Source organism: Nansenia antarctica, assembly GCF_963989245.1.
Source record: "Nansenia antarctica genome assembly, chromosome: 1".
NCBI lineage: Eukaryota > Metazoa > Chordata > Actinopteri > Argentiniformes > Microstomatidae > Nansenia > Nansenia antarctica.
The window spans coordinates 43,688,936-43,817,668 of NC_137674.1; the positions used below are offsets into that span (position 1 = coordinate 43,688,936).

Consider the following 128,733-nt stretch of genomic DNA (forward strand, 5'->3'; position numbering starts at 1 on the left):
AAGAGAGGGGAGGGGAGAGGAGAGGAGAGGAAGAGGAGAGGAGAGGGAAGGGGAGAGGAGAGAAGACAAGAAAAGAGGAGAGGAGAGGAGAGGAGAGGAGAGGAGGAGAGGAGAGGGAAGGGGAGGAGGAGAGGGGAAGGGAGGAGGAGAGGCGAGGACGGACGGACTCCTCTCCTCCGGCTGCAGCACATGACGTCAGTGTGAGAGGCATGCATTGTGTGTGTGTGTGTGTGTGTGTGTGTGTGTATCAGGGTTCAACAATGTGCTGCCAGCTGACTGTATTCAAGTTGAGCAGAGGGGAGGCAGGGGAGGGAGGGGAGGGTGGAGCAGGCAGAAAGTCACGGCCCTAGGAGCCTCCATGGGCTTTACCATAAAACAGCTGGGTTTATCATCGAGACACACACACATACACACACTGTGGAAAGCCGGTTCTGTCCTCGGTGTCTCCCTGGACACAGTAGAGGAGGTGGCTCCTTTAGCAACAGTCTACTAGAACTACATTGCACTAAGGAGCGCTATATATTTTGTATTTTGTATCTATTTTATTTAGCCTACTATTCGATTGCCACTTTATTTTGTTGTGGTCTAACCTGCTGTAATGCCTGAATTTCCCAAGTACCAATCTATCTATCTATCTATCTATCTATCTATCTATCTGTCTGTCTGTCTGTCTGTCTGTCTGTCTGTCTGTCTGTCTGTCTATCTATCTATCTGTCTGTCTGTCTCCGACAGTACACCAACACAGCTGCAACACATGGTTAGTGTGGTGATAGGCGTACAGTGTGATACAGTATGATAATGAGAACCCACTCATCAAGAGGCAGGCCAGAGCAAACTCCCACAGCATGTCAGTCTCCTGAACCCTCTGTGTGTGTGTGTGTGTGTGTGTGTGTGTGTGTGTGTGTGTGTGCATGTTTGTGCATGTTTGTGTATGTGTGAGATGGTGTGTGAGATGGTGTGTGAGTGTGTGTGTGTGTGTGTGTGTGTTTGTGAATTTGTGTGTATGTGTGTGAGTTTGTGTGTATGTGTGCGTGTGTGTGTTTGTGTGCACCTCTCCCACACAATCACAACTAAGTCTTCACCCTCTCCCTCCCCCCTCTCCCTCCCTCCTCTCCTCGCCACACTGCTCCTTCCTCTGATCCCCTGTTCCCGCTCCTCTAAAGCCACCAGGGAACCGTGTACTCCTGCAGAGAGGACATGCTTGACCAACTTTGGGATGTCCAATTGCTCTGTCACTAGCACCATCACAACCAACCAGGGTGATGTCAGACGGTTTTCTGCGGAGTTCTTTCCTGGAGTGGTGGAACTTCACTGACATTGCAGCTCTGAATCATCCTGCAGATGTTGCTCTGGGATTTCTCAGAATCAATGTTTCATATTTTATTTTTCGTAATCTTTTCAACCCAATCGATACGCGCAGATTCCAGATTCCACGTAATAGAGGAGATGGATTCAGAGCTTTCTTTGATGAGGGGTTGAGATAAGATGAAAATATGGCATTTGTGTGAGACTGAAATATACCCATGGAAGCTAGGAAGAAGAACAACAGGTTTGATGGACTGACTGAACCCACTCAAGTACAATATATCACCTCATCTTCAATCTAAAAAGAGCCCTTTAAACGACAATTGGGAAAAAACTAACCTGGAACAGCGACCCACCACTGAATATGAACACAGCAATGCCAAAGACATTTGACCATCTGGAACAATGAGATCCTATTAGCGTTGTTGTGCTAAGTGGATCCTTTCAACTCGGAATGAAAACAGAAAACAGATTTTCTTCCGACATGCCTACAGAAGAATGTCTGTGTCATTTCACCTGCTTTGTGATTCTCAACGGTGATACGGTACCATTGTCGTGGTCCCCCCTGCTTGCACCATTTCATAAAAACAACATGACTTCTTCACAATGAACATGGAGATTAGCCTACAGATGAACAGAGAGACTAACAGAGAAACAGCGTGACAGTGTTTTCCTGTGAGAGCTGCAAAGCCGTCTCATAAAAAGAGAAATGTGACTGTGTAGGAGCAGGAAGCCTCACAGATTAATTTGGGTTCTCAACGAAAGAAGCAAATGTCCCCCTGCACTGTAACTATGGGGGCGGCTATAGCTCAGGTGGTAGAGTCGGCGTCTAATGATCGCAAGGTCGGCGGCTCTGTGATTCGATCCCAGGCTGGCCACGTGTCGAGGTGTCCTTAGGCAAGACACTGTACCCCAAATTGCTCCCAATGAGCGGGCCGGCGCCTTGCATTGTAGCTTGCTGCCATTGGTGTGTGAATGTGTGTGTGAATGGGTGAATGAGAGGCCATTGTAAAGCGCTTTGGAATAAGGCGCTATATAAGTGCAGTCCATTTACCAAGCAAATGTCCCCCTGCACTGTAACTATGGAACCAAATCAAATGATTTCACTCCCTCCAACCAGAGGATCACAATACCTGTGACAATTATTCCAACACACAGGGCTTTCAGTGTATGGCTACCTTTACATAAGAAGAGACATTGGAAACCTTAGTAAGAGGAAGAGGAGCTGACTTTTTTTCCCCTTGTCCATCATGACCTGATTCATGGATGGGATGAATCGTTTGGGGAGACTGTTTGCCTGGGGACTGGGACAGAGACAGCTCTCCATCTGATAGCGTTGCGGTACAATCTTGGACATCCATACTGAAAGATTATTGAGATTGTGACACTCACACACACACACACACACACACACTCTTCCTCTCTCAAATTGGTCAAGAGCAGAACGCAAAAAAACATTGAATTTCATTAATGAAGCCTTGATTTCTCAAAGTTGATTAATTGCTCAGGGTGCAGAGGTGGAGGAGACACCACATGGGGTGTTGGAGGGAGGAAGGGAGGGGCCCAGATCAGATGACTGTGGTTCTATTCTTGGCCAGACTCCCTTCCACTGTCCCAGAGAGAAGGATGTAATCTCCTCCATGGAAACAGGGGGTCTATCTGCTGCCTGTCTCCACTGATTTCGGCTCTAGCCTTCACCTCCCACTCACAGAACATCTGCTGTGCATAATACACACAATGTCACACACATACACACAAACTCACACACATACTCAAACTCACACATGCACACAAACACACACACACACACACACACAGACACACACATACACACAAACTCACACATACACACAAACTCACACATACACACAAACTGACACACACACACACACACACGCATGCATACACACACACCATCTCACACATACACACAAACTCACACATACACACAAACTCACACACGTACACACAAACTCAGACACAAACTCAGACACATACACACAAACTCATAAACATACACCAACTCACATACACACACGCCATCTCACACATACACATACACAAACATGCACACGCACAGACACAGGCACACACACACACAAACGCACGCACACACACACATACACACACACACACACACACACACACACTCAGAGGGCCACTTAGAGTATTTACTACTGCAGTTAGTCATGTTCACACTTGAGTGACCTGCACTAAAAAGGAAATTATGACTATCCTCACTCAGTCAATGTCCTTAATGACCCTGACCTTAACGACCCTGTCTTCTCCTGGGGTTGTGTGTAATCTGGGCTCCTCACTTCTGTCATCATGAATAGCCATATATGAAAGTACAGAGTGTTCTGGGGTGGTCCAGTGGTCCAGCACCACGGTTTACAGAGCACAGACGTGCCCATGTCGGCATGGGTTGGAATCCGGCCCATACCCTGCTGACATACCCTCTCCTCCTTACTTTCCTGTGTTTCTCTACTACTGTGTCTTTATGCAATAAAGAAAACTATAAGAGTGTGACTGCCACACACAAAAAAATACATTAAAAAATAAATACAGAAACATAAGGTCAGCTAAGATCCACTATGATCAATAGTTTTTTCTATAACGATTTTCTAACTACTAATTTTCAATTATTGAAAAGCCCACAGGAAGAAACTGTCGTGGGCAATTCTTCCAATATCTTATTTAAGTTTACTCAATTACTGACTAGTAAATTATCACAGAAATCAGAGCTTGTTGATTGTTCAAGTTAGACTGCATTTATTGTAAAGCACAATAGCACACAGCCGAGATATGTTTGCAAAAGCATCTCCCGTCTTGTTCCCAAAACCTTCCTTATACAGTATCTCTCAACCAGTAACTTCCCACATTGCTAATTTACATATATTGGTCTAAGACAATTGGCTGTAAGTGTCTACCTCCCCTCTGGCCCTAAAATGCTATTCCATCTGTCCTTCCCAGCCATTCACCCCTCCTAAATTTCGTTGTTTGGTACCTGTACTATAGCAATGACAATAAAGACCATTCATTCATTCATTCATTCACCTGTTGTTTATCTGGCTGAAATCCTGTTTACAATGCCCTTTCTTGACCCACCCGTTCCTGCTATTTAAAACCCCTGTGGTGTCTCCCTGCCACCTCCCTCTGACCCTGTACATTTATCCATCCTGGTTGCTCTCTTCCACCCCACCTTGTTTACTCAAGCCCACCATAAACATTGTATTACTCGTCCCTGCTCTCCACAACATTCTTGAACCACAGTTTTAGGAAGCCAACAAACCTTATAATTGATACATATTTCAACATTTCAAGGCTCACAAATCCACCTTAAAACTGCCAGGATTGATCAATCATCTGTATCCACGCGTTCCAGGTTGCTAACAGACTTTCTGTGACTGTTCAAATTAGTTTTTTGTTTAATGTCAGTCTCTTAAAAGGGCTCATCTCTTGTGATCTGCAGTAAGAGGCTTTGAGGCAGTGCGTCTCTGCCAGCTCAGATTTTCCACTTTCCCAGACGGGAGCGTGTCTCAGCACAAAGCTCAGATTCCAGGGAGCTGTAATGGGATTATGAGCGGGAAGTCAATAATTCTGGTGCCCCAGCTCCACATGTGAGCAGAGGCCAGCTCACGCAACAGGGCCAACCACAGGGTCTGAGCACAGAACACAATGTGTTAGAGTTTCACATCGTTTGGCTAAATAGAAGGTTGCTGTTTTGTTCATCTGCAAAGATCCAGGTGTTTTTTTTATTGAATGACACAGCATCGACTGAACTCTCCTCTCCTCTCCTCTCCTCTCCTCTCCTCTCCTCTCCTCTCCTCTCCTCTCCTCTCCTCTCCTCTCCTCTCCTCTCCTCTCCTCTCCTCTCCTCTCATCTCCTCTCATCTCCTCTCATCTCCTCCCCCTTCCCCTCCCCTCTCATCCAGTGCCCTCCTCTCCTCTCCTCCCCTCCCCTCTCCTCTCCTCTCCTCTCCTCTCCTCTCCTCTCCTCTCCTCCCCCCTCCCCTCCCATCCAGTGCCCTCCTCTCCTGTCCTCTCCTTTCCTCGAGGATCATATCTCCAGGCCCAGTCCCTCCTGGTGTTCCAGGCAGGGCCTCACATCTCCAGGGCCAGGATCCCACTCCTATCAGCCTGAGACAGGAAGAAAACACCTGCTGCTGCCTCCTGGGAGCCTGACCCAGAGTAGCCTCGGACCCCCTCCTTCCCCCCTAACCCCTCCACCCCACTCCCCCGAACTGTGGAAAGCCGTTCCAGGTAAGTCAAAAGCGTCACATCAGAGATATTTGTGTGTAAAATATTCATGCTCAGGTGATTTGTTTTTGCTTTTTCTCATGAAATGCTGATTCAGGTTATTAATTTGAACAAAGTTTGGAAGTCAATTTCGCTGACTTTATACAGTATTATAATCCTTCTCCATACAGTACATGGTCAGAGCAGATAGACATACTGGATTTGGGTTTTTAAAAGTTGCACAATATGAATCCCTCCCTCAGCAACTCAAAATGGCTGAGGGTTTAACCTCAAAAATACTTGTGAATACTCAGAATGATCTGTTTAGCCTACGAACCCAAGGCCATATACCGCCTGCCTCAAATATAAAAAACTGGTTAAAACGGTCCATTTGAGAGCTATAGGGGACTTGCTTCTCTATGGCCTGAGCCAACACTAATGGTTTACTGATCATCAACATCAGACTCTCTGATCAACACGGAAAAAAACGCCATGTCATCAAATCGATAGGCCCTCCCCTCCCGTGTTCAATAATGCTAACATTTAGCTAATCTATCAGGAATGACCACAGCGATTCATTCTGTATGCAAACAAGTACCCATAGGGCTTAGCTGCCATACAGGGCTTAGCTGCCACACAGACATGGACGGCTGGAACCTGGAGATTAGAACACTTCAGAGGGTCAGATAGAAAACAGTGTTTCCGCAGTGAGTTAGGAATAATAATAATAATAATAATAGTAGTTCACCTCCAAGAATCTCTTTTCATATTGAAATGATCATAGCTTGGGATGCCTCAGTGGCCTTCAATCCTGGCCATCGACCTGTCCTGCATGTCATCCCTCCTCTCTCTCAACCCTCCTTCCTGTCAATCTATCCCAATAAAGCAGAAATGCCCTAAAAACATATTTTTAAAGAAATTATCACAGCAACCATGCTGTACCAATCCTGCACACCCACACGCACACACACATAAGACACGCACTCACCCACACTCGCATGCATGCACCCGTACACACACACACACACACACACACACACACACACACACACACACACACACACACAATGAATACACTAGAACGTCCATAAAGCCAGTAGATGTATTAGTGATTTTATGCTTGATCTGCGTTTAATGTGTCGGACTGTGAGGTATCAGTGGGGCCCTTTTCCAAAAGCAAATTACGCGCTTGGGCTGAGTCCTTTATGTGTTTGCTGAGTGGAGAATTTAAAGCCCATTAATATTCTATTGGCCCTAGACTTGAGAGATCTCTTACAATTCCCCTGTTTGGGGCCAGTCAACAACTCTAACGGGCTGTCTTTGTGCTGCCCACGCTTCTATTGAACCAAATAAATTTCCGTCAGTTCTGTTGCAGTGCTGTAGCATCAGTTGAGACACACTGTTCAGCCGTGTAGCCGTTTGGAATTGTTATTCTGAAAATGAAAGTGTTGCTAATGTGATTGTCTGAATGCAACACACCTGACCACACCTGGGCTTTGAGAGCTGAGGACAGTAACAGTATACATCGCCTGAGGCACACCTCATCTGCTTAATGCCAATGCGACTCATTTCCATCTAAAAACCAGACCCTGACTAAACAGCTTATAACATTATGATGATCAGATGCAAAAGATCAAATTTGATAGGTAACACCTTGACGTTCAGAATAACATACTACACATGAGTACAAGTAATCAATATTAAAATGTATAATTACATTAAAGCAGAATCTGGAACCAATTATGGGCTTGTCCAGCTTAAGAGGTTGCAGATCCAGATGAATGACATACAGAGAGACAGATTTGTTTTTACAATGGAACAAAGGTGGTACATTTACACTGATGTTAAGGCTTTGGAAATCTGTCCCATTAAACATGTGTTCCCTTTAATTGCACACGTTTTAAATGCTGCACTAGGCCAGTTAGTTTACAAAGACAATCCCCCATTACCATGAATATGTTAGCTAAAGAATTACAACATTACCATGTCAGCTAAAGAATTACATCATTTATTGAGGAAAATGTGTGTTGTGGAAACAACACATGCTCTGACCACATTATACAAAGGACACACCAACTGATTGGACAGGTGTGTATGAACGCCAGCACACACACACACACACACACACACACACACACACACACACACACACACACACACACACACACACACACACACACCACACACACAATCCAGTGCACCCTTACTAACTCATTCACCCTTTCTCACACTCACACTCCCAGCCAGCTGCTGTGATTATGAAGCGGTGTGTGCAGTGTTGCGGATAACAATTGATGGGGACACTACAGTCACGCCAGTTACAGTAGTTAGGGAGAGTAGCTGACTCCGGACAGAAAAGAGAAAAGTCGCGACGAAGGAACTCTCACAAAGTGAACAATCCGGGGCCTGGCACACACACACACACACACACACACACACACACACACGCACACACACGCACACACACGCACACACACACACACACACACACACACACACGCACACACACACACACACACACACACACACACACACACACACACACACTCCACTTAGCGGGACTGATACGGTACAGGTAAGAGTGGCTTAAATTATCTATGTTCTAGCGTGCATGTTACATTGCCGGCTTTTGCTCTAAGTTGATCTTTTCATAGTAAGAGGTCAGGGGTGAGGCGAAGTCAAGAGGTGTTAAATATAATAAATATCGTCGAATGGATGGAGACACAGGTGTCGGAAGAGAACATTATGGATGAGGTTGCGTGAATCTGTGGAAGAGCGGCTGTTTGCGTGGGCTTCGGCATGCATATTTAATCAGATGTCATTCTGAGAACTGTCTGACTAAGTAAGTCAAACGGACGAGATTGTGACAAAGTGACACTCGATCAGACAATGGAATGCAGTGACAGACAGGCGCACAACTTTGGACATGACTAGGCGCACGGCCGGGTACAGCTGGGACGTCCGATGTATCGCCAATTCATTAGGTGTCATATTGTTTTCCATGCATGTATAACCATTTAAAAGTGGTTAAATGCTAGGCCGTTCAGATCTTCTGAAATCACATCCTTTCAAATGTGGGATGAACATGAAACGAAAGACTATGCCTAAACTGTTATTTTCTAACCATACGTTGTCCAAAATACCAGAGAAAAAATGTCCACACGCATTGCGAATGAGTCAAAGTGATTCCCATATATTTTGTATTTGTCTTGCTATTTGACAATAAGACTCTCCAAATGGATAGTGCCAGCGTGAATCTGTAGATCAATCGTAGCGTATACAATGTCACTGGAGCATAGTGTGTACAGTCTGTGCCAGCGTGTGTGCGTCTCTCTCATGTAACCCATGACTCAAGACGAAGTGAATGGGGCAGTACTATGCTGACAGAGGAGAGAGAGCACGTTCCTGTCTGCAGTAGTGGAGAGCCCCTAAGCTCCGTCTCAAACACACTTCGGTGGCACAGATGTGTGTGGTGCCAGCCTTGGCTGCAGCCCGAGTGACCGCTGAGGACATCAGCCAGCGGGACTTCATTTGTGTCTGTCGTCGAGGACTCGACGGTGTCCACAGAGGCGGCATATCGGGACAGGACAGGGCTGTCTACATGGACAGGGAGAGGCGCAGGCTACTGTTGAATGCAGTGGTCGAGACGCTGTCCCAGGTCCTGAAAGCGCTCGGTAGTCTCGGATCTGCGGTAAGCGTTTAAACAAGCCGTTTACGCATCATGGACTGACGTGCACGCCGAGCAGCGCGGTGGTTAACACACAGCCCTCGCCAGAGTCCATGGGATCATCTCACCACCTCCGGATGGTAGAAGCATGGAGAGATTTGTCCTACCCGCCGCGCCACTGCTGATTCTCAGCTGTCTCGTTGTCTCTCGAGTCATAGCGGGTAAGTTTATGTTGATATAAAGAGATATTTTGATATGACTCTTCTTGCATAGGATCAGGTCATTGTGTGTGGAGAATGCGAAGATAGATGAGCTCGCATTCAGGGGGGCTGCATTGGTATTCGTGCAAAGAACATGTTGGAAATAAGGGAACGTTTGTCTTCATGTTTCTCTAAATAAGAATGGGTATACTATGGAATGAATGACGTAAGTAAGTATGGGTATATGACGATGGCTCAGACATTTTCTACATTGTGGTGTCTGAGGAGGAAACTGTCCAAATAAGCAACAAGAGCTTATATACTGTAAAGCACCATGCAGTCGTCATTATAGCCTACTTTACCTTTCAGTGTGTGTGATTGCAAGCCAATGTCAGAATTACATAAGCTTTTAGTGGACAAGTGGTCATATACACACAATACTAAGATGACATTACACAACAAGTGTATTGTGAATATGGTTTTGCATTTGTGCATGGCTGGCTGGTGTGTGTGTGTGTGTGTGTGTGTGTGTGTGTGTGTTTCAATGCTAAACTGACCTTTGAATTTAATCAAACAAGCATATAACGTCCCAGGTATAGAGCTCTAGATTGAAACTCTTTCAAATCTATTATGCACCTAATTCAATTATAGGGATGAAATACACACACATATATATATATATATATCCATGTATCATGTGATCAAATACAATAAGGTTGATTGCTGTTCATTTACTGGTATTGACTCTCATTTTACATATGAATTGATTGTTACTCAGAAATCATTGTGTACAGATGTTTAACCATAACATGGTTATGACCATTCCCTACTAGGAAGGAGTCTTTATTTCAGTTTAGAGCTGAACCATTCTGTAGATTTCAAAGATCACATGTTGATCTGGCTCCACCAATGAATAACTAACAAGACACCTCAGACTTGGATGATCTTGTACAGAAACTTGACTGCCTGACAAAAGGGGAGGGGCCTAAACTGTAGACACACACATCACGGCAACGGGTGACAGTCTGACCACCCCCAATGACATGTATGAACATGAGCACAGACATAGGCCTTGATTCAGTCAGAATCAAACAAAAAACAGCATCACAGGTAGATTCGTTTCTGAGATAATGCAAAGAACAGATATTCACCATTACCCACAATCCTTTGTAAACCGAAAACAAGAGTAAACACCAACAGTCATTCTTTGTCAAATTAATTATTATTATTTTTACGGTGTATGCGTGGGAGTGAATCCAGGGAATACTGTTGGGTATGCAGCTAATATCTATTAGCCCTATCTCTCTATTAGTCTATTAGTGCAGTGCCAAAAACCACAAACACTTGAGTGTTCAGAATTCACCTCTACCCTCCACAAAGTCTTTGCTCATCGGGTGGCATTGCTCTCTTTACTGTACCTTCTCTACTGCTCTCTTTCTGTCACAGATACACTCACACACACACACACACACACACACACACACACTCCTCCCTTCCCTTCCCTTCCCTTCCCTCTCTCTCTCTCTCTCTCTCTCTCTCTCTCTCTCTCTCTCTCTCTCTGTCTCTGTCTCTCTCACTCACACACACACACTCTCTCACTCTCTCTCTCTTTCTCTCTCTCTCTATCTCTCTCTCTCTCTCTCTCTCTCACACACACACACACACACACACACGCACACATACTCTATAATATATATGCACATAACATAGGTTATATATACTGTATATATATATATTATCTATAGGCAGAAAGTGAAGTTCATATACAGTCTGGGCAGCATGGACTCATAATTGTTTAATACATTCTGATTGTATGAAGCAATCCTATGAAGCATTTATGAAGTAATCCTTGAACAGGAAGAGCCATGGAAATGTGGTTATGACCCTGCCTCCATCTCCATAAACCTCCATAAAGCTAACAATATCAACCTGATACCATCAGAATAGATAAGAGAAGAGAGCCAGGACACAGAGCAGTACAGCTAGATCGTAGCGAATAAATCGTGAGCGAATGAATAATACATACAAGATGGTGAGATGGTGAGGGCGGAGAGACAGAAGCGTGTGGGTGTGTTGCCACTGCTGCTGTACACTTTACAGTTGTGACATGTTTAATGTGTTGCTGTTTACGGTGAGTCATAAAGTGCCTGTCAACCCGGATGAGGAAAATGAAGCTAATGTTTCCATTTAAAATGTAAATTAAATCCCACACATTAATCTTTAATGAGGATATAAATCCCACCAGCCAATTCCCCTTGCTCCTAAACCGGGTTTGCCATAGAATGAAATAAAAAAAAACAAAAAAAACAAACAACAACAGATTAAATAGAGATCAAGCAAGAATCAAGTCCAGTGAGATCACCTTTACAAACACTTTTCTGCCCTGTTTGAACAGAGTCTGACTTTTGAGGTGGGTTTTTACAGTAGTCATTTTACTGTACAATTCCACAACTACATCCCCCATGAGGAAACTATCACTGGCAGTCCAGGGGAATCTTGGCAATCCCAAATCCAGCTACAAAATGTTCAGTATCTACAGTATTAACTGTCAAGTCATCCCACTATCTCCCCTAAGGAGTTATAGCACCCAGAGACAGCAGCCAAAGGTTGTAAAAACCCATCCATCACGCCTGCTTGCATGCCAGACCACTATCTGACTCAAATGGTCTTACATCAAGAATATATCTTGGGAGGTTTTTGTTAATCAAAAAGCACCTTATTTCTCAGTATGGCGTACTGTACTGCTTGTGGAACACACAGGAGGAGATACAATTAAATAGGGTGGACTAGAGTGTGTCTTTGTTAAGCAACACAAATATTCCCTCTATGATGTCACTCTCACAATACCCTTGATGCTATACAGAACTTTAGTCTGGCGATGTTCTCATGTATGTTTCAAAGACTGTTTGCATTCTTGAGATCTTTTTAGACATGTATGCTCATTCAAAGAGTTCATACAATCTGTTTTAAATACGAATACACACTTCTAAGGGTGTACTGTATGTACTGTGGGAGTAGAGTGTGAACAGACTGGTTTCTCTTGAAAGTCCAGGTGGTTATCTAGGGCAGTCTCTTGAATTTCCAGTGGCTAAACAGGCTATTTGTTACCAGAGCAGGAACACAGTCAGAAGGAGAGAGAGAGGAATATTGTGTGTGTGTGTGTGTGTGTGTGTGTGTGTGTGTGTGTGTGTGTGTGTGTGTGTGTGTGAGTGCATGCATGGAATGGAATGGAATGGAATGGACTTTATTTGTCATTGCTACAGTACAGGTACCAAACAACGAAATTTAGGAGGGGTGGCTCCCCTGGTGTTAGGAAAGGAAAAAGAAAACACATTTTAGAAAAAGCATAGATGCATAAAATCACAAGAAGGTAAGGAGCTGGTTTACATCAATAAAGGCTATGTACACAATCCACTGTACTATACTGCACAGATAGTCAACTAGGGTTGTCATATTGCACAAAAAGTATTTTTTCACATGATTTTAAAGTGTCACAGTTTGCAGGCTTGAAAATGTACATGTTTGTGCCTCAGCACTAGCTGCCATACAATCCGTCCGGACTGTCCTGGGCCCAGAACTTAGGCCTTTTCTGTGTTCAGGGCCTTGACGGCCCTGTGGTAGAAGCAGTCCTTCAGTCTGTTTGTCTTAGCGGCCGGGGTCCTGTACCTCCTGTTCGAGGGCAGCTTGACAAAGTGTACGTGCCCAGGGTGGGTCGGGTCCTTGGAGATCTTGGAGGCCCTCCTGAGACAGCGTGTTTTGTACAGCTCCTCCAGAGAGGGGAGGGGGGCGCCGGTGATCTTCTGTGCTGTTCTCACGACTCTCTGTAGCTCGTTTCTCTCCGCTGTTGTGCAGCTGTGGAACCAGTTGGAGATGCCGAAGGTGAGGATGCTCTCCACTGCGCCGTGGTAGAAGGCCACCAGTATCTCCTGCTTGTTGTGTTGTTTCCTGAGGCATCTCAGGGTGTATAGCCGCTGTTGTGCCCTCTTGATGGTGCCTTTAGTGTTGTCCTTCCAGGCCAGGTCATCCCGCATGATGTGTCCCAGGAATCGGAGGGTTGAGACTATCTCCACGCTCTCTCTGTCGATGAGCAGGGGCTGGATCTCTGACTTTTTCCTCCTGAAGTCTACGATGAATTCCTGGGTCTTTGACTTGTTTAGCAGCAGGTTGTTAACCTTGCACAGCTTGCTCAATTGCTCTACCTCATCCCTGTACGCCGCCTCGTCCCCCCCCGAGATACATCCCACCACGGTGGTGTCGTCTGCAAACTTTACGATGTAGTTGCTGGGGTGGATGGGGGTGATGGGGGTGCATGCGTGCATGTGTGTGTTTGCGCACATGAGGCATGATTACCTGCTTGTGTGTGTGTGTGTGTGTGTGTGTGTGTGTGTGTGTGTGTGCGAGAGCGCACTCGCACGCTGGCATAAGTACATGATTGTCTGCTTGTGTGTGTAGTGTGTATGTGGGCATGCAAACAGTTTAATCTATTAGCAGATAGAGACAGAACCAAAGAGAAATGCTTTCACAGCATACAAAGCTCAATGCTCCCCTGAGTCACGCAGACACACACCACCGCTAACAACCGCTAATACAGCCGTGCTCTCCCTGTTAATCAAAGTAAACACGGGTAATGACAAGCTGTCTGCGTTTCCAAACACACTGAGCAAATACAGCAGGGGAAAGGCAAAATGTCAGGCAGCTCTGCTGCAGCAGCATCAGCAGCAACAGAGGAGCAACACAGGAACATTGCTCTGATCTAAAGGATGAGGCTGCATGTGTCTGCCTGAACTCACACACCGTGGACGAGACACTGTAGACAGGAGCTGTGGAGGCTGGCGGAGGAAGAAAAATCAGAGGACATTGTCTTAATGGACTACAGTGTTTCCTCTACATGCATTTCATCGTGGCGGACCGCCACGATGGAATTTCCTCCGCCACCATTCAGATTTCTCAAAAAAAAAAAAAAAAAAATTTAGGCCGCTTTTCAGACCTTCACATCGCTAGACACACCCACAAGCGCGAAGCGACGCGCTTGCAAAACTGTTTTGTGATTGGTCGAATACATCTAGGCTGCGTGTAGTCTACAAACTACTTCAAATGTTACAATATGCGCGACGACGGTGCTGGATCCTGGATCTGTGCATCGGTGTGCAGGAAGAACACGGAGCAGGCGCCAGACCAGACTAGATGATCGTGGAGTGAAGATATTATGAAAGTGTACGTGCTTGTCGATCACCCGTCGCATCGCGTACGCTTTAATAATCTCTTCACTCCACAATCATCTAGTCTGGTCTGGCGCCTGCTCCGTCTGTTTTTCTTCCTGCACACAGGTAAACAGATCCAGGATCCAGCAGCGTCTTCGGGCTCGCGCAAACAAACCCGGCGAATTTTTTTACTTGCCCCAGGCAAGCGTTACTGTTGAACCCTGCTGATACATGATTCTTCCCTGCACATTGACAATGTTTTCTCTCTCCTCTTTCTTCTGCGTTGTGAAGGGATCCACTGCAGCGTACACGAAAAGCGGCTACTGTGTCAACCGCTTCCCATAATAGTTACAACAACCATAAAGCCTCCATAATGATAATGAAAAGAAGGGGAGACGAATTTTTTATTGACAACGGAATTACATGCTGGAAAAACATGCAGACACAGACAATAAGAGACACATGGGAGAAGTACGGGAAAACATTTTATTTTTTTGGGACATCCTCGAGTTTTGGCTGAAATTACGTCGTTGTTTTGAGCACGCGTGCGCCCGCGGTCAACGCTACCCGCCACCATTGTAAAAATTCCTGGAGGAAACACTGGACTAGAATGAGGAACAGTATCACACACGTCGATCAAACACCCCAGATTTCTACCTCCACCAACCTCTGCACGTGTTTGATACCATTCCTCGTTCCATTCCATGCATGACGATGAGCCTGTCCTTTTCTACCCCCAGAAGCGTCCCCTGGACCAGTGGCGGATACAGAAAGTGGCTGATGGGTAGGCCTGGAAAAATCTGGGTGGGCCTGAGTGAAACTCATCACCGCACGTTTTAGACCTATGTATGAGCAGCCAGATGGATGGAACACAACCGGGCTCGCGATCATTTTTGATTTCGATTCGATTCGATTCGATTTATGTTTCTGCCCGTGGGTGCTCGAAACATTTGGGTACGACCAACACGCATGCACACACACGCACACGCACGCACACGCACGCACGCACGCAAAATACTAGCAGGGACTGGAGGAGATCACTATGCAGACCATGAAACGAACGGAAAATAAATAAAGTACCTGTCTACCCAGAGAATGCAACGGACAGCCAAACAAGTTATTATAATACACACACGCAAGGCATTCAAGTGCCCGCAATAGTCAACGAATTAACCAATAACCATCAACTATGGAGGACCAAGTATAGAAATTGTAATAAGAAATGCCTGTATTATCATTTGCAAGCTTTTAACTGTGGGTGTTGACAGTCCAGTGCAAACCGAAAGCTCAAGTTGAATCATACATGTACCTGGCTCGGACCAGTTGTGGTGATCCATCATTTTATTACAAAACCTAACGCTGCTTATTAGGGGATTTACGTAAACTGGTGTATACACATATATTGTTGTGTAAAGTTGTGTGCTTCTATTGTATTATATTATTATATCCAGTGAAGGCATACACAATGTTGTTCCACACAAATGTTTCCCTCTTCGTTTTAATCTTGGAAAGTCTCATAAAAAATATACTTCACCGAACTATTACAGCGCTGTCTCGGACTCTCCGCACGTCAGCGTGTGGCGTCATCATCTGTTATTGTGAATAAATAAGATTTCTAGACAAGGCCTGGTCCAAACGTTCATTATTTTCACTGACTTCCAGACGTGGCTTTTTAAGAAAGCGGGACAATGTTAGCTGCCATCGTAGCGCGCACACTGAACAACTGGTCAAGGTCAACTGAACAATCAGAGTAAACGTAAAAGAGGAAGCAATGTAAACGTAAGAGAGGAAGTTGAATATTATTAGTATTAATACATACTTTTAATCATTTCCAAGACAAAACTATTCACATTACAGTTAGTTAGTGAAAATTAAACTTTAAAAATATTTTATTATTAAAAAATATGTTTTTTTATGAATCTGACTGGGTGGGCCAGCTGTCAATCTGGGCGGGCCTAGGCCCACCCAGGCCCACCCATAGATCCGCGCCTGCCCTGGACTAGAGACCAGTGCAGAGAGGAGTGTCAGTGTGTGTGGGATCAGGTGCAGAGGAAGGCTTTATACCGCCTGCTTCTGTGTATGACTCACAGCTAGGGCTGGGACGACGCGTGCGTCGGTGCGTCGCAAAAAATATTAATTATAACTGCAATTGCGGCACTGCGCCGACGTGGTGGCGGAGGCGCTGTTTCGCAAATAAGTTAGCTTTCGTTTTTGCTAGTGAAATAGCTGATAGTATGTTGACTGCTCAAGGAGAATACATATTTGAAAGTACAGAATGCCTGAGAGCCTTATATTGCATTATATTACATTATATTTTGAATGGTCATCTGGTGCCTGAATATTGTGTTTTCCTTTACATAAATAATGACATTTCCACCATAAATTGATGCAGAAAGGGCACACATTGGTGCATATCAATTCACCAGAATGCAATAAATTAAGTGTTTGATGTTTAAGGACCCCCAGACAGCCCTGCTTCATGGGTCCCCCCCGATGTCAAACACCACTGGTACCACCTCCGCCTCATTTTGAGCCAGGAAAAACCCTGATGGCCATGTTGGCATTCAAGTTGGCTAAACATAGCAGTGAGTCTGCCCTGTGTCTGGGGCTGTTTGACAGAGGCAGTTACAGTAGTAGTAGTAGTAGTAGTAGTAGTAGTAGTAGTAGTAGTAGTAGTAGTAGTAGTAGTAGTAGTAGTAGTAGTAGTAGTAGTAGTAGTAGTAGTAGTAGTAGCAGGTCGCCGAATTAAAGGTGTCTGTGTTTAATTGCGGGACCACAGACAGCCCCCATACATCAGCTGATCATTTAAAGGGGCGGCTGTCTGAGTAATGTGCATGTCACACGCTGCTTTGTTTTATAAGAGCAGCAGCTATTACCCAGAGTGCTTTATAAAGACACTGTTAAACAGAGAGAGACAATACAGCCATTATTTTGGGGGAAATTAAGTGATACATTAATCGAACAGTAAAAAATAATAATCGTTAGACTAATCGTTAAATTAGTCGTTAGAGTAATCAACTAATCGAAAAAATAATCGCTAGATTAATCGTTAGAAAAATAGTCGTTTGGGACAGCCCTACTCACAGCTTTGGTGTACAGAGATTAGGACTGAAGGCCTAAGCCCAGCTTTACTGCAGGCCTAGCGTCACTGAGGGGATTTTGGGAACTATTGGACTCTTGGTGCTGAGAGGTGCAAAATGTCAGAGATCAGAGCAACCTTGCATCTGCTAAGAAATGATACTGTAGATACTGTATTTGTAAGACTTTCCATGACGCAACTGTGTAACTGTTTATAAACACAAAATCTGTTCTTTATCTTTTCGTGGAGTAGCTTCCATATTGTAGCTGCTCAAACACAAGTTACAATATTGATTTCCTCATGCTTCTTGCCTTTTCGAACAAAAATGTCTTCATGTCTGACCTCTAAGGTAGCTGGTACACTGTAGGTGGAGGTGAATGGACCCATTCAATCAGTGTTTCCTCTATATGCATTAATTTGTGGCAGGCCGCCACGAATGGATTTTCTCCACCACTAATTCATTCAGTTATTATGACTGGAGAACAGAAAAAAAGCAGATTGAAGCTAGATTTAGGCCGCTTCCAGACCTACATTTCGTTACGATTTAGGGTGTAGTAAATTACAATGGGCCGGTTTCACAGACAAGGCTTAAGCCTAGTCCTGGACTAAATCACACTTTCAATGTAAAATCTCCATTGAAGATGCTTTTTAGTCCAGGATTAGGCTTAAGCCTTGTCTGTGAAACTGGCCCAATATGTTACAATGTTGCAATTAACCTCGTCGTTTGTGTTCGCACTGCAATCGAGACTGAATCGTATGGAGGACCAAGTCTGTCAAAATTAACAACAAATATATAGATAAATAAATGAATGTATGAATACATAAATGAATGAATACACACAGTATAAGGAAATACATTTCTATATTTATTTATTCTTTTACGCATTCATTCTTTGTTTTCCACTTTCATTCTTTGTTTTCCACATTCTTTTCCACATTCATTCTTTGTTTTCCACATTCTTTTCCACATTCATTCTTTCTTTTCCACATTCATTCTTTCATTCTTACCCCGATTATCAGATCTGTATGCAAATATGGGGGAGTGTCTTGCATGTTGTCCTCGCCCCCACTCATTTTCATTGGTTGATGCCCCACGCATTTTCATTGGTTGATACCGCGCGTGACGTGGTAAAAGCGACAAAGCATTTTTCATTACCATCTGGGTGGGCAAATTCTAGATGTGATTTTTTTATTCCTATACATCCCTGGATTATGTTTTGATATGATAGACCTTTTGGTTTGGCAGCTTATTAGTGGTTATCACCTCTTAAATGTATGGACTGCTTTTCTTCAAAACCGGAGTTTTGCCAGAAAAAGTCCCCTGCCATATCTTGCTCCCCTTCGTATGATTCGCTCGTAGGTTGGGCTGTGGTTGTGATATGGCGCTTTTCCACTACAGGGCCAGCCCGGAATATTAGGTGTCGACGTATGACTGCGTGAATTACGACTTGCGTGACGGTTACGCAGTATTAGGCATTAACTTTCACTGGTTACGGTTACGGTGAGTTGTCAGGGGAAGACATTAGCAAACAATAGCGTAAGTAACAAGGATTAGCAAGAATTTAGCAAGAAAAATAAAAGTTGAAAAAAAGTACTGTCCCATTGCCGGGTCCGTGTTATGTGTCGGCAGTTCACCTCACAGCCGGTGGAGGCCATACGTAAACTATACTTAAACATCGCTCCTTTCCGGTGGCGTAAACAATGGGAACATGCATCCGTATCTCAGGGGATGAGCAGGTTGGGTTGTCAGAGAGGATGAGGAGGAGGAGGAGGAGTAGGCTGGCTGCTGCTGTTGTCATGGAGATGAGAACACCGCCAGGGCTGCTCTGTGACACTGGCGGCAGGCTGACGTGTCTTGGCCTGTCTCTCTGGCGTAGTCTGGAGTATGCTACGTCCTACAGCCTGGCTGGGAGTTGGAGGTTTGGGGAGGTGGTTAGGGGGGCACGCGTGCCAAGGGAGAGTATCAGTAGTGGGGCAAGCTGTTAGGGAGCGGGGGGGGGGGGGGGGGGGTCCAATCTGCTATTTAGAGCTGATTGGTGTAGTGTGGTGATGCGTAGGGTGGTGTTTTACGTCAGAGACTGTCATAGTGTGTGAATGCACTCTCTCTACAGGCCCCCTCCTCCCCCGCCTCCTCCTACCTCGGTCCTCCCTCGGCAGCTCAGCAGAGCATACACACAGTGTACTTTATTTTGTGCTGGCTGATAGCGTCCTGGGGTAAGGGCCAGATGGTGTGTGTTACGCTATGCTAACAGGCTGTGGGAACACACAGGTGTGCCTCCAGGAGTGCACCTGTGCCCCCCACCACTCTCTCTCCCCACCACCCTCCCTCTGCCATCCTCCCAGGCAGCAAATTACCCCACCAGCTGCCTCTCTCCTCAACAGCCTGGCCACAGAACAGAGAGAGAGAAAGAGAGTGACCTAGAGCAGGAGAGAGAGAGAGAGAGAGAGAGAGAGAGAGAGAGAGAGAGAGAGAGAGAGAGAGAGAGAGAGAAAGAGAAAGAATGTGATCTTGAAAATATCATATCATAGGCAGTGTGTATCCAGCTAAAAGTTCTCCCGGGTATTCATAGTGTAGATTGCAGTCATTTCCAGACCTCTGGGAAGTTTTTTATTTGGACTAGATTTCATTTGCAGTTAACAGAGGAGAGGCGATGGCGCCCCGCCGCATAGGGCTGTCAGATCATCAGGCCTAGACGGCCTCCTCTGCTGTTGAATTAGCTGCATCCGAGGACGTGTTTCTACTCGACACAGCATTGGATTTCATATGCTGCCTTTTGACATTTAATTAGAGGACTGAGGGGGAGAGATGGAGAGAGTGTAAGAGAGAGAGAGAGAGAGAGAGAGAGAGAGTGAGGGTTTAGCTGCCCGGGTTTAGCTGCTCTCTTGGCCTGCGGGTGGGAGAATTCATTTCGCAAGAGTAAATAACTCATTCCTCCACAAAAGAGTACAGCCCTAGAGGTTTGTTTATATCATAACACTTGTTTGTGGAATAGAGCTTGTGTGGAGAATGGATGACACACACACACACACACACACACATATCAACATAGTCTCCACCAGATTACGTTCTGGGGGATTGTTTCTGCAGACCAAGCAAATACAATCTGGGGTATCGTATTATCTGGCTATATCAGCGCTTTACCACCTGTTTTGACGTAAGTTTTGACGGCAAAAAATAAAGATACACTGCGTAAGAGTTATGTGAATTACGATTTGCGTGGTGGTTAGGTAGTATTATACATTCACTTTCAGTGGTTAGGGTTAGGCATTAACTTTGACTGGTTAAGGTTTGGGTACGTTTTCTGGGGAAGGCTTTAGTAAATATTAGCATAAGCAACAACAATTAGCGAAAACCTAGCGTCCCCAACGTGAGTCGAAACAGCAACATTCAGGTTGCAAGTCAGGTGGTTCCTGCCTCCAATACCCTGCCCACTCACCCATACATCCACCCACCCACACACACACACACACACACACACACACACACACACACACACACACACACACACACACACTATTCCACGGATGACTAGGGCTGGCTAGGGAAAACAAGACTTTTACATTCTGCATGGGATTCTGTGCAGGGATGCGTAAACTAAACCCTCTGTGCATCAATATGTCCAACGACTCTGTATTCCATCGTCAACGTGTAATTCTGACTCCTTCAGTGAATATAAAACCAGAAACCTAGACTAGCTCTTCCAATGATCAAAATCAGAGAGATGATGAGCAAACCATAATGTGTCCAGTATGAGTGAGTCATAGAGGATATGGAGTCCTCGTTTGAAGTGGTAAAGACACTGAGCAGATTCCTGCTGGTGTGTCAGTGAACATGAGATGAGTTTAGACTCAACACTGCCCACCTGGCAGACAACACCTACTGCTACAAAAATACTGAGCTGTACCTGTAGAGAGATGAGAGGATAGAGAGAGAGAGAAAGAGAAAGAGAGAAAAGAGAATGCAAGAAGAAAAGAAAGAAGAGCAAGTAGATGTCCCATCTATTTGGCGGGGCTCTAACACGCTCTCTAATAAACCAGGTGATAGTGCATCCATAATTGAACATGCCATTGTGCTATGGCTCCCATGCTCTCCCTGCACCCCACTACGCTTCCCTTAATTATTAAATAGCTGTGAAACGAGACACATTAACTCCTATTGTTGCAACTCACCTCCCTTGAGTTTTTCCCTTAACTGCTGCATATGTGTGTGTGTGTGTGTGTGTGTGTGTGTTTGTGTGTGCGTGCTCACGTTTGTACAGTGTGTATGTGTGCGGCATACGTGCGCTTATGCATGTGCGTGTGTGTGCGCGCGACACCGAGGTCCTCTCTGGTAAAACGACAGATCGGCACACACTCCTTGACGATTCTATCTTGGCACATTAACTATGAATGAATTGGAGAATGTTACAGGCCGACTGTATTTGATGGTGCTGGGGGGTCAGTCACCTTGCGAGCCCATTGGAGGAGAAGCTCTCCTGCCTTCTCAATGACACGTCAGGTGGGGGGTTCAGGTCTCCCGACGTGGTCGTTAGCGCTAGACGAGGACGTGTTAAAGAACATGTGTCGATTTATCGCCGCATTATCCTCCGCAGGCCGCAGGGTGTGCTGAGAGTTGCCTTTCATTGGTCTGTCAATGTTCTTTTATTCCCCACTTTGTGTACATACACACACACACACACACACACACACACATCAGAGAGAGAGAGAGAGAGAGAGTCCGGTGTGCAGTCGATTTTATATTCCACAACCTCCCCCCCCCACCACCACCCCTGGCAACTACTGTTAGCATGCAAAGTGTGTTTTGGTTTTGTATTTACCCATGAAATGAGCTAAGTATCTTTGGTCCCTGGGCAGTAACAGAGCTGCAAAGTGGGGAAATAGCGTAATTACAGCCTAACCGGACCACCGGGGCCCTCATTTACCAGGCTACACCGGAAGCATCAACAGTGGCACGCGCTGAAGCGCTTGAAATGTAAATGTATGTGAATAAATGAACCTTTCAATGACTCCAAGGACCGAGGGCGAAGGTAGCAGCAGAAGACTTCAGTCAGCCTCATTTCAATGCTACAGCCCTGAGGCTCCCTGCAGGAGACGAGATGGACAGCACAGCACGGAGAGGAGAAGAAGGGATTGCGTGTGAGACCCTGAGAAGGAGGAGAAGGAGTATGGTCCTGTCGCTCTGGGATCAGGGTTAGGGTTAGCCGTTGTATTAAACTGTATTAATGTGTGGCTGGCTGGTAGGCAGGCAGGCAGGCAGGCAGGCGGCTTCTGGTACAGCTGAGTAGGAGATCTCTACTGTATGGAAGAAAGATGTGTAGTGTGGAAGAGGCCCATAGCTAGGAGAGAGGAGGCGGAGGGAGGGAGTGAGAGAGGAGGAGGGGGGGAGGGGGGAGGCCTACGAGGAACGTTCATTAAATAATGATGGGCTTTATTGATCAAGAGCAGCAGGAACACTGTTACAATTAGACTGGCCTGGAAACGGTGTGTATGTGTGTGTGTGTGTGTGTGTGTGTGTGTGTGTGTGTGTGTGTGTGTGCGTGCGTGCGTGCGTGCGTGCGTGCGTGCGTGCGTGCGTTCGCGTGTGTGTGTGTTTGAGAAAGAATTGTTAAACAGTCTCCTAAAACGGTCAAACGATACCAGAAAGAACTGCGAGCCTTTAAATACTTTGTTGGTTTGTCGTTCTCTGATAAAGGACAAAATGTCCGCTGACCTTCGTTTACGAGCAGACAGACACACATACAGACACACACACACACACACACACATACTGTAGGAAGATGACTGCTTTCGATCTCTGTGGCGACGTAAGTAACATTTTTAAGAGAGTGAGTACTCACGAAGCAGACGGGTGTTCCAGGCCACATCCTCAGGCCACCAGCTGCCCCCCCCCCTCCTTACAAACATATTCAACCTTTTCCTCTTCCAATCCATACTCCCAACCTGTTTGTTCCCGTGCCCAAAAACATCCAAGGTAACTTGCCTAAATGACTAGCACTCACAGCTGGCATCACAAAGTGCTTTTTTGAGAGGCTGGTGAAGACCCCACATCAACTACCTAACCCACTGGACCCACTCCAGCTTGCATACCGACCCAAACAGATCCACAGACAATGGAATCGCCATCGCACTGCAGACTGTTTTAATCGCAATTGGACAAGAGGGACACCTATGTGAGAATGCTGTTCACTGACAGATTACAGTTCAGTATTGTTCCGGCTCAGCTTGTCAGCAAGGGGACCTGGGTCTCAACACCTCCCAGTGTAACTGGATCCTGTGTGTGTGTATGATAAATAAACTTTGATTTGATGTCATTTGATACCACAGTATGTCACAGTCTCTGTCAAGTCTATTCATCCTTGAAGGACCTCACACACGCACACACACACACGCACACGCACACGCACACATACACTCCCAGAGGGCTCTTTAATGAAGGAAGAGATATTAGCGCTCTGTCACCCTCTGAACACTGCTGCCACATGCTCATGACACCACACAGCATGGCCCACGACTGGCTGTCACTATGATCACTACACTAACAAAGACACACAGGTGTCCCCCCCCCCCCCCCCCCCACACACACACACACACACAGGCTGTCTTTCCAACGTCCCCTGTCACCTCAGGAAACAGCGTTGAGAACACACAAACACACACATACCCACACACACACACACACATACACACACACACACACACACAAACACACACACACACACACACACACAGGAGACAGAGCCCTGGCTCAAAGTCACCCTCATCTGTCATAGGGTGGTCCCTGCGGTGTGTGGAGGGTTTATGGAGACATCTGCCTGGTGTTTCATGACTAATGACTCTCGCGTCCTTGTGGAAATATTAGGGCCCCAGGTCAGGGCCCCTGTCCACAGCTGCAAGGAGGGACGGACTTATCGGTGACCGGAATTACTGGACGTGAGGTCACTTGGCAGAGGTTAAATATGGCCGACATTGCCAGACAGCCAAGAGAAATATAGCGTGATGCTGTTGTAGGTTATGGTACTTCGTTTCCTCTGTGTCAGTTTCTGTGTTTCCATCTCCTTGTCCCCTTGACTCTCCCCTTTATTATAAACAACCATTTCGGTACGATTAGTCATCCACTGGTCTGTCTGCACAGAAAACAAACAGGATCCATACTACAGTACCTAGAGTGTGTGTGTATGTGTGTGTGTGTGTGTGTGTGTGTGCGTGCTGGGGGCAGGTGCGAGTGTGTTTTTTCTCAGTGCTGTCTCCTGAGGTGACTGGGGACGTTGGAAAGAGAGCCTGTGTGTGTGTGTGTGTGTTTGCACGAACAAGTGATTTGTGTCTGTAGCAGTCTCTAGGCACAGAGGGAGGTCGACACAGAGGAATAGTACAGAATATGCTTTTATTTAATAGTTGCCCAGCTCAGCCCCGTCACTGACGTGCTGAGCGAGTCTTTCCCCCCCCCGCTGTTCTCCCTTTCGGGACCCGCTCCGTCCGCTCCTGGCAGAGCCCTCGCTCTCGCCCCGCTGCTCTGCTCCTGGCAGAGCCCTTGCTCTGCTGTTCTCCCTTTCGGGACCCGCTCCGTCCGCTCCTGGCAGAGCCCTCGCTCTCGCCCCGCTGCTCCGCTCCTGGTAGAGCCCTCGCTCTGCTGTTCTCCCTTTCGGGACCCGCTCCGTCCGCTCCTGGCAGAGCCCTCGCTCTCGCCAAATGCTCCTCCCTTTCGGGACCCGCTCCGTCCGCCCGGCTCCCTGCACCTCCCTGCACCTCCGCCGCGGCTCTCTCTCTCTGTCTCTGTCTCTGTCTCTGTCTCTGTCTCTGTCTCTGTCTCACAGTGTCTCCACTCGGTCAGGTACTCCCTGCCCTACTCATCTCCCGAGGGAACAAACACACACAGGTTAAATAGACCAGTGGAACAACGAGTCTGATCACTGACACCTGTCCGTAATCAGCCCATTATTCCTCTCCAACGGCAGTCTAGCTCCCTCTGCAGGCCAGAACGCGCCATGTTCCCCACACATCCCCACCGGCAGTTTCGAGGCCGGGGACACAACCGGCCGATAGCCTACTCCCCCCCCCCCATCACGGGAGAGGAAGTCGGCCACGACCATCTGCGCCCCCGGCCTGTGAACCACCGTGAAGTTGAAGGGCTGCAACGCGAGGTACCACCGGGTGATCCTCGCGTTGGTGTCCTTCATGCGGTGGAGCCACTGTAGGGGAGCATGGTCGGAGTAGAGGGTGAACGAGCGCCCCAGCAGGTAGTACCGGAGGGCGCCGACCGCCCACCGAATGGCCAGACACTCCTTCTCCACCGTGCTGTACCTGCCCTCCCGCTCCGACAGCTTTCGGCTCAGGTACAGCACCGGACGGTCGAATCCCTCCACCTGCTGGGTCAGCACCGCCCCCAGCCCTCTATCCGACGCGTCTGTCTGCAGAGAAAAAGGAATGTTAAAGTTAGGAGCATACAAGACCGTCTCCCCACAGAGGGCGTTCTTAATCCCATCGAACGCTACTTGGCACCGCTCACTCCATTGGACCGGATCCGGGGCCCCCTTCCGGGTGAGGTCGGTAAGGGGGCTGGGCAGCTCCGAGAACCCCGGCACAAACTGCCGGTAGTAGCTGGCCAGTCCCAGGAACCGCCTCACGTCCTTCCGGGTCCTGGGCCGCGGGGCGGCGGCGATCGCAGTGGTTGTCCACCTGCGGTCGCACCTCCCCACCGCCCAGGATGTACCCCAGATACCGGATCTCCCCCCGCCCGATCACGCACTTCGCCGGGTTCGCCGTCAGCCCCGCCTGCCTCAGCGACTGTAGTACCGCAGCCACCCTCTGCATATGCTGCGGCCAGGTGTCCGCATAGATGACAATGTCATCTACGTACGCCGCAGCATACGCAGAGTGCGGCCGCAGAATACGGTCCATCAGCCGCTGAAACGTGGCCGGGGCCCCAAACAACCCGAACGGAAGCGCAGTGAACTGGAATAACCCCCGCGGGGTAGAGAATGCCGTTTTTTCCCGGGATACCGACGATAATGGTATCTGCCAGTACCCCTTCGTGCAATCCAATGTCGTGTAATATTTAGCCGTGCCAAGCCGGTCCAGGAGCTCGTCGACCCGGGGCATAGGGTAGGCATCGAATTTAGACACCGCGTTCACCCGTCTATAGTCCACACAGAACCGTACAGACCCATCGCGCTTTGTCACCAGCACGATGGGGCTGCACCAGTCGCTGTGCGACTCCTCGACCACGCCCAGTTTTAGCATAGAGTCTAATTCCCGGCTCACCACGTCTCGTTTGTGAGCCGGCAGCCTGTATGGCCGCGTACGTACCGTAACACCCGGTGGCGTAACTATCTGATGCTCTATGAGGCGAGTACGACCGGGTATAGGGGAGAACACATCTGCAAACCTCTGTTGCAATCGATCAACGTCCGCCCGCTGGTTCGCCGAGAGATGGTCGCCTACGCAGGCCGGGGCGCTAGTACTCGTTTTTGGGACCTCCGGCCCGAACTCATCCTTCTCGGGAAGTAGCGTCACCAGGGAAACAGGGACCACGTCGTTCCATTTTTTTAAGAGGTTAATGTGGTATATTTGCGTGCAATCCCCTCTATCCGACCGCACTACCTCGTAGTCTACATCCCCAATTCGCCGTGTGACCACGAACGGCCCTTGCCACTTGGCGAGTAATTTAGAGCTAGACGTGGGCAGTAATACGAGGACTTTGTCTCCCGGTGCGAAATTGCGTAGTCTAGTCCCTCTGTCGTACAGCCGTTTTTGACGCTCCTGGGCCTCGAGCAAATGCTCCCGTGACATAACCCCCAGTGCGTGGAGCTTTGCTCGTAGGTCCAGGACGTATTGTATTTCGTTCTTACTGTCACTAGACCCTTCCTCCCAGCTTTCCTTAATCAGGTCTAGGACGCCCCGTGGCTTGCGCCCGTATAGGAGCTCAAAGGGGGAAAACCCCGTGGAAGCGTGGGGTACTTCCCACACTGCGAACAACAGAGGGTCTAACCACTTATGCCAATTACGACTATCTTCGTGAATGAACTTACGGATCATTGACTTAAGCGTCCGATTGAACCGCTCACACAGCCCGTCGGTAGCTGGGTGGTACACGCTCGTTCGGACCGCCTTAATGTCTAACAACCCGTAGAGTTCCCTAAGTGTTCGTGACATAAAGTTAGTGCCTTGGTCGGTGAGGATCTCTTTCGGGATCCCCACCCGGGAGATGACCTGGAATAACGCCTGTGCTACGCTCTTTGCAGAGATAGTACGAAACGGTATTGCCTCGGGGTATCGAGTCGCGTAGTCTATGAGGACTAACACGAACCGATAGCCCTGTGAGCAACGTTCAAATGGCCCGATTATATCCATCTTGATCCGATCGAATGGTGCCTCTACCAGGGGGAGGGGGCACAACGGTCTGTCCCTAATCAATACAAAATACGGGTGGGCGCGCACAGCGTCTGGCCGTACCAGCACACCATCAACACTGATCACCTGGTCATAGGCGGAGCGTAGAGTGGCGTCGCGAGACTGCTCGAGGGGGAAGTCGGCTACTGGAGGGAACGCAGGCGGCGGATCTGCGGGTGCCGGACCCACCGCCTCCTCCGGCTCCTCGGCAGCGTCGGACGCCCTCGCATCAGCGCAGAGCACTGCGCACGCCTCACATTTCCCTGTCGGTCGTGCACGCACCCCCGTGGTTTCCCCTAATACCTGCGGAAACCCAGCCCAATCTAAACCCAAAATTAGGGGGTGCATGAGGCTCGGACTAACCGCCGCCTTGACACTATATTATTTCCCCCCATAACGAATTTCGATGGGGACCACCGGATACTGGTGACAATCCCCATGTATACACAGTATCCCAACCCGCGATGCCTCTAACAATGCCCCGGGTCGAACCAGGCGCTGGTGGATCATGGTCTGTCCGGCGCCAGAATCCAACAGCGCCTGGTGCGTCTCGCGTTGTACCCTTACTGGGATGTAAAACGCCTGTCCTGGACGCGGGGGAGGGGTCGGACTGCCGACGATGCGGATTACCTGACCCACCTCCATCTCGGGGCAGTCCCGGCGGAGGTGGTCAGGCTGTCCGCATCGCCAGCATCTCTCCTCTACCGCTCGTGGGGCCGTCTGTGGGGTGGAGGTTGGCCCCCCGTGTGTGTTCCTCCCCCCGGTGGCCCGCCCCGTCCTCCGGGCAGGCGTTGGTGGCTCCCGCCGCGGCTCCACCTCAGGCCGTACCCCAGGCCGTGCCCCGCCGGCCCGTTGGCGCGGAGCCGGGGTAGGGCGCGGGCCCGGGGCTGGAACCTGCGGTCGGGGCAGGTGGTTGTCGGGGAAGGGGTCGAGAATGGCCTCCGGCTCGTCCCGCACCCCCCTCCTCTGGGCCCGAACCGGTGGCTCGGTGCGGTCCAGTAGCTCGCGGAGCATGGCCCGCTGCTCCGCCTGTCCCCGCATCAACTCCGCCGCCATCACCTCCTGCGCCTGTAGCATCCGGGCCAGGTGCGCCACCACCTGGACCGATGAGTCCATGGTCCTCTGGGCGTGTGTGCCGACCCCCTCTCTGTGCCCCACGTTGGGCGCCAGATGTAGCAGTCTCTAGGCACAGAGGGAGGTCGACACAGAGGAATAGTACAGAATATGCTTTTATTTAATAGTTGCCCAGCTCAGCCCCGTCACTGACGTGCTGAGCGAGTCTTTCCCCCCCCCGCTGTTCTCCCTTTCGGGACCCGCTCCGTCCGCTCCTGGCAGAGCCCTCGCTCTCGCCCCGCTGCTCTGCTCCTGGCAGAGCCCTTGCTCTGCTGTTCTCCCTTTCGGGACCCGCTCCGTCCGCTCCTGGCAGAGCCCTCGCTCTCGCCCCGCTGCTCCGCTCCTGGTAGAGCCCTCGCTCTGCTGTTCTCCCTTTCGGGACCCGCTCCGTCCGCTCCTGGCAGAGCCCTCGCTCTCGCCAAATGCTCCTCCCTTTCGGGACCCGCTCCGTCCGCCCGGCTCCCTGCACCTCCCTGCACCTCCGCCGCGGCTCTCTCTCTCTGTCTCTGTCTCTGTCTCTGTCTCTGTCTCTGTCTCTGTCTCTGTCTCACAGTGTCTCCACTCGGTCAGGTACTCCCTGCCCTACTCATCTCCCGAGGGAACAAACACACACAGGTTAAATAGACCAGTGGAACAACGAGTCTGATCACTGACACCTGTCCGTAATCAGCCCATTATTCCTCTCCAACGGCAGTCTAGCTCCCTCTGCAGGCCAGAACGCGCCATGTTCCCCACAGTGTCCCAGTCACAGAAATGAATGTGTCCCCTGTGGCGGTGGGAGATAAACGCTAGCTGTCACAGTGTGTTTCAGATCAGGGAGCTGTTGCTGTTGTCCCTGGAGAGCCATGAGGACACCTACACACATGATTAATAAAGAGATAATGACTTTGATTCATCACACTCCCTTGTTGACGCCGCCCGCCCTTCACAGGAGCAGCTCCTCAAACAAAACCTCATACAAACCCACTCTGAACCTCAAACAAAGCATTTCAATGTAGCGTTTCAATGTAGCGTATAAATGTAGAGCTTGAATGTAGTGTTTCTATGTAGCATTTAAACGTAGCGCATCAACGTAGCGTTTCAGTGTAGCGTAGCGTTTCAGTGTAGCGTTTCAACGTAGCGTTTCAGTGTAGCGTTTTAATGTAGCGTTTCAATGTAGCGTTTCAATGTAGCATTTCAGTGTAGCGTTTCAATGTAACGTTTCAATGTAGCATTTCAATGTAGCACTACAATACAAAGTAGTGTTTCAATGTAGAGTTTCAATGTGGTGTTTCAATGTAGCGTTTAAACGTAGTGCTTCAATGTAGCACTTCAGTGCTGCTGCATCCAACTGTCATCTGTTGTCAGTTGCTACATTCATCAAAGTGTCAGCAGCAGGCAGACACAAAACGAAAGACCTCTTCAAACCTACTGGGTGTGTGTGCAGTTCTCAGTTCCTTCATCATCCACAGCAATTACCACAACATGATTCATACCGTTCAGTAAGTCGTTGAGTACATTTTGCACTAAACAGATGAATGGGTCTGACTATAAGAACATCATTAGGAGTGTCCACTCTGGTCCCAGTGTTCATCTGTCTCAATCTATCCCACGTCTCATCATCAGAGCCATCCATCCTGAATGTTTAGGGCTGATAAATCAGACCTGCCGCTACATACACGCGCATCACGCGCTGTGCGTAGGGCACCAAGTGCCCGGAGGGGACACCAAAACAGCAATTATTGCAATTTAAGATTAAGCACTACAATAGGTACCATTAGACCATTATTAGAAGAAAGAAATTCACCCAGGAGAGGACGTGAGACACTGAAGGACTATACAAGATAACATTTGTATTTACACTGTAGACCAGGGGGGTCATTTATAAAACTGTACGTAGGACTGGCGTGAAAAGGTTGTGTACATACGAAAGCCAGAACGTTTACGCACACAAATATTCTGATTTATAACATTGCACAGTGCAATGTGTCCCATGACATTTTCCCTTTATAAATCACAATCAACTCAACATTTTGCACACATGAACAAGCTTCTTGCCCCACCCTTTTAAGGCCCAGTTGCCTATAAATGGTCAGTGAAACGCCCCTAATTAATATTCATCTGCTGATTACATGACAAGGCAAATCCTGACAGAAAGGCTAAAAAAATAAATTTCACCCAGTAAAATTCTGTGCAACAGTTCTCCGCAACGATCATGTGATAGCAATGAAACTGCACTTGTATCTGCCCGACTGACGCATCGAAAATGGAATCAATTTAAACGTAATTTGTCCTACTGTTCACTTTATTATTTATGAGAATTCATTTCATAATATGCAAGTACTGTACAACATATTTGAGAGGTTGTTTTGCAAAAACATATATCTCTGTTTGTATTTATTATCATAAATCATGTTTAGTTATTTTTTTTTATATTAGGTTAGATTCAACTTAATTGTCATTGACAGAGTACAAGTACAGAGACAACAAAACACAGTTCCTCAAGTTTCATCCTTCTGCCAAAAGGAGTTGCAGTTGCTCATTTCTCCAGTTTATGTGCGTACGATGGGTCAGTGCGTGTGCGTGGAGGACCGCACATTCTCCCACCAAGTTTGTTTTGTATAAATCCCAAAGTTTGGGTAAAGGTGGCGTACGCCTTCTTTTGTACGTACGCAACATTTATAAATGACCCCCCAGAGGAGGCTGGTGGAGGCAGAAGGGTTCAATGTTCATGTTTGTGAGACTTTATTTTACGCACCTCAGATGTCAGCATGCTACTGAATGTTGTCTTGTCCCAGAAAGACAATCAATTGTAAGTAACATGGTTTCTCAATACGTGTTTGATACCATTCCTCATTCCATTCCGTTACAATGACCCTGTCCTCTGATTTCTACCTCCACTAGCCTCCCCTGCTGCAGACAGTACCCTATCACATGATCCAGCTCTCTGATGATTGAGTCCAGCCCTGGTAATGACTCTAGTGCAGGATGTACTGTGACAGTGTATAAAACCCTCCTCCCCACCCAGAGAGGTCAGAAGGCACTTTAATGTATAAACACACTCCATGGCCCTTCTCACAGGTCTTTGATCTCTGATTGGTGTAGTTATAATCATATGATCAAATGGGCAGGTGTGTCCAAAGAAGGTTAAACACAGTACAGATATACACACACAGGCGAGCACACACGCACACACGCACACACACACACACACACAAACACACACACAAACACAGACACAGGCACGCACACTCATGCATGCACACACACACGCGCACACATACACACAGGCGAGCACACACGCACGCCCACCTCCCTGACCTATTTGCTTCCTACTCCTAATTATGCAGTACAGGTTTATTAACAAGGCTGGGCTTGATCTCTTAGAGCAGGCGTGTGTGTACTCAATGTGTACATGAGTGTGTTAGTGTGTATGTGTATGTGTGAGACTGATTGGGTGGTGCAGAAAATAATCTCACCTCAGGTAACAGCCAGAGGACACACACACACACACACACAGACAGACCCCTAATTAAAGTGCAGAGGCACAGCACACACCCACCTTGAGCTACCGTAGTGCGAGTGCCATTCATCAATATTCTACTGAATAATTAACTGATGCTATCCTAAATAATGTGCAGTTCTACACTTTATCATAATGCTGCTGTATTTCCTCTGAGTCATAATTACGCTGAATTCATCAGAATAATGGCCATAGCCCTCTCACCGTGAGCAGACCTCTGAGCAGTAAACCCTGAGGAGGGCTTCAGCAGTAAGACTTCAGTGTGTGAGACTCCTTTCAGTGAGCCAAAGTTCAGAGGTTCCCTGGAAAATTCCACATTCATTAAATATGTAGGATACTGAAAATGAATGACAGATACAGTACACATGGCCTCCATTGTGTGTGTGTGTGTGTGTTTGTGTTTTCAGATGATTTAACTGCTCCTGTCAATGTGACCATCAAGGCGCTGAAAGCCAACTCTGCGGTGGTGACATGGGACATCCCCGAGGGGGACCCTGTCATCGGCTTCGCCATCACACAGCAGGTGAGAGAACACACACGCACACACACGCACAGACACGCACGCACACACGCAGCACGCACGCACACACACACACACACGCACGCACACACACGCACGCACACGCACAATCTACGGGAGATTAATTAGAAGCTGTCACTGACAGTTACCCTCCATCTCCCTGTCGTCTCAATGGCCAGTCGTCTTTTTGCAGAATGTTTCACATGACGTTGACGGGAGGCTCCCACCGGAGTGTCTGTCTCTGAGTCAACAGTGGTGGGTCAAGGCAACCAAAGAAGCCCACACACACACACACACACACACACACACACACACACACACACACACACACACACACACACACACACATTGCTTTATTCTGCACTGTGTGGCAGCCCTCTCACTATGTGCTGTGGGCTCATACCATATATGGATTGGTTGCTTCCAGTTCTGCAGGTCCTGGCTGGGCAGAGGCTGGGGCTGCCTTGATTAGGTGATCTGAGGCACCTGGGAGTCGCCTACTTACGGCCAAGCTCCACCATGGCCATCGAGCGTTGCGTCAGCGTTGCGTCTAATGTGCGTTGCGTCCGAAATTGGGATCAAATGCATTGTAATCAATGAAAGGTGCTCCACCTGCTGCGTTGCGTCAGCGTTGCGTTGCGTCAGCGTTGCGTCCGATGGCTGCGTCCAAAGTAGACATTCCAAAAAGTTAGATTTTTGACGGTGGACGCAGACGTCACAATGAGACCAATTGTACCACGTGGTACCACGGACAGCTCCAAGTACGAGCTAGCCAGTGGAGCTAGAGTAGAACGTTGACGTTGACGCAACGTGGCTGATGTGTGCATGATAGACGCGCATGACCTATGTCCATGTTTTATTTACAGCTATGGCACGTATTAAACCAAAACAACCCGCAATCCTATCCGAGCAGTTGTTATTATGTACTATTATATGTATTAGTACTATATATGTGCCATTTTTGATGGAGGGCAGTGAGCGGGAGACTCATCAAGGACATGTAGTTAATGACCCGTCACCGACAGCGGGGGGAGAGACAAGTTCTACCCGGGAATTCGCTCCTAGCTGTGTCGATCGTGATAGGAATGTCGTATCGACACCATTCAAATGGTTTCAGATTCCCTGTCCTCTCCCCTGTCCGGACACATTTGAATTTTCAACGTAAGCCCCGGTAAAGCGACGTTATTAACCCGCAAAGAGTGTGCCCCGGGCACCGTCTTTGTCCATTAATAACACCGGCTAGGAAGGTGGTAAAAACACAATACTGCTTTGCTAACTTCACCATCGCTATACGGTCATTTTAAGCCATCAACCACCCCGCTGGCACCCCGGGAAGTTATGTTTCGAACCCCGAGAGCATGCATAAATGTCTATCCGGGAAGAGTGCACTCTCCCCGGCCGCTGCACGCGCCTCTCCTCGGTAACGCGGAGGTCCAAAGCATAATAACACATGCTTTCATAGGGGGGAAAAACTAAACTTTTTTTTTTACCTTTATTAACTAATGCAGTGGACAGCGGCTGTTTCTCCAGTGTTCCTGTCACATCGGATTTCGTAACGCCATAAAAATATATCTGTGCTGTTATATATATATATATATATATATAAATTACATGTTATAAGGCTGATCTGCGCATGATAGTGCTGCATTTTGACATATTTCATGTTTCCGCCCGTTCTTCTTCTTCGGCGTATGGGTTGTTGTTTTTCCTCTCCACTCCACCAGGCTCGGGGCCGAGGGGCTACCCTTTTACCACCCTGAGACCTGGTTGAGGGGCTCACCCGGGCTATATTTCTGGACACCCCTCCAGAAGCCACGTCATCGTCTCGTCATCTAATACCGACAGACCATGCATCCCGTTGGGTGGGTGGTACACCGGGCAATCCAGGATAATATGGTCTGCGGTTTGGTCCTCTGCGCCACACTCGCACGACGCATTTGGGGCCAAGCCCCATCTGTGCATTGATGAGCGGAAACGCCCGACGCCGGTCCGGAGACGATTGAGCCTCACCCAGGATAGCCTTGGCAAGTCCATCCCGAGGGGCTCAGCGCCGGCGACTGGGATGTGGTCGCGGAGTTTGGAGGTGTTAGCCTCCCACTCCGCGCGCCACATATAATCCGCCCATCCTGCCGCACTGATGTTGAGATCTCTGCATTGCTGCCTGAGATCCTGTGCGGCAGGCACAAATGGGTGTCTCGACTTGAGACGCCGGGAGGGCTCCGCTGTTATAGTGAGCCTATCATGGAGCAGATGGTTATTAAGCTCCACGGCCCGGCAGGCGAGACGTGCTGTGGCTCCCATGCGGCGGAGGCCTGCGGGCTGGATGCCTGCTAGGATGGGAAGGTTGTCCACGGGGGTAGGACGCAGGCATCCTGTCACAATGCGCAAGGCTTCGTTTATAGGCGAGTTGATGAGGCGGGTGTGGGCACTGCGACACCATACTGGGGCGCAGTATTCACTAGTTGAATAAACGAGGGCTAGGGCTGCCGTGCGCAAGGTCCTTGCGCCGGCGCCCCAGCCCGAGCCAACCAGTCGCCTCATCAACGCCACACGAGCTGTTAACTTCTTGCGCAGTGACTCGAGGTGTCGGCGAAACGTGAGCGTCCTGTCCAATGTCACGCCGAGATAGATTGGCTCAGCGGAACATGGCAGGGGAGTTCCATCTAGGTGTACTCTAAGCTCACGTTTAGCCTCCCTGTTGTTAAGGTGGAAGGCAGCCGACACCGTCTTTGCCTCGCTAAGCTTCAATCTCCATTTCCGGAAGTATGCCACTAGTGTCTGCATGTCCTGGCTCAGAATCCCCTTCACAGACTGCCAATTTCCAGCAGAGTACACCACTGCGAGGTCGTCTGCGTAGGCGTACTTCCGCGAGAGTGTGTTGGGCAGGTCATAGGTGTAGATATTATAGAGGAGGGGGGCCAGGACCGATCCCTGAGGGACGCCGTTCTTAAGGCGTCGAAGCCTGCTTAGCTGTCCGCGACCGGTGGTGAGGGTAAAGCTGCGGTTACGGATGAGCTCCATGATCATTCTGACCATGTGCCTGTCCGGCAGCAGGTGGAGCAGCTTGCAGGAGAGGCCGCGATGCCATACGGTATCGTAGGCAGCCGTCAGGTCTATAAAGACGGCCCCGGCCTTCTTTTTTGCCGAAAAGCAATCCTCGATGTCTTGAGTCATAAGGGTGACTTGATCTACGGTCGACCTCCCGCGTCGGAACCCGGCCTGCTCACGTGGGAGCAGCGGGTCGACAATTGGTTCAATGCGGGCGTAGATGAGACGCTCGAGGATCTTGAAGGGGATGCATAACAGAGAGATGGGACGGTAACTCTTAGGGTCCCCTTCAGGCTTATTCGGTTTAGGGATCGCAACAACTAGGGCTCTTCGCCAGATTTTGGGGATCTTGAGTTGGCGCAAACAGGAAGTGAGGAACGCTCTCAGCCAGGATTTCAAGGCGGGTGCGGCATGGAGAATAAGCTCCGGGCAGATGGAATCATCTGGCTTTAGATGCTGGAGGGCAGCAGCGAACTCCTCCGGGGTGAATTCACCGGAGATGTAGTCACTGCTAGGTGTTGGGGCCCTCCAGAGGTCTGACACTTCTTTTGCCACAAGTCGAGATGACTCGCGGTCTTTGCCCTCGTATGACCCACTTTTCACAAATTGTGATGCGATTTTATTTGCAGAGATGGGGCAGTGACGGGGGGAGTGTCTGGACCTACCAGTGAGATTGTTCATGATACTCCATGCCTTACGGCTGGAGTGCGAGAAATCGATGGAGTCAATGGCCTCCTCCCAGCGCTCCTGTCTTTTACGGCTGAGTCTTGACAGCAAGGCTGTTGCGAGCCTGTCCGACTCAGCTCCTGCAGGGGCCTGGAGGAAGGCACAGTGGAGCTTCTCACACTCCTCATCCCAACACGGTTTGTAGCTAATGCGACGTCCGCGTGGGATGGATTTTTTTGCCGCTTTCACCAACATGCCGCAGAAGTCCCGGTACGCCTCATCCACGTTGTTAGAGTTAGGCGATGGGAGGTGCCTTGTGGATTTGTTGGTAAGGAGGCGGAAGCGTTTCCAGTCGGCCTTTCGGAAGTTCCACCGTTTCACTGGCTCACTCGGAACAAGGTTCACGAGTTTGGCCGTTGTTATCAGTGAGGGTCGATGTTGAGACCTCGGGAACTTTCCTAGCACACGTCTATCGGGGAGCCCGTTGATGGTATATGACGCTATAGTCAGTCCCAATGGTCCAAAAGTCAAGCGTTTCGTAACACAGACGGGGTGCATGTTATGAATGAAAGTGAAAGTTCTGTCACAAAACGCCTACGTATCCTCACACATTTTTAAGTGGGTATACGGAAATCCTTGGCCTTTCCTAGTGGGTATACTATACGGCATAGTCCTGCGTATCACCTAGACTACACCACTGGAGCACAGGTTTCATACAGGTTAGAGCTTATTCTGTCATGGTCTGATAATGAAGCATTGTTCTTTTTTATTTTATGACTTGTTTGATCGATTGATAGCGTTCAAGTTCATTCAAGTTGTGAATGAATCGTGAGCGTCAATGCTTTTCTACGATACTACGTGTAATGTCACTTGGACATAGAATAATAAGACACTTTAGTCTGGGTTCAACAAAGGTATAACCAGTTTACTTCGGTTCTCTCGACACCTGTCAGTCACCTACTGGTATATCATGAACTCTCTCTAAGGCGCATGCGCTGTCCTGACTATGAATTAACCCATTCATTACACTACGGATGACGTCGTGAAGGGTTGTCCCATTTCCCCCGGGGAACCACTACGGCTATGGCTCCAAAACGGGTGACTCCAAAACGAGTGACTCCAAAACGAGTGACTCCAAAACGAGCCGACGTGGTAAAAAAGAGAATCGGGATTGGGCCTAACTCTGCTGTTACTGAGGCCAGAGGAACTACATGTCCCAGAGGCCTGTTCAGAGCACTGCCCAGAAGAACTACAGGTCCCATGGGCTTGCTAAGAGCTCTGTCCATCTCCTCTGACTCCTTTTACATTGTTTTATTTTTACATACATAAAATACATCAATACATTAAACATACACAAGACATCATACGCCTCCCCATATGATAGTGAGCCCAACTCCCATGCTGAGCCCCTCCACCACCACCACCACGGAGGGAGTGTCAGATCAGCTCAAGCTAGTGTAACCCGTGTGTTACCCGTCCCACCAATGATCACCCGACACAGGAGGGTTTGGATGATGTGGCCGTTTACTGGTACTGCAGGAATGTGTTCAGCACGACAAATAACATTGGTATTTCCCCCACTGTATGTGTGTCTAGACGTGTGTGAGTGTTCCTCATTAAACTCCTAATCCTCTTTTCTGTACAAACAGAAGCAGAACGTGCGCATGCTGCGCTTCATCCAGGAAGTCAACACCACCACGCGCTCCTGTGTATTATGGGACTTGGAGGAGGAGACAGACTACATAGTGCACGTGCAGTCCATCAGTATGACTGGGCCCAGTCCCCACAGCGAACCCCTGCGCTTCCGCACGCCCAACGAGACACTGGCCTCCAAGAGTAAAGGTAAACACCTCCCACACACACACACACACACACACACACACACACACACACACGCACACGCACACATTGAACGAAAGAGAAACATTAACAGATGGGAAAGACAAACAAGTGGAAAGTGAATCTCCTGGTTGCTGGCCTTTGTCCGTACTTTGAAAACAGCTTACAGTCGGACATACGACAACTCGTGACCGATTCCGTGTAAGGCCAATAAAAATCAATGGGGACACAAAGCGTGAAATTAAGTTTCACAACAGCTCCTTCGACATCAGTCCCTCTTACCACATTTCATGAATAAAATAGCTCTGGGGTGTAGTCTATATTGATGTGCCTCTCTGCGCTCACCCTGCGTGCCCCTGACCCTGGCCTGTGCTTTCTCTACAGTAAACATAAAACCGCTGAGGGGACTTACTTGTCAGTGTGGTGACGAGGTATTCAGGGCTGCAGCACGATGCTAATCGATGAGCTTTTGGCTGCTCCTTTTACTTACTCACTCACTCCATTGGAACACACAAACACACACTGACACACGCGCACACACGCACACACACACGCGCACACACACAGACGCTCATACACACATCCCCCTGTGGTAGCTCTCAGGAGGAGAAACCTAGCACAAAATACTTACTAATAACCTTAGTATAGCAAAGCATTTTCAGGCGGTGCACATTAGCTTTGCACACTGTGCACACTATTAGCTAGCACACTGATGCAAAATCAATGAGGCTCCAGCAGCAGTGGCATGAGGACATTTCATTTCATCATGAGTACAGCAAAGACCAGTATGAATAGATCTATTGTTTGGGACCCTCTAGCACTGACATATACAGTATATGTACTAACAATATCACTTACAGTAGTACACGCACACGCACATGCGCACACACACACAATAGCACACACACATAAAAGGTTCCTCAGAGAGGTGAGCTTATCCTAGGGGGATGGGACCCTAGTGAAATATAGTAGTATGTGAGCTGAGCAATAGCCGGGCTGAGATGAGATAGATAACGGCAGAGCTGACGTGTGTGTGTGTGTGTGTGTGTGTGTGTGTGTGTGTGTGTGTGTGTATGTGTGTGTGTGTGTGTGTGTGTGTCTGGGGCTGACGTGTGTGTGTGTGTGTGTGTGTGTGTGTGTCTGGGGCTAATGTGTGTGTGTGTGTGTGTGTGTGTGTGTGTGTGTGTGTGTGTGTGTGTGTGTGTGTGTGGGAGAAGTGTGTGCTTCTCTGTGTACGGCGGCCAGCATGATAAATGGCTGCAGTGTCGAGGCATGACTCAGCACAGGTCGCAGAATGATACAGCCTTTTCACACATCCCTCTTTCTCTCTCTCCCTCAATCTCTTCCTCTCTGTCCCTGTGTCTCTCGCATCCCTCTCTCTCTCTCACTCTCTCGTGTGTCCCCCCCCCCCCCTCTGTCTCTCTCTTTTTCTCTTCACATGCCAGGGAGACAGAGCAGCAGTGATGGTGGTTTGATATAATGGTCATCTCTCAGCACGGTATCATACTGTATGTGGTCAAAGCGGTGGTTCTTCCACCATTTCATCAAGATAGCAGGACAGTGTTGTCGGGGCCATGGCCAGCGTATGCGGTGCTCAGTCTTCATATTGCTGCAGTCTGAGAGGCAGTAAAGTCATTCAGACAAGCCTCCAGACCCAGGGCAGCAGCCAGCAGCAGCCTGCCTTCTCTGAGTCTGATCTGATGGTTCAGTTCCCCCATCCGTTTCCCAAAACTCTGTACCAGCATACCAGCACACTCACACACACACACACACACACACACACACACACTCACACACACGCACACACACTCACACACACGCAGAGGGAGGGGGGGGGTAGAGAGAGAAAGAGAGAGCCCACAAGTGTCAACAGCGGGACAGTGTGACACATACACACACACACACACACACACACACACACGCAGGGAGACAGAGACAAAAAGTATGATAGAAATGTTCCCCATTTCTCTTTTTTCACAATGGACACCTGCTGAGGAAGATGAAAGGCAGAGAGGGAGATACACAATGAAATTGGCACACAAAATAGAGGGATGAGACAAGAGAGAATCAGAGAGAAGGAGAAATAAAGAGAAGGAAACAACAGGAAGGCTGTGATGAGGAATATGAAAGATCCTGTCAGAGTTCAAAACAAAACACAAAACACAAAATAGCGACTTCTCTGAGACGGGTGTGACTGTGCATACACATACAGACATGCACATACACACTCCATTCTTGGGCTACGACTGAACCAAATGCATAGCATGGAAAAGAAAAAGAGGAAAACTATACTTTTGTCTATAAAACTATACTTTTGTCTCCCAAGAAAGAAAAAGAAAAAAGTTTTCTTGTGGAAAACTCCCCAAACATAAAATATGTTTTTGGCCTTTCAAGTCTCCCTTATGACAGCAAAATAGCAGTGAAACAGAACAGGAAACCCATGACTTCAATCCCTCAGCTACTGTATACAACACAACAACCTTCTCCATCAAGTAGCACATACCAACAACTCCCTGGATTCAGTCTCCAGCTCCCTCCAGCCATACACAAGTCAACCACCATGTTTTCCACCAAGGGGCTATATAGGCCATATAGCCATAGGCTAGCTGTGAACCCCTCTGCTCCCTGCAGGGGACTGAACCCTTCTCTGCGATTGGTCAGTGTGTTTCAGTGACATTGAAGTGAACCAATTAGCCCCAGAGAGGCTGAATGCCAGCAGTGTCAGGGGCCCATGGCTTTGATTTGTTAATGCCAGGTAACACAGGGCAGTTGATTGGCTGAATAGCTCATTGCTAAAACCTGCTGGTTTTGGACCTTGGTGAGGGATAGCAGGGCTCTCAGAATGTCAGAGTGGCTGCCTGGTTCTGTTTGGGCTGGAGATAGGGAGGGAGCGCTCCGTGGGCTGAGTTAAACTTTAGTTACAGCACTTGAATTCTCAACCATCGCACAAGAGAAGATCTCTTCAAGGAAATCACACACATACACACACACACACACACACACACACCCCTTATCCCTCTTGTCCCTGAGGATGTTAATGATGAGTATTGAGTTTTGAATCGACCGTGACTGACTACCTCAAATCCCCTCTAGAGTGGTCCTCCCCGGCTCGACCGGTCTTCTGTTCACTTCATGTTGCGTCTTCTGTTGGATCGTTTGACCGTGTCAGGCTGGCTCTCACACACTGGGCTAATTGGGGCGTCTACCGTTACCACAGCGCAGCGCTCGCGAGTGTTCTTCTCACAATCCGGTGGATTCTGAAAAAGGCCCTGTGTGAAGTGTTTTCACTCGACAGCTCCCGCAACCCGGGACTGTGGAGGAATAGAGAGATCAGCTTCCACAATAGGTGGTGTCAGTAGAAAACGTGTCTATCCAGCTGACAAGTATTTGGCCTTCTGTGTGTGTCGTTTAAATAGAAAAGGGGTCAAATACTAGGCTCAAATGTAGCCCAGTCTCTTCACTCAAATGAGTCTCCAAATGATGACGTTCTGGGGAATTGTTTCAATAGACCAAGGAAATGTATGACGGCAGCTGGCGAAAGTGGGAACAAGTCGGCAACCACTCCAAATGTTCTGACTTTTATTCTGAAAATGTTTCGATCCTCGGCTGGCCACAAGTCGAGGTGTCTTTGGGCAAGACACTGAACCCCAAATTGCTCCCAATGAGCAGGCTGGCGCCTTGCATGGTAGCTTGCCGCCATTGGTGTGTGAATGTATGTGTGAATGGGTGAATGAGAGGCCATTGTAAAGTGCTTTGGAATAAGGCGCTATATAATGGCAGTCCATTTACCATTTACCAGCAGCCATCACATATGGTCTGGGAGAGAGTATTATCTGGCTATACCAGCATTTTACCAGCAATTTGACGTAAGATATATCCAAAAGTTACGACTTGCGTGGCAGTTAACTTCAACATGAATTTCGACTGTATTAACTTTATCAGGGTTAATTAAGATTTTCTGGGTAGTTGAAAGAAAGGGAGATTCCTAGGATGGAGGATGGATAGGTGAGAGAGGGGAGGTATAGAAAGATCAATTAATGGAGTGGTTATGGTTAGGGTAAGTTGTCTGGGGAAGGCATTAGTCAATATTAGCAGGCAGGCACCAACAATTTGCATTAAAAAGCCAGCAGAGGTGGAGGAGCGGAGTACACAGGCTGAAGTTTGGGGGGTGACCATTGCCTGCAGGTATGCAGGGGCTGTCCCTTTTGCTGCCTGGTAGGCAAGCACTAGGGTCTTGAATCTGATGCGAGCTGCTATCGGGAGCTAGTGAAGGGTGCGAAGGAGGGGGGTGACATGAGAACATTTGGGAAGGTTATATACCAGACGCATGTCTGGGAGGGGGTTACAGTAGAGTTCTCCACTGTGATTGAGAAGTCTTGGAGAGGGCAGGCTTTCCCAGGGATGAAGAGTAGCTCAGTAGGTTGAGCTTGAGATGGTGGGCTGACATCCATGTAGAGATGTCAGCGAGACATGCAGAGACACGTGTTGCCACATAGGTCAGAAGGGGGGAAGGACAGGAAGAGCTGAGTGTCATCTGCGTAGCTGTGGTAGGAGAACCCATGTGAGGAGATTACCGAGCTAAGAGACTTGGTATAGAGTGAGAACAGTAGGGGCCCTAGGACTGAGCCCTGGGGTACCCCAGTGGTGAGGGTTCGTGGAGAAGACAATGATTCTCTCCAAGTCACCTGGTAGGAGCGATCCGCCAGGTAGGAAGCAAACCAGGAGTGTGCAGTGCCAGAGATGCCCAGTTCTGAGAGGATGGAGAGAAGGATCTGGTGGTTCACTGTGTTGAATGCAGCAGACAGGTCCAGGAGAAAGAGAACAGAGGAGAGGGAGGAAGCTTGAGCAGAGTGGAGGGCCTCCGTGACAGCAAGGAGAGCAGTCTCGGTGGAGTGCCCAGCCTTGAAGCCGGATTGGTGGGCGTCCAGGTGTTCCATCTTCCGGAGATAGTCAGCAAGTTGTTTAGATGCAGCACGTTCAAGGGTTTTGGAGGGGAAAGAGAGAAGGGATAATAGTCTGTAGTTGTGGACAGATGTGGACATAGGTGAGGGATATGAACCTTTTCTAACTCAACCACAGTGATCATGATGTTGCCATGGCAATGAACTGATTCTGCTGCTCTTGCCTCCCGCCAGACGAGGTGACCATGGAGGAGGTGGGCCAGACCACTCAGCTGAGGGCGGGGGAGTTCATCATCATCGTGGTGGTGCTGATCATGTGGGCAGGTGAGGGCTGGAATGTTCCATGGCCAGAGTGTCACCCACATACACCTCCACACACACCAACCACACACACCACCACACATGTGTGCATATTCACAGATCGACAGATTGATATGACTCAGAGTGTAATCAGAAATGAATGGTCCATTATTAACAGTCATTCAACAAACGTCCCAAATCCGGTCCACCATTTGTAGACTTTTGCTTTTGTCGTGTGGTTTGACAGTCACTCCGCCACTTCGCTCTCCTTCTCTGTCAGGTGTGATCGCGCTCTTCTGTCGCCAGTATGACATCATCAAAGACAACGAGCCAAGCAACAACAAGGACAAAGCCAAGACCTCCTCAGAGTGCAGTACTCCAGAGCACCCCACGGGGGGGCTGTTGCGCAGTAAGGTATAACCACCCCCCCCTCCTCCTCATCCTCCTCCTCCCCCCATGGGTCACCCAACGGCGCCCAGGCAAGTGAATCGTCACAGCGTCTTCAAAAACCACTTCCACCCCACCTTAAGCTTTCATGACCTCATCAGAACCATACCCACCCTGTAGCTGTGCTGGATATCATTGAGCTGGTTCCAAAATGCGTTCTGGCACATTCTAGATAGAGCACAAGAACGTATTTTGTAACATAGCCATTGTGTGTGAATTTTTTGCAGCATTTTTGCACACCATCCAATACAAATAGAGTGGAGCTATCAACCACTACACATGACTAATCGAAACTATCATTGTCCCATATCCATTCGCTCTTCCTCCCTCTTCCTCCCACAATCACAGGCTGATTTCCCTGGCTCTTCCCTAATCAATCAAACTTGATACTGCTGACACGTTGCACTTAAAAGACCACACACACATACATGCACACACGCACGTACACACACAGGCAGGCAGGCAGGCACACACTCACGCACACGCACACACACACACACACACACACACACACACACACACACCTTCCAAGGTAAGCATCAAAGCAACAAGACATCCTTTGTGTTCAGGCACTCCATGTTCATAACAAGGTTAAAGAGCTGGCTCCCATCTTCGCTCATCCCTACTGTCTCTCTCTTTTCCTTGACAGAACCCCAAGAACAACAACAACAACAACAGGATGCCGTCTGTCAACATCATCGAGGTGTGACCGCCAGGAGCCGTCTCTTCTCCAAAAAAGGACAGAGTGTCTTCAGAACAAAAGCAAACCAAAAGGCCCTTTTATGCCAATCTGCTTGTTAGGATGAGGCTGGGAATCTGGGCGCGGCCCCTCAGCTGTGCCCACCACCCCTTTGGCACCGGGCCCGGGTCTGAAGCGGGCCCCCAGGATTCCAGGGGGCCTGGCTGCGGCAGCGGCGCTTCGGTGGAGAGACTGTGGGAAAGGTTCACCACCTCCTCTACCTTCATCACTGCCACAGGGTCACGAGACAAGAGCCAAACGGGTGGAGCGATGGAGAGACAGGGGATCAACAGGCCTCCGGGGGCTGCTAGATAACCAGGGCCAAAGACCCTGTCCCTCAGCGTGTTACCAACGAAACAGAAACACAGCGTTTCCCATTCCCCCCCCCGCCGTGCTGCGACTCAGCCTGGAGCGCTCAGATCAACACAATCTGGAAGAACAAACCGGGTCTCTCTCCAGTATCTCCTGTCTGACACATTGACCTGGCTTATTTCTTCTTCTGACTTCTGACGCTCCTTTGCTGTACTGCACATACTCACCTGACTGGTTTTCTCTTGTTTAGTCATATTATATATTTCATGACAACTCAACTCAAACTGTTATATATATATGAGTAAAAGAAAATGTTTGTTTTTTCCTTTTATCGATGTATTTGAGAAGGTGTATCCAGAGAGGGGGAGGTGTCTTTCCGCTGAGGTACCAGTTTTATAGATCTCCCTCTCGCTAGACCCCCCCCCCCCCCCCCCCCCCCCCCCGCTGACATCCTGCGTGTCTGGGAGCTGTTTTCATTAGCTGTGCTAGTTTCCTTCTAGAGGAATCTAGAGAACACCAGGCTTATTTAGGAGGTATTTCTAGTATTTCTGACATTTCTGACGTGAGTGGCTCTGATGTCATAACAGGATAAAATGATAGCAGTGTAGCAGTGTTCTCAATTTATTTGGAGAATCCAAGCTGGTTAACTCTGACAGTAGATAGCATTGGTCATGAAGTCTGGTCCCTACATACATGAAAAGAATGCACATAAGAATGTGTTAGTTATCCTCGATTGATCTCAAGAGTTGAATTCTCCCTGACAAGATCTGCAATATTTTACTGTTGAAAATCTATTCTAGAAGTTGATCCTTTCTCTTGTCACTTGTTGTGATTGTCTCTTTATAATAATGAGCATTCTTGAGGAGAATCTACAATAGAGTTGCACCTTAACCTTTCATCAAATCATTCCTGTCGGACTCATCTTTACGAGGGACCTTACTCACATCTATGGAGGACTGGAAGTCTCTGTGGAAGGGCTAAATAGGCCTCTCATATGTCACAGCCCTCACAGAAGCAAGGGGGGGGGGGAGACAGAGAGGGGGTGGGGGGGTAATCTCACAAACCGGCCAGAGCACCAGGGGACATACCAATTCGGTCCAAAAACAGTCCACATAACAGCGCATGGCTCATAACATGGCTCCACTTGATCCATGACCAACTGAACTTCAAAGGTGGTGGAGGTGGAGGTTTGTGGGGATAAAAAAAAAAATGCCAAGCCTTAATTTATAGGTATCCTTATCTTAATAGTCTATTACCATAGAGGTCCCAATTCTCTTCTCCAACCCTCCATCTCTTTCATTCAGTCTCATCCGACACGATCTCCAGTTGCCAGCTTGACAGCAGGGCTTCTATTGAGACTCAAATCAAACTATGTGTCCAGCCTCCCCACTCCATGTGCCAGAGACAGAGACAGAGAGACCATAGGAAGGTACAAGGTGTTGACATACTGTATAAGCAGACTATGCTGTGCAGCTTCTCATTGGGTTAGCTTGAATGAAGAATCAAATGTATTTGAGGGCTGATTCAAATAGTACTGCCTTAAAATACCAAAATCTTCCATTTTGTTTAATAAGATGGAATGACAAAGGCCCTTTTTTGCTAAACTATGTTACGCTCTCTGTTTGCAAACCATTCTAGGGTTATTTAAGCAGATTTTAGAGAATTTTCTTGAGGTTTCTTGAGATTTGTGAAGGCGTGACAGATCAAAGTGTACAAAGACTATGTTTTTCATCATTTTATATTAGGTGCTTTCTTGGAATGCTATACAAGTATTATAAGTTTGAAAAGTGTATCATTACTGCACTGTTAGAGTTGGGGAGTGGTAACAGAGATGTGTATCTTTAAGTGGAAGTGTCTATTTTTTGTTTCAAGGAGTCTCAGACTTTTTTGGAGAGACTTTTCATGAGTACATTCTGTGGTTGTGCTGTTAATATCTAATGAAAAATCATCCTGTGAAGAACAGATTGTCAGAGAAACAACAGAAAAGAGCTACTTCTCCAACCTGTCACACACTTATCAACATGAAATTAAAATGGAGAGAAAAGTTAATAGCCATAAACATTTTCAGGAAGGGACACTTTTTATCCAGTAGGACGCTAACATTCAGTATGTTACTCCAGTTCTGTTAAGACCTCAGTACATACTGTGTCAGGATGGCCATTATTGAGCTGTCACTGTCGAAACTTCAAACAGCCTTTCATTACCTTCTCTACCTTACACACACAAAGACACAGACGCAAAGACACACACACACACACACACACACACACACACACACACACACACACACCGCTCTTATTCCACATCTACCTGTCACCAGGCAGGCAGGCCAGCCCCTCTCCCTGCTGGTGATTAACCTTGGCTGTGGGAGAGAGGCAGTCAGTAACGACAGAGGGAAGCCAGCCATGTATTCACAGGTTACGGAGGGGAGGGGGGAGGGGAGGACAGGAGGAGTGGGGGCTGAATGATGACTAATGCAACGGCAGGCTTTGATCACTCTCTCCCTCCACTTTCACTGTTAATGAGAACAAGTGGAAGAACTGTGATTCTCTGTTTCTCTAAGCTACTAATAAGGAACTAGTGGAGGCAGAGAGAGGAGAGAGAGAGGACAGATTGATGAATACAGACATATGGATGTTCTGAGGACAAACTGGCTGGTCAGGTCTCCAAAGGTGGTTCTGCTGCATTACCCAGAGGCCATCAGCACTTCTCCGAAACGTTTTGTGCTGAAGGTTGAAGCCATCTGTCCTTAAGACTGCCATAGCGGTAGCCCACACGAATCGATAAGCGCCCGTCGACTCCGGTAACTGATAATGATGATCTTCATCTCCCTGGATGAATGATTTGAACTGTGGCCATGTCTGTGGTTTGCCAGCACCATGTCCCCCACTGGCACCCAGGGGTACTTTCATTCACTTGGTTCCTTGCAGTTCTTTTATTTATTTTTTAAATGAGCATTTCACTGTCATCATCTTCAATAACCCTAAAGTCTGTATTTTAATTAGAGCTAGGGAGTCAGGGAGACAAAGAATCAATAAAGTTCTCTTGTGTTTTATCAGGAGTTGCTGAAAGCTCATTCTCCATAAAGTTCTTCAAGTAAGTGCGCCATAATAACTTTTCATTATGGCACATCCGCTGTTCTCTGTTGCCAATGTAAATCTATTTTTCTTTTTACAGCCATTTACTCTTACATTGTAGGGCTAACGTAAAGTTTATTTTGTCATGTTGCCAAGTTGTGCTCCAACCATGGTTTGAAGACCCTAATGGTTGCAGTTCTGCGTTGTGGGGCATTTTCATATGCTTGATTGACTCTCCTAGCAGAGAGGAGCTCCCTGCAGTCTGGGGTGGTTGTAAACATGACTGCTGTATGTTATTTGAGTAAACAAGGCAAGGCAAGGCACATTTATTTCTATAGCACATATTCGTACAACTTAATGTATACTCATAGTGCTTCATATAAAACATGAGATAAAATAACAGTTAATAAGTGAAAAATAAAATGAGCCATCATATAACATTCTGTAAAATTAAAAGCCGAACAAACGAAGTAAGATACTGTAGCAATAAATAAAACAAATCAATCAGTTAAAAAAAAAAAAGCCTAGCCTAACTCAAACTAACTAAAATACACTCAATTAAAAACCGAACAGAACATTCAGCATTTTTTTTTTAATTGATACAGATGGGTCTGACCTAATGTATAGTGACAGCAAGTTCCAATGTTTTACTGCATAGTGAGCGAATGCTGCCTGTCACACATATCTGATACTGTATATCATATATCATCTACTGGACGAGAGATCCTGTAGGATTGTTCAGTCATCCATGCTAGATGGCTAACCGATAACCGCTGTGCTTTCTTGGCCAGGTCTCCCTAGAAAAAAAGATGTTAATCTCAAGGGACCTCCTGGTTAAATAAAGGTTATATAAAAATGTAAAAATGAATAAACATTGCCTCATCTATTAGGGAGGCCCCCACCTATCACAACAGAGGACATGGTGACATTTATCATAGAGGATTCTCACTGGTCTATCCAGCAACTGCTTGTGATGGTAATAATGATGAAAGACTAAACTATAAGAACTAAACATTCCACGTTGGTCTTGTGGTGAGGACCCAACCCACTTGTTATGATGCTGAAAATGTCAATTTGCTAAAGGCATACAAATGTTCTTGTGCTGTGAAAAGATTTGCTTGAAAGTGTTGCTTTGCTATCCTCATAGGATGAAAAGATGCTGATGGTATTTTAATCCCAAAGGTTCATGCTGAAGTCTCTCAACAATATGAGGCAAAGTTATCATAGTTATTTATAGTTTTCAGAGAACCTAGAGAAAGATTTTCTTAGGAATGTAAGCCGTGTAAGGATGTAGGCATCGTTAACTGTGGGGACAAAGGGATTTACAAAGAAGCATGGTTAAGACAATATGAAACGCTTTATCAATGTCATCATGTTCAATGTACAAAATATACAAGTCATTGCTTAATGAGGGCTAGCATGGTTCTATTATTATGCACAAGGTTACACAATTTCTACTATGAAGAATATGGTGTATGCTTACTTGTGTATGGTTAATCGATTAAAAATTATCTAATATTTTCAAAGAAAGTATTATTTTTCTCTCCTGCAAATTTATATATTTTTTCCTTCTCTTCAATATCTTTGCTGCATACAGTATGCATGTTTTGACTACAATTACCATCATGGGACAAGTTGAAATATTCAGTTATCCAAATCTCTGTTAGAAATAATCACAAAAGGGTGCTTATGAAATGTTATTCAATTAGTTGCGTCTGAAAGATTGAGTCTGTAAGATTTCAGGAAGACAGACATATTTTCCTCCCTTTTAATAATGAATGTAGCATGAAGCTCCTTCAGAAATTGGGCCACATGCAATATCCCTTCAGTTATTGCACGTATATGGAGTTCTGACGGTGGCAGACATGAATCCTCATAAAGATTCTGTTGAAGATCTGGGATTCAGGCAACTGTGTGTAATGTGGAGTCAGCAACCTGTCCATGACACGTGCCGGGAATCTCAATGTCATTGAAATCAATAGCCCTCATATAGCAGAACCTTACAAACAGGTTTTTATCTCCCTCTAGATGATGTTTACAGAATCTCTCCAACGTAAGCATTAGCACAAGGTCAATCCCAGGCCGTATCTCTTGGCTGAGCAGAACAGGTGATGAAGTTACACTAACATTTGACATTTTCGGCATTTAGCAGACGCCTTTGTCCAAAGCGACTTACAACAACAACTACATTTGTCTAAGTAGGTAAATCATCTATCCATTAGTCATAGCAAGAAGAAGTAATCTCTGCTCAGGCCAGGGGCCAGTTTGGAGTTGACAACCATCTCACAAACACACTTCTTGGCCTTAGAACAGTTGTACTTCATACTACATGATTGTTTGTCTGACAAAACTCCTAACTCTGGAGACCACAATCGTACAGCTCTGAGATATTGATAGTAACAAACAAACATATTAGACTCAGATCAACAGCACTCACATTGCTGAGAGGGTCTTTCACATGATGCAGTAATAGACTAATTATAATAACACTAATTGTCCGTGGGTGTAGAGAAGTCCTGTAGCTCTCCTCTCCCACACCCGTGCAGAGCAGTCTGCACACAATGGGTCACGAGGCACACACGCACACACACACACACGCAGGCAAGCAGCACGCACACACACACACGCACGACAGAGTATCTGTGGAGCCAGGCTTACTTGAATAGTCTGCATTATTCAATGGATGGAGACCATACTGATAGGCCTTACACGCGTGTCCATCAGTGCAATTCACCTACTACACTACTGTAGTACACACACACCTGACTCAAACACTACTGTAGTACACCTGACTGTGTGCACGCATGTACACACACATACACACACACACACACACACACACACACACACACACAGGGTTTTTCCTGGCTCAAAATGAGGCGGAGGTGGTACCAGTGGTGTTTGACATCGGGGGGGGGACCCATGAAGCAGGGCTGTCTGGGGGTCCTTAAACGAGCATCAAACACTTTATTTCTTGCATTCTGGTGAATTGATATGCACCAGTTTGTGCCCTTTCTGCATCAATTTATGGTAGAAATGTCATTATTTATTTAAAGGAAAACACAATATTCAGGCACCAGATGACCAATCAAAATATAATGTAATATAATGCAATATAAGGCTCTCAGGTATTCTGTACTTTCAAATATGTATTCTCCTTGAGCAGTCAATATCAACTATCAGCTATTTCGCTGGCAAAAACGAAAGCTAACTTAATTGCGAAACAGCGCCCCCGCCACTAAGTCGGCTCAGTGCCGCAATTGCAGTTAGAAATGACAGAAATCCACCGAGTGCAACGCTTGTAGAAAATACGACTGTCAGAGTTTTGTCGAGAATTGGAGGCGGCTAGAAATATAACGGAGGCGACCGCCTCAAAATCCTCTATGCAGGAAAAACCCTGCACACAGTCAGAAATGTTCACATAAAGACAATACCATGAGCGGCAGAATGCAACAAATTGATCTAACTTGTGCAAATAAGATACATCCAGTTCTTCTTTCTCCTGACTGCAAGCATACAGTACACACAGGGCGCCGCTAAGGGGGTGGTAAGTTAGGACGATTCTAAGGGCCCAGCACTGACAGGGGCCCATGAGAATCTTAAAAAAAAAAAAAAAAAATATACAATTTTTTTTATATTATTATTATCATCATAAGGACGTTAATGTAGCCGACTTCAAATTATAATTCTATGTATTAAAAAAAGTCACAAAAGAAACAAACTGGAGTTTTGTTTCTCTATGTTTAACAAAATTAAGCCTTATTATTTACCCCTCTATTTATTCACTGCATGGTTCAGTCCACCGCGCGCGAGCTGCTAGACTAGAGGAACGTTACCGCGAATATTCTGACAAGGTTTCCATGACCAACACGTCCTGCTGTAGTATGTGTGTGGGACAGATGGAGGACAGCCAGATTGGAAATGCATCAAATGTACGTGTGCGTGGACGTGTGCGTGCGTGGACGATGTCGTGAAAGGCAAAGCCAAAGTCAGGGTCTCAAAAGAGAAAAGTAAAAAAAAAAAAAAAAAGTGGTTTAGTGATCTAATCACTGTGTGGATGATCTAGTTAGCTCGCTATAGCTAATTAACATTAACTTCAAGTATAGTTAACTTACAGTGCACTGTCAGTATAATTTCAGTTAAATGTATGAGATGAGGTCAATTTTGGTCCAAATATAGGTTATTAGAGCTCAGTGAATTTGTATCCAGCAGCTATGCACTCTTGCTATAGCTAGCTAGCTAGCTAACTAGTATAATGTTACATGCTAATCACGTCATGCACAGATGCACCTCCCAGTTAAAGGAGAAGGAGGTGAGCAGTAGGAGTTTGGGGTTAACAAACAGATTTTGAATATTTTAATGTATGCTGCATTACCATGCAAGCATTGAATACAACTTTAGCTAATATTCATATTTAGTTAATAGTTCTTCCAGTAATTGCAATAACATTGACCACTGGCATCTTAGTAATATTGTTAGCTAGCTAGATAACATTTAAGTTAGCTAATCTGGTGTAATGTATGTATTACTATGTTAATACTATTATAGGACATCTTATGAATTATGTACCTATGGATACTCCATGCCAGGGCCCTCTTCAAGCAAGGCAGCCAGAGAGGAGAGCAGAGGTGGTGGGGTAGTGGTGGTCTAGTAGTGGATAGTGAGTTGGACTTGTGATCAGAAGGTTGTGAGTTCAAATCCCGCCTGAAACCACACCATTACTAGTGTGCCCTTGGGTAAGGCACTTAGCCCTCAGTTACTCCAGGGGGAATGTCCCTGTAATTCGTAATTGTTTGGATTAAAAGCGTCTGCTAAATGGCAAAATTAATTACAATTTAAAAAATTAAGAGGTAAAGAGGCAGAAGAAGAAGAGCAAGAAGTAACAAAGGACAATGACAGCAGCACAGCAAGTTGGCTTCATCACTAGATTTTAAGGATCTTATTAAAGATTTTGCTACTAAGAAGGCCCAGCGTTTAGCTTTGATTTGATTTGATCTCTTTACTCCTATCTTGAATCGTTGTGCATTAGGCTAGATATAGTTTTTAGCTCTCCAGGTATACTATTCCACAGTACTGCCGCAGTGTAAAAATAAAAATCTTCCCATTTCACATTCAATTTCGCTGGCACCATGTCTGTGTTGCTCCCTCTTGTATAAGACACGTTTGTCTTTGTGTGAAACAAGCAATGCTGAGTCAGTAAATATCTCTCTGCTGTAATTCTTCATTGATCTAATCCTGACAGTATTATGGCCAACTGATCTTTACAAGATCTACATTTATTTAGACACAATACCACCCCATTAAAATTATATTTTTTACTTTTTGTGTGATTTATACTTTCATAATTGGGTTCCAATCTTCATTTAATTATAATTTTGTCCTTGTGTTGTTCAAGTCTTAATTTAATAAGTTAAAGAATGTTGAGATTTCTTTGCTGAATTGTTGATTCCTGTATTAACTGTAATTTTAAATTACATTTACAAAAGATCCATCATTGGATTTCTTGCAGTGCATCAATAGTTCATCAACTTCAACTGGGTTTAGGTTGATGGGTGGTTTAGGTGGGGGGGCCCAAAATGATATTCTGTCATGGGGCCCAGAATCTCTAGCGGCGCCCCTGAGTACACACACAATGTTCATGCATAAGACGATGGCAAGCCACAGGAATCCACACAAACACACACTGTTCAAACCAGTGGCGGCTGTTGCCAAAATGTTTGGCACCAGGGTGGGGCACAGCAGTGTGGTGGGGGGGTCCTCTTCCCGATTTTTTTTCCGCGTGCACGATTTCTTTTTCGCGTGCACGCGCATAAAACACGCACTGGCGCTCGAAACAAAGACGTAATTTCACTTTACCCACGCAATACCCACTTAAACATGTGTGAGGATACGTAACGGCGTTTTGTGACAGAACTTTCACTTTCATTCATGAAATTCACCCCGTCTGTGTTACTGTTTACACAAGTACAATCACAGTGTGACAGTCAGATGGAGCATTCGGTAAACATCAACAGCAAGGTAATGCATCAGCTGAGTTAAAGAAAACCAACTCTTACCTTTGATGACAGAACATGAGCCGTGTTTACCGTACCTCCGTCGGTGATTTTAGAGGCAATATATTATTTTTGCCCCGCGCATATTGCTATGAATAGTTCGAAGATAGGTGCTTGCACGTTAGGTACGAGGCTGCTCGGTTAACCCATTAGCGGGAACATTATTAGTTGCACAAAATAGGCTGATTTAATTGACCATGAACATCAGAGACAGACATTACGAATGTTCATTTAAAATACTCCGGAAGCCCGGAAGTAAACCGGAAGTCGGAAGTCCTCAGCATAATGCATTGTCTGCAATACAACCGGAGATTCAGGACGCACATTTATGCACCCTGGCCAAGAAATAGAGACAGCCAATTGGAGCGCTGCTACAGCTCACGTGTAAGCGAAAAGTATTCGTCATGGCATAGACTTGCATTGACCGGCGCCCCGCGTTCTCCCCCTATGTATTTTAACAGTGAGTTTTACACACACACACAGATAAAAATGTTTATTGTATTGGAGGATTTTTAATGAATGCTGATAGGCGCCGACAGAATATCAGCCGCATTTTGTGAATAAACAATGTTTATTTAAAAAAAAAACTTTTACAAATCGCAACTAGGAAGTGAAGGTGGGGGCGGCGCCCCAGCGCCCTCTATCGGCCAGCCGCCACTGGTGCAAACCTCTCACGGTTGCAGGCATCTACTGTGATGCTTTTGTTTGGTTTATTCTTCCCACCCAACACCTATCCTTTACCCCCAACACCCATCCTTTACCCCCAACACCCCAACCCCCTGTCTCTGCCCCACCACAATTCATGTATTCTTTTACTCCATTTATATATTTATATATTTTATATAAATAAAATGTTTTCATTGCATTTGAAGTTTTGTTTGTTTTTCATTAAGAGATGAAGTCACTACCAAGGATCACATGACATTGAATGAAATAGAAGTATAAAGGAGGTTACACAACTTTTTAAGCTGATCCAACACAGAAATTAAAGTGAGTAATTTAGCAAATTCACCATCAAATTTGACTTGTTGCACATGCACACACACACACTCTCTCTCTCTCTCTCTCTCTCTCTCTCTCTCTCTCTCTCTCTCTCTCTCTCTCTCTCTCTCTCTCTCTCTCTCTCTCTCTCTCTCTCTCTCTCTCTCTCTCTCTCTCTCTCTCTCTCTCTCTCTCTCTCTCTCTCTCTCTCTCTCTCTCTCTCTCTCTCTCTCTCTCTCTCTCTCTCTCTCTCTCTCTCTCTCTCGCACATCTTGCGCTTGGCCCCTAGATGGTGTAAGAAGCTTAGCTATAAGGGATTCCCTTTACTGCTTTTATCAGCTGTTAGCTTTGTGAATACACCCATACACAACCCCCATAGGAATATCTATTTCACAAAGGCAGTTAGGATTATTTTGAACTGTGCACAGTTATCTATGATTAAGTATTTCCATCATGTCAGCTATAAAGTGCTCAGAGTGCATTGTATTTCAAGGCCCGATCCCATGTCTCATTTTTAAAGTAGCTTGACTTTGACAAACTCTCTCAAAGTTAGCTTTGGTGTAGATTAACGTCAATAGTGTGGTTGTGAATGGAGCCACCGGCTCCACAGCTGCATGCCTCGTGTAGGGTACCCTGGTGTGTGTGTCTGTGTGTGTCTGTGTGTATGTGTGTGTGTGTGTGTGTGTGTGTGCGTGTGCGTGCGAGTGCGTGAGGCGTGCGTACAAATGGATACCGCCCTAATTGAATTCATATTTTCCTAAAAACCCACACTGCCCAACAGCCACACAATCCCAAACCTCTGCTCAGCATCTCCCCCTCTGAAAATGTCTGTGAAACAACAACAGATGTGAACCATATGCTAGTAGTGGGCATCCTCCTGGAACTGTTGTGTTAAAGGCCTGAGCAGACTGTCTGTGACATCATCTCATCTGAGTTCATTAAGACCATGGTGTAGAAGAGGAGAAATCGCCAGCAACACTAAGACCAGGCACTATGCTCTGGCAACACAGTCACAAGCTCATTCCAACCAGGCAGAAGTATGTAAGTTCTATCATAGGATGAGACTGGCTTGAATTTGAGCAAGATAGTGAACTCTTGATGAGCAAACGTAGGCCTAGAGTTAATGAGATCCACTGCATGTAAGCAAAGTTGTCTCCTCTTCAAAACAAATTCAAATGGCACTTTTGCAGTAGTTCAGTGCTTCTCCAAAGTAATAGGCATCAAGAGGGCTGTTTACAAAAACGTCTCTTGAGGTTGGTGGGTTGTGCAAGTCTAAGACCTCAAGTTAAAGGGCTCTTGGCTTACATAAGATATTTACATTTTTAAACATACTTTCAGCTGTACTGAACCTACGCTTGGCATTTTAAGCAATTCCACAGGCCATAATGTCTCTACAGTGAACTCACTTGTTCCACAATATTAACTGAGCAACTCAAGATTTTCATCAACTGAAATCCCTACCCTCTCCCCGACCACACTAGACATGCACATCAAGTCTAATTGTTCACTTTATATAAACAACAACAACTTTGTTTGCTTGTTGTTCACATGGCTAGACAAGAAGTGTCAGAAAGTTGACTGGACCAATGAGAGAAAGCCAAGCCTGGAACATACAACACAGGCTCAATACAAGTCTGAACATTTCATATACACACATTATTTTTCTTTTTAAAATGTTTTTAGGGTATTTCTGCTTTAATGGGATAGAGACAGTAGAGATTGACAGGAAGGATGGGTGAGAGAGAGGAGGAATAACATGCAGGATATGTCGACTGCCACAATCGAACCAGGGACCCTATGATTACATGGCTGATTCCTTAGTGTGCTACGCCACCAAGCACCCCATACAAACGTTTTTCATAGTCAAATAAGAAGGAAGAGAGAAATCAGGTTAGGCTTCAGTTAAGGTTGCCCAGTGCAAGTTATCAAGCATGGCTAATTTGATGACTGTCATTCATTTATATATATATACATATATATATATATATGTTACGGTACATGTGGGAATACGGTACATGTGGGAAAAATAGGGTTAGGGTTAGGTGCTACGTCGACTTAGTACATGCTGGCATGTCTAACCCTAACCCCAACCCTATTTTTCCCACATGTACCGTCTTCCCACATGTACCGTAACATACAGTATATATATATATATATATATATATATATATATATATATATATATATATATATACTCAATGTGTGCTCATGACTAAAACCCCTGTGAGAAACAGACAATCACAGGCTAGTAGCACTAGGTATGTGTGCCAGAGGTTGAACAAGGTGACAATATAAAACACTTGGCAGAATGTGCTAGGCCCATATTTCAGGGCACAATGAACAAAGGATGGAAGAAAGAAAATAGAGTAAAGAACAATATAGCCTCCCAGGATATCAACTTTATTGCCAGACACTCATAACAAAAGTTTGTACCTGAGTGCAAGTAATTGAGTAGGCTAATTGAGTAATCACTCAAGTAATTGAGTGCAACATTGACATCTCACAGTTTTCAAACAAGTAAACAACGTGCTTTTCAACAAACTTGAGAAAAAGGGTTCAGGTGCATTAGATAAGGGTTGGGGTTAGGGCAATGGTGATAAGAAAAGATATGTACAAATTTAAAATTCACAATATATCAGATAATCTGACTATTACCATTGCACACAAAGAGAAAATCACAGAACAGAAGAAATCACACTGCAATCTCTCACCTTCAAGAGCCACATAGAAATTATCATATAAAATCTTGATCAAACACATGCAAAAAACGAACTTACACATGCAAAAAACAAACAAATAAGTCAAATATTGTTAAAAGATAACAGCTGAACCTGAAGATTGTTGCGCTAGGTATGGGGTAACATGAAAAGTGACAATGAAATACCCACCCACCCACCCACCCCCTCCCTCCCTCCCTCTCTCTCCTCTGGTGCTTGGGTTTAGGGAATTGGACTCCTCTCAAACATCTTGGGGACCTAGGAAAAGCGCCGGTGGTTGAGGTGGTTCTGGTTCTGCCAATCATCCAGGGAGAACAATGGGGTTTCATTCCCAAATCGGGATCGGTAATTCCTTAAAATAATAATAATAATAATAATATTATTATTCCATTTCACTTCAGGCAAACCTTACAGGATAATGAGAATTGTACCCTCAAACAGTATTCTAATGAAAATTCTTTCCTTTTCTTAAAAGAACAGCAGCAACCACACACAGAGCAATGCCTGTACTGTACCTGCAAGTAAGGTCAGATGGGTGCTGCCACTGCCTTCCATAAGTGCCTGGCCCCTGGTCAGCAACATGGGTCATGAGACTACGCAGCTCACTCATCACCCCTGCGCATGCACACGCGCACACACACACGCACACACACACACGGCTGATCAACTACAGCTGGGAACAGGAGTAGATGGTGACAATATATCAATAGCTCAAAACATGGGAGTGATGTCTTTTCAGGCATCATAGCAGATTTGTGGACGACTAGGACAAGTAGCCTACTTCAGACTTAGTTGACGTCCACAACTACATGTGCTTGGCACAGATAGGTAGATACAATCAAGGAAAAGGGCTAATGGTAGTTGTTCATGACATGATAGTGGGAGAGAATATGGAATATTACCAAATGACCACAAATGTGTCATGGCTGTAACACCTGAACCTCACCCAACTCAAACCCTGTGATGTCTTAGCTCGCTGAGATATGAAAATCCAAGACAGTCTCCTATTGAAGGAGATTGTCCTTGCGTTTTGTAAGATGTTGTATACATAGCCTACTTGTATACGTGACGGGCCGGCTTAACCATTGCATAGGTTTGGATGAAGATTAGCCGGCATCAACTAGTTTAAATCCAAATTGAACTGGAATTTCACACTCAGATTTGACCGTTACTACAACATAAATGACAAGATAAAAGCTTGGCCTTCGGATAAATGCATGATGGTCGTTGGTATCGTCGAAGGTGAAAAAAGGTTGGAGTAAAAGAGCTCACGGACGAAATATAAAAACGACAAGAAAAGCAAAGGGACCAATCACAAATAAGGCATAACCACTGTACAGGTGCACCCACATACACAAGGATTATGATAGCATGCAAGTTCTATGGACTTTCACCAAAGTGTCCAAATGACGTGAACAAACCCACTGAAGCAGTAGGTTCATACAGGTCTCTGGTGAGGCTCCACGAAGGAGAAGAGAGGGTTCCCGTACCATGTCCTCCAACAGTGTGCTCCTCCATGTGTCTGGTGACTGAGTCCATATAGACACACTTCTGACGCCACCATTTGTCCTTGCTGTCAAACACCACTGGCCTGGAAAGCAGCGAGAGAGGACATCCACCATATTCAAACATCCTTCCTTACTTCCTTCATTGAGGCTACCAGCAAGTTGCCCTGACAGAGTTGAGTAGGTGAAGCCATACTGCTTTCCCCTATCTAACTATATTTTATACTAAAAAATGAAAGGGGAAATGACATGGCTGTGTCAATGTTCATATGAATGGATCTAATCCCAGAGAAGAGAGAAGTGGGCCTATTGCTCCCTCTAGAGGTGACTGAGAGTCTAGAGGACTTATGCTCAAAATACAGACATTACCTTGGCGCAGTCTTCTGGAGAGTTTTTGGGTTGCTTGGAACCACCACCACTGACCTCACCTGAACATGGCAACAAAGAGCAATAACAACAAAACTGAAATCCACACAAGACCGATACAGCGATATCCAACCAATGAGTGATGCATGCCTAACAAATTGTTGAGTATGGGTGGTCCAAGAATACAAAATAGTGGTTTTTGTAGAATTACAGTACAGGCCAAAAGTTTGGACACACCTTCTCATTCAATGCGTTTCCTTTATTTTCATGACTATTTACATTGTAGATTCTCACTGAAGGCATCAAAACTATGAATGAACACATGTGGAATGATGTACTTAAACAAAAAAGTGTGAAATAACTCTAAATATGTCTTAGATTTTAGATTCCTCAAAGTAGCCACCCTTTGCTTTTTTATTGTTAATAAAATAAAAATTTGTTGTTGTTAATAAAATATATTATAATAATATTAAATATATATAATAACATATTATTAACACATATTATATTTAATATTATTATTATATATTTTATTAACAACAAAAAAGCAAAGGGTGGCTACTTTGAGGAATCTAAAATATAAGACATATTTAAGAGTTATTTCACACTTTATTGTTAAATACATAATTCCTATGTGTTCATTCATAGTTTTGATGCCTTCAGTGAGAATCTACAATGTACCAAATAGTCATGAAAATAAAGGAAACGCATTGAATGAGAAGGTGTGTCCAAACTTTTGGCCTGTACTGTACATCTTTCTGAAATTAAGACAATGAATAATATGGCTGACCCCTCATAGTCCCCTCAGACCTCTTACCTGGACCTGGAGTGGTAAGGTGGTCTCGTAGCTGCTCTCTTCACACCCGTGGACCGAACTAAGCGTGGATTCCTCCCCCTCTCCCTCTCCTTTCTCCCCATCGAATACACCAGGTGCCTCTGAGGCAATACAAACTGAAGACTCAAGTAGAGGGGCCCCAATAGACGACACCTCTCCAGCAGTGCCCTCCAAGCCGTCAACAGAACCCTCCAGAGGGAACAGCGGAGCCCCCAATAAAGTACAAGACAGGTCATCCAAGCAGGAGAAATGTGTCTGAAACACCAAAGCTTGCCCCTTATTAGGCTCAGGACGACATAGGGTCTGCTTCTCCTCCACCCCCTCCGAGAGACCCGCCTGTGGCCCCTGCGTCACTTCCCTTTCCCTGACAAAAGGGCTGGACGTAGCCTGGGGCAGCAGGGGTGTCTCAGCTGGAGTGGTAAGGAGTGATAAGGTGGTCTCGTACTCGTAGCTGCTCTCTTCACACCCGTGGACCGAACTAAGCGTGGATTCCTCCCCCTCTCCCTCTCCTTTCTCCCCATCGAATACACCAGGTGCCTCTGAGGCAATACAAACTGAAGACTCAAGTAGAGGGGCCCCAATAGACGACACCTCTCCGACACATAGGGTCTGCTTCTCCTCCACCCCCTCCGAGAGACCCGCCTGTGGCCCCTGCGTCACTTCCCTTTCCCTGACAAAAGGGCTGGACGTAGCCTGGGGCAGCAGGGGTGTCTCAGCCTCAGACACACCCTTCCCTACCCTCAGTGCTTCCAAGTAAGACCTGGAAAAGTAGCTCCCATTATTCAGACCCTCATCCTGCTTGCCCGTCACCTCCTTACCCTCCAATTCTCCTTCTCTCCCCTCCTCAACTTCCTCACCCTGCTCCTTCTCTTCCACTTTCCGTGCACCCTGGGCCTTTGAGGGACTTTGACCCGGGGACGGATTGTCCTGGTGGCTGTCACGGGGCTTAAGGGAGCCGCCTAGAGCACGGAAGCGGTCACAGCTCTGAATGTAGGCATCGACCCCCTCATCGCTGTCACTATTGCTGTCAATGGGGCTCAGGCACATAATAGAGTCAACATCGACGTCAAAAACAGGACCAAGGTCCAGGGTGACATTGTCAGGATTTGACTCTGAGGTCTCTGGAGAGTCCTGTACCTCGGTGGGGGAACAGCCTCTTGGCACCACACCCTTCTCTCTACCATCTGCCTCCTCGTTGTTCCTGCTCTGAAGAAGCTCAGAGTCGTTTGGCGACACCGTTCGGGGCACAGTTGCTGAGGAGGCAGTGTCTATATCTGGTAGGGGGTCGCAGGAGTCTATCACACATCCAAGGTCTGGGGAGACAGACTTTGGAATACAGCAGGGCTTTTTGAACGGAGTCTCAAATGAGTCGTCATCAAGGCAGGAGTCATCCAATCGCCTCTTGCGACCTGTAGAGACATTCGCAATCTCTATTTTAAACAATGGATTGGAAGACATCCATGGGAGGTCTGCACTAGGATTACCGGTACTCAAATCAAGTTCGCTCGTTATCATTCTGGCATATACAGACAGCGGACGCAAGTGACCAATGTTACTACTGCCATCGCCGTCTGGTCTCTGCCTACCAAGCCTATTGAAGATGGACTCATAGGGCTGGCTGGCCTTCTCCATCACTCACAGATCAAATGGCTAGTTAGAAACCCGCTTCCACAGTCCTAGAGGAGTACAAGGTTGAAACAGTCAAATGCATGACTCCAAATAGGTAGCGTTCATGGGTTTATTTCACTGTAGCTTGCTAGCCTGCTAAGCAAATATGACTGTCTGGCGCCAGAATAAGGCGACGAATTAACGACAGCTAGCTAGCTATCTACATTTCATGTTATTTTAGTCAGTTTAACATTGTTATCGAACAAATGAGCCAGATATGAAACCTAACACCAGGGTTACCTGGATGAAAGGTGTAAAACCCTCTGGTCTGGATCAAACTAGCTAGCCAACAACCTGCTGTCCTGTAGCCGCTAACTGTTAGCGGCTAACACACCGCGGTCTCTAGTCTCCCCTCCCCCATAGGAGGGAAATATTCCTCCATCGTTGACTTTTGGTTGAACTTCCATTGCATATCCGAATAATAGGTGTAATTGTAACTGAATAATGGAACTTCATGTCAAATATATTGCTATCTAGCTTGTAAACTCACCACTTGTGTGACGAACACAGACCGTTGTCTTATGGTCAATGTCGGCGAAGGTCGTTTAGGTCACGTCATTACAGTGCGGCTGGTCGCGCAATTTGGGATATGGCTTTTTTTAATTAATTTTTTTATGATTAATATTATCCAAACAAAGACAATGACCAAATTTAACAAATTATATAACTACCTAACCATGACTGACGCTGGCTTTAAAGACAACCTAAAGACAAACTGTCATTATGACCAATCTGGCAGAATGAGTGTAGGTGTAGGCCAACGAAAGCTTAAATCAAACGTGTGTGTGTGTATGTGTGTGCAATACACAAATAAAAACAAATGTACTCTCACACAGATATGATACATACATTTTATTGAATTCAATGGGTGTAACATAATTACAAATTATTAAATTATTTTCAAACTGTAACAAAAATGTCAAAGACATTAACACTGAGACTTGACCTTAACTCAAACCCTCATGTCCCCATCCCAAGAAAATAAATGGCCAGAATGATGAGTAAACTAGCAAAATGTTAATCTGCACAAACAAGATTATACACAACATTGGTACATACAGGAGATTGATGGTTATTGTGACAAGTAATTTCCCCAACATTAAATTATGTGCTTTGGAGAGGGGTGAGTGGAGAGTGCAAAAATAGATCTTGCAATAGAAAAAAATAATAAGATTGTCTTCTTTACACACTCACACACTCTCTCTCACACACTCTCTCTCACACACACACACACACACACACACACACACACACACACACACACACACACACACACACACACACACACACACACACACACACTTTGTTAAAGCCTGTTTGCCCAAATAGGTTTAGGACTAGGCAGGTGATAGTCACCTTAAACATTTTTGGCATGTCTGAAGAGCATTCCAACTGGTATCTTTGAATCCATCACCAGTGGAGTTGTCCTTTTGAGCAGGTTACAGCTCCATGCTCCATCCATAACCACAAGAGCAGCCTAGGTTCTGAGACTAACACTGACAGGGATCTTTTGAGCTTTGTATCCACTCTTTTATGTCTCCCTGAATCCCTCAACTGCTTCTTCACCAAACATGTGATATTGTATATCATAGCTTCATGTCTATCAGTTTCTACATACATACATACATACACACATACATGGATTTTGTGTGCACACTACACACACACACACACACACACACACACACACACACACACACACACACACACACACACACACACACACACACAAACAAACATACTAGTACATATAGGAGGAATAGAAAAAAAAATAGGCGGTTGACTGTAACAAACATCAGATGACTGCATGTTTAAATAAGAATCGCAAACAAAACTGTCTATATTGCTTTGGTCTGAGTTCTGGAGACTCTCGGCTCGGGTTGGTCTCAACCGGTGAGTTCAGACATTAACAACCACAGCCCCCCAGATGGTGTCACTGAGAGCACTTGCAGGGAGGACACTGCTTTCACCTGCATCCCCTCACTGCCTCCCCCACTGCTCTCACACATCTTCCTCCACCTCTCCTCCCTCCTTCCCTCACTCTCTCTACAGTGGCTATAGGCCCTTAGAACCCGAACATGTCGTCTTTTTCGGCAGGGTCTGTGTCCGCTTTGTCCCAGTTGCCTGGAGACAGGCACTCTTCAGTGTTGAAGTCCTGAGGATTTACCCCAATGTCCAGGACCTGGGGGTTAGTGCGAGACTCAGCGAGTCTGGAGGAAAAAACAGAGAGACGTTTCAGTTACTTTCATATTACATTGTACTGCTTTGGAAAATGTTCACAGTGCTTAGTCATGCCAATTAAACATTCTGCCTAAAGAAACCGTTGGAGACCATCAATTAGCAAAGTTGTCATGCCTCACACAGGTCAGACTCTCTCAACACATTACGGCTACCACGGCAACACCACTCTGCTCACCATGACATCACTCAGTCAGTGACGAGGCAACAACAGGGAACGCATGGCTGATGACGTGAGGCGGAAAAACACACAACAGTATTCATGAGGACATGGACACAATGAGAAACACAAATGAACAAGTCAGCAGAGAACCCTGCCTCATGAAGCAGAGAGCTTATACTCTTGAGTTCCATCAGATGGGTACTTTCCCCTCTTGGTTTGAGACACCAGCGGTGTGACAGGGTTCTGAGCTATGGTCATGAGATGATGCTCCTACAAGGAGAGATGTGACACTACAGGTGTTGAAATGTCAAAAGGAGGCTGTGGCCTACACATCCATGTCCATGCTCAGACAGATGGGCTGGGTTTGGTGGGTATGGTGAAGGGGGTGGGGACAGCATCATAGAGGTGGTGACACTGCTCATCCAGCAGATCATGTCATTACCTGAGTACGATTCAAAGCTATCCAGACTGCGGCTGGGGGGGTGCAAAGGAAATATCAAAAGTCAGACAGCTTAAGTTAAATAATAAACACCAGTCATAAAAAGGTGAATACTCCCACCCTTCATTACGGATCGACTATCAGGAACACAGGATTACCACATGCAGTTCCCTTCTGATGCCAGCCGATGGCACTACAGTCCTTTATGTGTTTTAGCAATTTGTATTGAAACATTGAATAGGGCCCTTGGGCACAACCTTGCTTGATCATGGCATTGTTTATTGGAATATAAAGGGGGGAATACGGTATACAGGAATTTAAGGAAAAGGCTAAGGTGACCAAGCAGCTCTCAATCACACCGGAAGAGAATATCGGTACCTTAGAAGCTCCATTGTTGCTAGAAATAGATCCCCCACCGAGGGTGGGACACTTTTGATTTTCTTTTCTCTAGGGAGCAACTGAAGTCAGAAGCTCTGAAGATGGGAAACCTTTGCTGCACAGCAAGTCAATTAGACTGGAGACTAATAAGTAAAGTAAATTTGAGCTCTCAGAGTTCTGCTTATGAGTACTACCCATTGTACCAGCCACTGCATGTTTGGAGGTATAAAAGCCTAGCTGCCAATAACCTGCCACTTACTAAGAGGTCCTTTTACTCAAACTCAGGGGGAAAATCTGACCTTACTTCACCCCATTCCCTTGGGGGTTAGGGAGGAAGAAACAAGCATGAGCAACAAAAACCACACCCTGTCAATACAGAGGAGGACTAGAAATAGCACTGTCTAGAGAAGCTCACAAGTTCCTTTTGTGTCATCTGTCTGTTTTTTGTTTCTTTTTCTTCCAAAATCCATACGCAAACTGCTTCTCTGGGCTGGTTTGAAAAGTGCAGTAAAAGGCTGGCGCCTCAATGTCTCCTCAAGTCATGAAGAAGCACACATTCCACACTGGTGGAGCACATAAACTACAGGCATTCAACTCTAACAAAAGGAGATGTAGGTCTTCAGTCTCCAACTCCAATCGGACACAAGCACAGACAGTTAAGTCATGCCTGGCCATTAAGGTCAGCCCTCCTATGGTGATGAATGAAGACTAATCAGCCTCCAGCACAGCTCAACACCCTCCCACTTCAATAAAATAAAAAAAACTGACTGCAGGTCTGTAATCAGCTTGCTTTGTGTGACAAAAGGATTGAACCAGATCCTCTGCCTCCTAAATTTCTTTCAATTAGGGCAATCTGCTGGCGGATACACCGCCACTTGTTCTCGGAGCCTCCTCGTTAATCAGGGCGGCGGTGATTAACAGCGCAGGGTGTAATTACAGCGTGTGCAGACAAATAATCATCTTATAACAGGGGCTAAAACGGCCTCTTAGTGCTTGGTTACAGCCGTACAGTGTCTCTGAAGCAGCATTGAAACGCAGCGCTGTGAGAAATGAAAGGACTGATGGGAGCTGAAATAGTCTTATGTTACTGTGTGGTGGGAATGTAAACAAAACCATTTGGGGAGTCGCATTTCAACTTTACAGGAGGACCATGGGGAATTAGCAAATGGGAAGTCATCAAATCAACCGGAGTCTTGACTGCTTTGATCTCTTTGAGAGTCTGTTTAGTTCAGAATGAGCCTTGAAGAATCCCAATCTACAAGACCACAGACTATGCATTCTATTGCTCTGTCAACCTTGAAGCTGCCAATTGCGTACCTCTAAAACAACCACTCTGTGTGTCTCTAGCTTTATTCAATGCATTATTTCCACCTAAGAGTTGACTGTTAAATCCTTGTACTGCACGTGTGGGCCTCGACAGCGGCAGAGGCAGCAGATGGGGGAGCGTGGTGTCGGCTCAGGCCTGTAAACGGAGCCCCGTCTCTGGGCTAGGAGGGGGGCAGCGCAGCGGTAAGACAGATGGAGGGAGTGGCCGTGTTTACGATGAGACCAGCCCTAACCATAGGGCTATTTCGAGAACAGCAAATGGGCACTGCTGTACTGTGTAACAGAGCAGCACTGGAGAAGACAGATCAGATCCCTCACCTTGAGAAAGCTTCATCCAGACCATCCTCCAGCTCCTGCCAGACACAACACACAGATAGCAGAGGTCAGTGAGAGAAGACCATGTTGATGGCAAACAAGTAAACAAGGTTTGTTTCCCAAGTCTTTACGAAGGTATGACCTCCATGAAGTTAGCAACAGTGAACAATAATAATAATAATAATAATAATAATAATAATAATAATAATAATAATAATAATAACCCATTTTATTTAGAGCAGCTATGAACAGTCTTAGTTATGAGCAGCTAAAAGTCAGGGTGCACACGCACACACCCACACACACACACACACCTCAACCATACCCTTTAGTACATCCTTGCAGGCTAAAAGGAGCCCCCCACACCCTCTCCTGTTATGTGGACCACCTGACCAGGTTATTTACAATGATCCATTGTGCCGAATATAACTCACCCCACCAGCACTATACACAGTCTCTACCTAAGAATACAGCATGTTTGCAACCAGGAGTTCTGCCAAATCACTATTGTTATCCCTATACAGTACAACCTACTGCACATGTTCTCTAGGCCATACAGCTAGCTACAGCTGAGTGGGGCATGACCCTGCGGGCCTTGTACAGAGGCACAACCGAGAGTATACTGACTGGGTGCATCACTGCCTGGCATGGCAACTGCACTGCCCTCAACCGCAGAGCGCTACAGAGGGTGGTGCAAACAGCCGAGCGCATCACTGGATGTAAGCTTCCCTCCATCCAGGATATATATGACAAACGGTGTGTCAGCAAAGCCTGGAGGATCATCAAGGATCCCAGCCACACCAACCACAGGCTGTTTGAACCGATGCCGTCCAAAAGGCGAGGCCTCTTCCGGAGCCTCAGGGCCAAAACTCAGAGGCTAACCAGCAGCTACTTCCCTCAGGCGATCAGGCTCATGAACAAGCCCACTGTTGACAATTGACTATCTTCCCCAAGCACACCCCATGTATACGAACTACGGAAACCTTATGCTCACAGCCACTTCACTACTTAACTATCTATTATTACTAGTTGCACCATTACTAGTTGCAACTAGCGGACATAACAACCATGTCACAATTTAACACCATTGATTACAAGACCCTAGATAAAATCATGTCACGTCTTAAACCATCCACCTGTGCCCTTGATGTCCTGCCAACAAGCTTTTTTAAAAACATATTTAGCTGCATGGCAGGCGAACTAATACAAATAATTAACACCTCCCTTTCATCAGGAATCTTCCCTGAAGCCCTGAAAACTGCAGTTATTAAGCCTCTACTAAAAAAGAACGGCCTAGACCCATTTGTACTAAACAACTACAGACCCATATCAAACCTTCCCTGTACAGGAAAAATTATTGAAATGGTTGCCCACGAACAACTTAGCAATTATTTGACCCTAAATGATCTCTTTGATGACTTTCAATCAGGCTTTCGCCCCCTACATAGCACTGAAACGGCCCTTATTAAGGTCCTTAATGACATTCGCGTAAACACAGACTCCGGAAAAATCTCAGTTTTGGTACTACTAGATCTTAGTGCTGCCTTTGACACTGTAGACCATGACATTCTAATAGATACACTAAAAACCTGGGTAGGACTTTCGGGCACTGCCCTAAACTGGTTTAGATCCTACCTACAGGACAGAAGCTACTATGTCTCCATTGGCAACTTTGTATCTGACCAAATTAAAATGACATGTGGGGTTCCCCAAGGGTCAATCCTTGGCCCCCTTCTATTCAATCTCTACATGCTTCCATTGGGACACATCATAAAAAAGAACAAAATTGCGTACCACAACTATGCGGATGACACTCAAATCTACATAGCCCTCTCACCGATCGACTATAGTCCCATTGACAATCTCTGTAATTGCATTGAGCAAATAAACGCCTGGATGACACAAAACTTCCTCCAACTAAACAAGGACAAAACAGAGATAATTGTATTTGGTGCACCTGACAAAAGATCGAAAGTCAGTGCAAAACTTCTTCTCTCTCTCTTCACACTAAAAAACAGGTCAGAAATATTGGTGTAATTCTAGACTCCGATCTAAACTTCAACAGCCACAAACTCGATAACTATATCAGCCTACTATCACCTGAAAAACATAACAAGAATGAGAGGTTTCATGTCCAAGCAAGACCTTGAAAAACTCATCCATGCATTTGTTTCGAGTAGACTTGATTAATTAATTAATTAATTAATTAATGGTCTACTAACAGGCCTATCTAAAGGAGCTGTTCGTAAATTGCAGCTCATCCAAAACGCCGCTGCTAGGGTCCTAACAAAAACAAAGAAATTTGAACACATTACACCAATCCTGAGATCCCTGCACTGGCTACCAGTCTCTCAGAGAATTGAATTCAAAATCCTCCTAATTACATACAAATCACAAAATGGTCTTGGACCAAAATACATATCAGATCTCCTCCCACCCTATATTCCCGCAAGGTCCCTAAGGTCAGCTGAGACAAATCAGCTAATAATTCCAAGAGTAAAAACAAAACACGGTGCAGCAGCTTTCAGTCACGCTGCTGCATGCTCCTGGAACAAACTCCCTGAAGAAATCAAACAGGCCCAAACCCTTAAAATATTTAAATCTAAGCTAAAAACCTTAATGTTTTGCACCAGTTATGATTAAACACAAACACTTCTATCAATGTCTTTTTTCCATTAACTATTGTCTTTTTAAATGTTTTATCTATTTACTTCTTATATTTGCTTTTATTCATTGTAATTTTTATTTTCTTATGCTCCTCTTGCTGTATTTTTAAATAATGCATGTAAAGCACTTTGAATTGCCCCTGTTGTATGAAATGTGCTATACAAATCAACTTGCCTTGCCTTGCCTAGTGTATCCTGTCTTACCTGTACTTGTCACTTTTATTTTGTATTACACCTATTGTTTTTTTGTCACTTATTGTCTGTAATACTGTGACTTTTTTTTATCTTGAATTATGCCTATTGCCTTATGTCTTGTGCTGCAATGCAATGTCAGGAACCGAAGCCTAAGAATTGTACTCTCTTACACTCGTGTAATGTTTAACAATAAACTTGAAACTTGAACTTGAAACTTGAGTGGTGCTATAGAGCTAGCTACAGCAGAGTGGTGCCCCTCTGTCTCTCTTACCCATACAGTATTGTTGTTGTCTGTGGCGTGGTTGTGCACTATAAAGGGGTCAGGTTCGCTCTCCATTGTCCCAGAGTGGACCAGCGCCACGTTGGCCCCCTCTGCCAGGTCCAGAAGATTCCCTGTGGCCACTTCTGAAACAGAAGAACACACGCTCATGACCCACACTGGATGGATCACTGAGACCAAGAACACAATGTCTAAACATTCGACTTTCAAGCATTCTGGCAAAGTCTTGCCTAACGGGTATGCAGGCTTAGTTCAGTAAATGTTAGTGCATGCAGAATCATGTATGGCTTATGGGCATCTATGTTCGCTCTAATACGCATTTACTCTCACGAACATGCTGCACGTCCATGCGGTTGCCTGCGACTCGACAGTTTAACTGGCAAGGTAGTTAAGTCCCACGGCACAGCAAAAATCTCAATGATGGATTTTCACTGACAGAGAATTAACCACTAAATCCAATGCCATATCAGTAATTAGCATACATTCCTGATCAAATGTTTTTATAGCATGCGTCATGCTCCGTGATTTCGTTCACTGCACCGCTGACTCTAGGCATACCAAAAACCGGGTTAAGCTTTAGAAAGAGTGACCCATCTGTAATAGGCTAAACTAATCAGTATTGGATTAATGATCATACTTCCTATACAGTATTCAACTCGTTTTAAATCATGAATTAATCTAGCTTGAATGCAAAACCCATTTGAAGCCCAGGCAAGCTACAAAGAAGTTGTATGTTTTTTAAATGATAAATGTCATCAATTATTATTGCATCATTTGTAATATTGGAATGTATATAGAAGTTATGATGCTGTTTAACCTTTATATGGCCTTAGGGTCGTCTCACTGGATTTGCACAGAATTTCCGATTGACGTCAATGCAAGATTTAGACAAATGAGGGCGTTATGCAGGTATGTCTCAAGTTAGGATTCCACCTATTGAGAGTGTTTATAGTAGAGCAACCTGGTACATTTGATACTGATGCGGGTAAGAGACACCCTCTCTACTTCTCTGTTATGTTTTCCTACAGAGTGGGATTTAATGGTGGAGAGGTGTGTGTGGGGCGGGGATGATAGGAGATTGACCTCTGACCCCTCCTCATGGGATTAGAACCCTATCTGAGCTGTGTGTGTGTGTGTGTGTGTGTGTGTGTGTGTGTGTGTGTGTGTGTGTGTGTGTGAGACAGGACTGTTTAGGGGTTCTGTGTTAGTGATGAGTGGAGTACTTATGAATATGGATGGCCTGTCTGGGAAGTGTCTGGTAGCTGTTGGTCAAGACAGTTGACTGTAAATGTGTGAGGGCATCTCATTTATCTCTCTCTCTCCTTTTCCAAATCCCCCTCATCTCTCCATTACCTCTCTTCTGCATCCCACACCAAGCTCCTTTGGAATCAACCAAAACTCTCTCTCTCGGGCCAATCAGTGTAATTTCGTAAATGTCTCCCATTTATGGCAAGACACATCATTCACGCAAGTTTCATCAAAATTGGCTTACAAAACAAATCATAATCGCCGCTCTCCAATTCCATCGGTGGGGGACAATAAAAGGGAGAGTGGCTGAAAGAAGAGGAAGAGTGAGGAGATGGAGAGAGAGAAAGGGAGTGGATGGAAAGAGAGAGACAGGAAACCCAAGAACAGAATTTGAAGAACAAGGAAGAGGAAAAAAGGAAGAGATGGGCAGCAACAGGAGCACATGGTCAAAACATGGAGAGAGGGCGGTGCCCTGCTTCATCAGAAAGGAATGCTGTTAAAAGAGAAGATGTTACAGATGAGAGAGAGAGAAGGATGAACACAAGAGAGAAAGAGGAGAAAGAGAGAGGCAATGAACAAGGACAAAGAACAGATGAAGGAGTGTGTGTGTGTGTGTGTGTGTGTGTGTGAGTGACAATACAACTTCATCTTGATAAGAAATCTAATGCTTTCTAATGCTTTTCAGAAGTTTTGAGAAGTAGTACCACCTTACTCCACTCCATGTGTTCCCAGTCCCTAGTATAGTGAAATGTATTGTATGGACGTGTGCAGTCGTTGTTTACCGTTAACATTGACATGACAGTAAACAGAATCAAACACACAAAGACCATTATGGGGGTTCATTACCCCCACCCTTCCTTAGTAACCTCCTAATGTATGTCATCATCACAGCCATCTGTGGATTGTCACTTAGGAATAAGTGGCTATGGAATAACCTCCTGACACACACAACTACACACACACACACACACACACACACACACACACCTCACCAAGGAGAGATGAGGCTGCTGTAATAGGATCATCTCTAATGGCTAGTCGCAGCTGTTTAACAGTAGTGTGTATGTGTATGTGTGTGTGTGTGTGTGTGTATGTGTCACAGATGCCTCTCTTTCTACTGGTCAGGCTGGTGCTGTCCCTTGAGAAGGAAAGGTCAAATCTCACTAAGTTCTAAGCGGTCTGATCATCGGCAAACCACTTTCTGGGAGCTTCTCTCCCAGGCCTCCATTATCCTTAGGTGACCTTTTCCCCATAACACTCAGGCCCCAAAAGAGGAAGGGCTCATAAATGATCGACTCAGCTCTAGCAGCAGTTCCCCTCCACTCCCTCTCTCCATCAACACTGCCTCATTGACATTTACGGCATCTTCCCTTTCACTAAGAAAGCAATTATCACTGGGTGATTAGTCATCTGATCTGTCTGTTTGACACAGGGGGAGGATGCAGGACTGGGGGTTGAGGAGTAGGGACTGGGCACTGTCTGGCTGCCTGCCCCAGGGAGTGAGGGGCAGACTAGCGGTCAGGGCTATCGGATTGCTGGTCCCTCAGCGCACAAGGCAGCCTGGCTAGGGATGCTACATCCCTTCAGCAGAGGAGACTAGACACACACACAGAGAGAGAGAGAGAGAGAGAGAGAGAGAGAGAGAGAGAGAGAGAGAGAGAGAGAGAGAGAGAGAGAGAGAGACACACACACACACACACACACACACAGCTCCTGTGACAGACAGGAAGCTGGTGGAGAGGAAGAAGGGGGGGTTGAGGTATCGTGTCTCATGTCTGATGAATAAAGCAACATAGTTCCCAGGAACATTGCTGTCAGCCTCCCAGAATACAAATGGAATGCTGTCAACAAGAGTGAAGGGTGTACTGAAAGGCTCCCTGATGAACTCCTCAACCCTACCCTCACTCGCTCATCCCTCTGCTTGACCCACAACCACTTTTCAGGACAGCCAAAAGTAAAGCAGGGACGGTGCCAATTCCATTCCGCTTCTAAACCTCTTCATTACAGAAAACTCTTTCCAGGGCTATGGATGACACAACATTTTTTTTGCACCAGAAAAGGATGTCCAAACCACTACAGAAACGCTCCTGATGATCCATTACCAAACCCATGTAAACAAGAGTGTCCATTGAGACTTCTGCTCTGGCGGGGGGGCCACCTGGACAGGTGAAAGGGGGGGGGGCATAGAGCTAAGCTGATGCTTCTAGATGTTTATAGGTTGATCTGTGTTACAACGTGCGCCCCCACCCCATGGACAAGGGGAGGACAGAGGGACAGTGGTGTGCCAGAGGTAGAGAACAGTCGTCATATGGATACTAAAGCAAATAGGACACAGACCACCAACTGCAGGATTGATAGGAAACAGTGATACAGGCCTCAGAGAATGTCTTGGCTCACTGGAACAGGAACCATGTGGCCAAGGAATGTAGGCTCCTCATGCTTCTAAAACAAACACTACTTCCTGTGGTTTGGACGGCTACCGTCAAGTGTCCGGGGGAGCAGGTCACTTTCCACATTCCTCTGAGAAAATCAGATTCTAACAAGACCCGTATTACCAGTAGTTCCTGTCATACGGATCGAGCCTGAGCGAGAGCATCCTGAAGAGCATGTGGAAAACCATCTCTGAGAAGTGTAGGTGACGACGCGTCATCTCCGTGACCATCTCAACCTGACCCAGAGCTCCAGGGGTCTGGATCTTGACAGTCCCAGAAGCCAGGACCAAGAGATATGTTGAAACAGCGTTCAGTATGTATGCTCCCAGACTCTGGAACACCCTACCAGACTGACCAAAACTCAGGAAACATTTAAATGAGACCACAAAACGTATTTATCCAATCTCACCTTTTAAATCTCTGCTATTATTGTTGTTTTATTTATTTCTATTGTTATTTTATCTTCATTTTTGTTTGATCTCTTTTGTATCTCTATTGTTGTTTTATTTCTATTATTATTTTATCTTCCTTGTAATCTGTAAAGCACATTGTGTCACATTTTTGTGAGAAATTAGCTACACAAATTAAGTTTGATTTGATTTGGATGTCTTGTCAGTCTAGCTCCAGAGCGGTCACTACAGCGGTTCTTATGGTCTCTGGGAAGATCAGCACTATGGCAGACTAGAGGAGTGCTTGCTTTGAAAGTAAGTTGGTGATCATTCATCATGTGTCCATGACTACTGTACCAAATTTGGGTAACAACAGATTCTTACTGAGGGTGAAGCCCCGATAAGGCCTGGATCATGACCTTCACGATGATCAGCATGTCATTGTGTATAGTTCGACATCCCTAAATCGTTCAAGGGTCATAGTGTACGTGAGTGACGTGACTCACCTCCTCCCTTAAGACTGCCGATGCTGGCGTTGCTGTCCGACTGGGAGCTGCCGGCTCCTTCTCCGTCGGAGCCAGACTTCACTCGCTTCTCCTTCTCTGTGGGGGAGAGAGAGACAAGAAAACTGCTGTCAGCAAAACAAACAACAACTCATCAGAAGTTTGTAGACTGGGTGGGTGGGGGTAAAAGATGAAAACATAGTGGTGCTTTGGCAGAGGAGAATGTGTTTGCCTACATTCACTGGAAAGGTGTGTGTTTGTGTCTAGCCAGCAGTGTTTGTAATAATATGTGTAAAATAATGTGTATCAGTTAAGCAGACAGCCAAGCTATTGAGATTCCAACAATGATAACATATCCAAAATTATATCTAAAAAAAGATTTCAACATGCAGAGTTAAACATGCTGCAGGAGCCAGCAACAAACAGTTTAACAGCTTCACTTGAACATGGCAATCAGTGACCAGAACATGTAAATAAGCCAGAACCAAACAGAACCCAGGTCTGCCTCAGGACCCCGCCAAGCAGTTTCTCCTCTGCTGTAAAAAGAACCATCTGGGTCGCATGGATAAAACCTCCCTCCTCTCTGAACACTCTCCGGTGAGAGTGGGGTTTGAGTTGCAGAGGCAGAGCACTGGACCCTGGGAGACAGACTTCATAGAGAGAGAGAGAATGCTTTTCTACTGTTAATCTACTGTCCATAGGCATGTTCCTGTTCCCCCGTCCCAAGCAGAGGGTGTCTAAGTGACCACACACAAACACGTGTACTGTAGATATGCACAGCTCATGGCTACTTCCAGTATGATAATGCACCAGGTCACAAAGCAAAAGTCAGCTCCAAAGTCAGCTCAAACTAGAATCTGAAAGGAATGTTTCCAATATCTTGTGGAATCAATGCCACAGAAAATTGAGGCTATTTTGAGAGCAAGGGTCAAAATAAAGTGCTCAGTGAGTGTAGTTGCTCACACACGCGCGTGGCTGAGGCCCTAGAGCTAACGCCGTATCTGGGCAGGTCTGATCATTCTTCAAAGGCTGTCTGCATGACCTACTGTAACTAATGTTTCCATTACCGTCAGTAAGATAAAAAAAAAAGCACATCTCAGGTCGTCCCTTAAGGGCATTGGTTACATTAAGTTTTTTTTTTTATTATTCCATTGCCATCTTAGAGCTGGAGTATCAAAAAAAATGCATCCCCATTTCCCCAGGAGAGCCAAGGTGACTGAATGTGGGCTGGATTCCAAACGATTGGCGGGGTCACTGGATAGCCAGACAGGGTGGGAGAGTGCTGCCAGACAGACAAACAAACTCCCAAAACTGACAACGGGGGTGGGGGGGTTGTAAGTTCAACATCAAAAGGTATCTGTGCTGTTTACCGTGAATGCACTTCAGCAAATCAACATCTCTAATGCATATGAGAGCAACTGTACTATAGAGGAGGATGTGGGTGAGGGACACAGTATAGAAGAAACATCACAGTGGGGGTGGTGTGTGTGTGTGTGTGTGTGTGTGTGTGTGTGTGTGCATGAACAGCAAAGAGACACCCGCCGCGTTGTTCCTACCCACAATCCTCAGGGGGGCCTTGTAACTCAGAGAAGACTCAAAGCTTCTTAGTTCTAACTTCTTTCTTTACCGCAGGAGAACAAGACAACTTCCTTTGAACCCAACACCCCACCCCCAACCGCTGCGCTCTCCTCTACTCCCTCATCAGCTACATTGTGTTGAACAAGCCCAGGAAATCAGAAGGGTTACTAGCCTCATGGCTCCCAGTAAACTAGGAGGAGAAACTGAGGGAGGAGAAACTGAGGGAAGAGGAACCGAGAGAGAGTGATGGAAAGAGAGCGAGAGAAAGACAGCGAGAGATAATGAGAGAGATGGAGAGAAAGCTACAGCAGAGAAGAAAAAAAAGACTGCACTCATAATTTGTAGCTTTAATATTCATTTCGTAGACGCAGCACCCCCTCCGCAGCCTTGATCTCCTGGAAATAATAAAATAATAAAATGGAAATGCGTCTGAATTGAAACGCCATCAGACGTGGGGAAACACAGCCTCCTGTCCAAAACGCCAGAAAGACATTGGAGGGAGGGGAAGGCGGTGTGGAGGAGGGCTGAATAAATCACCTCTCCTTCACTCTCTCACTGAGACAGGATCACAGGCACCGAGCTGTCAGAGGTCGGAGCTGAGAACCTGCTACCATGGTCACACACTCTCTCCCACCTCTCTCTCTCCCTCCATCACACACTCTCACTCTCTCCCTCTCCTTCACCTCCCTCCGTCCAGAAAGAGACAGAGACACTTTACAAGGGACTGAAGCTCCAGGAGCCAGGGACTAGACTGAGAGCCACAAAGTGCATTTAGAAATGAATACTACATTTACATTCCTAAATGTACAGGCTGTATTTTGCCTTCACTTTTAGTGGTTGACTCCACTGAATCTTAATAAGACGAGAAATCATTTTTGGCTCAAAGAGCCATGAACATGACATCCGGTTGTAAAAAAGGTGGTGTGTGTGTGTGTGTGTGGGGGGGGGGGGGTTCTAAGGCTGCCTATGAAGAGATAGGTGTGTTTTGCTCCTAGCAAGGAGAAAGAGCTGAGTATGACATGCCAACTCCCACGTGTGTGTGTGTGTGTGTGTGTGTGTGTGTGTGTGTGTGTGTGTGTTGCGGTACAGTACAGCACACGCCCCAGGAGATCTCATTTCCATACAAGTCATACATGCAGTAAATTACATACATGCTCTGCTGACCTGTGGGAAACTCCTCCTGCCTTACACAATCGCTTTCAGTGTGTCCATTGTACTCTACGCACACCTTCAGCTGTAGGCTACACACCTTCATCTGTAGGCTACACACACCTTCAGCTGTAGGCTACACACACCTTTATCTGTAGGCTACACACACCACCATCTGTACACTACACACACCACCATCTGTTCGGAGTGTGTATCTTCTGAGTAGAACATAAAGCAGACTGGACATCTCTGTCTGTACATATACTGACACACACACTGTATACTCGACAACACAACTCCAAACATCTATTTAGTTAAAATATCTAGTTAGCTAGTAGCTACAATGACATATTTCTATACATACTGTATACTCTACAACAAATATATGTATAGTAGCGTGTACGTTAATTAGGGAGCTACAGTGAATATACAATTAAATGTTTCTATACAGCTAGCAGTACAGTTCAATTGCAGCTCCTCCACTCCTAACTGCCGTTCTCACGGTGAGCTGTCAGCGCCGCGCAGGAAACAAGGGAAGACGTAGCTGAGCCGTCCCACCTAAGCCCCAGGCTCCCCCCGGCTTTCCCTCAACCCCTGTCAATATCCACATCACTCATTAACCGCAGAGGTCTGCCCTTCAATAAAGCAGGCTTTACTCCAAAACCAAACCAGATGTCCCCTCTTCTGAGTTGCTTTTGAGACGACAGGCGAAACTTGTTTTAATCGATGGGAACATTCCTGCTGCTGACGTCACTGACAGGTGGGAGCGTCTGGTCTGGACAGCGCTCCGGTAATCTTCGCGTGTCACTGAGGGGTCAGGGCCAAGGCCGGGGAGGACAGGGAGGAGGTGGCGGAATTTACGGTGCCACATTGTAGAGGAGACCCGTGGAGGGAAAGGACTTGACTGTCCACTCAAAAGCTCCCATGCAGGATAGAGCTTCAGAGAGCAGCTACATGAGATGCATAAGAACAGGGGAGAATGGAGTGGGTGTCGTAGGAGACAATAGAGACAGGTGGAGGGAGCTGAAGGGTGAAAGAATGTGTGTGTGTGTGTGTGTGTGCGTGCGTGCGTGCGTGTGTCAGAAACAGAGGGGAGGGTGGGGGGGTGAGAACGGTTCCGCTCAGAGGAGATGAGGCATCCGTCACACTTCTCCGGTCGTCGGGGGCGACCATGCGTACCTTCTTTGGCTGCCTGCCAGAACTCAAACGCCACTCTGAAGGCCTGGGCCACTGTTAGCGTCACCGCCTGGGCCTGGGGAGAGAGAAGAGGAAGAGGAGGAGGGAGGAGAGAAAGACAGGGAGGGGGAGGGGGCGGGGGGGAGAGAGAGATAAACACACAACAATCACAAACTAAGGATGTAGGCTGAGAGGGCAATGAGGGGCAAAGGATAGAAACAGACAAGCGCACAGAAACGCACACACACACACGCACGCACACACACACACACACACACACACACACACGCTGTCTTAGTGGACACTATCTCAGGGAACAGAAACTTAGGTGTTGTCTCAAACTGCACAGTTGAACTTCTGCTCTTCATTCCAAGTTGTTGTTGTAGCTGGGAGGAAGTGGCCTCTGGAGCAGAGCGAAATTAGCCAGGGGAAGGAAAGAGAGGGAGTGGCACTCATTCACAAAACCCCCCTGGGAGGGGAGAGAGACCGCAGGCTCCCCTCCGGGCGCTGATGTCTTCCCCTCTATCTCTCTCTCTCTCCACAAACAAACAACTAACACACACACAGAGACACACACACACACAGAGACACACTCACACACACACAGAGACACACACACACACACACACACACACACACACACACACACACACAGTGACTCACCACTTTCCTCTTGGTACAGAGGTAGGCGTGACACTCCAGGGTCTCGTTCTGTTGACTTTGGACGATGTAGGCAAATACTTTGTCGTGCATCTTGTCGGCCGTGCAGTATGATATCCTGGGGAGAGGTTCACACACACCCTGCTTAATCACACTGTACAGAGCAGGCCTCAGTCAGGAGTGGCAATCATGCAACTTCATCTCCAGTAAGCCTTTAAGCCCGCCACCAATCTGATTTAGACCCTGAAATCTTTCATTTCCACACCACACCAAATAACCTAAGCCCAAAACACTCTAAAAAAAAGACCCCACACACACACACGCACACATGCAGACACACGCACAAAAACAATAGCATAGAGATGGAGAGCAACCAGACGATTTGCGATTTGAATTGAAGTGTAGAACATCTGTGTTTTTATCCCCTGTGACCCTCCATTGGTCTCCCTGATGAAGACCATGAGTTCCTGCGGTGTCCGCCCTAACACGCCCAGTGTTTTATCCTCTCTGGATTGGGTCGGGGCCTCTTTAAGTATAGGTCTGGTGTCTCCTTGTCTAACCGGCCATGTCACAGTGGGCCCCTGAAAACACTCTCTGCTCCGACGCATGTTCCCAGACATGACATCATCGCTGAGGTCATCACCCTGAGACCTGATTGACAGGTGCGTCAGGCAGTCAGGAGGGAGACCCAGAGCAGCGGCAGAGGGGTGGGGGGGGGGTTTATGAATGTTTGTCACCTGCCCTACTTTTTCAAACGGGGAACAGAAGAGATCAAACGTCTAGTTAACAGATGACTCAGTGCTCTAAAAATGCAATGTGTAAAAAAAAAAAAAAAAAAACGAATCTATAAACCCACAGCTGCACGCGGCGTCGCTCCCGAGATTTACAACAGATGTTGGGAGTGAGAGCGTTGCGGAATCAGATCCATTTCATTTACCCCCCGTCCATCTTCTGAGCAGATACCTCAGGAGGGGGACCGTGGTGAAGGACACCCCGTTTACTTTCTACTTAACGCCGCCGGGTCGCAGCTGGACAGGACGTGCGGAGGAGACAGGAGTGCCGCGTGAAGAGGGAGGAGGGACATGATTGTGATCTCGTCCTCAATCTGTCCTCCTCCACCCCTGTCCCTCTGGGGGGGGGGGGAGATCAAGGTCTTGACTGCGTCTCCAGATGGAACGCTGTGAAGCCCTGCTTCGTCTCTGCGTCTCATAAATGTGGTATCTTCAGCTTGGAGTGAAGTGATTCAAGCTTGGCCTAGACACGAGTAGCATTCTGTTTTATGTCTGTGCTAATGTGAGAATGGACGAGTGAATTAGGAGAACTTGAGAAGTGGACTGTATGTTGCTGTGTGATACCCTCGGGCAATCAGCTATCTTGGGAGGAGTGAGTGAGTGAGTGAGTGTGAGTGTGTGTGTGCATGAACACCCCGGGTGAAAGCTCAGACACACAGCTGTTGTAGAGGACTACTGAGAGTTGTGATTGATGTGACGCTCCTTCCCCACCCTCCTCCTTCCCCACCCTCCCTCCCTCCCACCTACCCTCCTTCCCTCCCTCCTCCTCCTCCTCCATTCTCCGCCTTGGCCCGCGCCTACCGCAACTCCCAGCACACTCAGCCTCTACATGACGGATGGGCGGGTTTGGAAGGGGGGAAAAACAACTTTTGTTTTACGGCAGATTGAAAAAGATCAACTGGGCTCGATGGAAGTCGGAATTCATTTAATATCTGGACGGCTCAGGTTAGTCAGAGAGAGAGAGAGAGAGAGCTATTTCCGGCACGTTGGTGATTCCTGTGTGAAAGAGAGGGGAGAGAAGGATGAGGACCAACCTGTATATGGAGATGTTTTCAATCAGCTGATTGGAGGCACTGTCGTAGAGAATGATCCCTCTCGGGGACACTTTCAACGTCACTTTCTGGAGCTTCTTGCCGCTGGCTTTGGCCTGGAGATGGTAAGGAGGGAGAGAGAAATTGTTATTCAAAATATTCAACCTTCACATCCTTGGGACACACTGACTATTGTTGCAGGTGTGCAGCTAAATGTTTTTTCACAGAACAAAAAACAACCTTCAACACCATCAGGCATTTATCAAGCACATAGCCAGCCAGCCAGCCAGCCAGCCCCCCCCCCCCCCCCTCCTCCCAGCCAAAACACATCTCCCTCTGAAAAAGGCCACAATGTATCATGCATTATACCGCAGAAACACGTTGTGGGCTGAACACTCCGAAAGAATGCGTCCGGTCCAGACCGAGGGAAGTGCTTCAGCCTCCTATGCTCAATCAAAGCAGTGCTAATGATATCCCTAGCACACACCGCCGAGACAAAGCAGCTCATTAGATTTCCATAACGCACACAAACACCACTCAGGAGGCTTAACGGAGGCGAGACACAGAGGCTCCAGTGGCACGTTCTTAAAAAGTGAGTGGAGAGCTCGGTAGAGCACGGAGAAGGACAGACGACTCGAGGCTATATCAATGTTTTTTTTAACGCTTGTTTTATTTACGTCGATAGTCCACTTCCTCTATGATTCGACAGGATAAGAGTACAAGTACACATAATTACATTTTTCAGGACAAGGTTAGTGTCCAGAGATGGACTCACACACGTCTGGTCCAATCAGAGCAGACACTGTGCATCTGTGGCTCGGGGCTGTGTACCCCCAATCAGCGCACTTAAACTTAATTAAGATGAAGCTGCCAGACTTAATAACAATAAGCCTTCCTCTGTAATAAACCTGCTCAAAAGTAATACAGCAGGTCACATCAAAACTAATTGCATCTGTTCTAAATGCCACCGTATGCCCGTGGCAAAGTGGCAGCAGGTTGCTCCTCATTGAAGGTCGAAGAAGGATGGAATTGAGAAACAACTAAATGGGATTGTGTCGTATTGTGGTGATGGGAGTGTTGTAATATATGGGATGGAACTAAATGGTACGCAGGGTGTGGCGGGGGAGGGCATTTGAAGGTGAGGTCTGTGTGGTTTGCTCACGGTGGCAACGATCCTCTTGACGGCAGCTGCAGACAGCTCCTCTCCTTTGGGCTGCTCCACCAGCGTGACGCCCAGGTACTTGAGCTGGAACACCATCCCCTCCAGCAGGGTCTCCCGCGTGTCTGTCCAGTTCTCTGGCAGCTCTATGGAGAAGGGAACACACACAGACACACACACACACACACACACACACACACACACAGACACAGACACACACACAGTGAGACGTGTCCCAACATCACCCCGACCACGTTCTCTTACTTACACAAGGTTTTAGTCTGACATCATCCAAATCATGGAATTTAGAATGGCGTGGCATTTCTAATGTTGTTCACACAAAGCTGATCGCCAGCAATTTCATAGTTCAAAGCTTTGTGGTTCAACGCTTTTGTAGGTCATTTCATTTCATCTGCTTCAGCTGTCATGCTGCCTCGCAGGCGAGCCCTCCGGCGGCTGATAAACTGTGCTCTGCCCAGCGGCTGAACATAACCTTTCACTCTGTCTGCTGCTCCCTCCTGTTGTCCTAACCGGTCTCTGAGGCCATGGGCCATCACTCTCCCACAGTCTTGGAGCGCAACCTTTACACTGGGCATCTATCCAACTACTGGGCAGAGACTGGAGGGACAATATGTGTGCTTTAAAGTACCTGTGAGGAGGGCACACTCCCAAGTAGCCTACAGTACATGTGTCTCCTGGTATCAAGCCTAACCAACAGAAAATGGAAATAACAAAACAAAACAAAAAGCCACGAGAATCAGGATACATTGTACTCAGAATGTTGGTTTCATTTAACATTTGAAATTGTCCTCGTTGTGAACTCATGTCTCTTCTATGTAACGATGCCATTCGGTGAGGCTAATCTAATATAGGCTAGCGATACTGTAGGAAGCATACAAGGCCTTCTATTTGTTTCATTTTAACTCAAGAATGGACTGGGAGAAGTTCAAGGACGATCTCTCTGCCTCTCTGTATCAGCCCAGAGCCCTGTGGCCTTTAGTCACAGGACAGAACAACACAGATACTCCCCCTCTCTGATCTCACACACACACACACACACACACACACACATACACACACACACAATGAGGGCATGTTCACTGTACACACACACACGCACACTCTAGTTGCACAGAATCTGAAGCCGTGCGTGACTTAACAGGATTTCAATTCACAGAGAGCCTTTAATCACCGTGTTCAACACCACCTGTGTAAATGATGGAGTCATTAATGAGCAGCCCTCCAGATCAGCACAGTTTATGAGTAGCAAAATCCATTCATGCGTCCAAGCTGAATGAGGAACTACAAGAGGCAGATTTCAAACTGGCTGCAACTCTGCTTCATTCATTTCCTTCCTAAAATCAGTGAACATGAAAACATCAAAAATTATGTTTCAGACACTAAAAGGCAAAAAAAATAAATAAATAATGATATTTGGAATAGGAGGTAGACGACATATAGGATTTTACTCCAAGGTTCCCCAAGGACTAGTATGCCATTTCCTGACACACACCACCACCCCCCCCCCCCCCCCCCTCCTCCCGGCCCCCCGGAATCTCTACACCTCATAAAACTTTTATGGACTAGTCACTTTATAGAGGGGCATTCACAGGCAGCAGGGTGGGCACCCCATTTTGTCAGTTAAAACACCACCGTGAGACAAGGCCACCGGCCCCCTTGGCCAGTGCTGTCCTCTCAAGAAGGACTCTGGTGTTCATTGACATTTCCTGTTGACCTTTGGGTCATCCGGATGGTAGCACCTGCCGTAGCGGCAGCCGTGTTCCTCATGGAGACATTCAGCCGAGTGTAAAAGGGTTAGGGAGGTTATCATAAACATGCTTACATATTCAAAAGCTGAAGCCAAGAAACATATACTTGGACGAGCAGCATAGACTAGCCTTGAGCCCTGTCCGGATGGCATATAAATTACCTGAGGACCTCTGTAATATTTTTTTTACCCTAGGACCCCAGTGATTTTAATGACCGATCCGGATGGATTAAAACATCTCGATGCATGTTTACGTTTCGGGTGCAAGCTGCCATTTAACATCACAGAAGAAGAAGCTGTTCCCGCCGGCTGTTTTGTCAGACCCACAACACAACGCACGTGTAGCAACAACAAGTAATTTGATTGGACAAGAGGCATTCCATGACTGCTGATCAGATTTCCAGAGCGAATTTACGAACGCAGCCGAAACCACTCGCACTCGTTTTTTTTCATAACACGAAACTTTACGTTTTAAAGTACCCACTCGATATAATAAACAGCAGTTTAACGATCACAAAATACTCATAATTTGTGGATTAGATTTACTATTCTCCTTTGCCATATGCTACAGGTAAGGGAGACTTTTGTAAATACGTTCGTTTTGGGATGTGTTCGCGTTTGGGGCTGTGTGTGATCATCTAATTATGTGTAGTTATGTGTTTCTAGCATGTCGATGTTCTATCAGAATGTTGTGATGTTATCAAAATTAAGAAGATGAATGGCTGAAATCGGTGCAAAGCGGGGAAAAACAGATACAACATCTAAAGTCTGGAACGATTATATTTCAAAACAAGGCTTCCCTTTAACTCCCCGAGGGCTCTGACTATTACCAAGTCTATCTGGGTTTATTTGCAAGGACCTTCGCCTGTAGTGTTGTGGAAAACGAAGGTTTCTGCTGAATGCTGCAACACTGGAACCACGTTATGAAATACCAGTTAACACAGATATCCTGAATGCTGCTAACACTGGAACCACGTTATGAAATACCAGTTAACACAGATATCCTGAATGCTGCTAACACTGGAACCACGTTATGAAATACCAGTTAACAGATATTGTGATGTATCGTTGATGAATTTGGGGGGGGGGGCGGTACGGGGGGCAAAATATTGTACGGTTATCAATACGTGAGTTACCTTGCGATTCCCACCCCTAACTTCATCCCTGTGTGTTGTCAGACACCGTGATTTATAGAGTGTTAGATCCAGACCATACAAACTGCACAGTTTACAAGCTAATGTTAGGTAAATTCGCTAGAACTGGTTCAGAAGAAGAAATCAGTCCATCGTCACTTACATCGTCGTCGTCGATTAACCTTTTAGGTGGTTTGGTTATCCGATAGTGGAGATTCAAGGGAGTCAATAATGTCATCCACATCCATTGTTTGCACAGAGCTCACCTAATACCTTAGATCTCACACCCCGGTCAAAACGGTAAATTCTAGTATTAATATCGCGCAAAATCAGGCAATGCGTACCAAATACTGACATGTCAATCCGGACGGTAATATAATTATCAGAGGACCTCAGGGTTTGCTGAAAAACAGTAGGTAATTCCAGCCGGAATAATTACTGGGGTCCCCGGAGTATATCACTGACATGGTCGGTCCGGACGGGATAAAAATTACCGAATTACCCCAGGTAAAAAATATATTACCGAGGTCCTCAGGTAATTTATATGCTCTAATTGGTTGAATAATGAGCCGCAAAACACTGCAGTATCTGCTACAGGTGCAATACGCAGACAATGTTTGTCTGTTTACAAAATACAAATGTTTGTGTTTTATTGACCAAATCATAAGAGGTTAGTTTGATGTTCTCATGGGAACCCAATTTGAAACCAGTATTTCCTGAGAAAGTTTGGGAACTGTTGCCTTAAGATCTTGCTACTCTGTGAAAGAAGCCTGTTCTCAGAGAGTCAAGGCCACCCAGCCAATACAGTTTCTCATCTGAGACCACACACACGTACTCCAGTACTCAAGGTCATCACTTTGAAAAGTCCAACAACGTGACTTCCCTGAAACGTCAAAGAATGACTAGGCAGAAATCTTTAAAAATGTACCCTAGTCTGTTTTCTTTTTCCAAAACAAAGAAGAAAATATTTCTCTCTACCCTTGGTGATCGCCCCAGTAAAACACAGGCCTTTCAGAGAGCTTCATACAAACCTCCATTTTGTGGTAGCCTCGACATAAACCCTCCTTCTCCAACCCAGATTCTAAGTGACTGAGGGAGAATGGCTTTTAATGGTCTAAATACCGTAACTGAACCCATACTTAACTAATGGGAGGCTCCAGTGAACGCCCAGGGTTGAGGTCAAGGGCCCACAGCTACTCAGGCTGGTAAATTGGAACCTCACTGTCGTCCTCCACTAGTCCAGTAGAACATTCAGGCCTAAGCTGACTTAATGCACCGTACAGCAAGAAACCACTAAGCTAATTATATCCTTTACTGGCTTGCTGGGCAGACCAAGGGTATGTCCATTGTGTGGCTTAGCTTTCAGTTTCACACGCAGAAGTTTAGTCCCTTAAGCATATTTTCTGAATATGATTATGATGATGATGATGATGAGGGTGATATAGCATGCACCTCAATTGTCATTTCATGTAGAGAAAGACGACTTCATTCATCACATCACTGTAGATGTACTAATATTAAGCGCCAATATTATTATGGACATTTTGTCCTTAGGAATAGTAAGAACACTTGACATGAGTCACTTGACTAGACTTCTCACACCAGCTGCTTCCTCCTACTCAGGGCAGAGGCCTGTTCTGGTTGGGTCCAGACCCCAGGGGAACATCTCCTCTGTTCTTTAAACTCTGGGTTTATCATGCTAGGCTACAGATCCCTCCTGTCTGGGATGACCAGGAGTTCATCAAGGATACACAGACCCAGTGGAATCTTTACAAAAGAAAAAAGATTACGGTAGCTTCTGCGTTAGACAGGCTAAGACTATGGGAGACTTCTGGGGTAGGAAAATGTTTTACAAATGTTCATAAAACAACTTATTTGGAGAGAGCAGGGACAGAAGGAGGGTTATTATGTGTGTAATTTAAAGTAGTTTGAAAATAGCTCCATTTGAACATTTGCAATTTCTTTAACTAGCCGATACTAAACCTAAGTGGTGGTGACGGTGGTGTAAGAGCAGGTCGTGAGTGAGCCAGGTCTATTTTTACACTCGACAGTATACTATATGGAGTGCTGCTTTTGTATGGATAATAATAATCCATCTCCATATATTGGACCAGAGCACCACATTCCCATTCTTGTCATCCTCTCCCCTCTGGTTCTCAGCAGCAGTGTGGTGATGATTAGTGCACCCTTCAAAGGCTCCCTACCCAGGCTGGTCAGTGCTGGCCAAAAATGAGAAGGCGCTAGAACACGGCTGCATGCTGGGCTGCTGGGCTGCATGCTGGGCTGCTGGGCTGCATGCTGGGCTGCATGCTGGGCCACATTTGGCAGCCTCTCAGAGGGCCCCAGCTGGCCCAGATCAGTGGGCATGAGCGGAGCGAGCAAATTTGGTTGGCCCATGATCATCAAAGCTGAGAATGGATAATGAAACGGGAGCCAATCTGTGTGTGTGTGGAGGGGGGGGCAGGGGGGGGGGGTTGGTTCTGTTGGCCAGGAGAGGCAGGTGCCTGTCTCTGCTCCCACAGAACTCTATTAAGAACAGGTCAACACACACACACACACACACACGCACACACGATGGGGGCATGTTCACTGTGCATGGGGAAATGTGTATAATGAAAACTCAGTGAACAGGCAAAACACAGACACACAATCATACAGACACACACCTCATCATTTCACACAAAAAAAGGGAAGTGAAACTTTCTAAATTTGCCCACAAGTTCACACATGCAAATAAGTATTTGCAGCACCATTGGAATAAAAAGAATGGAGCAGTCTTGTTTTGTTATCAGGCCCAGCCACCATGAATTATTAACAATGAGACAATCACAGGAATACATGATATACAACTGATTGTTACTCCAGACACTCTCCCAAGTGGGGAATTACCAATTACAGAGTCCACAGTGGTAGCCACATGCGCCCCTCAGAGCCATGCCAGTCTGGCTGAGGTGTCAGACTAATCTCTATGGGAGGACGAGACAGAGCCGTCTGTCTGTCTGTCTGTCCACAGCCTATAATCAAACAGCCTGTGAGGAGACCATACTCTGTCTCTGCCAGACTAATGTCCTCTGTAACTCCTCACGGATCAGACGAGTCTCAACGCGCCACAGGCAGAGCTCAGGGAAACGGAGGGAGGGAGGAAAGAAAGACAAGACAAATGAACCTTGGGCCTCCCCGAGCTCGCTCCCCCCCCGCCCCCAAATCTCTATGAGAAGCTACAACGTCCTTAGACGGCCCCAGTGCCCTGTCTTTTTAGAAGCTGGTTTGTAATAAGAGATGAGTAAACCAGCCATGGATCATACTGATGTGTCAAACGGTGGATTGATTGACAGTAATGAGAACATTCTGTCTCGTCTCAAAGCGCTAACGGGGGAAGCATCAGTGACTGTAGCCGCCCTCTCTCAGGTGCTGTAACACACCTCTGATATGGGGACTTCGAAACTGGGCAGCAATCCAGTGTAAACGAGACAAACTGAACTCGGATGCATCTGCAACTGCACATTTCCTGACAGCTCAGAGGGTTCGTTCAGACGTCCTTGCGTCGCTCCTGACCTCATAGCCTCAGGGGACCTGCTTGATGCTTCTGTACATCAACAACAGCATGGAGGCTCTGGGTTCATGCAAACACACAGCAGTGATTCCTCTGTTACAGAGAGCAACAGGCATTCATAGCTAGCAAGACCACAGCACTCATCACAAAGTGGATGACTCTGTATCCACCTGAGAGGAGAAACCCGGAAATGCATCTGAACTTATAAATATAAGAGATAGATTAACAAGAGATTACTGTCGCAGGAAAGGGAGCAGGAAGTGGAATCAAAGGGACTGCATGTCTGTCTGATTCTGGCCCTGTGGAGAGGAGAGCCAAGGGGTAAGCACACACCACAGGGTGACGTGTGCCAGCAGAGGAAATGAGGCTGGAGATTAAGACAAGGGTAGGCAGAGGGTCAGCGCAGATCACCGCTGTCTCCTCCATCAACAACCCTAGCCATAATGAGGCAAGAGAGAGAGGAGTGAAGAGGAGTAGAGCGAGAGAAAGAGAAAGAGAAAGAGAAAGAGAAAGAGAGAAAGAAAGAGAAAGAGAAAGAGAGAAAGAAAGAGAAAGGATTAGATTTGATTTGACTTATTAGGATCCCCATTACCTGATGTAAAGCATCAGCTACTCTTCCTGGGGTCTACACAAAACATATACAAGAAATCATCACAAAAACATATGACAAAGAAGAATAACATCAACATACATAACATCACAAAACATAATAACAAAGACACAAAACATAATAACAAAGAGAGAGAGAGAGAGAGAGAGAGAGAGAGAGAGAGAGAGAGAGAGAGAGAAAAGAAAGAGTGAGCGAGCGAGAGAGAGAGAAAAAACACACACAAAACGAATCACACAGCCACTGACAGGCCATTGTAATGTGTAAATGCTTTATTCAGACATGCGGGACTTGCAACAGTCTCTAATCAGTAAGGCTGAAGGAGATATGCATCACTTCTATTTTTTGGGCCAGCGTTGGTGTTAATCATTTCCAGGCCGGATATTTACTAGTCGACAAGGGAACCGCTGACAGCCCTGAAGCAGAACATTAACACAAGTAAGGACAAAAGACGTCAAATAAAACCTCACTCCTCTCCTCAGCGGATCCACCGGTCCTCTCTACACCCACAACATCTCTGGTGGTGACAAGGCGGATCGGGTTACGCCGTCTTTCAGTGAGTGTATCAGAGCGCTGGCAGACATGTGGGCGAAGCCACTCGTGTTACACACAGGGAGAGAGGGCCTGGCTCCATCTCTCTAACACAGGCTATCGTGGCAACAGCGTTGCCAGATCAAGTCCTTGAAAAACAGCACTTCATGCTACATCGTGAGTCGGCTAACGGCAAGTGTTACGATATCCCAAGTCAGCATGTCGGGCCTGCTGTATCAACAATTTTCCCTTTGTGGAGGCTTGAACGAGCTTCCGACCTATGAAAGCCCCCCGCGTGGTGTCGTGTTGAGCTAGATGAATGAGGCTGTGTAGGAATCCTGGTCCCCTACATAAGCACTCAGTGAAAAGGGCCATTGTTTAGAGGCGAGCCTGACGTCCTGCCCACATGCATACCTTGTCCCACCCGGATGGAAATAACAAATACATAGATTTCACAGTCCTCTACGACCATAACTCACTCAGTATGAAATATACACACTAACACGATTTGGCAGCTGGTGGGGTGTCAATTTCATGCCTTGCTCTGGGATAAGCATCTCACTAGGACATTGGAAATGGCTGTGTGCTCGTGCTGCCTGCAAGAGTCTCTGCAGGAGTCCCATTCCCCAGTCACGTGTGACGACCAGGGACACTGTACAGTCCCTCAGACAGGCACATCATGTGGAGGCTGGCGTAGAGAGACCCATCGGTTTGCCTCTGTTGTAAAATACAGAGGAGAATCTGGGACACAACCCTAGTGAAGGTGTGTGTGTGTGTGTGTGTGTGTGTGTGCGTGTGTGCGTGTGTGCGCGTGTGTGTGTGTGTGACAGGCACATATTTCCAAACCCCCCAAATAAGAGGGTTAGGGTTATGGTAAGAGTTGCTTAGTGTCAGAGAGACCAGACTGTGATGTTTGTGTCACCAGTTTACCACTCATACACCACAGTTTGTGACCAGTTTACCACAGTCTGGAAACATAGACGGGCCAAAAACAAAGAGGATTTAGAAGGAATAGAGTGCGCGCCACACGATCAATACACGGCAATGCCAGATACCTCTGTCTCAACCAATCACTGGTTTGTGCTTGTTTGTGCTGCTGTTGGAGGACGCAGAGTCCAGTGTTTGGCTGATTTAAGGCCTCATCTGACCTATCGATCTTCTCTCACCCGTCTGGTGAAGAGGCATCTTGAAAAAAGATCCATTCCTGCAATATTAGATTCCAATTAGGGCACTTAGTTCTCATTTAACCACAGAGAGAGAGCAGTCTAGTGGAACAGGATATGTTCACACATGGTGAGGGTAGAGCAAACAATAGATTCACACCTTTTCACAAGTTAAATAATAACAACAATTTAATAAAAATCGGATAGTCCGTACAGTATTCACTAGGGTTGGATGGTTTTCAATTTTTTATACCATTAAACCGTTTCGGTTAACCGTGGGATTCAAAATGACATTGTTGAGCTGCCAATTTCAAATCAGGGAGCTCTATACTTTACTACTACAATGCATTAATGTTGAGCACTGTGAAAAACACCAGAAGCACACTTTATAGTTTCACAAATACAAGTGGAAGGGCTCACTTTAGTAGGCTACACCGTACATGAAAATACATGGAACACATCAAATGAAACACTTAACATAGGCCTACCTAGCTCCGCTGATGGAGGGTGCACGGAAGACCTATGAAGAGCGACATCTTGGAACAGCGTCTTAATTGAATGAACTGCTCTTTCTCATTAGCTTGGTAGTTACAGATGCAGATAAATACAGCAGCATTACATTTGCGTATCCTTCTGAGAAGCGGTCACGTGACACGCGATTATGATTGCTTCTAAATAGTATTATGTTTTTTACAGGTTAGGCTATTTATTTTACAATTTTTTCCAAAACGTTCTGTCATCACTTTCAATAGCGTCTTCAACCATAGACAGTGGCGCTGGACAAACACTCTTCAGGCGTTTATTATTTAGCAATTTATGGTTTTATGACGGTATTATTGACAAAAAAACATGCTATTTTCTAAACATCACAGTGGAAAGCGGCTGGCTTTTGATTTTGGCCATTAAGATTTCCACCAGAGAAGGGGATCCTTCAGGCTCGCGACAACAGACAGTAATTTCTCATTCTGCTCGCTCCTCTTTCACCTTCTCCATTCTAATCTTACACTTTGGCTGTGATCGGAACGGCATACTAGCATACTATTCATACTAGGTATGACGTAGATTTTGAGTATGCAGTGCGTTCACACTGTATATATAGTATGTGAAATTTTTGTATGCGAGAAATCTAGTATGGATCTACTAGATTATCCAGATTCTCGGAGTACGCGATCGACCCATACTATTCAACTACTCAATCCCCAAAATGCATTTACACGTCTCTTCAGTCTCGTCAAATTGCGTCATACAAGCCTGTGCTTACGCCAAAAGCATGGGCAGTGATCAGTGACAGACCACATTATGACTCAAAGGCTGAGGGACTGGTGCTGAGTGACTGTAGTATAGCATTTCTGTAGCAAGTCCAACATCACACTATGATTTGAACCCACTCTGGGCTGGGCCTGCTGACCGCTGTACAGAGTAGAGGCTGGCACCACCACCAGCTCCTCAGAGAGGAGAGGCAGGCTGGGGTGGGCGGAAGCTGAGAGGGGCCATTGTGAGGGAGGCTGAGGGAGAGTGAGGACAACGTGAGGACAGAGATGGAGGAGGAGGTGTGTTGTGGTGGCGGTCTCTGCCTCTCCCTGTCTGGCACAAACTGGTCCACCGCTCTGCTGCATGTCCTCATCCTCCTACTAAGATGACGTTCACGTAATGTCAGAGTTAGGGTTGAAATGTTTACATTGCGTAAGATTTAGACCGACCTTATGAATAGTCTCTCTCTCTCACACACACACGTACTTGCACCCACCCACGCACAGACAAACATGCACTTTCTTTCTTTTTTCTTTTTTTACGAGGTAGTCGATACAAAGTAAGTAAGACAGCCGTTCAGTACTCTTTTATGTCCTGCTGTTGATATCCTCCTCCGCCCTTCATAACCCATAGCCACTCTACTGGGTGCATCCATCTAGAACACTACATATTCGCTGTTCCTGCCCACGATATTCCAGCTGTATTCACTTCCCATGAACAATGTTTATTCAGGTGCAAAATATCTAACGGGGTGGATGGGTATAGCGTAGCCAAAAAAGGATAAGTGAGCTCTGCACAAAATCATGTTAGCCTATGGACATTTGTGTTTGGCAACTACATCGAATAAAGAAGAAGAATAACGGTTGCATAACCCCCTGGAGCTAGCTGCATTTGATTTGGTGAGCGTCCAAAACAATTCCAGCCAACTGAAGGAAGGGATTTGCAGCAGATAAGAGTCTTAACACTGAGGCTTCTGAGTCCCAACACCCGGACACGTGCTGCTCGGCACTGATCAAATCCACACAGAGAGAGAGTGAGGAGGAGCAACGACCGTCACACCCGTGAGGGATTACACCAGTGTTGTCGTCCAGCTAGGCCAGTGTTGGCCCATGTGCTCCTGGCTGACAGGGAAAGAGCTCACCTTCATTGGTTCAGCAGACTTTGATCCAGTGGCCTGGCGTCACAGGGCTGTCGACATCTGAGGTTGGGTACTGAGACTCAGCAGCACTGTGACCCCAGCAAACCCGGGCCTTAGTTTGCATTCCAAAAACTAGAAAGGTGGGTGTACTGGAGCTATCGGTGGGCTCACTATCTGCAACAGATCGAGACCTGAGACGAAAGGGCTATCAGGTAACCACTGCGGTCCTGTGGGAGCCAATCATACCTGAATTACGTGCACCTGCGCAGACTGTATCAGGGCAGGATCATATCTGCGGCGTCAGCACATGTTTCCTACCTGCGTGTCTGCCAAAAAAACTAAACTGACAGATTCCTCAGCATTTATAGCCTTACTGACTGGTTAGACAACAAAAATAGCGCTACGGGCCGGCCAACGGGACAGGTCAATCTAGACTAGAGATTCCAGAGCCTCACTTTAGAGTAATGACACCAATGGCCCCTTGACCATCGTTCATAGATTAATGGTCATCCCTCGGAATGGACGGAGAGAAGGGGGAGATGGACGGGACAATAAATAATGTCCCAGAGTCACAGCTTGTCCAGGAGGCCACATAAATAAACTCATACTTTAATGGGGTTTGTAGGCCTTCAACTTGCTGTAAATAACATCAGCATGCAATTAGGAAACACAGCCCTCCCTTCCTCCCCCAGCCACTCAAACAATAGGCTACACAGTGTTTCAGAGCTGTGAGGTACTAACTAACCGGACAAGTCTAACTGGGTACCTGGAGTGCACAAATATTTCCAGACTTCCCTAATAAGGCCAAGGCCACCCCTAGCAGAGTGCATACAATCAGATCAGAGACAAACAAACAGAAAGGACTTGACAAACAAAATCATTGATCCCTGGAGGGTGGGTGACAAAACAGTGACGAAGCCCGATTGTCTATCCAGGCACACACACTACAGAGATGCTGGGGATCCAACAGGGCCATAAATCAGTGGGAACTTTACAACTCCATAAAGGAATCCTGCAGGAAGCAATCTCCATTACCTGGCAGTGCTTTTTGGATGACTTTGTGCAGGGGACACAATTCTATTACCCTGGTGATAGGAAATCTCGTTCCCAGACACTTATGCCCAAACTTGCGGACGGTCTGGTGGACCAAGGTGTCAGACTTGGCCTTCTTCAAACCAACAATAAAGACCATTCATTCATTCATTCAGATGGAGCATCGAAAATGGACAACGCATAGCCATTGGTGTAATCGACCAAGCAATCATCTTCAACAACACCTTCCTCTAACCCTCCCCCCATGTGTTGTGCACCTCTGTATACCCTCCCCCGGAATGCGCTTGTCTACTTTGCAACATCTGCGACATGTCAGAAGACATCCTGGTGTAGCTCTGGCGCAACACAGCTAGGTGCTAGACGGCACAAATGGTTCCTGTCCCCCACCCTGACATAAGGTCACATCCACTAAGAGCTAGTACCCCTCCATGCCCTCCCTGTTGTGTCAATCTGTCCCTGGGTCAACAAGACCAACCACTAAATCCAGTCTCTCCAGTGTGTTAAGGGCTCCAGATCGACACCGACAAACCAAAGACCAGCACTTCAAAACAATACAATCTGCCTTTAGTGCAGACAGGCCAGAGGCATTCAGACACAAAACAGAGGTTTGAGTAGGAGCCGGGGGGGGGGGAATGCAGTCTTGAAAATAGGATAGATGTCAGAAACTACTTTTCTGCCAGACGAGAACAATTGGGACGTAATAGGCAGGCTGTGCAGAGAAAGCCTTTGTCAGCACTACCAAAAGTCATGAGAGCTGTTTGAACTCAGCAGGAAATGACATGGGTGTCACGTCCTATTCTACACAGAGACAAGGGCCTGGAAAAACAGAGAGACAAAAACATGAGGCTGAGAAGTTGCTGACTTGAATACTTTGGAGGCAGTAGTACATTCAGCACACTTACAGACGATTAGCATTGTACAAGGCACTGTGTGAATGCCATTTCAAATATGCCATCCTGCTATTGTATGCTTGAATATGTAGTTTAGGGAGTCAGGAGTCAGGACATGTTTTAGTCAATGAAGTCTTCAGGCGTGTCCTATTAAAGCCTCCTACACACTGTGAGATTTTTTGCGATCTTATACGTTTATTGCAAGACACACTGTGCAACATCTTGGGTACGACCATCAATTTGATGCATGCACACTGTGCGACGAGCCACAAACTTGAATCGTAGGCTACGAGGGAGCGTCATCAGTGTCATCATTAAACGTCATCAGTGTGCGTCCGGCTCCCATGGCAGCAGGCAGTAGCGATAAACATAAACAATGGCGCCTAACAAGAAGCGTGCACTTGCAAGAGTGGCATTCATGTGCATGGAAAAGGCCAAAAAAAGGAGGAGAAAGAGAAAAATGTGTTGCCTTTCTGTCACCTGTGTTGTCTCTCTGATCATTGTGTCATTCCATTCTACATTTCTATTTGTTGGTTAGTTGACGTAGGTCGTAGCAGCATACACATTGCGAGACGCTCACGGACGATCATCCCAAATTTCTTACACTGTCAGATATTTGTCACAGGCTATCTTTGGTCACAAGACACTGAAGACAGTAACATCAGTCATCTTTGAACCATATACACACTCACACAGTATGACGTAGGACCCGTTTTGGACCCGCCACACATATTGCCATGACTGGTGATCTTTCGTCTGGGACAGCGAGTGTGTAGTAGGCTAGGTTGATACCTCACATAATCTGGATGGTTTTAATGGGTTGAAGGATGGATGATGCAGACTCATAGAATGGAAACATCATCACAGGACTATGAAAACCTATGTTTATGGTCTGCTCACTATTGACACCAGCTTGCATCACTTGCCCACACCGAATTGTAGTCTGCCTTGCAGCAGTGGTATGCTTCCTGTTAAAACAAGTTGAAACAAGCTGCTTTCTATTATCAGCTGATGGCAGTTACCAATGCACTCTGAACTCTAGCCATGTATTTAAGATGCAACCTTGCTTATGTACGGGAATCTTGTATCCAGGCATCATCAGCTTCCAACACCCGCCATAGGCCAGCTGTCTTCAGTGCTAGACTGGAGGGATTGGGGGACCGGGTTATTAAGACTCCCCATACAGAAGAGGACCAAAACAAAGCAGTGATTGCACAGCATGGCGCGTGTGGCATCATGGTGCCAATTGCCCCATTGTCTATGAAGAGGAGGCAACGCTCAGGGAGGGGGGCGTTGCCCCCTGTGAAAGCAAACAAAAAGGTTACCAGGCAGCTAATCCTCTCTGTGAAAAGCCATACTACAGTAGTGTGATCATGTGCAGCCGCCTGGGTGACTGCATCACAGACATGGCATAGCTGTCTGTGTGACAAACCACTGATGCCAGAGATCAAAGCCTTTGTCGGATTCTGAGTCCAGCACCTCCCCAGCCAATGGCAGCGAAGGAGGATTGAGACGGTGGTAGTTTATTTATAGTCCAGGGATGTAGTTCTGATGCCAATTCACCTCAATTTGATTTAGATGTTTGTTTTGAAAAGGGGTTTACTGTGTCATCCCTCATACATATCCTTCTCATCCCTTCCCTGCTTCCCCTCACCCTTTTCTGTTTTACATAGATGTATCACCTAGCAACAGAGTGTTGCCAGGTTTGTTTTCAGTCTCTCTCAGTCATACCTTCCCTTCACGCCCTAAATGGATCTAGCCACCTGCTCGAGTTACAATGTCGACCTGTCTGTGCCGAGCCAACAGCCCGAAGACACATGAACATCCCCGAACCAGTCTGAAATACTGGAATAATCTCTGCACGGTGACGTGGCATAACACAGGATTCCCGGGTACAATATCCATAAGACGCGAAGCTTTCGAATGGAGACCTGGATGGGCTTACGAACTAAAACGAACCCCCCCACAGACAAAGCTGGTGTGCTTGACCATGTTTTGGCATATTGACAATGCAACGGGCTGTCAAGTTCAAAGCCAGCCAACACGACTGTGTGTGAGAAACAAAGCAGTGGCTGATTCTACAACTTCAAGTTAAGCTGAAACCAGACATAGAACCATTTAACGCATAGCTATTTCCAATAGCAAACCAGTAAGGGGGCTGACCTGGCAAACGATGTAGTTAGGAAAGATAACGCATACAACAACGTAGACATTTACCTTTAGCTATATTAACCACTCAATTGCTTAACTTTACTCTAGGCAAAACATTGCAGTATTAAAACATCAAACGGAGCATGTCATTCGTTGATAGTAGTAGTCACGTCGCTAGCTGCTAGTTCCCACCAACCCCTAGCGCAAATTCCACATGCTAGTGAGGTCGTTTTCAACACTTACTTTTATGTCTGCCAACACCCCATGACTGTTTAGCAAGACTGGGGCTCCGAATAATTGCCCTTCCAGCGGACTTCAAAGCGTCCATATCGTAGTCCAAAATTGGGGGCAAAGCGCCCAACAAAACGTCGACTCCTGTCTCTCGAAGCACTCGGCTTGAATTGGCACCTTCTCTCTCTCAAACTGAATTGACACCTTCTCTCTCTCTCTCCTTCTCTCTCTGAAACTTTCTCAGCTGTTTGTTTCCCTGCTGCTCGTCTGAAGTGCCCCCATATCCATGGACGACCTGTTCCTCCCCACGGGGCGGGGTTACGTATGCAAATTTACCGAATCATGTCCGTGACGTACGTGTGTGCGTGTGTGTGTGTGTGTGTGCGTGTGTGTGTGTGTGTGTGTGTGTGTGTGTGTGTGTGTGTGTGCGTGCGTGTGTGTGTGCGTGTGCGTGTGCGTGTGCGTGTGCGTGTGTGTGTGTGTGTGTGTGTGTGTGTGTGTGTGTGTGTGCGTGTGCGTGTGTGTGTGTGTGTGTGTGTGTGAGTGTAGAACCGCACGAGCGAGGTCGCTGCATCCCTCGTGGCTCTCGCAGGCAGTGCCACTGGTCTGTAAAAAACAACAAAAACAAAAACATTGTTTCATCTGTGCATGCCCATGCTGGATAAAACAGAAATGATATAGATGTAGTGTATGTCAAATGCTGGACTGTCATGCACACATCAGCCTTAAAACAATGTTGTAACGTTAGCTAGCTAGCTAGAGACATCAGCAGATTAGTGATTTTTTCCTATGCTTGTTTTAAAGAAAAGGTGTTGAAAAGGTATTGAAATGACATTAAACTAAGATAATACTATGGTTATCATAATTTTAAAATCTTTATTAACAAAGAAAATAATTACATTTGTGTTTTTCTTTTGTTGCTTGCCACTATCTTGCAGACGATTCGCAAGGCATCCTGGGAGATTTCGCATAACACTCTGTTTGGAGGATGCCTCTGAAAAAGCGCCATGTAGCCCTACCCCTCCATCCCAGCAAGAATCAAACGCGTTTTGGGAACATGCGAAACCGAGGGGTAGGGCTAAATGGTAGGGGCAAGGGATGAAATGGGATTGGGCCTTATAAGCATGGTCATAGCATATTGGGTATTCTTCATGGAATCTAGGATCTGATGTGATCGATTGTCTGTCACACAGGGATAAGAAAAGCATGATCAATTATTATTAATCATGACATATCTTTTGGAGTCAGATATAACATAATGTTAGCTTGTGTTAGTTGGTCATGTGACCACTTGTGTTGAGTTCCTTTGATCATGTCCATAACTGTTAGAAGTAATCATTGGGAATAAATGTCTTGTAAATGTATGTTTGACCTGTCCTCTATTCTTCAGTGTTTTATTTTCATATTCTATAGTGGTAACATGTTTGTGAGCAAGTATAGCTTCTTCAAATAAGGTCATGTGATTTAATGATTAATAGTAAGTATTATTATAATTATAATAATAATACAAATAATAATAAGTCATAGTCTTTTGTTTGACCTGACTCATATTTTATTAATCACTGACTTGTCATGTCTCATAAAATCCTTACTACATTTCTCATGATTAAGACTTGGTGCAGTGATGAGATTGTCTTTTAAGTTGAAAAAGTGTATATATCTAATACATGACATATCTTTGATGCAGACGTAATGTAAGTGGAGAGGAGATTGATCGGGACTGCGGGAGTTGACATTACCACCGAATGCATGAAAATGAATGAATTTCTATTATTTTACGGTACTGTCTCAATTATACTTTAATCATTAACTGGGTCTACCAGCGCACGCATGCCCAGTGTACTTGATCCTGTAATATGCGATTCCTATGGCCAGAGATTCTCTGGCGTGACGGTGTGAAAACGCTTGTGAGGCTAGAGATCAGATCGGCTCCGAAATTGCGTTTCATCATCGTGTAGCCAGGGTGCGAAATAAGGGGGAGCTCGGGGAGCTACAGCTCCCCTAGTGGTGACATGAGCTCCCCTGGAAACATGGTTTGTGAAATTTTGGGGGAGCTCTAAAATATTCCAAATTGCGATGGATTTATTCCAAGTTGTGACGGATTTTACCTGGTGTAATATGATTTGTAGAGGCATACAATCTATTTTGATGTTGGTATTAGGTATATAAATGATATATAATAGCCTATATAGCCTACATATAGGCCTTTATTGGCTACAACTATGCGAAGGTAACAGAGCGGGGTGCACTGACGCTGAACCCCTCATAGTGATAAGTAGGTGGACATGGTGCGTGCTGCTGAAATAGCCGACATGCGGTGTGTGGTTTGAAAAAAGTAACGCCAGCTCAGTAAATAATTCAAACTTAATGTTTACTTATAGGCTATGTGACTGCACCACACATGTGAACAGTAACAAAGCAAATGCAGTTTAATTTTATGAAAAACATTGACGCTGAATCCGCTTAGCCTATATGCTCCTGAAAACGACAGAGCAAACACGCTACATTACCAGGGATAATAATTACAATGAGCCATTCATTAAAAATAGAAAAAATAATATTAGGCTATTAAATCTCACTTAATGAGAAAACTGGCATCTCCCATCGGTCACTATTTGTTGGCTATCTGGTGATATGGACGTCTTTGAGTGTCTAGAAAAGCGCTATAAGTCTAATGTATTATTATTATTTATTATTATTATGGACGTCACTTTAATCCGGCAGTTCTCAAGGTTTTTATGCACCAATCGATTCCTCTAGTCAGTGCGTCTTTATCACATTCATTGACGAAAAGGACGACTCGCATGTATAGGTGGAAGGGAACATTCATTGTGAGCACGGAAAATGTGAGTCTCACAACGGCTTTGCATTGATGAAACCAGGTAGGATGAACGCATAGTTCACTGTCCATTCCTAAATGCCCTGTTTCCACCGTCAACTTTCCTCTTTAGACCTTTGGAGAGTGACATGATGTTTCTCTTGCTAGCAGGTTAAATGTTTAGCTAACTTCACCCGGCACGCAAACAACCAATCCAATAATAATGTGACCTTGTAAGTCTGGGAGGAGGGGGGAATAATTATCGCAATAAAACTATGTTAAATAATTATTAGAATAAGTTAGGCTGCGCTACATCGTCAGTCCACACATTTATTATTCAAAAATATGGAAAAGGGTGAAACTACGTTTCAACGTTGTTGAGAATCACAACACAAACTTGCTAGTCAAGCCAAAATACTGCAACGTAATGGATTGGACTGCTACCTAAATAACTACAACACTACTTTACATTGTTAGCAGGCTCATAAAACAAGCCGTGTTAATTGACTAGCGATGTGTCATTGATTTTCGACAACGCGGAAATGTATTCACATTTTTCGAAAGAAAAGTCAAAGCATTAGAACGTAGAACGGAACATCGCACGCGCGCTGTGCGCACGGAAAGCCACCGGCCCCGATTTGGCCAGAATTTATTTTTCCGTCAGGAGATTTTTGTTTTGTTGCTTTAATCCCTGGGCTCCCCCGCACACCGTGATTTAATTCGCACACTGCGTGTAGCCGTATCCTAAAACATCTAAACATGATCCTTTCTCAAGTGGAATTCATTTGATGTACACGACCCCCTATGCAACCCCACCCCCTCCTGCCTGGGTGCCCTGCCAGCCCATCATCAACATGGACAGTTGTAGGAGAGAAGCAGAGTAGAGCCTCTGTTTCAGCACCCTAATATTCCCCACGTCTTGTTATGTCCTTCCAGACTCCACTGGCAGGCCCTTGCTGACCTGCCGACCTGTCTCAAGAGAGAGAGGTGTGGACAGGCCTCCTCTGGGGACTCAGACTTTTACACTTTTACTCAGGACAGAACTAAACTTCTGGCCTAGATTCATAGATAAGAGATAGTTGTGGGGAGTTTATTTATGTAAACTTCCCAAAACAATATTTCTTAAAGGAACCGACATCCATCCGATCGACAACATCTCTTACTTGTAGTGACTCAGTCACAGGAGCAGTTTCCATAGTGACGTCTTTTTCTTGGGTTTATAGTCATCGATACGTATTTGCATTGTGCACTCAAGGGATCGGCATCCCAAAAATCTTGTGCTTCCAGATTTCAAAGGAGATGACAGGGCTCACAGGCATGGAGAAGGTGTTACGGTACACTGTGTTCAAGTGAATAAGCATAGCTTGGTTACACACAACACACACACACAACTAATGTTCAGTTTCCTGCTTAACACTGAGAAAATCTCTTGTTTTATCGTGTATGAGCAAAGACACTGGTATCTAACACCGAGGGCTACTCTGATCATCCTGGTGGGTGTTCTAAAAGAGCCTCAAGGTCAGGAGAGAAGGTAGGCAGATGTCTCAGAGATGTCTCATAATATAGCCGTCATTTATAGATCTATTGACTGGTGCAATGTGTGTAAGATATGATGAATGTAGAATGTCATATAATTAATGTGGATAATTAATTAATTCAAGACAGTAAGTCTGGACCAGTGTCTTTGTATAAAGATCTGTTGTTGTTGTTGTTGTTGTTGTTGTTGTGAGTAGTCCTTGCGAGACTTACCAAAATAAGCCTGGATTTCCTTTAGTGACGTTGATGGAATACCCCCCAGAAGTGGTAACAAATGCTGTCTCTCTTTCTGTCTCTGGTGAGTCTGGTCACTCACTCCAATGACCTCTATATTTCATATATTCACAACCAGCAGATAACCTATTCATATTTAATGGTTTCTTATTGCTCTAATTTCCCAAAGGAAAAGGTTTATGTATGGCCAGGGGTATATTTCATCAGCTAATTTACATTTGGGCATATGAATAGGCTAGGCAGAGAGAGGGAGAAGAGGACAATTGAATACTGTCATCCCTCAGGCTATATTTACATGGTCTGGCCATAGCAGAAGGCATTACTGAGACAAATCAAATGCAGAAACTACATTTGCATAGTATAATGGCTTCATGATATGTTTACTGCCGACGTTGCCAGATTCAGATTGCTAGAAAAGACCCATTATAACTTAACTTGGAACAAGTGCTATACAGCACTCAGGATTAAATATAAGATCCATACAGTTAATTGTTATAATTCTGCAGATGTATGTCTGGCAGGTTTCCTTTACCTGTGTATAACACTGCTAATACTCAGACGGAGCCATAGGCTCACCTCTGAACACTAACCTCTGAACAAGCCTATCAAGTATGCTTGGATTTGAGGCATCTATGCAATAAGGAGGCATTAAAACAACTGCACTTCCTTCAGAACAATGATACATGTCTGTAAAATAGTGCCTGTATTCAAAGTAAGGGAGGCTGCTGTTTGTAAACGACTTCTCTCCATGCATGCTGAAAGGGTTAATGGAGAAGCTCAGAACCTGAAATGCAAAGATACAGCCGATACTCAACACACAAGCATTGAAAGACTGTCCTTGCAGAAGAACTCCTGTATCTTCCCCCAAATCTGAGTGCATCGCTGCAGATGAATTATCATTAAAAAATGTGTATGACAGTCCATAATTTGTTCCCTTTTACGGTGCATTCCTCAGACATCATAAGCCTGGAGGTCATCCTAGTTCTAACAGGACCTTCTAGTGATTACAGTCACTAGATCCCCTTCTCCTCCTCAGTCACAAATCTGGGGGTTAGGTTTGACCCCCACCTGACCTTCAGTGACCATATAAAACACCTGTGCAAAACCTCCTATCATCTCAGAAATATTTTCAAACTCTGTCCCACTCTAACCCTGTCAGATGCAGAGAAACTTGTCCATGCCTTTATCTCTTCAAGACTGGACTACTGCAATGCGCTCTTCGTCGGGATTCCTGGCAAAAGCATACAGAAGCTGCAATACATCCAGAACAGCGCTGCCAGGATCCTGATGAGAGTCTGCAAATACGAGCACATAACCCCCATTCTACACTCACTACACTGGCTCCCTGTCTCATTCAGAGTTGACTACAAAGTCCTTCTTCTCACCCACAAATGCATCAACGGACACGCACCTCCCTATCTGCAAGAACTCATCACTCCACAAACCTCCACCCGCACCCTCAGGTCTTCAAACAGTTTGCTCCTCCAGGTCCCCAATACCAGGCTCCGCACCATGGGGGACCGAGCCTTCTGTTCGGCTGTGCCGCGCCTGTGGAACAGTGTTCCTAGCCAGTTAAGGGCAGTACAGAGCCTGGACTCTTTTAAGACAGGCCTAAAAACCTTTTTATTCAAAAAGGCCTTTGACTGCTGAACCTGTGTTCATTCTTGTGATTTATTTTTTAGTATGTTGTTTAGGTTTTGTTTTTAACTTATTATGTTTTTTTACGGTTGTAGTTTTTTTCTCTCTGTAGCCCTCTAAGATTATTTTGAATGAAAAGTGCAATACAAATGAAATGCATTATTATTATTATTATTTATTATTACAGTATGTGGTTGAGAGACAGGGATACAGGGAGTTAGGAGGTAGAGTTCTGTGAAAGATAAGATGGGAGATGTGCTTATGTGCTCAGACTTCTCTCAGGATTAAGGTCATCAATATATTAACCTTACTTTCTGCCTGGCCCCTACCACAAATGGCTATTGTAAATCGACCAACTGATTGCCTGGCTTAACTACCTATCAGAGCAAAGGAACAGAATTTATTAGTAGTCATTTAATGTCAAAAGTTGTACATTTAAGGGAATCAATGTGTTTATAGGCCAGGCAAGACCCCATATACAAGTTTAACTTTGATGAGAATGATATTGCAATAGATAGACACTTTACATTTGCATCAGTGTACTTGAGTGTTGTTTGTATAATATTGTAAAGGGAGCAAACTGACAACAAGCAAGGCAGATCTGAGACTCCAATAAAAGTTTAACACCGCCTCCTAGTGGGGAGGATATGACAATGCAGCTTGGTTATCAAGACCTCCATCTGTCTGTCTGAGTTTAGTGCACCATGCACAGGGGGTTAGAATAGAAACCACATTGAGGCTAAAGCTGGCAGACACATTGTATTGGTAATGCCTGTTAGGTGTTTAAACAATGCCACAAAAGACAAGCCCAGAAACATCAGATTGACACTGTTTGCAAGAAAAAAACGTTTATTCCTTGTAGACCTCAGAGAGCGAGTACGCAGCCGAGGTCAGACCTGGGGAGAAACGGAGCAGTGACTGTGGGCATAGAAAACAAAAAACAAACAAAATAAACGTTTTAACCCTTTAACAAAAGTTGACTGACCAACTGACTACACTGTATTTTCACAACATTTCAGGAGCCATTGACATAGCAATCTGCGCAAAAAAAGCTTTTCCATATACAGTAGGTCAAACCACACACACAAAATGACCATTTCAGATGACAGCAAAACCACATCAGACTCAAGCCATTTCTCCCTGCAGGAAATAACAATAATACCAAAAAGAGAAGTAGGGGAAAAATATGTTGACTGTTCTTAAAACCCATTTTCCAGGCAATTGCAAATACTGTAACATTCACAAAACATAATTTTCTTAATTCCATAGTCCCTTACTTTCAACTCAGTAAACAGTCTACTACAAACAGGTGACTATTTCCCCCACCTGCTTGATATACTTCAGATAAGTCATATTAAGAGGAGGACATTAACAAACATGTCAGCCAATGTATTTGCAGTACATTCTTGGAGTACATATTACTATAAAACAAGCATTCCTTTCTTGGCACAGAGACTGAAGTTGAGTAGTCAGCAATACAGGAGAAGAATTTTCAACGCTAAATTCTGTGGAAAAACAATTGTCTCGTTTGGCATATCCAGAGCCTTGTTTCTTGTATACACAAAATCCATCTCAACATTTTTCCCTTTCAAACAGCATATATTTCTTTTTCAAAACAGTGCAATTTAAGTCAAACAATAAAAACATATGTAAGGACAGTAGCTTAACCAACAGGATAGGACTTCACAGCAGAGGGGTGGGTTACGTTATGGTCGGCTGCAGAGGAGAGGGGATGCTGTAGGTTTGGGACCTGTTTGCAGTAGACGATGTGGTGGCTAACATCATGTCAACATACACTGTACTGACAGGAGTCAAAGGGTAGTCAGTAGTTGGTGGTGCTAGAGGGAACAGTGGCAATATATAATCAGATCTGTTGAGCAACTAGATGGTCTACTCTATGTGTTCCTCATCTACGGTTAGGGTCAGGTGGGAGTTACATGGTTAAAATGGCACCTTCTCTCTGTCCTCTCTAGCATGATAAGGTACTGACTCCAGAGAAAAGGGGTGGGGCCAGGCGGTATCTCATCAACACTCCACCAATGAGGTCCTGTCTCAAGGCACTGTGATCAACTGGTGACAGACTATTTAAAGAGAAGGGATATCATACATTAACTTCTCTTAATGCCGTATTTGCTTCCTAACTCTTTTGGGGGATCATGGACAATACAGTGGGGAGCTTAAAAGGAAAGAAATGTACTTTTGCAGTTTATACTGGACATTTGGGTGGATTAGGCTGGTTTACTTTGACATCAAAAAAAGTAACATGAAAAGTGACATGTCATTTGAACAAAACATCCTTGAACATCTTGGTACAGCTGTTTGCATCTTAACAGTGAACAAGGAGAGACCACACTATCCACTTCATAACGCTTTACAAACCAATATCACAAAACCCAAGAACAGCCTATGGAAGGTTAAATTAGGGTCTCTGATATTCACAACTGAAACAGAACATTGACAAAACAGAGCTAGAGAGAGTCTGTGCCAACTTTGCACTACATTCCTCTGGGAAAACAGATGGTACCATCCTACCATGGAAATAAAAACTGATATCTGCGCTCAGCGATCAGAATTTCTAACGTGGAAATGAGGGTGAGCAATCCTGCTAGCAGAGATCTGTATCCCACCCCAAAAAAGCAACCGAACCCAAGACTGTAGGCCAGGTACACGGTAACAGGTGGTGGAGGGTGGAGGGGTTTAGAAACGCCCGAGAGATAAGAATCACGGCCAATCCTGTGAGGTTCCACTAGACATTTACAAGAAAAAAGAAAAGGGAATTCTTAGTCGACATGTAATGTCCCTTAAAAGTCTTGTATTTTTTTTGTCTTTTGTTTTAACTACAACAAGTACAGTCACACAATACAACATCCTTCTGACCTGGCGAGGAAAAAAAACAACCAAGAAAACGTTCTCAGCCACAGACATGCCGAGCAGATCTGGAGGAGTCGGCGCCTGCGAAGAAACTGAAAACTAAACCAAAACAACAAGAGAGAAGCGCATGGAGGGAGCGTTCACTTTTTAAGGGGCTGGTAGACAGAGGCGTTGGGGTCTAGGCCGGAGGGACTGGTGTCCATGAACTTGGAGGAGTAGTGGGGGGCCACTGGGGTCATGCTGCTGCTGTCGGCTGTGTAGGAGATGCTGGGCATGACGGCCATCACCTCGGCTATCTTCTGCTTCAGGTCCTTGATCTCCTGGTCCTTCTGAAGGATCTGACCTGAGGCACGCAAAACACACACCCCCCAAGCAAAGATTCCAAGGTCATCATCATCATCGTCGTCATCTCATATGTAATATTCATTTTGGATAGAATTATCAGACAGATTCATCTTAAACAATAATGTAGAGTAGGTGGTTTGGGAGGGGATGTCAATAGACAGAGTTTTGACGCAGGGAGGGGCAGAGAGGTTGTGGTGGTGTTAGACCATACTTATGTGAATATCTGAAAATCACGGTTCAACTGCTAGGTTGATACCAACCACACACAAGGAAAAACAAACAAAAATAATTAAAATAATTCACAGGGGAGAATGGGGAGCCAAAGAGTTGCAGAGCACACAAACGCCTCTTGTTCATTTCATGAAATACAAAATACCTCTTCTATAAACTGAAATCAAATACTTGTATAATAACATACATATAATGTATAATAAGGTAGGCAATTCAAATGTAATCATATTCAATATTTTCAGGGCAAGTGGGGGTATGAAACAGGGCCTTGAAATGGTCGGTCGGGATCAGAAGAAACCAAGAGGGGAAACAACAAGCTCTCCCCAGCTCTCGGAATCTCAGCTTGGGGGAAAAACACCTTCAAAACAGGAGTGGAGTGCGTGGACACTTGTGGACAGGGACTTGTGGCCAGATGGCACAGACACAAACAATCAGCTGACACAGCACATCTTTCCACCAGGTCTCCACTCTGGAGGACGCCCGGATAAGGCAACTGCTGTCATATAGCCTTAAGAGTGAGAAGGACAGGAAGAGAACACCAGAGCAGCCAATCAGAGCTCTTTATAGGAGACGGTAAGGGGCATGTGTTTCATACTGATTGCCTGGCCGAACCGATTGGTAGCCACTCGTCCAAATGAGGTGAAGACTAGGTCGTTAAGGTGCCACAAGGCATTTAAGAGAAGAGAGTGAGAGGAGAGAAGAGAAGAGGACAGGGAATGGGTGATATAGAGAAGTGGAGGACAGGAGATGGGTAGAAGTGCGTGTGGTGGTGTGGGCAGGCTGCGGCAGGCAGACCTTGTGCGATCTCCAGCTGTCTCTTGGCGTCGCCCAGGGCTGAGAACAGGTCCAGTTTGATGCGGGTCTCTGCACTCAGGCTGTTCTCCAGGTGTTGGGTCTTATCCTGCATGGCCGACAGCGCAGACATCAGAACCTCCGACTCCTTCTCATTCTCCTTATATTTGTGAAGCTCCTAGGGGGGGGGGGGGGGGGAGAGAGACATAAAGGCTGCATTTACACCGCAGGTCGAACATAATGTTTTTTTTAATGCCTGCTTACACCTACTTTTTCAAATGACCCATATCCGATACCTGTGCTTACACTCGTAACACTTGAAACGACCCGCATGCATACATCGAAAACGAAAGTAAATAGACAGCCGGGACTTGTAATGGACGCAAACGACTGAATTTATAATCCGTTTTATATATATTATAATATAAAGCCATTGCTTTCCGAAGCATGTTTAGAGGTCTGCTAAAATATTGAGCACATTGTAGGGCGGAGAAGAAAGAAGACTTCACTGTTGAAGTGAGTGAAACTCACGTCAAACATCATCAAAATGCGAAGACCCAAAATGCGAAGACCAATGACGTGCAAATCGGAATTGAGCATTATATGTGACCTGCCTGCTTAGACCGCAGTTGAAATGACACATCTTCATATAACCATATCCGATCCGTATCTGATTGAGGCCTGAATCGAATCTGAGAATATCAGATTCAATGTGCTTTTTTACTGCTTACACCTCCATGTTACATATCCAATCTGTGCCACATTAATTAATTAATAAAACATGTCATTGTGTCACTTCGACCTGCGATGTAAACACAGCCCAAGTGTGTGACAGGCAGCATTAAGCATCGTACATTTAACTCATTAATATAACCCTCATCTAACCTGGACAGTCCCTGAGGATTAAAACAAATAAATTGAACAGTGAAAGGCATCTGGAAGCGAGTGTCACCTGCACTTTCATCTCCAGCTCGCGGATCTGGTCCTCTTTGAGCTTGATGTCCATGGTCAGCTTCTTACAGTCTGTCTCCAGCTCAGAGATCCGCCTCCGCAGTGTGTCTGTGCATTCACCCCTGTGGGAGGGGGAGAGAGACAGAGAGAGAGGGGGGGGGGGGGGGTGGGGGGGAGTCACCAGCAAGACAGTGTGAAACAGGCCACCTGCACTGTATTCATAAAAACCTTTATCAAACCAGCTGAGAGCTCCCAGGTGGGAGACAGTCTGCCACTTCAGACCCTGAACACATTAACTCAGTTCAGTGCCAAGGGTGAATAAAGTCGCCCAAACGGTCAACATTCTAGAGCAGCAATAGTGACTTTATTCACCAAAAATGCATACAACTAAATAAAAAAATAAATAAAAAACATTTAAAAAAGAAAGTCATTCTTTGTTCTTCTAGCATTGTAACTGTGTACTTTTTCTTACGATGACTGATGGGTAGATGATTCACTTACACATTTATTTGTTGTAAGTCGCTTTGGATAAAGGCGTCTGCTAAATGCCAAAAATGTATAGTATGCAAGTAAAGTATATAGTAAATGTAAGTATTGTCACTAGGTAAACACAGCATAAAACATGTGTCACTCTAGGCGGCGAGAGTTCTGGAACTCTGTTGCAGTGAGTGAGTTCATGTGTGTTAGCGGTGACCTCTGGAGGTGTGGAGGGCGTTACCTGGAGGCTGCTGCTAGCGCCACGGCCCTGGCTGCTGTGGCCTCCTCCAGCTTCTTGCGTTTCTTCTCGTCTGCGAGCTGCTTCTCTGCGGCGGCGCGGGCCTCCTGCTCGGCCTTCAGCCTCTTCTCCAGCTGGCCCACCGCCTGCTTGTCCTTCTGCTTGGCCTGGACGGCGTTATGGAGCCTGCACACACACACATGCGCACACACACACACACCACACAGTGCAGCAGCACGTGAGACTCCAGGCAGCAGCAGCACATCCCTCCCCAGAGTGTGTGTGTGTGTGGGGGGGGGGGGGGGGGGAGTGTGTGTATGTGAGGGAGAGTATCTAAATGTGAGTGTGTAAATGTGTATCTGTCTCAATTAGGACTGTGTATTTGAGTGTGTGTGCGTGTATCAGAGCATGCTTGTGTGGGTGTTTGATGAAGTGAAAGTGAGGTACACTAAAGCCTGTGTAAGAACATCAGAGCAGCGACGCTCATGTGAATGTACGCTCAATCAGAAAACAGATCGGTTCAGATTGGTTCTGTAATCCATAATCCAGCCTTGAGCGCCCGCCTCGTCCTCCCACACACAGGGAATGAGGACATCTAAAAAGTCTCCCCTGTGTCTCCCCAACACGCCAAACATTGGAGGAAAGGATCCGAGGGAGCTCTCCAATGGGCTTTGAGAGAAAGAGTCGAGGAGGGAGGACACCAGGAAGTGGAGAGACTAGAGGTTCACCTCTATGATTGACTCAGATAGAAATCACCTGGTCACTCAGGAGGACTGAGAGAACCAGCTGAAAACCTCTTTAATTGCATTAGATACACTAACAGTTGAGTTTGTGGATGTATGTAGATGCTGCTGTATTATGCTGGGTTTCTGTCTGTGTGTATGTAAATGCCAACTGCAGTATTACTGTATGCTGGGTTGAGTTGGTGTATGTATGCATGACCATGCTCATTGCTGTACTACACTGGGTTAAGTTAATGTTCCTCAGCAAAGACACCCCTGAGTCCTCATTTAGTCTGTAATGAATCCTAATGGGCCGATTAAAGCAGCCAGTGGCATAAAGACCTCTGCTCATGTCTGGACTGCTTCCATATCTGAGAGCTGTACCAGACTGGTGCTTTCAAGAGCACTCTATAAAGCTCAGAAGCGTGCCGTCCCAATGTACGTCGTTTGAGTTTGTTGAACTTACTTCCTTAAATCCCTAGAAATATTTCCCATGGTGATTTTCTTTTTACTAATAGCTGATATAAGCGTTGTGTAACATGTAGGTCTATGGTTTCTGGTATGTTTTCTTGTCAGATTAGCTAGCGTTTGATTCGTCTTCTCATTGGGTTCTCATTTATAAATGATTTAACTTTGACAAAACACTCTGTAAATCAGAGAGGAAAATGTACAAGAAACTTTAAGAAACTTACCTAAGATAATTTAAATAAATGTATTGGGATTTTTTTGGCTTGAACCAGATGTAAGTTCACGGACTACATTTTGACGAAACCAGCATTGCCTCAAGTGGTGCCTTAACCCTCAACAGCCTGGGTGAAACCTAGACATTCCTGAGCTTTGGGCTATGTAGTGTGACCCCTAACCCTAAACCCCCTGGGTTAAACCTAGATGCCCCTGAGCTTTGGGCTATGCCAGGGGTCGGCAACCCGCGGCTCCGGAGCCGCATGCGGCTCTTTTGCCCATCTTCAGTGGCTCCCTGTAGCTTTGACCACAAATGGAAATTAACAACGATTATTTATTTTTTACGTTGCCGCGGTGTCTCTCCTTGAACTACAACTCCCTGCTTACGCTGTAATGTTGTACGAGGGCCAATAGGATTCGGATATGTTGGCACATGACTAGTATTTTGACTGGACCCAACATGAGACTGGATGTGACAGGTTTTTTTCAAGAGTAGACCTATATCCACAGGGATTGACGAAGTACTGCGGCAGGCAAAGCAAGAAACTATCCACATTGTCTACAACTTTGTGGCTAGATTTATAGACTGACATCGGCGACGCACATTGATGAACGGGAGCTTCCCGGTGAGCGCTATTTGCCTACTTTTAAATGCAAAAAGCGGCTTGTCTTTAGCTCAAACCGTTTCCGAATTATGAACTTCTAAAGAAGGTATGATATTTGGGAGCTCCGGCGTTCCTGTGGGTCTGAGAGGGTTTAACTTAAAATAGTGAAAAGAGGACGAGAGAGGCTAGTTTTCATTTGGTACTGGAGTCTACAGTCTGTAGATTTGTCTATTTTTTGGCTGACGATCTCTTGGTTTGCTCACTTCCTCCGGATGAAATTACAAACGTATCCATATTTTTTCTCAGGCTAGTATAGCCAGATAAAAGTATCAACCCACTTGTTAAAGGGCACCAGAATACACGAAATTGCATCTACTCTGTTAAAAAAAAAATGGGGGGGACCCCCCAGACCCCCTTTACGCTATCCTAGTGTTTGACTTTTGTAAAGCACAATACGTTTGCATTCGGTTGTATGCATATGTGCTAAGGCTTATGTATTTGTAGCCTACTATTTTGACAGTAGGCTAATATATAGACACTTACAGCATGTGTTGCCTTCATTATAAGGCTTATATAAGGCTTTACATTTTTTGCGGCTCCAGACAGATTCGTTTTTTTGTTTTTTGGTTCAATATGGCTCTTTCAACATTTAAGGTTGCCGACACCCCTGGGCTATGCAGTGTGACAAGCTGGTGATCAGATCCAGAACCTTCCAGAATCCGGAGCCACTCACTTGTTCTGCAGCAGCTCGTTCTCCTGGCGCAGCTGGCCCAGCTCAGAGCGGATGGAGCGCTCGGCGCTGCCCAGGGAGCCAATCTGACTCCGCAGGTCCTGCTCCACCTGCCGGCTCGCCTGGAGGTCCGCCTTCAGCTTCTTCACATCCTGCTCAAGCCTGGGGGGGGAGGGCAGGACAGAGGGAAAGAGAGATACAATGTGAGTTAAGGGACTGAGTCTCTGTATTATAGCTCCTGAAAGACATATCATTTGCATATTGTGCGCTGTAAAAATATGCAAAACACCAAATTTGAGTGAACCCTAACCCTAACCCACACATGCACACGCACACAACTATCCAGCTCTACACACACTCACGCAAATTCACCCTTCGTATTTACAGCTAGCATCAAGCTTATTCGTTTCTTTTTACTGAAGATTAAAATGTTTCACACCCCCAGTCCAATGATGGCGCACCAGAAACCCCAATATCGAAAGAGACGGTGTCAGTCTGAGCTGTTAAAGACTGCCATAGTATCACATGACACCTGATAAGAGGAAGCATTCCACACAGTCATTATGCACAAGCCAGTAACTGACTCCTGGGCTTGAGAATATGATCAGTGTGACATTCAAGCATAAGCCACTCTATACATGTCTTTAGAAATTGTGTGTGTGGGGCGGGGGGGGGGGGGGAGTTGCAAGACAAAGAACCTCAAGCACGAACAGTGCTGTATGAACCTCGTAATAGTACCTGAGGCTTGTGCATGTATGTATCTGTTCTCTTACCGTACGGATACTTCAGGCTTGCTAAATCAGGTGTGCGTGTGTCTGTATCTATACTTTTACCATACGGATACTTCAGGCTTGCTAAATCAGGTGTGTGTGTGTGTGTGTTTATGTGTGTGTTCTCTTACCGTACGAGTGCTTCAGGCTTGCTGAGCTGGTTGTTGGGGATGCAGTTGTCTGTGGGGTCCCTGTGGGAGCCGGCGGCTGTGCCCTTCCCCGCCGCACACTTCTGCTTCTTCTCGTTCTTCCCAGAGGAAGAGGAGGAGGAGCCGGCGGCGGCGGGGGGGGCGGCCGCGGAGGTCACGCTGCCGTTGGTGGCGCTGTGGCCGCGGGGCGAGGAGTTGACCGCCGCGTTCCCGCTGGCGTTCTTGTAGTTTTTGGAGGAAGAGGAGGAGGAGGAGGAGGAAGAGGAGGAGCAGGAGGAAGAGGAGTTGTCCTCCTTGAGCAGCAGGTTCTCGGTGCTGCCCGCCAGCTCCGTGGTCAGTCTCTTGTTGTTCATGTGGTTTTCCATGTACTCCATCTCCTGGAGTTTAGAGTCTACGGAGGACGGCAGGATGCTGTTGTGTTGCTTCTTGGCCTCCCGGCCCTCTTTCCCTTTTTCTCTGTATTCTAGCTCGGGCAGCGGCGCCGGCGTCTTTTTACTGGTTGGGGCGCCGTTCTGTGAGACGGGGCCCGAGTCCATCTCTGATATCCCTTTAGCTGCTGCGGCTACACGGAGGAGGAAAGGAAGCCAGAGGAAGAAAGAGAGGAAGTGAGAGGGATGGAATATGTTGGATAGAGTTGCCGCTGGGATTTACAAACCCCTTGGCAGCTTTACGAGACTCCTTCCTAGATCAGCCCACCCAAACACTGCTCACCTACATCCCTTATCTCCAGACCAACACTTGAGTGTGCGTGTGTGTGTGTTGGCTCGTGTAGGTACAGTACTGTGTGTGTGTGTGTGTGTGTCTCACCTTCCTCTGCCTCCCTCTCCTGCCTCTGGAGCATCTGTTGCTCTGGGGGCAGTGCCTGCTGCAGGAGCTGCATGTAGAACTCGTTCTCCTTCTGAACCTCCTTCTGCTTCCGTAAGCGCATCTTATAGCTGACGTAGCTCTTGAAGCCAAAGCCCAGCGTCACCACCGGGTAGCCAATGCTGCAGGGAGACAAACAGACAGAGGTTCAGACCTGTTAAGTGCATCCCCAAGATAAAGCGTTTGAACATTCAAGACAATCCTAGATACTAGAATATTTTACACTATGATGAATGTCCAGAAGAAAAGTTTTCGATATTATTATTTTGAATGACTACCATATAACAGCTCAATTACTGTGCATAATGCAGGCTAATATATAAATCCAATTTCCCCTCAGAGGTCTTAAGGAGTACTTATGTGTACTTTAAGGAGTACTTAAGATTTTACATGGTGGTCTTTCTCAGCCTATGGCTTTATATGACCTCAAAGACTTAAAGCTAAAATATCCCTTAAGCCCTTGCTTAAAAGTTCGATTCTTTCATTGTTATAGGCTAGACTGAACTAAACCAGCATGTAATCTCTTTCTCTCTCTTAAGAATAACAAAGAGAGGCTTCACTGAGTAATGTTTGGAGCTTGGGGAACCTGCGTCATATCCAGAAGTCATTACTTGCATATTATGGCTAACAAGCAGAAATAATATTGTTTTCAGAGAGGCAATGGGGCAGAAAAATCCTCTGCTTGAGAGCCTGTGGGCAGGAAAAGGAGTCTTAACTTACACTACTCCCAGACACGCACAAGCAAAGTCTTGGTAAATGCCTTGCTTGTGTGTATCTGGGAGTAGTCTGACAGGTAAAGTAAAAGCTCCAGGGCAGAGAGAAGGCTTTCGACGTCGTGCCATCGGCCCTGGCTGAGATGAAGCCACTCACCAATGTGCTGCAAAGGGGCGACACAGGTCGACGTGGAAGTTCTTCAGGTCTTTGAATCTGATGGCTGCTTCTATGTACACGAAGAGTATCCATAGGGACACGGTGGGGAGGCAGACCCCTCTTTCTGTGGATCGGAGGAGAGAGACAGAAAGAGCGAGAAAGAGAGGCGAGAAAGAAAGAGACGTTTGAGCACAGGAAACAGGCCGCGGGACGTGAGAACCACATGCGACTGCCGCTGAACTTACAGCAAAGTTTCTACATTGTGCTCATCATCGGCCTCCCGTCAAAACTAAAACCACAACACACAACACGACAACAGCAACAGAGAGAGAGCAGCATGTTACAGGAGTAACAGGTGACACACAGCCCACAAAAAGGACAGCCCATTCAGTGAGACACACAATGCCAAAGAGAGCTCTCCAGAGAGTCAGCATGACTAGACGTGTGACACCTGTGGTTGAGTCTCAGCACGTGACCATGTCTAATTCCCCCTCGTAGTACATCCACATCAACACACAGGCATTACGGAAGAGTCCTGGCTGGTCTGTGGTCACAACAGAGGCCCTATCTCATTGTCTCTCAACTGAAATAACCACATTTGCCAACACAGGATAGGGGAATAATAGAAGTATTAATACTGGGATGACGCTCAACGTAGTGGTGGTGGTGGTGGGGGGTGCTGTTGTGTTCGGGGGGTCTCCAATGCAAGCACTTCCTCTCTGGAGGTCCATTTGACACCTGTCCGTGGTCAGTGAGGGGGGTACTGCTAAATAGGACTGACACCTGATACAGCCCATCCACGCTCGCTGACAGGACGCCGCGCGGGATTCTGAGAAGTAAGCTGGCCCTTTGTAAATAAGATAACGTGCCGGATCGGTTGAGAGCTTTGCGCAACTTGCTGGTAACACTCGCGTTAGCCCGTTCCACCAGAGACGTGAGACCAAAATACACAACTCCTTGTGAGGCCTGAGGATCGATAGGGCAGCACATGAAACTAGGTGGACCCTAGGTGGGGTCAAAGAGAACAGATGTGTCTGCTGTCTATTAGTGTTGAGGTGTGCTCATCCATTTAGTCACCAACTGATACTGTACCCATTTCCTCTTTTAGGCAGTATGACAAGAAAAACCACATGGTGGTAGACTAAACTGATGCAAAACAAGGATCTTTATTTCAAAACAGGGATACATGTCATATTCAAAGCCATTTTGAGTCACTGTTACTTCTATACATGCTGGTTCAAGGCAGATGAACGAGGGAGAGGCTTACCTGTGTGCCACACGTACTGCACCCACACATAGGTGCTGGCAGCAAAGAACAGCCATTGCACGGGGATGAAGAGCAGGCATATGATGTCAGAAGTAAATGCCACACACACAAAGAACACTGAGAACGCCTGTCAGAGAGAGGAGGAGGAGGAGGAGGAGGAGGAGAAGGAGGAGTTAGTAGTCGATCTGCCCTCAGGAAGTAAGACCCACCAAGGCCAGCTAGAATAGGATGTGACTGGAAGCCCCCCCAACACCATACAGTCAACATGTGTCTTAGTATCGTATTTGTAACTGGATTACCAAAGGGTCATATTACACAATGTTCAGAACACTGACACTGATATCGATGCTGGTGACTGGGACTTCCTTTTACCCTGCTATAAGTTCTCTGTTGGGTTAGATTTCACACAAGCGCCTAAACCATTCCAACAATAATTAACATGTAGAACAAGAATCAGTCTTACAGGCCTACACATTAACCTTCATGTAAAGAGATTACAGAAAACATCAAAACTCAATTTCCTAATAGGAGATGAGAGTAGGTGGACATACCATAGACACACCATATTCTCTCAGCACCACTCTATAAGCCTCTCACATTTCTTAGATTTTCCCATGAATACACAACACAAGTGAAGAGAGTGTAGAGTAGGGAGAGAGACAAGAGTAGGACTTTAGATCCTGTTCTACGGAGGTTCTACAGCTGGCCTCCTCCCCAGCCAGGGATCGGTCAGGTCAACCCGGGGGACGACGACGACACTCACCAGCCCCTGGTATCTGAAGGAGTCGTACACACTTCTGATGAACAGCCAGAAGGGCCACAGGTACTCAAACCTGAACTCCAGCACAAAGTCTGCCAGCAGCACCAGGGCCCACACCACCAAGAACTTCAGGTACAGGAAGGTACTACAGAGGAGGGGGAGAGAAAGAAAAGACATATGAGAATAATGGAACATTGTAACTGTCATCCCCCAGAGGTTTCCCTTGGGTTGGGTGTCATCATCCAACAGGTAGCATGACTGAGGCCTACCCCGCCACCTCTACTACCAATAGTCCTGGTGGTCCTCTGTGGCTCAGTTGGTAGAGCATGGCGCTAACAACGCTTAGATTGTGGGTTCGTTTACCGTTGGGACCATAAATGTATGCGCTCACTGCAACGTAAGCCGCTTTGGATAAATGTCAGCTAAATGGCATATATATTATAATAGAAATGCCCCATTACATATATGCCACTAAATCAACTGTGTACTGATAAGTGAGAGTGAGTGAGAGAGTGTGTCCCTGATCACACAAATAAGTGTACATACTGCTCCTGTTTGGGAGATAAGACGTTTAAGTGCTGTATTTAGTCTAAGCAGCTTATGAAATATAAGAAGACGCAATTGGGCATGTGTACATTCTCTCTCTCTCTCACTCACTCACACACACACACACAGCGCTTTTAAATATAATAATAATTATTATTATTGTTATTGTTGATGATTCTAGACTAGCCAACCGATAATTAACCTAACCTAACTAATACGATGCTGTGTTGATTATGTTTGATTCAAGAATAACCAGAACCTAGTAGATCTCTTATTGAAAGCACACTGAAACCACATTCAAATGAGTGGAGTAGAAGATAGCTAGTGGGCTATATTAGGTTGCGTGATACCAACCAAATCTGTCCTCTGCCCATTCCTCTTCTTTGTAGAGTTACTGGAGCTACACTTCAGGAAAATCTATAACAATATTAGTCTCAATCTTTTGCAAATGTATCGCCGTCAAAAACCAGCCCATTGGGTCGCGGCGTAGGCCACTAGACAAGTGCATCTCCTCTGCTAGTTCCCTGATTCAAGATAGTCATCCAGTAGAAAACTTTAAGTAAGTCAACATTTTTATCTGTATATGAAATCTGGTTTAACAACATATTCATAATTTTCTAATGGTTGGTAAATACTGGGCATGTATTATAGAAGTGGAGGGATGCACCGAACATTCGGCCACCGAATGTATTCGGCCGAATATCGCAAAATAAAGCACATTCGGTATTCGGCCGAATGTGTGAAAACTAGGGATGCTCCGATTTATCGGCCACCGATTAAAATCGGCCGATTTCACTCCAAATGACTCGATCGGTGATTGGCAAAAATGGCCGATCGCAAAAACCGATTTTTTTTTTTTTTTTTTTTTTTTTTTTTTCCTGGGGAAGACAGATAACTGAACAGAAAACATAGGAGGACGTAACAGTATGTAAACCATGAAGGCCACGTTTATGATGTCTTTTATACAGCCATATCACTGACTTGGGCTTCAGGCCCTAACTGGGTGATAGGCCAGACTTTAACTATGCCATAAAAATGGGTCTGCGTTTGCTTGGTGCCTAATGGATCAAAACTTTTGTCTAAAAAGCAAAAAATATGTAGGCTATCCAGTCAGTAGGCCTACAGTTATGTATTTAAAAAAAAAATCGGTATCGGTTGATCTTGAGGAAAAAAATCGGTGATCGGTATCGGCCCCAAAAATCCAGATCGGAGCATCCCTAGTGAAAACACCGAATGTTTACCACCGAATAGTGGGCGTGTTTTGATGATACTTGCCAGGTCATTCTTAGGGAAGAACTGACGATGAGTGAAGGGAAGTCCAGGGTAGATGTAGACAGAGGGTTGATTGGGAGTGGAGACAGAGGGTTGATTGGGAGTGGAGACAGGTGCAGGTTTGGCTGAAGATCTAATTAGCGGGGACAAGCCTCAGCTGCGGCGGAGAGCACGCTGTGCTCGAGCTGTGGGGGCGGGGGAGGGTGTGTGAAGGCCCAGCCGTAACACTATGTCATTGAACCATACGGACATCAATACTTAAGCCACAACATACAGAATTATCAAAATCCTGTAGCATCTCTTTAAAGAGAGTTCACCTAATTAGTTAACTTGCAATCTTCCAAAGTATTTTGTAATAATATTATCATGGCACATCATTCTTGTTAACACAAGTCATGAATAAAGCTTCGGCCTACATTGATGAAAGATTTTCTTTCAGCAGCTATTCAGGGAAAACAAAAACATTTATTTGACTGATTTATTTTATTTATTGTGCTTTGTTGGTATAGACTGATGTCTGCTGGAATGTTCAATAAAAGTTATTTTTTTTCAATCTCAATTTCTTTCTTTGAGAAGCATGAATAAAAAGCTAAATGTATTTAGTTTATGCAATGATAAAAATTAAAAACTGCCGATACACATTCGGTATTCGGTATTCGGCCAAGTGTTTCCTTAAATTCGGCTTCGGCCAAGAATTTTCATTTCGGTGCATCCCTAAATCATTATTATAATGTTTTCTCTCAATGGCTGTGCACATATTTCTAACTCGGTTTATTGTTCACTTTCTGGGAAGCATGTCTGTCTCACTGTATTCCAAAAGAGAATTAAAAAGCACCTGCTGAAAAACTCTAGCTAGCCTCACTCTATTTCTATTCCATGGCCTACTCTGCCTCACCAGATTACTGTTACTACCAGCAGGGGTCACGTCCAGAAGTGCCTGCTGTCACTCATACTACTAGCCTACATGTTTAATTGTAGTGCTGCAATACTGTCTGCAATATCAGAGAGAGGGACATGACTGAAGAGAGCTTAGAAACAAACTTGTTTCGTCATTCAAAATAGCCATTCTCTCACATCCCAGCAATGAGTATGAATTGACCACTCTGGTAACACACCCCCTTCCACAATCACAACAGCTCGCTACAGAACTGATGACAGCATACGCTAGATATAATGTCCCATTCGCCATGGCCAGCTGGTGCAATTGAACAATGTGGTTTACCAAAGTGATGCCTATTAGCTCCAGACAACCAGGCTCAGCCAGCTGGGGACCTATCCTGATGCAAAATCCTGTCAAACCATAATATTGTTGACATGGACAAGAGGTGGGTTGTGCTAGCTGTAGCTAGACGGGTGGCTATTAGTGCCCCTAACGATCAGTGCAGACTAGATGTTTAGCTGGTCGAATTTGAGATCGCAAGGTTAGTCAAGACATATGAGTTTGAATATGAGAACATGTTTTAAAGCAAGCCTCTTGGCTGTGTCTGAGGCCTGTCGCCAGATAGCTAGAAACCTGCTCCAACAACATAGCAGCTATTTGAGCTATTCTGTAGCTAACCGTAGCTAGGAAGTTTCCTTGAGTGTGACATTGTACATGAGGCCGGGGAAACAGTAGCTAGCTGAAATGATAGCTGCTATCCAGAAGACAGCTGACAACCCAGCCCCGCAATAAAGGACTCCAGTGTGGAAGCCCCCAGGCGTTGTGTTGTGGTGGTGAGGACCCCTCGTCAGGCTCCAGATACCTGCCATAGAGACCCTCGGTGACTCACATACCCGCCGTAGAGACCCTCGGTGACTCACATACCTGCCATATAGAGACCCTCGGTGACTCACATACCTGCCGTAGAGACCCTCGGTGATTCGGTTCCGTTTTAACGGCCGTCGGAGTTTGCTGCAGTCCGCATTGCGCCGCTTCATCCTCCCCTCCTTCGCTTTGGCTTCTGAATTCCTACTGTAATCTTATCCAGTTTTCTTGCGTGAACAGACAAAGACAATAAACGAAGTCCCTGTGAAATATATCGCTGTTATTGTTTTTTTCTACTGGAAACAAAGAAATAAATAAAAGACTCTCTTCAAGAACCTCCTCTTTTCCTCTCTGCGCAGGCTCACTAAGCCGCGTTATGATTGACACGGGTGTGAGACAGGCGGTATATCCAATCACTTTCATTCCTACAGCTTTTCATTTTAATGGGTGCAAAGATTAACCATTCATATAGCTCTATGTCCTGTCGTTTAACTCTCGTCTACCAAATACGACATTGTGTGGGGGGGGGGTAGACGACGCTCCTATCTTGAGCGCCTCTCCTTGTGACCAATGAAATCCTTTGTGGACAAATCTGGTATTGCTGATGGACCTATCGGCTGCTGGGGGCGGGTTGCTGATCGGCCTATCGGCTGGCTAGGGGCGGGTGATCGACCTATCGGCGGCTATGTGCGGGTTGCTGATCGACCTATCGGCTGCTAGGGGCGGGTTGCTGATAGACCTATCGGCTGCTAGGGGCGGGTTTCTAGTCTAAATTCGGTTGTTCAGTCTGACGTAAGGCGTGACGTTTAACAATTTCCGGGTCCAAAAACTATGGCAAGCCGTTTTAACATTATGCGTGCGCGTGCATTTTTGACATGAGTGTGCTCTCCAGTCATCCCTATTCATAGCTTTCATGTGACGTCACAGCATAGTGGAAACGCCCACCTGACGGGCAAAAGGCACTTTTTGCGGGCAAAACCCACGGGCAAAACCCACTTTTTGCGGGTTAATAACTTTGATTTCCCGTGGGTTAGGAAAATAATTCCAACGTGTCCGGATAGAGTAGAAGACAGGGAATCCAACACTATTTGAATGGAGTCGATCCTCCACTCCTATCACCGTGGACACAGCAAGGAGCGAATTCACGGATATAAATATTCCCTCGCCGACAGCGGGAGTTGGGAGTTTCGTCCAGCAGCCGGTGAACGCCCGGTTGATCGAGTTTCATATTAAAAGTATATCTTCTCGGGGTGTCAGCGCGGTGGTTAAGGGCTCAAAATGACCGTATACTGATGGTGAATTTAGCAATAATAGTCTTATGTTTGTACCACCTCCATAACCGGTGTTATTCACGGGAAAAGCCGGTCAAGGAGGCACCCTTTGCAGGTCAATAACTTTGATTCTCCGGGGGTTAGGAAAATAATTCCAACGTGTCCGGATAGAGTAGAAGACAGGGAACCCAACACTATTTGAATGGAGTTGATCCTCCACTCCTATCTCCGTGGACACAGCAAGGAGCGAATTCCCGGATATAAATATTCCCTCGCCGACAGCGGGAGTTGGGAGTTTCGTCCAGCAGCCGGTGAACGCCCGGTTGATCGAGTTTCATATTAAAAGTATATCTTCTCGGGGTGTCAGCGCGGTGGTTAAGGGCTCAAAATGACCGTATACTGATGGTGAATTTAGCAATAATAGTCTTATGTTTGTACCACCTCCATAACCGGTGTTATTCACGGGAAAAGCCGGTCAAGGAGGCACCCTTTGCAGGTCAATAACTTTGATTCTCCGGGGGTTAGGAAAATAATTCCAACGTGTCCGGATAGAGTAGAAGACAGGGAATCCAACACTATTTGAATGGTGTCAATCCTCCACTCCTATCACCGTCGTGTATCTTGATAGTTCTTCATGAGTGAGGTGGTCTAAATAGTAGGCAGCCATGTTGAGCGATGTTGCTATGATACTTTTTGCCCGTCAGGTTGGTGGTTGCTAGGGAAGAAACCACGTGACTGAAAGCTATGAATCCCAGTGTGAGTGGGGCTGGGGCATAATTGATTGATTGACACCAGCTGTGTGACATGAATGATTGAGCCAGCTGATCCTATATATGTGACCATTCCCACAATAAAAGTGTCTTCCTTGATAACATGAACCCTGTCTGACAGCGTATGATTCCTCCGTTCAGTGTGCAGTCCGATCGTTATGGTTAGCCAATACGCAATAACCAACGTTTAACACACACAGACACAGACACGCAGACACAAACATTTCTAGGAAGTAGTCCCGCCCACGAACAATTCTAGAGAAATGAAACTTATCTCTGACACTAATCAGACACCATGTCAGTCTGGCCCTAGTGTCGTCTAAATGACTCTCACACACCCACCTCAGTGTGGTCTGCTCCAATCACAACCTCTCTCCTCCTGGCCTCTGTCCCACACCACACCCCCTACAGGTACAGGACCAGGAAGTGTTCCCGCCCACAAACACGAACACAGAAATAAAATTGACTCTCCTTCCCATTCTGGTTAGTGTGCAGCAGAATGGCAGAGAGTATGGACTCCTTCAGTTGTCCGATCTGTCTGGATCTACTGATGGTTCCGGTGACTATTCCCTGTGGACACAGCTACTGTATGGGCTGTATTAAGGGCTGCTGGGGCCAGGATGACCAGAAGGGGATCTACAGCTGCCCCCTGTGCAGACAGACCTTCACCCCAAGACCTCTTCTACAGAAAAACACTCTGTTTGCTGAATTAGTGGAGAAACTGAAGAAGTCAGGACTCCTGTCAGGACCCCCAGAGCCCAAGACCAGAGCCCAGTTCTTACAATGTGAGTCTCTTTATCCTGAAGTAGCTGACATTCTCTCTCCATTGATCCTCTCCACACACACTGAGATACAACTAGGGAGGTCTAGGAGAGGCAGAACATCATCAGAGACAGACTAGATATCTGACTCTCCTTATTCCTCTGATTTGGTCTCTGCTCTGTTCTTCCACCAGATTCCTGTCGGCTCACACTGGATCCAAACACAGCAAACAAAAACCTCTCTCTGTCTGAGGGGAACAGGAAGGTGACACTTATTAACCAAGACCAGTCATATCCTCATCATCCAGAGAGATTCACTAACACTAATCAGGTGCTGTGTAGAGAGGGTCTGTCAGGACGCTGTTACTGGGAGGATGAAAGGAGAGGGTCGGTTTACACAGCAGTGTCATATAAAGACATAAACAGGTCAGGTGAAGACTCTTTATTTGGATATCCTGACAAGTCCTGGAGTTTAGACTACCATAGTTATGGTTATACATACAGACACAATAAAGTTCAGGCTGCAGTATCAGGCCCTCAACCCCTCAGGCCCTCAGTCCGTAGAGTAGGAGTGTACCTGGATCACAGGGCAGGTACTCTGTCCTTCTACAGTGTCTCCTCTGACACAATGACCCTCCTCTACAGAGTCCAGACCACCTTCACTCAGCCCCTCTATCCTGGGTTTGGGTTGATGTACCGTGGATGCAGTGTTGAGCTGTGTGAGCTGGAGTAGAGGTCCCTGTAAGAGTGATGCTTTATCATAACCTACTAACCTGTAGAAATATCTTTCTCTGTGATTTGGTCTTTAGGGGTTTAATATTATTATTATTATTATTATTATTATTATTATTTAGGGGTTTAATGATTTCCCTCTTCTATGAATCTCAGGGGATTGACTCTCAGATTGAGCTCTCTCTATAAAGTCTACAATGTGAGATTATTGATGATGTCACTAATCTATTATGTGGGATATTCTCTGTGTTTGATTTTGCAGAGTAATCGTGTTATACTTTTATCATTATGTACGTATTTGATGTTATTGTAGAACAGTTTTCTTCACTACCAATAGAAATGCTGCATGATAACATGTTTCCCTGCTGATGTCCTATGTGTATTCTTATTGATTATTACCTATTGATCTATTCCCTCTCTAATGTGAACTACTCTCCTCATCGTCATCAAAGTTGACCAGTTGTTCTTTTCAGTTGTACAGAACTATGTTGGTCCAGTCTTTCTGATCTATTTGAATCACAGTAGAACAGCCAGCTACTGGATATGTGGGATTGAAAATGAACCTGAATGATCATGTAGGGGATGTGGTGGTCTAGTAGGGGATAGTGAGTTGAGCTGGTGATCGGAAGGTTGTGAGTTCAAATCCCACCTGTAACACCACCACTAGTGTGCCCTTGAGTAAGACCTGTAACACCACCACTAGTGTGTCCTTGAGTAAGACCTGTAACACCACCACTAGTGTGCCCTTGAGTAAGGCACTCAGCCCTCAGTTACTCCAGGGGGAATGTCCCTGTAATCTGTCATTGTAAATCGCTTTGGATTAAAAGTGTCTGCTAAATGGCAAATTTTCCATTATCATCAATGAACATTAAAGAAATCCTCAGATTGAGAAATGTTTTTAGTGTTCTTCCTTTTAGTTTGCATGGTTGTTTAATGCCAACAGGTTGTTGAATAGTGTAGACGTGTTGATCTGGGTGGTAATAGGAGTGTATCTGCCGCCATCTACTGGACAAATGGATGTACTGATCTGCCAAAACTATAAAAAAAGATAGTTATATTTCTATCAGACAGACATGTCATGTGCATATATATATATCTTACCTATATAGAAACTAGTCCGGGCCCACATACTCACACGCCTCCCGCCCAACCTGGATCCATACCAGTTCGCCTACAGAGCCCACAGGTCCACAGAGGACGCCATAGCGACGACTCTCCACGCCACTCTATCCCACCTGGAGAGGGGAAACAGCTACGCGAGACTGCTCTTCGTGGACTTCAGCTCCGCCTTTAACACCATCCTTCCAGACAGGCTAGTGACCAAACTACTAGACCTGGGTCTATCACACTCTATATGTGCGTGGATCAAGGACTTCCTGACCAACCGCCCCCAGAGGGTGCGGGTGGGCCCCCACACCTCCACAGCCCTCAGCCTCAGCACTGGGTCACCCCAGGGCTGCGTGCTAAGCCCCATCCTCTACAACCTCTACACCCACGACTTCACCCCCATCCACCCCAGCAACTACATCGTAAAGTTTGCAGACGACACCACCGTGGTGGGATGTATCTCGGGGGGGGACGAGGCGGCGTACAGGGATGAGGTAGAGCAATTGAGCAAGCTGTGCAAGGTAAACAACCTGCTGCTAAACAAGTCAAAGACCCAGGAACTCATCGTAGACTACAGGAGGAAAAAGTCAGAGATCCTGCCCCTGCTCATCGACGGAGAGAGCGTAGAGATGGTCTCAAACCTCCGTTTCCTGGGACACATCATACGGGATGACCTGGCCTGGAAGGACAACACTAAAGGCACCATCAAGAGGGCACAACAGCGGCTATACACCCTGAGATGCCTCAAGAAACAACACAGCAAGCAGGAGATGCTGGTGGCCTTCTACCACGGAGCAGTGGAGAGCATCCTCACCTTCGGCATCTCCAACTGGTACCACAGCTGCACGGCAGCGGAGAGAAACGATCTACAGAGAGTCGTGAGAACAGCACAGGGGATCACCGGCGCCACCCTCCCCTCTCTGAAGGAGCTGTACGAAACACGCTGTCTCAGGAGGGCCTCCAAGATCTCCAAGGACCCGACCCACCCTGGGCACGAACACTTTGTCAAGCTGCCCTCGAACAGGAGGTACAGGACCCCGGCCGCTAGGACAAACAGACTGAAGGACAGCTTCTACCACAGGGCCGTCAAGGCCCTGAACACAGAAAAGGCCTAAGTTCTGGGCCCAGGACAAGTCCGGACGGATTGTAATGGCAGCTAGTGCTGAGGCACAAACATGTACATTTTCAAGCCTGCAAACTGTGACACTTTAAAAAAATGTGAAAAAATACTTTCTTGTGCAATATGACAACCCTAGTTGACTATCTGTGCAGTATAGTACAGTGGATTGTGTACATAGCCTCTATTGATGTAAACCAGCTCCTTATCTTCTTGTGATTTTATGCATCTATGCTTTTTCCAAAATGTGTTTCTTTTTCCTTTCTTAAACACCAGGGGAGCCTCCCCTCCTAAATTTCGTTGTTTGGTACCTGTACTGTAACAATGACAAATAAAGTCTATCTATCTATCTATCTATATTACAATGAAAAGTATCCAGAGAGACACACTCACTCACTCTTTCCTCCTCTCCCTCTACACCTGCTGTCTTAATAGCTTGCTTCAGTTGGTCTGTAATTGGTCTGTAGTTGGTCTGGTTGTTGGAAAACCCTGTACAGTGGTAAATGAGTCCACACACCCCGCCCTTCAATGGTAAACAGCCACCACATAATATAAAAAATAAATACTCAGTTGTAACATTAGATTAATTTATTTACAATCATTAATCGTTTCAGAATACATATATCCTTCCGCCACAGAATATAGTCCCATAAACAAGATCAACCATTGCGTTGTAGCACAGGTGTTCTTAATCAGATTGATTGGGAGGCGCATTGATACTGGAAATGTGGTCTGAACTGAAGGTTGTTGGGATATTTACCACTGTTGCTAGCCAATCAGAATCCAGTATCCAAACATACTGTTGTAGATTAAGGAATAATTATACAACAGTTAGTTCCGACCAAGTAATTTGATTGGACAAGAGGCATTCCATGAGTGCTGATATACAGTATAACAGCACTGGGACTTTTAACTTTATTTATCATTCCCAAATGACCGTTAATACAAAGTAGCTAGCCTGCAGATGTTTGTGTTCAGGTTACTAGGCAACAGTCCAGTTGCGGAACTACTTTTTCTTGACGGAGCCAAAAATAAATGAATAAACAAACAAATCATAATCTGTTGTCACTTATTACTGTTAACTAATCTATGGCGCTGTAGAACTGTTGTATAAAAGCAATATCACACTGGAGGTGGTGCTGTTATACTGAATATCACTCGGCATGCGGCCTCGTACCTACGACCCAATCACAGCCGTGCTGATATTCAGTAGAACACACTCCCTCTCCTGTGATATTGCTTAATTAACACAAGGGGTTCCAGTCAAACCTAGGTCCTTGTCCTTCAATCTAGGATCAGGAGGTTGTTACCAACTACGGTTCTTCCTAGATGTGACCCTGGAGATCTCCCAGTCTTTCAACCCTCCTCTCCTCCTCTCCTCCTCTCCTCTCCATGATCACATCTCACATGTTGTTGGATCATTTTAAAAGTACTCAGGGCATTTATTCATTGTTAAACACTGGGTGTTAAACCCTGAGATATTAACAGGAAACTGATAATTAGATTCACAATCAGAAATCATCTGATGTGGGACATCCATAGGCACATCCGGGGCTCTGCATCTCTAACCAACATCCTCAGACCAGCATGTTATCACCTGACATGAGCCACAG

The 128,733-nt window shown here is 46.1% G+C and overlaps 3 protein-coding genes across 5 annotated transcripts; 1 reads left to right on the forward strand and 2 right to left on the reverse strand.

The window, feature by feature from the left end:
- Positions 1 to 9,359: 9,359 nt before the first annotated feature.
- On the forward strand, positions 9,360 to 44,386 carry fndc5a (fibronectin type III domain containing 5a; the record flags this gene model as incomplete). The annotated part of the gene is made up of 5 exons (XM_080535185.1): positions 9,360 to 9,432; positions 33,100 to 33,215; positions 38,576 to 38,768; positions 43,901 to 43,990; positions 44,247 to 44,386. The coding sequence occupies 5 exons, from the start codon at positions 9,360 to 9,362 to the stop codon at positions 44,384 to 44,386; spliced, it is 612 nt and encodes a 203-aa protein (XP_080391311.1).
- Positions 44,387 to 63,521: 19,135 nt separating this feature from the next.
- On the reverse strand, positions 63,522 to 98,491 carry ldlrap1b (low density lipoprotein receptor adaptor protein 1b). The gene is made up of 9 exons (XM_080534598.1): positions 98,264 to 98,491; positions 82,786 to 82,928; positions 81,627 to 81,739; positions 79,805 to 79,919; positions 79,145 to 79,217; positions 75,242 to 75,337; positions 70,658 to 70,791; positions 67,529 to 67,563; positions 63,522 to 64,876 (listed from the first exon to the last, which is right to left on the reverse strand). Exons 1-9 carry the CDS (start codon positions 98,346 to 98,348, stop codon positions 64,732 to 64,734), a joined length of 939 nt encoding a protein of 312 aa, XP_080390724.1. The 5' UTR covers positions 98,349 to 98,491; the 3' UTR covers positions 63,522 to 64,731.
- An 8,714-nt stretch (positions 98,492 to 107,205) lies between these two features.
- Positions 107,206 to 121,561, reverse strand: maco1b (macoilin 1b). 3 transcript variants are annotated; one of them, XM_080550554.1, is made up of 11 exons: positions 121,456 to 121,561; positions 117,804 to 117,945; positions 117,041 to 117,167; positions 115,774 to 115,897; positions 114,847 to 115,025; positions 114,022 to 114,592; positions 113,124 to 113,282; positions 110,386 to 110,568; positions 109,669 to 109,789; positions 108,720 to 108,894; positions 107,206 to 107,691 (listed from the first exon to the last, which is right to left on the reverse strand). In XM_080550554.1, exons 1-11 carry the CDS (start codon positions 121,533 to 121,535, stop codon positions 107,489 to 107,491), a joined length of 2,064 nt encoding a protein of 687 aa, XP_080406680.1. In that variant the 5' UTR covers positions 121,536 to 121,561; the 3' UTR covers positions 107,206 to 107,488. The 3 variants fall into 3 exon arrangements, with proteins under 3 accessions (XP_080406680.1, XP_080406679.1, XP_080406678.1); XM_080550553.1 differs by having other exon boundaries at positions 114,022 to 114,595; XM_080550552.1 differs by having other exon boundaries at positions 114,022 to 114,601.
- Positions 121,562 to 128,733: the final 7,172 nt, after the last annotated feature.

What these genes read in the sequence shown, in the direction of transcription:
- ldlrap1b (XM_080534598.1), bottom strand. Translation starts at nt 98,348, where the DNA reads ATGGACGCTTTGAAGTCCGCTGGAAGGGCAATTATTCGGAGCCCCAGT. An exon ending in CGGCAGTCTTAAGGGAGGAG is followed by an intron (nt 70,792 to 75,241) that starts GTGAGTCACGTC and finishes CTTCTGTTTCAG; the next exon opens with AAGTGGCCACAGGGAATCTT. An exon ending in ACAACAACAATACTGTATGG is followed by an intron (nt 67,564 to 70,657) that starts GTAAGAGAGACA and finishes TGTGTCTGGCAG; the next exon opens with GAGCTGGAGGATGGTCTGGA.
- maco1b (XM_080550552.1), bottom strand. Translation starts at nt 121,535, where the DNA reads ATGAAGCGGCGCAATGCGGACTGCAGCAAACTCCGACGGCCGTTAAAA. An exon ending in GCAGTACGTGTGGCACACAG is followed by an intron (nt 115,898 to 117,040) that starts GTAAGCCTCTCC and finishes TCCGATCCACAG; the next exon opens with AAAGAGGGGTCTGCCTCCCC. An exon ending in GGAGAGGGAGGCAGAGGAAG is followed by an intron (nt 114,602 to 114,846) that starts GTGAGACACACA and finishes TCCTCCGTGTAG; the next exon opens with CCGCAGCAGCTAAAGGGATA.